The sequence below is a fragment of the Topomyia yanbarensis genome, chromosome 2 (assembly GCF_030247195.1).
Source record: "Topomyia yanbarensis strain Yona2022 chromosome 2, ASM3024719v1, whole genome shotgun sequence".
Taxonomy (NCBI): Eukaryota; Metazoa; Arthropoda; class Insecta; order Diptera; family Culicidae; genus Topomyia; species Topomyia yanbarensis.
The window spans coordinates 342,870,003-343,002,003 of NC_080671.1; the positions used below are offsets into that span (position 1 = coordinate 342,870,003).

The 132,001-nt window shown below is 37.0% G+C and overlaps 3 protein-coding genes, 2 long non-coding RNA genes and 3 pseudogenes across 5 annotated transcripts; 2 read left to right on the top strand and 6 right to left on the bottom strand.

Moving 5' to 3' along the window:
- Window positions 1-20,488: 20,488 nt before the first annotated feature.
- LOC131684105 (exocyst complex component 4-like) lies at window positions 20,489-32,395 on the bottom strand. The gene is given in 8 exon segments (XM_058966673.1): window positions 20,489-21,080; window positions 21,151-21,349; window positions 21,414-21,594; window positions 21,596-21,617; window positions 21,677-22,449; window positions 22,505-22,638; window positions 22,695-23,421; window positions 32,278-32,395. Coding segments are annotated over 8 exon segments (2,439 nt in total). The 5' UTR covers window positions 32,332-32,395; the 3' UTR covers window positions 20,489-20,731.
- A 1,834-nt stretch (window positions 32,396-34,229) lies between these two features.
- Window positions 34,230-48,833, bottom strand: LOC131684104 (exocyst complex component 4-like). Its single transcript, XM_058966672.1, is given in 8 exon segments — window positions 34,230-34,900; window positions 34,971-35,169; window positions 35,234-35,436; window positions 35,496-36,268; window positions 36,324-36,457; window positions 36,514-36,915; window positions 36,918-37,239; window positions 48,717-48,833. Coding segments are annotated over 8 exon segments (2,436 nt in total). The 5' UTR covers window positions 48,771-48,833; the 3' UTR covers window positions 34,230-34,551.
- A 6,399-nt stretch (window positions 48,834-55,232) lies between these two features.
- LOC131684109 (exocyst complex component 4-like) lies at window positions 55,233-58,341 on the bottom strand (annotated as a pseudogene).
- A 16,451-nt stretch (window positions 58,342-74,792) lies between these two features.
- On the top strand, window positions 74,793-75,472 carry LOC131684113 (uncharacterized). Its single transcript, XR_009304618.1, has 3 exons — window positions 74,793-74,825; window positions 75,128-75,248; window positions 75,300-75,472. It is a non-coding gene; the product is annotated as an uncharacterized LOC131684113 (long non-coding RNA).
- A 981-nt stretch (window positions 75,473-76,453) lies between these two features.
- On the bottom strand, window positions 76,454-81,475 carry LOC131684108 (exocyst complex component 4-like; annotated as a pseudogene).
- A 16,292-nt stretch (window positions 81,476-97,767) lies between these two features.
- Window positions 97,768-98,448, top strand: LOC131684114 (uncharacterized). The gene is made up of 3 exons (XR_009304620.1): window positions 97,768-97,800; window positions 98,104-98,224; window positions 98,276-98,448. It is a non-coding gene; the product is annotated as an uncharacterized LOC131684114 (long non-coding RNA).
- Window positions 98,449-99,429: 981 nt separating this feature from the next.
- LOC131684106 (exocyst complex component 4-like) lies at window positions 99,430-115,325 on the bottom strand (annotated as a pseudogene).
- Window positions 115,326-117,596: 2,271 nt separating this feature from the next.
- On the bottom strand, window positions 117,597-121,374 carry LOC131684107 (exocyst complex component 4-like). The gene is given in 8 exon segments (XM_058966674.1): window positions 117,597-118,299; window positions 118,370-118,568; window positions 118,633-118,835; window positions 118,895-119,667; window positions 119,723-119,856; window positions 119,913-120,314; window positions 120,317-120,638; window positions 120,699-121,374. Coding segments are annotated over 8 exon segments (2,433 nt in total). The 5' UTR covers window positions 120,750-121,374; the 3' UTR covers window positions 117,597-117,950.
- Window positions 121,375-132,001: the final 10,627 nt, after the last annotated feature.

Here is a 132,001-nt window from a genome sequence, read left to right on the forward strand (position 1 = left end):
TATTAGCTTTCATATGTTTCATATTTCGGTTATATGTGGTATATATTTCGGTTATATGTGTTTTATCAGTAAGGCATCTGACAACGTGCTTCTGTAGTTATTGCACTGTTTAGCAGCGTAGTATTTTATATAGGAGAGTACACTTTTTGTTTCACAATTTCAAACACTTTTGTTTCGTATTGTACAAAACGGAAAATTTTAAAACAGAACTTACCGTCCCAGCAGCAGTTTAAGCGGGTGTTCTTTTTTATTAAAATTCAAGCCATGTCTTACTATTTGTCCTGCCCTATGTATTTAAAACACAGTTCTAATCGCGTTTCAAAGTATACAACAAATAGAAAGGTTAGGTATACCAATTTTAGTTTTAAAATAAATCTGTTTTAAATTATGAAACAAACCGCTGTACTGAAGATATAATTATGTCAGTCCTATTACCACATAAAACACATATATATATATATATATATATATATATATATATATATATATATATATATATATATATATATATATATATATATATATATATATATATATATATATATATATATATATATATATATATATATATATATATATATATATATATATAACATAAAACGCTGCAGAATTGGTTTAATAATACAATGTTTACACTACAGAGTTATAACACGTTTTAATAATTAGCAACAAGAAAAATGTCACCAAGATAGCATAAAAACCCGTTTTAACCGGTAGTGCGAACGTTGTATAACAATGTAATTTATCAAATAATTTCATTTGTTTAACCACCAATCGATCAAGAAATACTTAACCTTAAGATTGTTTACTTAAGTTCATTAGTACATTATTGAAAATTTAAATGGAAAATGAAATTTCATATTTCATGGAGAATCTGTATATTTCCGTTGGCGGGCGTGAGCTTCCTCATCACAGTTCTCAATATGGAACTTTTCTTTTGAATATATTTTCTGGACAGACCAGTCTATTTTTACTAGATGGATCAGCCAAATAATGCCAATCACCTAGTGAGATACTTGATTAATTGTAATAATAGGTTACCGTTAAATGACCTTCAATCAATTATGTTTTAATGGGGAGGGTATATAGCAAATTGTAACATGAAAATAGGCGAGTGAGCAAGAACGTGAGTCGATATGTGTGATAGATAAAATTCATTTGCACGCTCTTGAAAAAAGCTACATTTTTAATGTCACTGTGGTCGTGTCCTGTACACAGCCCTTTAATTTTTTTTTCTGGTGGCTCATATACCTGCAAAATAATAAAATAGAACGCTCGTCCTTGTGGCCGCCATGTTTGCATATTTCCTAAGCGATTGCGTTAAGACCATAAAGTAGACAGTAAATGACTGTATGATTTTCATTTTCAAACTTGTAAACATCAAAATAAAAAGAGTGTGTTGAATTACAATTCATAAGACCAAAATGGCCGGCACATTTATAAATAGGTATTATCTAGGGTATTATCGCTGAAATTACAGTGCGCGGAAAAAGGTGCACTAAATTTAGGCAAACCCAATTCCGCTCATAAAAATTGTAGTCTCAGCCAACAAGAACATATAATACACTCTAGAAAACGTCAAAAACCATTGCTTATGGGCCGGCAAAGACATTTGGTCGGTGTTAAGTCAGACCGGACTAGATCGCAAAACTTCAAAAAATGAGATAATGAAAATACTGGATAAAGAATTGCTTCAGCTACATTCAACTTTTGCCAGATTTGAAATATGTAACCATAAACAAGAATCATGGCTAAAAATAATTATAACGTAGAGGATGCTGCAATTCAAAATTTAAACTCGTTTTTCTCGAAATCAATATTTTGTCACATAGTCCTGTCTGGCTTAACACCGACCATTTCATCTAAAAAGCTGCGAAAACTCCGGGAAGGTAATGGATAAAAGGTTTCTTTCAGCGACATTCAAACATATCTGGAAGAGTACCAAACCTGTCTTCAAACATTGAGCCGGAGTTATGAAAGATTCGAACTAAACCAGGGAGATAAAAGAGTACATGTACCTGACCCATACTCTTTTATGTTTTTGGTTTAGTACGAATCTTCCAAAACTTCTGCTTCTAACGGTTACTGGAAGAAATTTGATTACAGAACCTGCTGAACCGGTAACATCGCAAAATCCTTTGATAAAACTTGTCACAAACCAGCAAACGTAAATTCCAATACAATATGAAAGGATAATTATCGTTTGTTGCGAGTAGTCTATCAGCAAAATTTCGATGAGGTTACAAGGAAGAAAAAATTGTTGAAACAAATTTACAAAGAAAAAAGAGAAGTGAGATTGAATAAAAAGCTACAGAACAGATAAAAACGAGTAAGTAAAAAAACTTTTGACGAAGAACAGAAAGAAAGGGAACTGCAGTGTAAAAACCAATCCAATCTAAAACTAATGATGTAAATGTAATGAATTAATCCACAATTCGAACACATAGCAAAAAGGAACAATTCAAACGATAGATTCTTTACCGTGGTTCAATGGAAATTATATTCACCGCAGTTACCTAAGTAAACCTTATTCAAATGATACCCTAAAATTGAGTAAAAATTCTATTCAGGTAGTTTTTCGTATTCTTGAACAATACGTTAATAAAAAATCCTCTCGATTTAGATGAGGTTCCACTTTTGTTGGAATCCTACTAAATAATGTTCTGCGCGGAATTTGAAGAACCTGTGCGCGGAATTTCAATCAGTGCAATATATGTTGCGCGGAATTTGATGCAACAACACATCTTTCATTTTTGTAATTTTGTGTAATTCTGTTTAAATTCTCCTGTTATTATAATTTTTCATAGAAACATAATAAAATTGCTAGCCAGTGAGACTTATTGCATAACTCTAACAATTTGGATTGATTTTTCATAACGAATTTAGCTTTACTCATGCCTTAGGTGCGCGGAATTATGTGGCTTCACGTTATGTCACTGAAAGAATATATACATAAATCGCTAAGAATTTGTTTTGTGAAGATAATTTTCGTAAAATATCCAATTGAATAGTTCCTACAAGAGTGAAACTAATTTTCATAAAAAAATTGAAAATTTTAGTGGTGAGCTGTTTGAAATAAAATTCATTTTGCCAGATCGATCCCTTAATTAAAAAAAAATTGGTATACAAATATCGATCATAAAAGATCGAATAATTAGAAATTATTTATAATTGAACACGATAACTTTTCTAAGATGAACGAAAATAAATTCGTGCAAACAACGAAACTGTTAGTAATACACACAAACCTTTTTTTAAATAACACCATTTCGTTTCATTCACGAAAAATAATTTTGATATCGTACAATGTACACTTAATATGCAAAATACAAAAAAAAAATTGAAATTTGTGAATGAAATGACCGAAATCTACTATTTACAATGCACGAAAATACTTCGTTGCAGAAAATGACGAATGAGCTCGTGCATTGCACGATAATTTTTTCCATTTGCGAATTTATATTTTCATTGTATAATTTCTGAATTAGTTGATTTTTTTTATCATTACAAAATTCAAAATGGCGGCTCGCGTCGACCCCTGCACATCATCTTTGAACTTCAAATCCGCGGACTGTTTCATTTCACAAGATTTATAAAATCTTTATAACTTATACTGCCTATGATCGCAAGTCAGTCCCATAAAGATAGGACATCCCTTAGAAAACGGGACAAATATGCAATCATGGGTAGTATACATATATGACCATTTCTGGTACATTTTGCATTAATATGAATCGGATCAAGACCTGTGCTTGATATTCGGATTGAATACATGGTTTCGAGATAAACGCATTTAATGCGGTTCACTACAAAAATTCAAATCCATTAACAAACATTGGCTTCTAGAGAATATGTATGTAGGAGATCGACTACCGTCATAAAGTGAATTTCTAAACAAAAGCACTTAATTTGTTGAAAAGTTCGTGACCAAATCCAACATACGCTATCTGTCCTCCAAATTACGACGGACTCAGAGCAAATCTATCAGCTGTAAGAAAAGTACAGCGTGCGTTATATACTCTAAAGCATTCGTTCACAGTCCTAAATTGATACAGCTAGCAGACTATGTTAGAAGAAATCTCCAGTGAATGATTTTGCGCACTTTCCACTAAGCTGAACGCTGCACTTTAAAAGCTGCTACTGAAAACTGCGAGCTGCCAAAACACATGTATTTGAAGTTATAGAGATGGTACTCTCATAGACAGGCCAGCCGAACTAACCAGTCTTCGAGATAAATTGATTAGTAGAATGTTAAGTGCGTAATACGGTTCGAATCGAGTTTTTGTGCCACAAGTAATACTAACATTGAAATAGTAATTTTTACTTGCTCGTCAACTTCTCACGCTGGCTTTTCCCAGATAACGAATTAACTAGGGTCCGGGTTTGTTTTGCCGACTGGTATTTTCCCGAATGGGTTGTTTTGCCGAATTAAGTATAAAAAAAGTTATTTTCAATGGTAATTAAATAGGATTGAATTAAAGGATGATTCAATATTTAAATTTGACGGAAAGCATGGATGTAGGATGATAAATTAGAATAGTTAAGGTAATTGATAAAATCAAACTTTAAATGAAAATAGTTTCGCTTTGAGCGTCTTGGTGGAATTCCGAAAATGAAGATTTTGAAGATGCTGAATTTAAATGAAAATCAAAATGACTAAAGAAACGAAAAGTCTCTGAACTAATTCCTACTATCGTGATTCACTTGCTTCTCTTATTCATACACATAATCTTGGATTTGGATCATTTCTACAAATATATAGAAAAAGTTTTATAAATTTGTACTAATTGAGATTTGAACATGACTGAACAACATTGTTTTCGGTAATACTGATTCTTCTTGACGAAAACAACAGTTTTTATGAGAATGCATAATATGTGTAGTCAGTCGATGAACTAATGGAAAATGGAATACAAAAATCTTCTTCGTTATTTGGAAGAAAAGTGAACGAATTTTATTTTTCGGTTAATCTTATGCCATTTTCCGAAATTCCAACTGTTATATTTTTTTTTTGGTTCATCGAGTAACTACAAGTCTATGTTTTAAATTTTTTATTGAATTTCCTATATCAGACAATTGTATCAAGAGTTATCATGTCCACCGCGGCACTTCTCGACATGGAAAGGGTTCAACGTCTTCTCTCCGAAAGCTCGTATGCGTGGCTTTGCCTGACTGAAAATTTTTCATTCATAATGAATGTATACATAAACCTTAATGAGAAGTCCATTGTCACCTTGCCATCAAAATCGTATAACAAAATTACTTTCAGTTTGAGCACTTTATAGCAGACGCCTCTTAAAAGACAAGTTTTATTTAAGACACCACACTTATAATTTGATCACATATTTTAAAAAAATATGAAAAACAATATATTTAATTTGTTCTTTAAATACGACCGGCATAAATTTGTATAGACAGATAACGTATGTATGCAATGACAATTTAATGCGAACGCGCGCACTGTCAGTTTAGTTAGTTTTTGCTTGCGCTGTTTTAGGATTTCATCAGAATGCCGTACCTGATCCCTTCGCTCCTTTACGAGCGCTCCCAGTTGCTAAAAGAGTGTATACGTGCTGTTCTAATAAACATCTTCAGAGTTGTAAAGAGTGCTTAGCACTCGGGAGTGGGTGGCATGCAGCAAAAACTCGCAGTTGATGAGTCCCGTCATGGGAACCCACTCGTCGTTAGAGCTGATATCTAGCGAGCCGACAAGAGTGCGAGTGACACACGAGCTTATAGCGAAGGCAGATAACTCACATGAATCAAACATAATTCTTGAGCGTTTTTTCAAAACGTCATATCTGCAATGAGTTACTCTCTGTTTATACTTTCTCTTTCGATTTTTACGGCGTCACTATAACACTTTTCACTTATTTTACAGTACAGATCGAAAGACGGTGGTTTTAACTAGCATATTATGCAAAGAGCTGAGGGATAAATGTTAAAGTGACCGAATTATTAACAGAAGAGAAAGTAAACAAAGAGAGTAACTCATTGCAGATATGACGTTTTGAAAAAACGCTCAAGAATTGCCGCTCGTGCTGACTGTCACATATTTGAGAGTTCTTCGAAAACGTGTGTACAGCAGTAGGGAGCATACAATGTGAGTCTCGCGCTCGCAGGCGAACGAGGAGGATGTGTTGGCTTCTCGCTCTTTTAGCAACACTGGCATTCTGATGAAATCCTAAAACAGCGCAAGCAAAAACTAACTAAACTGACAGTGCGCGCGTTCGCATTAAATTGTCATTGCATACATACGTTATCTGTATACAAATTTATGCCGGTCGTATTTAAAGAACAAATTAAATATATTGTTTTTCATATTTTTTTAAAATATGTGATCAAATTATAAGTGTGGTGTCTTAAATAAAACTTGTCTTTTAAGAGGCGTCTGCTATAAAGTGCTCAAACTGAAAGTAATTTTGTTATACGATTTTGATGGCAAGGTGACAATGGACTTCTCATTAAGGTTTATGTATACATTCATTATGAATGAAAAATTTTCAGTCAGGCAAAGCCACGCATACGAGCTTTCGGAGAGAAGACGTTGAACCCTTTCCATGTCGAGAAGTGCCGCGGTGGACATGATAACTCTTGATACAATTGTCTGATATAGGAAATTCAATAAAAAATTTAAAACATAGACTTGTAGTTACTCGATGAACCAAAAAAAATATATAACAGTTGGAATTTCGGAAAATGGCATAAGATTAACCGAAAAATAAAATTCGTTCACTTTTCTTCCAAATAACGAAGAAGATTTTTGTATTCCATTTTCCATTAGTTCATCGACTGACTACACATATTATGCATTCTCATAAAAACTGTTGTTTTCGTCAAGAAGAATCAGTATTACCGAAAACAATGTTGTTCAGTCATGTTCAAATCTCAATTAGTACAAATTTATAAAACTTTTTCTATATATTTGTAGAAATGATCCAAATCCAAGATTATGTGTATGAATAAGAGAAGCAAGTGAATCACGATAGTAGGAATTAGTTCAGAGACTTTTCGTTTCTTTAGTCATTTTGATTTTCATTTAAATTCAGCATCTTCAAAATCTTCATTTTCGGAATTCCACCAAGACGCTCAAAGCGAAACTATTTTCATTTAAAGTTTGATTTTATCAATTACCTTAACTATTCTAATTTATCATCCTACATCCATGCTTTCCGTCAAATTTAAATATTGAATCATCCTTTAATTCAATCCTATTTAATTACCATTGAAAATAACTTTTTTTATACTTAATTCGGCAAAACAACCCATTCGGGAAAATACCAGTCGGCAAAACAAACCCGGACCCTAGTTAATTCGTTATCTGGGAAAAGCCAGCGTGAGAAGTTGACGAGCAAGTAAAAATTACTATTTCAATGTTAGTATTACTTGTGGCACAAAAACTCGATTCGAACCGTATTACGCACTTAACATTCTACTAATCAATTTATCTCGAAGACTGGTTAGTTCGGCTGGCCTGTCTATGAGAGTACCATCTCTATAACTTCAAATACATGTGTTTTGGCAGCTCGCAGTTTTCAGTAGCAGCTTTTAAAGTGCAGCGTTCAGCTTAGTGGAAAGTGCGCAAAATCATTCACTGGAGATTTCTTCTAACATAGTCTGCTAGCTGTATCAATTTAGGACTGTGAACGAATGCTTTAGAGTATATAACGCACGCTGTACTTTTCTTACAGCTGATAGATTTGCTCTGAGTCCGTCGTAATTTGGAGGACAGATAGCGTATGTTGGAATTGGTCACGAACTTTTCAACAAATTAAGTGCTTATGTTTAGAAATTCACTTTATGACGGTAGTCGATCTCCTACATACATATTCTCTAGAAGCCAATGTTTGTTAATGGATTTGAATTTTTGTAGTGAACCGCATTAAATGCGTTTATCTCGAAACCATGTATTCAATCCGAATATCAAGCACAGGTCTTGATCCGATTCATATTAATGCAAAATGTACCAGAAATGGTCATAGATGTATACTACCCATGATTGCATATTTGTCCCGTTTTCTAAGGGATGTCCTATCTTTATGGGACTGACTTGCGATCATAGGCAGTATAAGTTATAAAGATTTTATAAATCTTGTGAAATGAAACAGTCCGCGGATTTGAAGTTCAAAGATGATGTGCAGGGGTCGACGCGAGCCGCCATTTTGAATTTTGTAATGATAAAAAAATCAACTAATTCAGAAATTATACAATGAAAATATAAATTCGCAAATGGAAAAAATTATCGTGCAATGCACGAGCTCATTCGTCATTTTCTGCAACGAAGTATTTTCGTGCATTGTAAATAGTAGATTTCGGTCATTTCATTCACAAATTTCAATTTTTTTTTTGTATTTTGCATATTAAGTGTACATTGTACGATATCAAAATTATTTTTCGTGAATGAAACGAAATGGTGTTATTTAAAAAAAGGTTTGTGTGTATTACTAACAGTTTCGTTGTTTGCACGAATTTATTTTCGTTCATCTTAGAAAAGTTATCGTGTTCAATTATAAATAATTTCTAATTATTCGATCTTTTATGATCGATATTTGTATACCAATTTTTTTTTAATTAAGGGATCGATCTGGCAAAATGAATTTTATTTCAAACAGCTCACCACTAAAATTTTCAATTTTTTTATGAAAATTAGTTTCACTCTTGTAGGAACTATTCAATTGGATATTTTACGAAAATTATCTTCACAAAACAAATTCTTAGCGATTTATGTATATATTCTTTCAGTGACATAACGTGAAGCCACATAATTCCGCGCACCTAAGGCATGAGTAAAGCTAAATTCGTTATGAAAAATCAATCCAAATTGTTAGAGTTATGCAATAAGTCTCACTGGCTAGCAATTTTATTATGTTTCTATGAAAAATTATAATAACAGGAGAATTTAAACAGAATTACACAAAATTACAAAAATGAAAGATGTGTTGTTGCATCAAATTCCGCGCAACATATATTGCACTGATTGAAATTCCGCGCACAGGTTCTTCAAATTCCGCGCAGAACATTATTTAGTAGGATTCCAACAAAAGTGGAACCTCATCTAAATCGAGAGGATTTTTTATTAACGTATTGTTCAAGAATACGAAAAACTACCTGAATAGAATTTTTACTCAATTTTAGGGTATCATTTGAATAAGGTTTACTTAGGTAACTGCGGTGAATATAATTTCCATTGAACCACGGTAAAGAATCTATCGTTTGAATTGTTCCTTTTTGCTATGTGTTCGAATTGTGGATTAATTCATTACATTTACATCATTAGTTTTAGATTGGATTGGTTTTTACACTGCAGTTCCCTTTCTTTCTGTTCTTCGTCAAAAGTTTTTTTACTTACTCGTTTTTATCTGTTCTGTAGCTTTTTATTCAATCTCACTTCTCTTTTTTCTTTGTAAATTTGTTTCAACAATTTTTTCTTCCTTGTAACCTCATCGAAATTTTGCTGATAGACTACTCGCAACAAACGATAATTATCCTTTCATATTGTATTGGAATTTACAGAGAAAAGAAATATTTTGAATGTGATTCTGTGATAGAGAACTTATCGGTAAAAAAGTTTTTCTAACAACTTTATACATGTTTTAAATTTCATACTAATTGACATACAAAACTTTAATTTTATTACAGAAAATAATTCTTAGTCTTATTCTAAATCAAAATGTATTTAACAAAACTCTTCCAAAATGCGATAGTTTTCGAGATATTTGGAATTTTGTTCAAACAAAAACAGTTAATTCGTGTGATTATGCCCTTTTTAAAAGTTATTCGCGTTGTTTATCGTTTTAGAGACCCTAAAAGAAACTTTTTCAGTGTATTTGGATCATGGACAAGCTTTCAATAAAAAAGTTCCTAATAAGAACTTTTGACATATTTTTATAATTCATACTACTTGCAGTCAAAAATACAATTTTCTTTTTGAATATGATTCTAAATACTATTTTAAATCAAAATGTTCATAATAAAAAATTTCTGAAATGTAGTAGTTCTCGAGATATTTCTAATTTCGTTTTAACAACACAGTTCTTCTGTTTTCTTACGACCTTTCCAGAAGTTATTCGCGTTTCTTTATCAACAAAAATAAGTTTCAGCCCCCTGTCAAGGACGACGTCTCTGTACAACCAGCATCACTGCCATGAAAGGCAAAACATTGATTTTGAACCGAATGATTAGAAGCTGTATTTAGTTACAAAATGTCGATTTTCTGAATGATATGATATTAAATCATCCCACAAGATGCAAAACGTCGTGTGGAATGCTTGAACATCGAGCATAGATAATGAGAATATCTAAGCACTTTTCAGATATTTACTGCTTGAAATCTCTCTACTGCTCACTCGTTCGATCAACTCTGGAATATTGTTCAGTTGTGTGGAACCCTCATTATCTCAACGGCGTCCATCGAATTGAGGCAGTACAGCGCAGATTTGTTCGGTTTGCCCTTCGTCGATTGCCTTGGAGCAACCCTCACCAGCTGCCAAGTTATGAAAGCCGGGGTTTGCTTATTGGACTCGATACATTGCAAGTGCGACGGGATCTATTCCGTGCTATGACGATTTCGGATATTTTGCAAGATCGAATTGACTGCCCCGAGCTTCTCAGTGCGATAAACATGAACGTTCGCCCTCGCGCCCTTCGCAATAATTTATTCCTCCGATTACCTCTTCGCCGGACTAACTATGGAGTGAACGGTGCCATCATTGGTTTGCAGCGGACTTTCAACAGAGTTTCATCCGAGTTCGATCTTCACATTCCACGTAGCAGATTACAATTTGACTTTTTAAATAGATTAAGAAATTATCATTAGGACCACACTGTGTCTGTTGATATTAATTATAAAATAAAATAAAATAAAATATAGTGCCGAACATAATTCTTTGTTTGGGGCTTTATAGCTATAACGCCCCATATATGTCGGTCGCTGTCAAACTCCATATGATGGTATAGGGTTGCCAGGAGGCTGATAAGTTTTTCAAAAGGCCCATAACATTTCCTGTTACTTTCTCTTTGACATCAAGGTGATATTTTAAACCATTTGAAAGCTTTTTTATCTCATTTTCACTAGTACTAACTCTAATTGAAAAAGTATGGCACTTATTGTACCTTTTCTTCATTTTATTCGAAAGCCAGGAAAATTTTGCGGTGAAAAATGTATTAATACCTTTCAGTTAAGTGAATTTAGTATTCTTTTGAAAGTAAATTAGGTTAAAGTTTATCACCATTATTATCATGGAATTAATGCATCTGAGCAAGTTCTACAAATCTTTTTTTTTTGACTTCATTCAATTATCTCTTTTTATTTCGACACAAAATCATTTTTTCACCTCATTTCATATCCAAAAACGACGATTTCGAACCCATTACATTTGTGGTGAGATGTGTTAACTATGTTAATTATTGTTAACTAATGAATTGCAGCGAAATGAAAAGCGTGCACCAAATGAACAACAGTAGCGATAAATTTAGTTGAATAATAACTAGAATAATCATAAAATTCTCCAAAATAATGCTAATTTTGAATTATTTTCCTAGTAACAAGTCATTTAGTACACTTTACTAAAAGATATTTGTACATACATCAAAAGGAAATTTTCTCAGCTATCCAATGAAACATTAGAAATAGCGATATAAAGCACATCTTGAAGGTAAGTCTTTTAAGCACTTGCAAGTCGATAACAGGAAAAGTTTAGTAATGAAATTACAATGAACGAGAATAGATAGGAATATGATGTTGAAGAACAAATTATGAATCGTTCTGAGGCCCAACTTTTGGATAATAGATATTGATATAATCATAATTCATTGGGGGTTATTCTGACGGTCACTTTCAGTGAGGTGACACAAATCTCACGTGACTAAGGTGATCGGAAATTTTCAAGTCATCTCACTTAAAGTGAGAGATGTCACCAAGGTGACAAATTTTGTCACATTAGGTGACTAAGGGAATATGGAAAGTGACTAATGGGGGTGACTTTTGGAATAAGAAAAAACGATGCAACCTAAGGTGAGGCGGTTGAAAATTTCAATTTTATTTTTTACATATTACCAACTCTGTAAATCTGTTGGAAATTTGTAATGAAGTATGAGTTTCTATAATTTTATTAACGATTGAAATTAATTTAACCAGTTTTTTGGACTCTGGTATATGAAATATTTTTTAGATTGGAGCGACTAATGGACCTATCTACTGCACAGCGATTTTTTGATTAATGTTTGCATCAGAGGGAATGTGTTAAAGGTTTGGAGTTATCCTCCTCCGCTATATTATTCTGAGCTGCGATAACGACCATAAAAGCACTGATGAAATAAAAGATGACAACAACATAGCTGTTGGTTTTTTAGAAGTAATAATTGTCAAACAAAAAGTCATTTTTATTAGGCACGACTTGCATGACAAATTTGTTTTTGGATAACATTTTGGGATGTGGAGGATGGTACAAACAAGGGGAAATAATGAAAGTGACAGTTTCAGGATACGCTTGAAACAGTTCGTTACAATTAAATGGTTGATGGAGATATTAAGCTTTGTTTGCACTCCTGTTTGTCTGTGGATAATATTTTCCAGTTAAAAATGAAACTTATGATTTCAATTTTCACAATGTGATTGGATAAGGCCAAATAAACATAAAAGCTTTTTCATTTTGCAACATACATTTTATTTAGGCCATCAATCAATATAGATGATTGGGAATGCGCCTCTACTTGGTATTGAAAGTCAATTGAAGAGATGTTTTGATGGGATCTAAAATTAATTAATTTGTAAGGTTTTCGGAACTGGTTTAAGGTTCAGGTTCGTACCTAAAGTTCTGGATTTATCCGCTTACTTCTGTTAATGAGTGGTTGTTTTCACGCGGTGTTATGTAGTGATAGAAGTAGATTGACGTTACGTATTCTGCAGCGGCGAGCCATCGTGGCGCGCGATTGTCTTTTATGTTTAGAGTGTTAGCTAAGATTGCCCGACACACGGCCTATGTAGCCCGCGACGACGGCCTGTTGTCTCTTTCAAGGTTCAGAACTAGGACTGGTTAGGGCGAGCCAGGCAAATTCTAAGTTGCTCATTATATAGTTCACCGGCAACTTAAGTCTATGCTAGCTAGTCTGTGAAATTATTGTGTTATATAACCATGCATGAAATATATTTTTCATATTCTACTATTGATTCAGAAGTTCAAAAATTGAAGCATATCCCACCATATGTATTTCGGAAATTGTGTTCCTATTGAAAATAATGAAAAAATAATAACTACTAACAAATTGAAAACATTATTATGACGGACAAGGTATATAATTGGTGTAATTACTCTATATGGTCATTGCCGCATTTTTCAGGAGTATCAAGAACATAAATTGTTGCGGGTGTCCTATGGAATTTTAGTCGAACCCTTTTGGAGAAAGTGTTTTTATGAAGATCTACGACCGATTAAGTAAATAGATACTTTATTTCAGACATTCTATGTTGACTGACTGAATATTTTACGCTTATGATTTAAATATTGAGTATGGGAGGGACTATTAAAACGATTTGAACAGTTGTTAACATTTAGTAAATATATGGTGGACTCTTCTCACCCATTAGGATTGCATTTTACTACCATTGCGATCAATTACAGTGGCCCAGTACGATAATTGAGGAAATTACGTTTCCCGTTAAATCTGGTGCTTCTAGGTTTATGCCGTTTTCAAATCATCGTTTCGCATAATTGGGTGCAGCGAACTCTGGCAGTGTGTTTGCTGAACAATTTCATGCACTCACTATATTTCTTGGCAAATACGATTTTCTGGCAGGAAATTTTTTAAAATGGTGGATAAATTGGTTTCTGAGATTTCGTGGTGGCCGCGTTAGAACTTTTCAACGCATGCACGCATTTTCAGAATACCTTTATAAAAAAATTGTCATCGTGATAAGAATGTGTAATCCCGATTGAGCATCATTGCATTGTAAATGCTATAATAAGGGGCAGATGTATGCAAATGCAAATGTATAATCGTGGGTGAATGGAGAACAGTGAGTCTCATGATGTAAGGTATGAAAACTATGCTCAATGGAACTATTCAAGTCAGTTTTGGATCACATACATTTGGAGCAACATCAGATGTTGCTTCAAGATGTTCTCAACCCCGATTTGGCAGCTTTCACGCCGCCACCCTTACGGTTTGGTAAGGCTAGACTGGTGTCGAAAGGGGTCAATTAGGACTGTCTGACGTATTCTTGATGGTCACATCATTACCGTTTCTGCATTAAAATAGGCAGACGGCCTTTGTTGATTTTAAAATTAGGGAATATGTATGAATTGACATATTATGTCTTTTAGGCCTGTGACCTTCGACTGGCATGATCCATTCTCATTGGTTCGAATGTCTTCACGGCTGGTTGGTAGACGTGTGCTTCTACTTACAAATGGATATATCTTTTCCCTTGGATGGAGGGATATGTAGATCCTGTTGGTTATCGACTTTGACATTGGGTACGGGTTAGTTTGGGGAAGGAGTACAGGAGTGGTACCTAAAAAATAGTCAATTATTCAGGACTTTTTTATGATCATTTAGCTTGACCAAGCACTTAGAAACGGTAAAAAGCACTTAGAAATGGTAAGCAACCCTTTCGGGTCGATGCTATCTGCTTAAGTCGAACCAGATCGACATTCGTTTCAAGAAAAATTTATATGGAATCGTGGATATATATTTCTCATGTCCTTTATGGGCAGAGATTCTTTTTGTGAAACCCTAAAAGAACTTTTCCCGTCTGACTACTCAGCATAATGATGATAGAAAAAAATGAGGATCGTAACAAATATGAATATTGACTGCAACAGGGATGATCAAATTCTGTATGCATGTGTGGATGTGCATAGGAGCAATGTATCCCTGAGCAACACGAAAGGACAAACTCTGAGCCGCCATAACTCTCATGGGAAGGCTGGTGCACAGTTATAGATGCACAGAGCACTGCACACACTGACATGTGCAACGGTGAGCCGATAGGTGTACATTTAATGTACATAGGTTACAAAAATAGGTTATTGTAGAGTTGAGACAGCCCGATTGCACACTGATACATAACAATAACATTAGTGCAAATGTATAGAAAATATTGTGCAATGCTTATGGTTACTTAGGTTCCTTTCTATGTTCTCTGCTTGCCATAGAAATAGAAAGTACATGTAATTGCTTAGTGGGAACGCAAATCTCTGTACTGTAAGTATATCTCTGTTGACATATATCAGTGGCAACAACTTTTTCGTTTTGCATATTTTACTTAAGGTGAAGCGATGCCAAAATCACAACAAGAGTTCGGTTATGTTCGGGTACGTTCGGCTTACGTTTCAACATCTGTGCAGTGTTGCCACAATTAAATCTGTACCGGGAGTTGAAAAATCTTTCCTATCTGTACTCTGCTATAGGAAAATCTGTACCGGATTCTGTACCGAAACAATAACAAGGTTGTTTAGAAAAAATCATTTTTTCTTTACATATTTTTCATTTGGGGAAATCAAACCAGAAATTTTGACTCTTCTCTTTCACAATAAACCTTTTCACTCCTATGTGTTTTGCTCCCATGTGTGCATTCTACTCCATGGCCGCACACCTCAAAGAGTAGAAATAAAGAGGCTCTTTAGTGTACATCATGGTCCCATGCGCACGGAAGCAGAGAAGACAACCAAAAAACATTTTAAAAACGTTCTTCCGACCAATCTTTATCTGAATCTGAATAGTTTGATTCCCCTTCCTCCCTGTTTGCCAGTGAGGGAAGGCACAAAAAAGTGGCTCTTCAAGGTGACTCAATGTGCGAAATTTTGCATCTCTTGGTGCACAGCTCTTTCTCTTTTTCGTTTTCAAGTTTCTCTTTGGGCGGGTGATCTCCACATCGCAGTGTTCTTGTGCCGCTCTTTTTTTGTGTTTCGCTCTTTGTGCACATTATGGGATGCATCGCAAGGTTAAATTATTTTACTCTTCTGTCATCTAAAAAAAATCTGTACCAATCTGTACTTTTTTACAAAAATCTGTAATCTGTACCGTACGGAATCTGTACCAAAAACGCTTCAAAAATCTGTACCTTTCTAGATAAATCTGTACTTGTGGCATCACTGCATCTGTGTGCAGCTAGAGCGTGCTATACCGGTAGGAAATGGTATGCACACAATTGTATCGTTCAGTAATCAGCTGGCTGATTTTTTACCGCGTGTTTCATTTGTTTTGAAAAACAAAAAGGTTCAAATTTCCTAAACGAATCAAAATTCCGTGAAGAGAATCTATTCATTTGCTTATGCTAACATGCTAACATACAGTGATAAAATCTCTAAGCAATCTGAGCTAAGACATTCAAGTTTCAAACGATTTTGTCTTGCGAGCCAATGCAATGTTTTGATTTTGACGATGAAATAAAAAGAAGCAGAAACGACGGCAGTCATTTTAGCTGCCACCTAGTGACTCTGTTCAGGATGTCCTTAACTGCACATTTCGGTGTAGCCAACACAACAAAACAAACAATAGTGAGAATTTCGCATTGAATCCACTTACGTCTCTTCCTAATTTTCTTTTTGTTTCCTTGGTTCGAAGCGGATCAATCGTCTATTTATGGTTGCGGTAAAAATACTAGCAGTGTTAGCCCTGTGACTGCTGTTTCACCTTCATCTTAAACCAGAATTCGATTGTCCCTGTTCTAGTCAATAGTGGTTATTGTCAGGATATAGATCAGGCAAATACTCATTTTTTCCTATTATCATTATTCTGACTAACTGAACGGGTGAAGACATTTCAATGTTTCACAAAAAGAATCTCTGCCCATAAGGAATTTGGGTAATATTTACTCGCGATTCCCCATAAAGTTTTCTCGAACCGAATGTCCATCTGGTTTTGCTCGAACAGATCACACCGACACCGACCCGAAAAGGCTACTCAGCATTTCTAGAAGCTGCTGTACTTGGTCGAGCTAAATAACCTTTCCTGATTTAGCTTCATACCAAAGGTCAAAAGAGTCGACAACTAGCAGGATCCACATGTCCCCCACCCAAGTGAATTGATCTATCCATTTGCACACATCTCCCAAAATCAGCCAAAATTCTGGCTGGTTCCAGTTCGTATTCCGGCTCCAGTGACACAACCGATTCTAGTTAGAATCGGTTGTGCCACTGGAACCCGTGCACGCACTGGAACCAGCCAGAATTCCAGTTCATTTCCGGCTGAACTTTACTGGGAGGTCCAGCGCCATCCCGTACCGTTCCTGAAATTATATATGTATTAGCGCTACTTACAGATTTCATTTCAGTAGTAGTAAGTGTCTCAGTCCCTCTTGTAAAACTCGCTTACTGCTCCTCATCTCTTCCGGTATTTCATCGAAACCTCGTACATGGAGTTTTACTGGCGCAAAAAAGATATTATATATTACTTTATTCCCCACATTCCATAATATTATAATCAACAAAGGCTGTCTGCCAATTCTAATGCAGAAACGCTAATGATGTAACCATCAAGAATACGTCAGACAACGAAGTAAAAACTGCCAAATAGGAGTTGAGGACAACTTGAAGCAACATCTGATGTTCCTCCAAATGTATGTGATCCAAAACTGACTTGGATATCTCCATTGAGCCTAGCTTGCATAGCTTACATAACTAGTCTCACTGTTCTCCTTTCACCACAACATTATCAGCATAAATTATCTAATAAAAATCATTGCTGTTTCCACTAAATTTAAAATTTGTTTTCAATAGGGAAAAGTTAAACGATGCGCCAACGTATAATAAATGGCTAAAATAATGACCCCAGAATGTTGATCTAAATTTAAATGTATGATCAAATTCAAAATCAATTGGTTTAAATTAGCAATCGCTCACAATCATAGATCACGACCTAGATTAGAGTGGTTCTTTATTCACAATTGATGAAAATAGGACATTATTATACGGTTTTAACTAAACTTTTTTGGTCTCACCAAAAAAAATCTGTCTGTCGTTCGCCATAACAGACCAGACGGTGTTTTCCCGACGAAATAACAGATCCCCAATCAACAGATTTCTCAAGCAGCAAAACTGCCCAAAATAAAAAAAATAAACCACAAACTTTAACCCATATGGTCCAACGATTCCACATATTGTTTGGATGATACCCTAAACAGGTCTTTAGGTTCTTAAATCACATGATGTTTATTAGGGCGTGCACCCATTCAATGGCACCCCGTGTTCAATCACTCTACCAAATAGGACTGGATGAGATCAAACTATCGTCGAAGAAATCATCCGGGATGTCAGGCTAACCACCACATTAGTAACATCAAAGCAAAAAAGTACTAGTGTACATGGAACTGCGAATGAAATAAGATTCATATATACGTAACAACGCAGAAAAATCTGTTTTCGAATTACTGTGTCCAATGAAACAGTAACTACGAAACCTGGCATCAGAAAAAAACTTCATGGTAGAGTGGATTAGTCGTAACATTATTATTAAGCTTATTCTGCATTACGACGGATCACTTTTCGAACGAATTTGATTTGCATTCTCAATATAACGACACGAGTCGGATTCGTTCGAATCGCATTCGTTTGAAAAATCAAACCGTCTTAATACAAAATATGCTTGTTTAACTTTATACTTTTTAACAATTCATGCCGTCTTTTGATAATGCTACCAGTGCTTTTTACAAATACAAACTTATTAGTGAGCGTTTCCGTATTAGTTTTTTAAATTAACAAAGCTACTACAAATAGTTGTAATTTGTTATGCAATTGCTTGAAAAAGCAACAAATACGACGAATACGAGACAATCATAATATAAACGGACGATTCGATTTAATGTTTTTTTTCACCGTCGTCATCTCTCAATTTTTTTCTTCACTTTGCTGTCACCTGGAACGACTAACAGAATGCGATGACACACCAGAATAGCGTGACAGAGAGTCACGTGAGTGACTTGTCTCACCTTAGGTGACTTCGGTGATCACGCGAGTGAGAAAAAGTGTCACCTCACCTAAAGTGACTGTTCGGAATAACCCCCATTATTTTGAGAAAATTAACAAATACCTCATCAAAAACACTAACTTTTAACTGCTTTACAACTCAAAGATAATTTAAATTAACTGAAAGATATGAGAACATTTTACAATAGGAAATTTTCATTATCTTTCCAATGGAACTAAAAGGTTTAAAATACAAAGTACACTTTTCGAGTTAGAGGTATGTAACTCTTGTTGGCATGGCAAAAGCACCGAACGGTACTGCACGGTACGCACTTCTACCAATAAACACGCCACCGAGAGCATTCATTTCAGCACGCCATACCGGTGCTCGAGAAGAAACACCAGTCGTAGCGACAAAGGCACCGGTGTCGATGCCGACGCATAATATCCAGCTACCGCGCTTATTGTTTCGGCAAAGCACCGACCCGAGTGTTTCTAACTTCGGCAGGCACCGCAGCCGAGGTGCTTCTGACTTCGGCAGGCACCGCGACCGAGTGTCTTTAGTTTCGGTAAACACGCCAGCATGTATTTCGGTAGCGATAGTCGCCGTGTTACTGCTGTCTTTTGGGAAGTTTTGTACATCGCAGTTTGGTGCGTTCAAATGAATGAACGCGCTTGTTACTTTGTGATCATTAAGGATTTAGATTGATGATGGTGCTGGAGTCGTATTTTACATTCCAGTAATTTTTTATATCAAATCACCACTGGCCGAATATTACGTCGTTGAAAAAAATTAGGAATATTATTTATTCTAATTATACAGCATAAGAAAAGGTTTTTTAATTTGTTTTCTTTTATTTTATTACATATATGCGTACGTTTTTTCAATGCAAAGCATGTTGGATTAGGAGATGTTTTTAAGCCATGAAACAAAACAAAACACACTTAGAAAAATCAAATACTTACAAAATGTCAATTACTCCCGGTTATAGGGTTCGTCGCGGTTGCGGTAATTACCGCAACCGCGCGGTATTTACCGCACCCGCACCGCAAAATCTGCGGTGCTATGAGACACTTTTTCCCGCAGATGCGGTGCGGGAAAGAGCTTTTACCGCAACCGCACCGCAAAAAAAATTGATAAAGTGATAATTTTGATTATTCTAAATTGTTAAACAGACTGCTATTACAAAAGAAAATCTAGCTGTGCCCGAAATATTTTGACGCTATTATTTTTACGACATATTTTGGACTAGTTATTTGACACTTCTAAGTAGGGTTCGTCGCGGTTGCGGTAATTACTGCAACCGCGCGGTATTTACCGCACCCGCACCGCAAAAAATGCGGTGCGGTGAGACACTTTTTCCCGCGGATGCGGTGCGGGTAATGAGCTTTTACCGCGCGGTATTACCGCAACCGCACTTCAAAGAATAATTGATAAAGTCTGCAGTCTGCATTAAAAAGTGAATTAAAACTATGACTTTTACCATTTGAGAAGGACGAAACTAGATTTATTTTCTGAACGAATGCTTAGCAATGGCATTATTAGGAACATCTCTTTCAGAACGTTCGAGTTTTATTTATTTACCCTACAATAGAGAAACATGATAAACATTTAATTGCTCTAATTTCCATAGACTTGACAATGATTTGAAAAGAAATCCGAATATAATCTGTATTCGACCTATCGCTACTTGATTTTTTACATTTTGATTATTCAAATATGATAAAACATACTGTTACTAAGAAATAAAATCTATAAGCTGTGTCCAATAAAATTTGGCACCATTATTTTTACGACATATTTTGAAAACTATTTATTTTATACTTCAAAGAAAACATTTACAAACGAACCTTTTCAAATACATAAAATCATTGAAAAACAATTGAATTTTACTGTCAAATCCATTACAAAATGCATCATTTTTCCTGATTCCTCTTGGCAATCGTGGAATTAGCTCTTTTAGCACCCCAATATCGGAAAGGATTTCCTGCTGCGAAATGCCTCCTTCACCGAGATTGCTGGTCAACATTTCAGCCTCGCGAACATTTCGTTGTTGTACAGCCGTCGGACTTTCCTCTTCCGACGGTTCCGTCTTCATCAGTCGCTTCTGGTTCGATTGCTGCTGCCGGTGCCGAGCGTTGTACGTTTTGAGATCTGTCCAGTTGGGGAGGGATCTAAGAACCAAATTGTGTTTGTATACTTATGCATTTCCTAACAAGTTGGGGGATCTGATTAAATACTTACTTGAGGAATCTGGTTATGTCGTCATCCTTCAGCCAAGCTACGCTGTAGATCCGCTTGTCCTCAGTTTCGGGTTGAACGATTCCTCGGTAGGCAGCCTGACAGGTTTCCCGATAGGTTTTCAACAACGAACAAACCATTTTGAGCAGTTTGTCGGAGTTCGTGGGTAGATCCAGGATAAGTTTTTTGGTTTCGGAGATTCCTGTGGTACATGGAAATAGATTACGAATCACAGAAAATAAATCGCAATAACAAAAACTACATACGACTTTCGACCAGAACGGTATTCTGTAGAAGTGGTCGCGTCAACCCAAGTCTCTTCATTTCCTCCGGTGTGATGATTGAACGCCAAGCGTCCTGAGTCTTCGACAGCGATTCTATCGTCAACTGTAGATTCCGATTATGTCCTCGTGCCAGATATGCGTCCTTCACGTAGTTTGCCAAAAAAAGTGTTCAAACTACACAGTTGACTGAAAAATGAAAATTACGTCAAATGTCGGAATTGAAAAAAAAAATAAACAAACCTTACCCTGATTTACACTTCATAAAACCTTCGATTTCATGAATGTAACCCATCATTGGTAGATAAATCTGTCGCACCAAAGCAGCATCCGGCGCGCATACAAGAGATCGTTCCTGTTTCTTCCGATCTGGTCCCAGAGGCCCAGAAATTTGCTTATTACTGAAGCTAGCATTCAACAATTCACGCCCATTACTTCCCGACTGATTCAACGCGTCCTCCTTAGCCGTACTGTTGGACACATTTGACGGGTTCCGGCGATGCTCTTTCCCGCCAGCATCCGGTTCCAGTAAGGCCGTGTGAGAAGACTTGTCAAATTTGAACAGCATCTTTTTGCCCTGAATTTTCCGTCGGCTAAAAAACGTATTGATGTTGGTCGTCTGCTCTGTGAACTGCGCCCGCATCAACTCATCACTGCTGTCATTCTGAATGTCCAAGTAGTCTGTCAGAACCAACTTCAACACTGCCTGCGCTTGTCCCCAGTACTCGATCAAATCGTACGCCTTTACCTGGGTGAGGTTGTAGCGATGCATTACGTTGTGGTAGTTTTTCAGCGTTAACTGATGAGCGGTGGCAATCAGTTTCAACTGTTTGAACACTAAATCCAACAGTTCGAGTATAGGAATGTTTTCCTCTCGTTGTTCATCGGCGTTTGCCGAAGGATTTCCGTACTGGGGTTGGTACTGGTTCGTTTGTTGCTGCTGCTGATTGAGCATGATAATGTGATGAGTGGACCTTGTGACGATCGTTAGCAGTTCGCTTTGCATTTGTACTCTTATAGACTGGAAAGAAAAAATCAATTTAATTTCACTGGATATAACGCATACACAAATTTACCTCTATAGATTCAGGCACTTTATTCAACAACGCAAAGCACTCAATTATGATTCCTATAAAATAAGTGGAATTGACATCTGGATCCAGCAGATCTGTGTCTTCGATGATTTCACTCTTGTCGACATCGAGATAACCTAAAAAACGAGATAGCGAATTAATAATACGAATTAAACCAAGCATTAACACTAACCATTCTGTGCAATTTCAAACAACGCCCTTCTGGCCTTCGTATTAGCTTCCATTCGTTCGGCGGAACGCCGCAGGACGTTCCGCTGGAACGGCGATGCTGCTGTACTGGCTGTATACTGACTATTCCGTCCGGAGCTCTACCGTTGGAAGCTCTGCAGCACTTCAGCCGTACTTGAAACGTACAGATGCTTGTTCAGTTCCTCTAGTAACTTCCCGTACAACTGCTGCCGTTTGTTCTCAAAGTCTTGCCGCAGATCGTTCAGACCTTCCACATCTTTCAGCGGACCCTCGGTCACCTCAATGGCCGACATGAGCAGTTTTGTGACGTGTAAATAATGTTTCTTGCCCATGAAAGAAGCCAGTTGCTGGGGAGTCCGGCGCAGTTCGTTGACCTGATCCAACATCTCCAGCACATACTTGTGCTGGACGGCATCCGTGTATAACTTCTTCAGTTCCTCCCGCCGGCATCGCAGTAACTGCTTACACGTCTGCAGATTTTCCTTTACAACATGAATTCTTTCCCGGGAACTAGTAATCTGAGTCGACACCTTGCCGAACAGCTGCATAACTCGAGTAAGATCGCCATCGTTCCGCGAGACAAGTTCGTTGAGCCTTTGATCAGTTTTGCGGAACTCTCTTTCGATCTTGTGCTTTTCCCGCTCCCGCTGCTCGTTCGTTTCACTGGCATCGAGAGTTTTGATCACCGAAACCAGCAGTCCACAGCCGCTCTACAAAAGGAAAGAAAATTCTGCTGAATGTGGAATATAATTTTGAATGCATATAAAAACCATTGCCGAAGCATCGATGATGTCATCCACCCAAAGCGCCAATATAAGCATACATCACTAGCATCATTCCATATAGTAGCTATCTATGTAGCTAAACCGCAGAAAAATTTCTCACCATTATATTCCAATCAGCTACAAACAGCAGTTTGCTGAACGCCAAGCTGGGGCAAAATCTCAATTTACGCAAATCGTCAACTGGACCGTGCAGCCAACGTCAATTGACTTGCTATCGAAATACACTCCACTATTTGATAAGCGCTACAAGTAATCTTTCACTTTTCAAAAATATGTTGATAACTATCACAAATTCATCAGAACACGGAGCACAATTTATTTTCCACCTCCGCAGATATCAAACTGATTGACGTTTCCTCGACTCCACTGATTCTATTTTTCTTTGCCTTGTTTACACGCAATGCTCGAACTTAGCCCTCATTAATTTCAGCCTGTACACCAGGGTGGCCAGATCTCCCAATTTGTCATAAAAGATCTGATGGATACGTTTAATTGGAAACGCGCCTTTCAAATCTATAGAGTACTTGACAATCTGTAACTCTATTATGGCGATTTCGCTTGAACCTGAAACTGAGTCAGGTTCTAACCCCAACCGCTGTCAGTTCATACATTTTGACAGCAGTTGGGGTTAGGAACTGACTCAGTTTCGCCTCAAACGAAAACCACATTAGTGTGTTCAACGGTTTGTTTTCCTCCACCTGTCATAGATGGAGGATAACAAGTCGAAAATAACTTTTCGGTCGGATTATTTTCATGATGGAATATGACCAACAGGAATTGTACGTCCCCCAAATAAGTTTTACAGCGACATAGAGCATTTCAACACCATTATCGAGGGCGTGACACTCTTTTATAAAAATATTTCACCTGGTTTTATATTTTTTATATCACCTATTATATTTATACAGGGTGTTTGGTTCATGGTTAAGAATCTCTCGGGGGGTGATAGACTGCCACATTTGGAGAAAAAAATTGTTCTACACATACCATCAAATCTCAACCGTTACAGAGTTATTGAACTTTTAGTGTAAAAAACTTATTTGTCTTAAAATACCTCTAACTTTAAAAGTATACTTTGTATTTTAAATGTTTTAGTTCCATTCGAAAGGTGAGAAAATTTCGCATTGAGTGATGCCCTCAGATGTTTCAGCTAATGAGTTTAAGTAGCCTTTTCAAAGTAATTTATTGAAAATTAAACAATTTCAAACTATTTTTCGTTCATTTATTGAAAATCCTAATAGTTAACCTCATCATTTTAATAATTCAGATTGTTAGTCTTGATGAGCTGCTTAATTTGTTCATTGGCATGATACACTTACCTCTTCTTATTTTCATGATTTTGGGTTATTCAACTTGGATATTTTTATCTCATTTTCACTAGTACCAGCTCTAATTGAAAAATTACGGCACTTATTGTACTTTTTTTCTTTTTATTTGAAAGCCAGGAAAATTTTACAGTGAAAAATGTATTAATACCTTTCAGTTAAGTGAATTTGGTATTCTTTTAAAAGTAAATTAGTTTAAAGTTAGTGCTATTATTAGCATTTTCGTTAATTTTCTTAAAATAGTAAATAATAAACATCACCATTATTATCATGGAAATAATGCATCTCAGCAAGTTCTACAGTTCTTTCTTTGACTCCATTCAATTATCTCTTTTGGTTTCGACGCAAAATCGTTTTTATCACATCGTTTCATATGCAAAAATAACGATTTCGAACCCACTACATTTGTGGTGAGCTCATGCTGTGTTAACTATTAAATAGCAGCAAAATGAAAAGAGATATAGACAAAGTGTCTAATAAAAAGTTATAGAGAACATTAAGGGGCATCAAATGAACAATAGTGACGATAAATTTTGTTGATTAATAAATAGAATAATTAAAAAACTCTCCAAAAAAACACAAATTTTGAGTTATTTCGTTAGTAAAAAATCATTTAGTACACTTAACTAAAAGATATTTGTACATACACTGATAGGACATTTTCGCAGCTTTCCAATGAAATCTTGTAAATAACGATATAAAGCATATTTTTTAGATTAGAGTCTTAAATACTTGCAAGTCGGGTACAGGAAAAGTATAGTAATGAAATTACAAAGAAATGAGAAGAGATAGAAATATGACGTCCAAAAACAAATTATGAATCGTCCTAAAACCCAACTTTTGGATAATGGATATTACTATAATCATACTTCATTATTTCGAGAAAATTAGCAAAAAACCGCCTCAAAAACACTAACTTTTAACTACTTTACAGCTATAAGGTAATTAAAACTAATTACTTAAAAGATATGAGAACACCATTCAATAGAAAATTTTCTCACCTTTCGAATGGAACTGAAACATTTAAAATACAAAGTATATTTTTAAAGTTAGAGGTATTTTAAGACAAATAAGTTTTTTACACAAAAAGTTCAATAACTCTGTAACGGTTGAGATTTGATGGTATGTGTAGAACAATTTTTATCTCCAAATATGGCAGTCTATCACCCCCCGAGAGATTCTTAACCATGAACCAAACACCCTGTATATACAGGCATACTTGCCGAATTCCATGGAATTCCATGCATAAAATCTGTCCTCCGAAACTCTCTAAACGTTTGTTCAACATTTTGGAAGACTAAAATAATAGTAAGTGGTTTGACGATTAATATATTTGCTGGCCTCCCCTACCTACTACTCCGTAAGTATTTCTTCTGCGGCGCATGTAGGTTCCGGACTCCTTTTTTGTAGCACGGGTCCCAGAGGCCTTCAATGTTTAGCACAGCGAACATTGATAAATAGATTTACATTTTGCACTTTTCATTATTACCTTACGAAAATGTAAACAACAAAACATGGCAACTCATAAACACTAGTTTACAAGAAAAATGAAGCTTCAAGAAAAAGTATTTTTTAGACTAATTTTGGGTCGCTGAACATGAAAACAATATTCATTTTTTTGTTCAAAGAAGCGATTTTGTGATTTTCTCAAAAAGCTCGTTTTTGAGCACTTTTTGTAGTTTTTAGTCAATATTTCGTGTCAAAATCATCCAATTAATATTGTCAATATGCAGGTTGAAAGGTGCCGAGATGCCCTTTTCAAAAACATATAATATGTGTCGATCATATGTAAAATTTTTAGTGCTGCAAACGTCCAAAGTTTAAAAAAGTGCATTTTTGACCATTTTTAAAAGTTACTCATTTTTAATTGATTTTTTTTACAGAAGAGCAAATCTTTTTTCAGACATTTTAGAATCTAAGATGACAGATAATATGTTTACGTTAATTTTAAGCCTAATATCACTAACATCGGAAGAAAAATGTTGATGCAATGGCACATTAAGCGAAATGGAAATTTTATGATTTTAGCAGTCCCTGTCCTGGTGCGGCGGTTTAGAGGGTGTAGCACTGCTCTCATAAACCAGTCATCAAATATTCGAGTCCCGGCGAAAATTCCTTTAATTTATTAAATATGTACTCACCACAGACAAAACAAAACTTTTCCAACGAATATTTCCACATTTCAAAAAGAGCACTTAGTTGTTCAATGAAATATCCAAAACCATTCAAATGCCGCAGGATGGATGGATGAAAGCTCGAGAAGACAGTAGCCAACACAAACAATAACTATCAAGTATAGAAGATTATTTCCGCCAAAAATATGATAGCGCGAAAAATAAAAAGTTACAGTTTTCACTCAATGCTTCATACAATCTACATTTTTCATCAGATTTTTGTGACCATTGGCTTAAAATTTATGCAAAAAGATTATTTATCTCATTAGATTTTAAAAGAATTTTCTTCTGTCCTTGATTTGTTATAAAAAATTAACCAGAAATATACATTTTTTAGAAAAGGTCGAACATTAGACTTTTTTAATTTGGTCGATTTTAATCATAATAAATGTACATTTGATCTACACATATTATACATTTTCGGAAAGGGCATACCAATACCTTTCGACTGTTTCGATCGGATCCTATTTGAACGAGGTATTGACAAATAACTAAAATAGTGCCCTAAACACCTTTTTCGAAGAAATCTTGAAAATGGTTCTTTCAAAAAAGTGGACTTTGTTTTCGTATTCAGCTATCCAAAATTAACTTAGAAAACAACTTTCTTTTCAGTTTATCACGATTACCTTAAAATTGTTAAAATCTGTTACATAAGATTCTGAAAATATGAAAAATCATTTTTCTGTAATAAAAATGCTCTGCCAAATGCCAAAAATGAGGAATCAAAAGAAAATCTTTTTTTTTTAAACTCGAACTTCTTTGAAAGAAAATTTGAGTATTATTTTCGTGGTCAGCTACCCAAAATTAATCTAGAAAACACTTTTTCTCGCAACTTGATTTTTCATGTAATCTTATTTAAGACCGAAAGAAAAATGTGAAAAACAGAACAATTTTCACTCGGTGCTTAATAACAGCAACAGTTTATATCGGATTTTTGTGATCTTAGGCTTAAAATTCCTATGAGAAGTTTGTCTGTCACATAAGATTTCAAAAGATTTTTTTTTGCCGAATTATTTTTTTATGAAAAATCAACTAAAAATGAGTAATTTTACCAAGCATTACTTTTTTGATTTTGGTTGCTCTTAACCCTAAATTATTGATATTTAATACAAACATGTTATACATTTTCGGAATAAGCACATCAATACCTTTCGAATGGTGTTAATCGTGTCAATTGTGTTAATCGGAAGATTTGTTCCTGAAATATTGACAGCTGCAAAAAGTGCTCAAAAACACGTTTTTCAAAAAATCTCAAAAACGGTTCTTTGAAAAAGAAAATGAATATGATTTTCGAGTTCCGCGACCCAAATTTGACTTAGAAAACACCTTTTTTCTTAACTTCATGCAATCACCCCAAAATTTGTAAACTAGTGAAATTCACCGCACACTGAGACTAACTTCGAAAACCAGTTCGAAAATACTGAAAGCATATATGCTCATAAAGTCTATAAAATTATAATGTTGCTTATAATTCTACAAAAACATTATAAATGTATATTTTATAATTTATTGGAAGTGTCACGCCCCTTGACCATTATAAATACTTTACGAGAGCTAATTCAAATGTTTAATTTGGCTGACAGTTTTATATATGACAGCTGGAGGAAAACAAACCCCCAAGTAGTGTGAGTGAAATCGTTTGCATATAACTTTATTAAGTATACGAAGTAAAACCTAGAAAAACTCTACACGGTTAAATAAAACAACCTGCAGAATAAGTTTTTTTAACTTACTTTTGAGTTGTGCGTCGCTTTCGCACTTATTAGTGTTGTTAAAAACAAAACGAGAGATTCGACTCAGTCGAGGTCTTCCGTGGAGGAACGTACTTTTGAGTTGTTTGGGGTATACTCAAAATTAGGTAAATTAAGCTTTAATGCTGTTTTTCTCTCCGCAGTTCTCTTTATAAAGTTTTTCTAAGTAGCCCCAGTAAAGTGCAGTCGTAATTTTGGCTTCATGAAACACCTCGCTTAGCCGAGCTGTCATAATATTGTAAATTTGCATAACAAATGACTGAATCAAATCACTACTGGTAGGTAATGGATTTTAAGTGTATTCCACAAATCAGCCTTGCGTTATGCAACGTTTTGTGCAGGTTTAGTATACTGCCGTTCTACGCATAATTGTCCCATGAATATAGGGAATCCCATAGAACAAGGGGCAAATATACTTATAACGGCAGTATACCAGATGCAAATGGTGCCAAATTCACCACGCTCAGTAAAATTGATAAATTCTTTTTAGATTACAGAATTGATAAAAATTGTTTTAATGAGCTAACTTAAAATAACTAAGTAAAGCGAACCTATTCTTTGGCTTCAATTATTTTTCTGTGCACAAATACCTCGTTGTTTCTCTATTAAATCCTTATGTAAGAAGAGGACGTTGAAAAGAAAAATAACAAGGTTCTATTGAGAGAGAGAGAGAGAGAGAGAGAGAGAGAGAGAGAGAGAGAGAGAGAGAAAGAGGTATAAAATTGTACGAATGGGAAAGTCAAGTGTATTAGGCTTTGTATCTCGTATTCTGATTGAGAGTGAGTTTACGTTGCAGCTATTATTGCGGTCGACCGTTACTGAAACCTGGGCCGGAGTGAATAAAGCGAAAGCTGAAACATAACATTTAGACACCATTTTGCAATGAATCGTGATAAAAAAATCATCTGAATCAAAATGCGTATCATTATAAAATTCTTTTCATTCATTTGTTCCGATCCACCGTGTATTTTGCCACGTTCACATGTGTTTCCGGTCAAACGATTCTTTGTCTATGATGGTTAACAAACAACAATCTATGTAAATATCTGAGATGATCAGGAAATTTCTGATAATCTTAAAATATAGAGTAGGGGATTGGTAAATTAAATGCTTTGTACGCAGCTCACCTGGGTTCGATTCCCAACCCTGCACATAGGGTTAGAGATTTTTCCAAAAAAGATTTCTCTAACCCGCAAAGAGGCAGTGCATGGTTGTGTATCGGTATTCGATTCCCACCAACTATACATTTTTGTGACTTAATGGTTAGATTAAGCTGAATACTATGTTCGGAAAAATTGTAGTGCATGATACGAGTTATGTTTGGTTAGAAAATTTTAGTTCTACCTGTGACCGCATAGAGGGCGCCAATACTAACTTTTCAACTTTCATCTCCAAATTGAATTCGCCGTTTGTCATAAGTCTGTCTTTTTCCATCAGACTAAACATAGATAACTCAAAACTAGAAAAATCGCTGCTCAATATAAATGGCTTTGATTTGTCAGCTTCTAGTATATTTTAAAAAAACTGTGTATTCGAATCTACATCCAACCAGACACGAAATCCTCTGGACAAAACCGTTCCCTCAGCTTTCTGTTAATCAGCGACAATCGAGGCGAGCGATTTCGTGGTAAAATTCTGATGGGAACCAAGAACAACACTCGAAGACTTCTGATGTGAGCCGCGCAAAAAACAAGACCTGACATCATCAAATCGTTGATAAATATATATGATACAAACACTTTCTGTCAGATTGTCCCCGGGCTGTATTTATCGAAACGGTGCGTTTCGTGTAAGACGTCAACGTCCGACAAGTAACTAGCTCTACGTTTAACGAAGTGGATCAGTGTTTGTTGAACAAACTTTTTTACGAAAGAGCACAAAATTGATACAAAAACGGAAATAAAATGATTTTTTTTCAAATTAAGTGCAAACTGATTATACATTTACAGAGTGCATCAGATCAGATCACATAAATAACATTGGCAAGTCGTTGAGAGACGGATTATACTGTAAAATATTTTAAAATTACTGTACTGTTACAGTGAATATTAAGGTTTTGCTACTATAGATTTCTATTCGGGATATAATACTCATAGATTCCAACGAAAATGGAATTTCAATTGGGTCATTAAATGAAGAGTAAAATTTCTCTTTTATTATATCCAGCTTTTCACGTGCCATAATGGCAGTCTAAATTGTTCAGTTCGTAATACGTTTAATTGCCTTTTTTGACAATCGTTTACGCCAGTTTGACAGCAACGCCCAGTTGAAAATGTCGGTCGTTCATTGAATAAACATCCAACGCTTTGGACTAACATAGGATGAATTAATCTCCTTGGGGGGGGTCGACGTAAACGATTATTGTCAAAAAAGGGCCATTAAACGTATTACAAACTGAACAATTTAGACCGCCATTATGGCACGTAAAAAGCTGGATAAACCGATAGAGATGAATATAACAATATATATGTTCAACCCCTTCAAATTTCAGAATAATTTTTAATTGATTTTCTACGAAAATGAAAACATGTGCCAGTTTGACACTGTCAGATCCCCTTAAGGGAAGTTTAAGCTAAATAATCAGGAAAGGTTATGAGGCTATATCTAGGGACTAGAAAAAATTATATCTTAAGAGCTTCGGTTTCTTAAAAAGAAAGAAAACTATATGTCCCGATTTTATCAATGTCCTTGTTTTATCAGCCTAAAATCCACCAAGTGGCTGATAAAAACGGGTCTTTACTGTATCACTCTTCCTTGATAGTGAATTTAGCTACATGGATTAGCATTTTTGACAGTTATCCCAGCAAAAGGATAGGGATCAAGGTAGCTCAGTGGAGGATGGCGTCGTAATAATTCTATTTTATAAAGATTATTCGTTATTTTGCGTACAAAAATGTAAAAAAACCCGACTACGTATCTCCAACTTCAGCTGCATCGGAAAAAAATAAAAACAGCATATGGCTTAATGACCCATTTCACAGAAATCTCGACAAACATATGATTACGGCTTAAAAGCCAACTGTCAAAATTCTCTCTGAAAGGAAATTCCGGACAAACCGTTACTGGCCAAACACAGTTCACAGCAGGTTATGAAAAAGAAAACTTTTCTCTTTTGTTTACTACCGACATCTGTGATTGGTGAGTAACGGTTTGTCCGAAATTTTCTTTCAAAGAGAATTTTGACAGTTGGCTTTTAAGCCGTAATCATATGTTTGTCGAGAAATGAACTAGTCCGTTCGACAACTGCAACATCCGGCTGACCATCTGGCAACCATGTTTCGCTGACGCGAGGTTAGCTCGATTGCATTTGACGTTCTCTCATTTTGCCATCTTCACTCTGAAGGGGTGTATTTTTTTCTTACTCACGTAAAAAGGTCAACCCACAGAGGATGACATGAACACCCACAAAAATAAACACAAATTTCCAGACAGCTGCGCCTTTTCTGCACTGAATAACACATTACCACGATGAATGCCACTGTTAACTATCATTTCGCACTATTTTTAAATCGAACTAACACCCCCAATTACCGTTTCTTTGCCGTATTTCACAGCTCTCGGTGGTTTCACTGGTGGAGAATCCATGTATGGAAATGAGCACTTGCAAGTGAATCAATTATTATCTTCGCTTCTTTCTATGCTTCGGCATTCGCATCGATATCCCGGTTGCATACATGAATACTTCGAATCCACTTCCCGTTAGGCAAATGCTTGTTGGTTCAGCTGAGATGAACCCTTCACAAATGTATGACTACTGTTCATGTTCATGTCATTGCACCACTTGGCGCAAATATAAAATAGACATACAAACGATTTAGAGTCGGTAGGTGAAAATGATTGTGTACTTTTTTGTATTTTACCTTTAAAAATACTTATTACTTAATAATACACTAGCGCTAAATCTAGATATAAAAACAAACACGAACACATTTTGTGCATAGAATTACATTCATCATGCCAAACCATTTCGCAACAAACACGTGCTCGCCCAGAAGCACGTGTTCCGAAAAGACGCAACCCGCCATGTATAAAAAATCAACAAAGTAGGCCCTGTTAATTGGAAAGACCCAGATTGTCATTCTCTTCCAAATTTTCAAGTGGAGCTGACGCATTTTTTTTTTAATAGCAAAAATTTTCAAGTTCCTTTCCACTGATCATGTTGTCCGGGTGGAACAACTTCCGGTAGGGCCCGTTCCGTACCTGATCCACAACCGTCGGTTCCGTGTCGACCAGAAATCAACTGAAAGGTAAACACGTCAGTTATATTGGTTGTTACTTAAACCTAACTTTGAATTCAGTGGGACACCAGTCGACAAAACGGATATCTCGCCGGAATTTAATGGAGGCTATCGCAGTGTTGACATCTTTGGGCACTACATCACCGCGGTACAACAAACAACAGGCCATATATTTACCGTTCTTTAGATTATATTTGACCATCTGAATGAGGGCATGGAGGAGCCGATGTTCAAGGAAGCACGAGAAAATTTGGCCGCCCTGGAAATGGACTATGAGGAGGTTTCGAATGATTGCGAAGGTAAGAACGGAGGTTAGGCCGATGATATGCTTACGCAGCAGAATGCGATGATGTCCCATTGTTGTGCTCAGCTATGTTCACAGACCGCTTTGCTTTGCGCTTAAGTTTGTCAACGGCACTCACCGTTTTGTTTGCCATACTTGGCATAATTTTTGTTTTTAACCGATTTTTGAATACGAAATTTTTGAAAAAAAGTTTCAATACAGGAGCCCCATTTCGAAATTTTCGGCAGAAATGGTACATAACTGCCATTGAACTAAATGAAAACAGAAGATTTTCGCGCTATCTGATTGGAAATATGCACAATTTTGCAACTAATTCCGTAGAATGTACAATTAGTGAAAATAACGGAAATTTTTGATTTTGCGAATGTAGTAATTATCTGCGACATGATTGCTTCATACCTGGAACGGGACCTGCAGTTAGATGCTTTCTTTTTTTCGTTTCGCGCAGCTTCCACTTTTTACCTCACAAATTTTTTTTTATCCCTTTATGGGCAGCTAGGGCCGAGGGTGGTGGCTAGCGGGTTTCATACATCCTTGACCTGACGGACAAAGCTATGGTGCCTTGAACACAGGCAACGCAGATCCAAGGCCATCATTGAAATGATAAGTTCTGCGTTTGAGATGTACTTCCCCCGGTTGCCAGACGAATACCTGTAATTATTACTTGTTGCTTTGTATGTATGAATCTAATGTTGAGTCCTGGGTAGGGTTCGTCGCGGTTGCGGTAATTACTGCAACCGCGCGGTATTTACCGCACCCGCACCGCAAAAAATGCGGTGCGGTGAGACACTTTTTCCCGCGGATGCGGTGCGGGTAATGAGCTTTTACCGCGCGGTATTACCGCAACCGCACTTCAAAGAATAATTGATAGTCTGCAGTCTGCATTAAAAAGTGAATTAAAACTATGACTTTTACCATTTGAGAAGGACGAAACTAGATTTATTTTCTGAACGACTGCTTAGCAATGGCATTATTAGGAACATCTCTCTCAGAACGTTCGAGTTTTATTTATTTACCCTACAATAGAGAAACATGATAAACATTTAATTGCTCTAATTTCCATAGACTTGACAATGATTTGAAAAAAAAAAGAAATCCGAATATAATCTGTATTCGACCTATCGCTACTTGATTTTTTACATTTTGATCATTCAAATATGATAAAACATACTGTTACTAAGAAATAAAATCTATAAGCTGTGTCCAATAAAATTTGGCACCATTATTTTTACGACATATTTTGAAAACTATTTATTTTATACTTCAAAGAAAACATTTACAAACGAACCTTTTCAAATACATAAAATCATTGAAAAACAATTGAATTTTACTGTCAAATCCATTACAAAATGCATCATTTTTCCTGATTCCTCTTGGCAATCGTGGAATTAGCTCTTTTAGCACCCCAATATCGGAAAGGATTTCCTGCTGCGAAATGCCTCCTTCACCGAGATTGCTGGTCAACATTTCAGCCTCGCGAACATTTCGTTGTTGTACAGCCGTCGGACTTTCCTCTTCCGACGGTTCCGTCTTCATCAGTCGCTTCTGGTTCGATTGCTGCTGCCGGTGCCGAGCGTTGTACGTTTTGAGATCTGTCCAGTTGGGGAGGGATCTAAGAACCAAATTGTGTTTGTATACTTATGCATTTCCAAACAAGTTGGGGGATCTGATTAAATACTTACTTGAGGAATCTGGTTATGTCGTCATCCTTCAGCCAAGCTACGCTGTAGATACGCTTGTCCTCAGTTTCGGGTTGAACGATTCCTCGGTAGGCAGCCTGACAGGTTTCCCGATAGGTTTTCAACAACGAACAAACCATTTTGAGCAGTTCGTCGGAGTACGTGGGTAGATCCAGGATAAGTTTTTTGGTTTCGGAGATTCCTGTGGTACATGGAAATAGATTACGAATCACAGAAAATAAATCGCAATAACAAAAACTACATACGACTTTCGACCAGAACGGTATTCTGTAGAAGTGGTCGCGTCAACCCAAGTCTCTTCATTTCCTCCGGTGTGATGATTGAACGCCAAGCGTCCTGAGTCTTCGACAGCGATTCTATCGTCAACTGTAGATTCCGATTATGTCCTCGTGCCAGATATGCGTCCTTCACGTAGTTTGCCAAAAAAGTGTTCAAACTACACAGTTGACTGAAAAATGAAAATTACGTCAAATGTTGGAATTGAAAAAAGAAATAAACAAACCTTACCCTGATTTACACTTCATAAAACCTTCGATTTCATGAATGTAACCCATCATTGGTAGATAAATCTGTCGCACCAAAGCAGCATCCGGCACGCATACAAGAGATCGTTCCTGTTTCTTCCGATCTGGTCCCAGAGGCCCAGAAATTTGCTTATTACTGAAGCTAGCATTCAACAATTCACGCCCATTACTTCCCGACTGATTCAACGCGTCCTCCTTAGCCGTACTGTTGGACACATTTGACGGGTTCCGGCGATGCTCTTTCCCGCCAGCATCCGGTTCCAGTAAGGCCGTGTGAGAAGACTTGTCAAATTTGAACAGCATCTTTTTGCCCTGAATTTTCCGTCGGCTAAAAAACGTATTGATGTTTGTCGTCTGCTCTGTGAACTGCGCCCGCATCAACTCATCACTGCTGTCATTCTGAATGTCCAAGTAGTCTGTCAGAACCAACTTCAACACTGCCTGCGCTTGTCCCCAGTACTCGATCAAATCGTACGCCTTTACCTGGGTGAGGTTGTAGCGATGCATTACGTTGTGGTAGTTTTTCAGCGTTAACTGATGAGCGGTGGCAATCAGTTTCAACTGTTTGAACACTAAATCCAACAGTTCGAGTATAGGAATGTTTTCCTCTCGTTGTTCATCGGCGTTTGCCGAAGGATTTCCGTACTGGGGTTGGTACTGGTTCGTTTGTTGCTGCTGCTGATTGAGCATGATAATGTGATGAGTGGACCTTGTGACGATCGTTAGCAGTTCGCTTTGCATTTGTACTCTTATAGACTGGAAAGAAAAAATCAATTTAATTTCACTGGATATAACGCATACACAAATTTACCTCTATAGATTCAGGCACTTTATTCAACAACGCAAAGCACTCAATTATGATTCCTATAAAATAAGTGGAATTGACATCTGGATCCAGCAGATCTGTGTCTTCGATGATTTCACTCTTGTCGACATCGAGATAACCTAAAAAACGAGATAGCGAATTAATAATACGAATTAAACCAAGCATTAACACTAACCATTCTGTGCAATTTCAAACAACGCCCTTCTGGCCTTCGTATTAGCTTCCATTCGTTCGGCGGAACGCCGCAGGACGTTCCGCTGGAACGGCGATGCTGCTGTACTGGCTGTATACTGACTATTCCGTCCGGAGCTCTGCCGTTGGAAGCTCTGCAGCACTTCAGCCATACTTGAAACGTACAGATGCTTGTTCAGTTCCTCTAGTAACTTCCCGTACAACTGCTGCCGTTTGTTCTCAAAGTCTTGCCGCAGATCGTTCAGACCTTCCACATCTTTCAGCGGACCCTCGGTCACCTCAATGGCCGACATGAGCAGTTTTGTGGCGTGTAAATAATGTTTCTTGCCCATGAAAGAAGCCAGTTGCTGGGGAGTCCGGCGCAGTTCGTTGACCTGACCCAAATTTCCAGCACATACTTGTGCTGGACGGCATCCGTGTATAACTTCTTCAGTTCCTCCCGCCGGCATCGCAGTAACTGCTTACACGTCTGCAGATTTTCCTTTACAACATGAATTCTTTCCCGGGAACTAGTAATCTGAGTCGACACCTTGCCGAACAGCTGCATAACTCGAGTAAGATCGCCATCGTTCCGCGAGACAAGTTCGTTGAGCCTTTGATCAGTTTTGCGGAACTCTCTTTCGATCTTGTGCTTTTCCCGCTCCCGCTGCTCGTTCGTTTCACTGGCATCGAGAGTTTTGATCACCGAAACCAGCAGTCCACAGCCGCTCTACAAAAGGAAAGAAAATTCTGCTGAATGTGGAATATAATTTTGAATGCATATAAAAACCATTGCCGAAGCATCGATGATGTCATCCATCCAAAGCGCCAATATAAGCATACATCACTAGCATCATTCCATATAGTAGCTATCTATGTAGCTAAACCGCAGAAAAATTTCTCACCATTATATTCCAATCAGCTACAAACAGCAGTTTGCTGAACGCCAAGCTGGGGCAAAATCTCAATTTACGCAAATCGTCAACTGGACCGTGCAGCCAACGTCAATTGACTTGCTATCGAAATACACTCCACTATTTGATAAGCGCTACAAGTAATCTTTCACTTTTCAAAAATATGTTGATAACTATCACAAATTCATCAGAACACGGAGCACAATTTATTTTCCACCTCCGCAGATATCAAACTGATTGACGTTTCCTCGACTCCACTCAGAGATGCCAGGTACTGTTTTCAAATGTCTGCAGTAATAATTTTTAAAGTCTGGGAAGAACAAAAAATGTGAGGAAAGCTAGTGTAACCAAAAGCCTTCATATTCTAAAATCTGCAAATATCTGCAACCAAACTAAAAAATCTGCAAATATCTGCAACCAAACGGAAAAATCTGCAAATATCTGCGCCATCGAAAAAATCTGCGGCTGAAATTAAAAGTCTGCGAATTTGCAGACTTGTCTGCAAATCTGGCATCTCTGACTCCACTTATTCTATTTTTCTTTGCCTTGTTTACACGCAATGCTCGAACTTAGCCCTCATTAATTTCAGCCTGTACACCAGGGTGGCCAGATCTCCCAATTTGTCATAAAAGATCTGATGGATACGTTTAATTGGAAACGCGCCTTTCAAATCTATAGAGTACTTGACAATCTGTAACTCTATTATGGCGATTTCGCTTGAACCTGAAACTGAGTCAGGTTCTAACCCCAACCGCTGTCAGTTCATACATTTTGACAGCAGTTGGGATTAGGAACTGACTCAGTTTCGTCTCAAACGAAAACCACATTAGTGTGTTCAACGGTTTGTTTTCCTCCACCTGTCATAGATGGAGGATAACAAGTCGAAAATAACTTTTCGATCGGATTATTTTCATGATGGAATATGACCAACAGGAATTGTACGTCCCCCAAATAAGTTTTACAGCGACATAGAGCATTTCAACACCATTATCAAGGACGTGACACTCTTTTATAAAAATATTTCACCTGGTTTTATATTTTTTATATCACCTATTATATTTATACAGGGTGTTTGGTTCATGGTTAAGAATCTCTCGGGGGGTGATAGACTGCCACATTTGGAGAAAAAAATTGTTCTACACATACCATCAAATCTCAACCGTTACAGAGTTATTGAACTTTTAGTGTAAAAAACTTATTTGTCTTAAAATACCTCTAACTTTAAAAGTATACTTTGTATTTTAAATGTTTTAGTTCCATTCGAAAGGTGAGAAAATTTCGCATTGAGTGATGCCCTCAGATGTTTCAGCTAATGAGTTTAAGTAGCCTTTTCAAAGTAATTTATTGAAAATTAAACAATTTCAAACTATTTTTCGTTCATTTATTGAAAATCCTAATAGTTAACCTCATCATTTTAATAATTCAGATTGTTAGTCTTGATGAGCTGCTTAATTTGTTCATTGACATGATACACTTACCTTTTCTTATTTTCATGATTTTGGGTTATTCAACTTGGATATTTTTATCTCATTTTCACTAGTACCAGCTCTAATTGAAAAATTACGGCACTTATTGTACTTTTTTTCTTTTTATTTGAAAGCCAGGAAAATTTTCAGTGAAAAATGTATTAATACCTTTCAGTTAAGTGAATTTAGTATTCTTTTAAAAGTAAATTAGTTTAAAGTTAGTGCTATTATTAGCATTTTCGTTAATTTTCTTAAAATAGTAAATAATAAACATCACCACTATTATCATGGAAATAATGCATCTCAGCAAGTTCTACAGTTCTTTCTTTGACTCCATTCAATTATCTCTTTTGGTTTCGACGCAAAATCGTTTTTATCACATCGTTTCATATGCAAAAATAACGATTTCGAACCCACTACATTTGTGGTGAGCTCATGCTGTGTTAACTATTAAATAGCAGCAAAATGAAAAGAGATATAGACAAAGTGTCTAATAAAAAGTTATAGAGAACAGTAAGGGGCATCAAATGAACAATAGTGACGATAAATTTTGTTGATTAATAAATAGAATAATTAAAAAACTAAAAAAAACACGAATTTTGTGTTATTTCGTTAGTAAAAAATCATTTAGTACACTTAACTAAAAGATATTTGTACATACACTGATAGGACATTTTCTCAGCTTTCCAATGAAATCTTGTAAATAACGATATAAAGCATATTTTTTAGATTAGAGTCTTTTAAATACTTGCAAGTCGGGTACAGGAAAAGTATAGTAATGAAATTACAAAGAAATGAGAAGAGATAGAAATATGACGTCCAAAAACAAATTATGAATCGTCCTAAAACCCAACTTTTGGATAATGGATATTACTATAATCATACTTCATTATTTCGAGAAAATTAGCAAAAACCGCCTCAAAAACACTAACTTTTAACTACTTTACAGCTATAAGGTAATTAAAACTAATTACTTAAAAGATATGAGAACACCATTCAATAGAAAATTTTCTCACCTTTCGAATGGAACTGAAACATTTAAAATACAAAGTATACTTTTAAAGTTAGAGGTATTTTAAGACAAATAAGTTTTTTACACAAAAAGTTCAATAACTCTGTAACGGTTGAGATTTGATGGTATGTGTAGAACAATTTTTATCTCCAAATATGGCAGTCTATCACCCCCCGAGAGATTCTTAACCATGAACCAAACACCCTGTATATACAGGCATACTTGCCGAATTCCATGGAATTCCATGCATAAAATCTGTCCTCCGAAACTCTCTAAACGTTTGTTCAACATTTTGGAAGACTAAAATAATAGTAAGTGGTTTGACGATTAATATATTTGCTGGCCTCCCCTACCTACTACTCCGTAAGTATTTCTTCTGCGGCGCATGTAGGTTCCGGACTCCTTTTTTGTAGCACGGGTCCCAGAGGCATTCAATGTTTAGCACAGCGAACATTGATAAATAGATTTACATTTTGCACTTTTCATTATTACCTTACGAAAATGTAAACAACAAAACATGGCAACTCATAAACACTAGTTTACAAGAAAAATGAAGCTTCAAGAAAAAGTATTTTTTAGACTAATTTTGGGTCGCTGAACATGAAAACAATATTCATTTTTTTGTTCAAAGAAGCGATTTTGTGATTTTCTCAAAAAGCTCGTTTTTGAGCACTTTTTGTAGTTTTTAGTCAATATTTCGTGTCAAAATCATCCAATTAATATTGTCAATATGCAGGTTGAAAGGTGCCGAGATGCCCTTTTCAAAAACATATAATATGTGTCGATCATATGTAAAATTTTTAGTGATGCAAACGTCCAAAGTTTAAAAAAGTGCATTTTTGACCATTTTTAAAAGTTACTCATTTTTGATTGATTTTTTTTTACAGAAGAGCAAATCTTTTTTCAGACATTTTAGAATCTAAGATGACAGATAATATGTTTACGTTAATTTTAAGCCTAATATCACTAACATCGGATGAAAAATGTTGATGCAATGGCACATTAAGCGAAATGGAAATTTTATGATTTTAGCAGTCCCTGTCCTGGTGCGGCGGTTTAGAGGGTGTAGCACTGGTCTCATAAACCAGTCATCAAATATTCGAGTCCCTATCGGGACTCAGTGGGATTGTAGCACTAGCCACGTTATATTCTGTGAACTGAGAATCGGCTGCGAAGCCTGTTGAAGCAGAAGGCGAAAATTCCTTTAATTTATTAAATATGTACTCACCACAGACAAAACAAAACTTTTCCAACGAATATTTCCACATTTTAAAAGGAGCACTTAGTTGTTCAATGAAATATTCAAAACCATTCAAATGCCGCAGGATGGATGGATGAAAGCACGAGAAGACAGTAGCCAACACAAACAATAACTATCAAGTATAGAAGATTATTTCCGCCAAAAATATGATTGCGCGAAAAATAAAAAGTTACAGTTTTCACTCAATGCTTCATACAATCTACATTTTTCATCAGATTTTTGTGATTATTGGCTTAAAATTTATGCAAAAAGATTATTTATCTCATTAGATTTTAAAAGAATTTTCTTCTATCCTTGATTTGTTATAAAAAATTAACCAGAAATATGCATTTTTTTAGAAAAGGTCGAACATTAGACTTTTTTAATTTGGTCGATTTTAATCATAATAAATGTACATTTGATCTACACATATTATACATTTTCGGAAAGGGCATACCAATACCTTTCGACTGTTTCGATCGGATCCTATTTGAACGAGGTATTGACAAATAACTAAAATAGTGCCCTAAACACCTTTTTCGAAGAAATCTTGAAAATGGTTCTTTCAAAAAAGTGGACTTTGTTTTCGTATTCAGCTATCCAAAATTAACTTAGAAAACAACTTTCTTTTCAGTTTATCACGATTACCTTAAAATTATTAAAATCTGTTACATAAGATTCTGAAAATATGAAAAATCATTTTTCTGTAATAAAAATGCTCTGCCAAATGCCAAAAATGAGGAATCAAAAGAAAATCTTTTTTTTTAAACTCGAACTTCTTTGAAAGAAAATTTGAGTATTATTTTCGTGGTCAGCTACCCAAATTTAATCTAGAAAACACTTTTTCTCGCAACTTGATTTTTCATGTAAACTAGTGTAATCTTATTTAAGACCGAAAGAAAAATGTGAAAAACAGAACAATTTTCACTCGGTGCTTAATAACAGCAACAGTTTATATCGGATTTTTGTGATCTTAGGCTTAAAATTCCTATGAGAAGTTTGTCTGTCACATAAGATTTCAAAAGATTTTTTTTTGCCGAATTATTTTTTTATGAAAAATCAACTAAAAATGAGTAATTTTACCAAGCATTACTTTTTTGATTTTGGTTGCTCTTAACCCTAAATTATTGATATTTAATACAAACATGTTATACATTTTCGGAATAAGTACATCAATACCTTTCGAATGGTGAGTCAATTGTGTTAATCGGAAGATTTGTTCCTGAAATATTGACAGCTGCAAAAAGTGCTCAAAAACACGTTTTTCAAAAAATCTCAAGAACGGTTCTTTGAAAAAGAAAATGAATATGATTTTCGAGTTCCGCGACCCAAATTTGACTTAGAAAACACCTTTTTTCTTAACTTCATGCAATCACCCCAAAATTTGTAAACTAGTGAAATTCACCGCACACTGAGACTAACTTCGAAAACCAGTTCGAAAATACTGAAAGCATATATGCTCATAAAGTCTATAAAATTATAATGTTGCTTATAATTCTACAAAAACATTATAAATGTATAATATTTTATAATTTATTGGAAGTGTCACGCCCCTTGACCATTATAAATACTTTACGAGAGCTAATTCAAATGTTTAATTTGGCTGACAGTTTTATATATGACAGCTGGAGGAAAACAAACCCCCAAGTAGTGTGAGTGAAATCGTTTGCATATAACTTTATTAAGTATACGAAGTAAAACCTAGAAAAACTCTACACGGTTAAATAAAACAACCTGCAGAATAAGTTTTTTTAACTTACTTTTGAGTTGTGCGTCGCTTTCGCACTTATTAGTGTTGTTAAAAACAAAACGAGAGATTCGACTCAGTCGAGGTCTTCCGTGGAGGAACGTACTTTTGAGTTGTTTGGGGTATACTCAAAATTAGGTAAATTAAGCTTTAATGCTGTTTTTCTCTCCGCAGTTCTCTTTATAAAGTTTTTCTAAGTAGCCCCAGTAAAGTGCAGTCGTAATTTTGGCTTCATGAAACACCTCGCTTAGCCGAGCTGTCATAATATTGTAAATTTGCATAACAAATGACTGAATCAAATCACTACTGGTAGGTAATGGATTTTAAGTGTATTCCACAAATCAGCCTTGCGTTATGCAACGTTTTGTGCAGGTTTAGTATACTGCCGTTCTACGCATAATTGTCCCATGAATATAGGGAATCCCATAGAACAAGGGGCAAATATACTTATAACGGCAGTATACCAGATGCAAATGGTGCCAAATTCACCACGCTCAGTAAAATTGATAAATTCTTTTTAGATTACAGAATTGATAAAAATTGTTTTAATGAGCTAACCTATCAATCAAATTCTGTTTTAAGAATTGTCCTTGCGTTAAAACCAAAATAGGAGGCTTATTACTACCGCAAATAGCACATACAAGAACTAGTTATACAAAAAACTTGCTGGCAACCTTAGAGCGACCTTTAGTAAGCAGTTGGTGCGGCGTCTACGTTTCGGTGAATGTCTCAATAGTATTCCTGCTCCAGTGATACAACCGATTCTGAAAGACATTTTTACGGCTCGCACACTTGTATAATACAACTCATCGAATAAAAACTCAGGGACTGGAGTGGTAAAAATCAGAATTATCGTGTGTCCCGAACGATGATCAAATATTGGTCCAAAGAACGCAATATTTTCCCAAATTTTCATAAGGATCCGAGCAATAGATCGAAAGTTACAGCGCTTCGAAACGCACATCGTCTACCAAGAACAGTGGTAATTTGAAATTTTAAACTCTTATCATGAAATGTTGTTTTTACAAAAATGGCTTTTCTACGATCACGATTGTCGAAAAACTATTCAACCGATCTTATTCATTTTGTTTTTCAATTGTTCCTAATTAATTTTTCTCATACCTTCACGGTTCCATTTTTATACATACATTTTTATTTTGCATACATGAATTTTTTAATACATTTTTTAGAGCTCAAAATATCCAATTTTTGGGGAAAATGTTTCCGTATGGAGGAAAAAATTATTATTCATTCCACTAATCGTTAAGGTACAAGGCGAGGGGCACGCACTAGCAGGTTTGAGTGCATCGTATTGAAAATACTTACGTATTTTGAACATAATTAAAGTAAGTAATGAAAGTATTTAAAAATACTTCTGTTGTACTTAATGAGGTACTTAACTTTATTACTGTCGATGTGTACGTATTTAAAGAATATAAAGTACATCTTGACGGTAATTAAAATATTTTGCGTATTCAAAGTACGAAGGCGCTGTACTTAAAATCGTTTCAGTAATTAAAGTACAAAGAAATGGACGCGTACTTGCGGTACTTATTGTACATTATGGTACTTAATGGTACTTAAAGGAACTAATTATGTAAGACTTTTGGCACTGCGTGATATTGAAGATTTAGTGCTTGCCCCTCGGAACAAGGAATGCATATATTGATGAATATTTTTAACTTAGGATTTTGGTTGATTTGCTGGCCTTCAATCGTGATTACCGCAAACTTCTCAAACAAAAAAAGGTTTTGGGAAAAGACCTCAACTCCACCAATTATAAAAATATTGTTATAAACTAATGTTTGCTTTTTCATCTAAAAATGTGCTATCAAAAATCAAACATTCCTTTTTTTCGCAAAAGGATATGTAACACCTCCATTTAACTATAGCAAAAGCACAACTTATTGCTAGGTTTTTTACACTCAACCTTGGGTCACGTACACTCCTATTTGTGTTGAATTTACTTAATTTTGAGTATAGCTGAGATAACTAAAAATGGCTTATTGTTCGAAAGAGCTCAACTGGGTTGAATCTCTCGTTAATGATAACATGAATAAGTGCGAGTAAGATACAGAACTTAAAATAACTAAGTAAAGCGAACCTATTCTTTGGCTTCAATTATTTTTCTGTGCACAAATACCTCGTTGTTTCTCTATTAAATCTCCATGTAAGAAGAGGACGTTGAAAAGAAAAATAACAAGGTTCTATTGAGAGAGAGAGAGAGAGAGAGAGAGAGAGAGAGAGAGAAAAAGAGGTATAAAATTGTACGAATGGGAAAGTCAAGTGTATTAGGCTTTGTATCTCGTATTCTGATTGAGAGTGAGTTTACGTTGCAGCTATTATTGCGGTCGACCGTTACTGAAACCTGGGCCGGAGTGAATAAAGCGAAAGCTGAAACATAACATTTAGACACCATTTTGCAATGAATCGTGATAAAAAAATCATCTGAATCAAAATGCGTTTCATTATAAAATTCTTTTCATTCATTTGTTCCGATCCACCGTGTATTTTGCCACGTTCACATGTGTTTCCGGTCAAACGATTCTTTGTCTATGATGGTTAACAAACAACAATCTATGTAAATATCTGAGATGATTAGGAAATTTCTGATAATCTTAAAATATAAAGTAGGGGATTGGTAAATTAAATGCTTTGTACGCAGCTCACCTGGGTTCGATTCCCAACCCTGCACATAGGGTTAGAGATTTTTCCAAAAAAGATTTCTCTAACCCGAAAAGAGGCGAATAACCTTGTTTGCTATGATTAATAATAAAATCCACCTGTTTTGAAGTCATGCCACTTCTTTAGTTAATAACTTTTCTCAGCGAATTTCCACAAATGTGCAATGTTCCACGAATGTGTTCAGTAGAAGAATACCTTTAGAAATATATAGTGTTCTCATGAATTGATTGATGAGGTGATTTTTAAGAATTTATTTTCAATTTTAACAGATTTTCCATTCTAATTTCCATATGAAATTTGGAAATTTTGGAAGGTCCGTAGACAACCGATCGGTACCAAAATTTGCACAATTACTAAAGGCCATAAAAGGAATCAGTAGAGCCTGGTGGAGCTAAAAGTCAAAAAATCAACCAGTCTAAATTGGTAAGTTACGTCTGGCCTTATAGATTAGCATCTATTAAATTAGTATATTTACGTGCGTGCAAAGTTGATGAAATTAAAGTTTTTGAATCCATGAACAGTAGAGTGACAGGAAAAAATGACCCCTATCGACCCCTGAGTCGATTCCTAGTCCCACCAGGAGTAATTGCACCAAATTTGATTTTTCGACAATTTACGTGGAGAAAGCCCACTAGCGCGCATTTTTGCCGTTAGGTGGCACTGTATGCATCGTATCATCACAGTAAGTGAACATAAGAAAGATAATTTAATTGTCTACAACTTAGTCGAAGACTGCTAGTCAATCCGGCTTTGTTAAAAGAAGTTATTAAACTTTTAACAAAGTGATGTCTGAGTCAGTTTTGCATGGGGCCTAGCAGTGCATGGTTGTGTGTCGGTATTCGATTCCCACCAACTATACATTTTTGTGACTTAATGGTTAGATTAAGCTGAATACTATGTTCAGAAAAATTGTAGTGCATGATACGAGTTATGTTTTGGTTAGAAAATTTTAGTTCTACCTGTGACCGCATAGAGGGCGCCAATACTAACTTTTCAACTTTCATCTCCAAATTGAATTCGCCGTTTGTCATAAGTCTGTCCTTTTCCATCAGACTAAACATAGATAACTCAAAACTAAAAAAAATCGCTGCTCAATATAAATGGCTTTGATTTGTCAGCTTCTAGTATATTTTAAAAAACTGTGTATTCGAATCTACATCCAACCAGACACGAAATCCTCTGGACAAAACCGTTCCCTCAGCTTTCTGTTAATCAGCGACAATCGAGGTGACCGATTTCGTGGTAAAATTCTGATGGGAACCAAGAACAACACTCGAAGACTTCTGATGTGAGCCGCGCAAAAAACAAGACCTGACATCATCAAATCGTTGATAAATATATATGATACAAACACTTTCTGTCAGATTGTCCCCGGGCTGTATTTATCGAAACGGTGCGTTTCGTGTAAGACGTCAACGTCCGACAAGTAACTAGCTCTACGTTTAACGAAGTGGATCAGTGTTTGTTGAACAAACTTTTTTACGAAAGAGCACAAAATTGATACAAAAACGGAAATAAAATGATTTTTTTTTCAAATTAAGTGCAAACTGATTATACATTTACAGAGTGCATCAGATCAGATCACATAAATAACATTGGCAAGTCGTTGAGAGACGGATTATACTGTAAAATATTTTAAAATTACTGTACTGTTACAGTGAATATTAAGGTTTTGCTACTATAGATTTCTATTCGGGATATAATACTCATAGATTCCAACGAAAATGGAATTTCAATTGGGTCATTAAATGAAGAGTAAAATTTCTCTTTTATTATATCCAGCTTTTCACGTGCCATAATGGCAGTCTAAATTGTTCAGTTCGTAATACGTTTAATTGCCTTTTTTGACAATCGTTTACGCCAGTTTGACAGCAACGCCCAGTTGAAAATGTCGGTCGTTCATTGAATAAACATCCAACGCTTTGGACTAACATAGGATGAATTAATCTCCTTGGGGGGGTCGACGTAAACGATTATTGTCAAAAAAGGGCCATTAAACGTATTACAAACTGAACAATTTAGACCGCCATTATGGTACGTAAAAAGCTGGATAAACCGATAGAGATGAATATAACAATATATATGTTCAACCCCTTCAAATTTCAGAATAATTTTTAATTGATTTTCTACGAAAATGAAAACATGTGCCAGTTTGACACTGTCAGATCCCCTTAAGGGAAGTTTAAGCTAAATAATCAGGAAAGGTTATGAGGCTATATCTAGGGACTAGAAAAAATTATATCTTAAGAGCTTCGGTTTCTTAAAAAGAAAGAAAACTATATGTCCCGATTTTATCAATGTCCTTGTTTTATCAGCCTAAAATCCACCAAGTGGCTGATAAAAACGGGTCTTTACTGTATCACTCTTCCTTGATAGTGAATTTAGCTACATGGATTAGCATTTTTGACAGTTAAAGCAAAAGGATAGGGATCAAGGTAGCTCAGTGGAGGATGGCGTCGTAATAATTCTATTTTATAAAGATTATTCGTTATTTTGCGTACAAAAATGTAAAAAAACCCGACTACGTATCTCCAACTTCAGCTGCATCGGAAAAAAATAAAAACAGCATATGGCTTAATGACCCATTTCACAGAAATCTCGACAAACATATGATTACGGCTTAAAAGCCAACTGTCAAAATTCTCTCTGAAAGGAAATTCCGGACAAACCGTTACTGGCCAAACACAGTTCACAGCAGGTTATGAAAAAGAAAACTTTTCTCTTTTGTTTACTACCGACATCTGTGATTGGTGAGTAACGGTTTGTCCGAAATTTTCTTTCAAAGAGAATTTTGACAGTTGGCTTTTAAGCCGTAATCATATGTTTGTCGAGAAATGAACTAGTCCGTTCGACAACTGCAACATCCGGCTGACCATCTGGCAACCATGTTTCGCTGACGCGAGGTTAGCTCGATTGCATTTGACGTTCCCTCATTTTGCCATCTTCACTCTGAAGGGGTGTATTTTTTTCTTACTCACGTAAAAAGGTCAACCCACAGAGGATGACATGAACACCCACAAAAATAAACACAAATTTCCAGACAGCTGCGCCTTTTCTGCACTGAATAACACATTACCACGATGAATGCCACTGTTAACTATCATTTCGCACTATTTTTAAATCGAACTAACACCCCCAATTACCGTTTCTTTGCCGTATTTCACAGCTCTCGGTGGTTTCACTGGTGGAGAATCCATGTATGGAAATGAGCACTTGCAAGTGAATCAATTATTATCTTCGCTTCTTTCTATGCTTCGGCATTCGCATCGATATCCCGGTTGCATACATGAATACTTCGAATCCACTTCCCGTTAGGCAAATGCTTGTTGGTTCAGCTGAGATGAACCCTTCACAAATGTATGACTACTGTTCATGTTCATGTCATTGCACCACTTGGCGCAAATATAAAATAGACATACAAACGATTTAGAGTCGGTAGGTGAAAATGATTGTGTACTTTTTTGTATTTTACCTTTAAAAATACTTATTACTTAATAATACACTAGCGCTAAATCTAGATATAAAAACAAACACGAACACATTTTGTGCATAGAATTACATTCATCATGCCAAACCATTTCGCAACAAACACGTGCTCGCCCAGAAGCACGTGTTCCGAAAAGACGCAACTCGCCATGTATAAAAAATCAACAAAGTAGGCCCTGTTAATTGGAAAGACCCAGATTTTCATTCTCTTCCAAATTTTCAAGTGGAGCTGACGCATTTTTTTTAATAGCAAAAATTTTCAAGTTCCTTTCCATTGATCATGTTGTCCGGGTGGAACAACTTCCGGTAGGGCCCGTTCCGTACCTGATCCACAACCGTCGGTTCCGTGTCGACCAGAACCGCTCGTGGAACGTATCGATCGGCGGACGTTATCTGAAAGAACGTCCCACAAAAGCTGTTTCCATCATCGTTGTTCGGTTCGACTTCCTGTAACTTTCCGTCCAATCCAATCTTGTGCTCCAGCTGGTATAATTCCCACGCCGAATTTCCGAGCTGGATTCCGGCCTGACCAACGTGAACCGAGATGGTTTCGCGATTGCTAAAACTCTGCCGGAGGAAAGATTTCAGCGTCTGTGGAAAACGTAATTAGAAGTATTATTGTTATACTGGTACCATTGTACGAATGCTTTCTTGCGGTACATCAAATCGAACTTGTAGTTCAATTTTTGCCACGCTTTCGAAATTGCCGTAGTTGAAGCAAGCATCGAAACCCCTCGATGTATAGACGCCAAATCACCGTCCGGAATCATGGCTGGGCATTTCTGATTGATGCCAATCTGTGGGAAATCAATGTCGTGAATTTTGCCAGGCTAATGAGCGCTCTCCATTGAGCCGTCCATACGCGGTAAACTTGATCGGGTGAATGAAGAACGACGCTGAAATTCTTTCGCTAATCCACACACATCGGACAGTCTCACACGAATACATGGGTAAGCTATTATCCCGATGCTAGTTTCGGATTCTTGCACTCACAGAATATTGCTCTCGCTCAATCTACCGCGATTATTATACGCATACATGCACTCACAGGTAGGAAGGTGAGCGAAAGGTAGATTGTGAACTCGGATGTTACTTTCTCGAAGCACGCTGTGGACCTTTTCGTACCCGTTCGCTTGATGTGATTTTTTAACGCATACATACACTCGTAGGTATAAAGCAAGCGGCGATACATTTGGCGGTATTAGTGCTCGTATTAGTTTTTGCTCGTTTCAAAGTCGTATAGAATATGCAATACGAGGGCAAATGCACATACAGAAGGGAAATGAAATGCCCATATTCACCAAGCTTCTTATTAAATATAAAACTACGCCAACACGTAATGCGTTTTGCTTTATGTACATCCAGGCTTTATTCCCCACATTCTTCCTCTTCTCTACTCTTTGCAAAACCACGCACACTAGGCTAAGCTGCTTCTTGATTACGAACTTGTTTAAGGATCTCTTGTGAGGCCTCATGATTATTTGCTGCCATTAAGGCATTAAGTTTATCAGAAAATTCTTTCACATTCTAAAGTACCTTCATGAAATTTACTAAATCTCCAATCTAGATGTTTTTCGATAAGGGACAATTTTCGCTGTTTTTGGTTATCTATGATACTGGAATACCAGTATTAAGAAGGCAACCATTCAAAAGATTCATGCTGAGTACAGTAACAGACAAGCGAATAAAACGTATTCCTTAAAATTTATACTTAGCTATACTGCCCATGATCGCAGATTTGTCCCGTTTTCTATGGGCTTTCGTACCTTAATGGGACTGATTTGCGATCATAGACAGTTAATGCGCCGAGCACTACAAGGTAGTCACTTCCAACATTCAGTAGACTAGTCGTTGGTCTCAATAGCTTTCACCCACAATTGATTAGTCGACTTTTCATCGGAAATCAAATTGATTTGATTAGCACTTTGTTATATCTCCCTTCCGTTAGATAACTTCAAATGTGACGGTCTACTTTTTGATAGCGACTTATAACAACTTATCAATTAGCAAAGAACTACATATTACAGCCATCTGTAGAAAATATGCATTTTACAATTCATTTGTCCAAAATTTGGTTTCACCACACTTCAAATTAAATATAAATACATCAACCGCATTGCGCTTTCACTCTTATATCTATGCTTTATTTCCCATTCCCATTCTTTACTCCTAGAAAAAAATGATGTTTAGATAGGATAGCGATCACGCAATTAAATTAGCACTGCAGTTAGAACTGCTAAAGGATCATATGTGCTCACATTCTCTGGTTTCATCATAAATCATGTATAACAGTCTGCACTTCAAAGTAATCTAAAAAAACGAGCTATAAACTTGTATTATTAAATTTTATCAAACTAATGATTAACAGTTTCCTCAAAATTTATTTCTTCTATCAAATATTTTTCATTCTAAGCAGTGATCGCATTTCAATTGATATATTAAGCTTGTAAAATTTAATGTTTTCCTGAGTTTTGACAGATGAAATTCAAACATCATCCTGTGCAAGCTATCAATATACCCTGCGTACTCTGCCTTTCCAAGGAAGCTATCGAAAAAAATCTTTCCCGTCGGCACTTTTTTTACTTTCATCTTTTGGCCAATTCAACTATCCAAATTAAATAACCATATATTCATCGAAACTCAAAATTATTTTATGTAAACGCCTATTTGCAAGGAAACTTTGTATTCGAAAATTTACTTTCTAGTTTTCAACTGGCAAATAAGTCTCGTCCGCCTTTCGGTTGTAATCCTAGTGAATACTAGTCACACAATGCTAATTCCAGTCATTTGCAAGTTTTTCCATTTAACACTCATATATCTAAACGACATAACCCCCAGTTTTCGTTTTAGATTTTGAGAGAATCTTGGCCTATCTCTTGAAACTCTTGAACTCTTTTAATTCAGAAGCAAACCAGAATACTCTTTTGTTCCCAAGAAATAAATATTCTTTGAAATTTTCTCCGCCCCTGCTGCGAAAGATTCAAACAAAACTAAACCTTCATTTCGCTGAGAAAAAAATGCTTTCTACTTCTTTAGCTATATTTTTATTTGGTCCTCCGTACAGAAATTCCCCTTCATTCTTCCGTCTGTAAATATATTGTTTCGTCTTAATTCTCTTTTTTTTAACTTAGCTCTTGCTCTTCCGTCCAGAAGCTTTCATACAACGCTGTGCTGCCCTTCCGTCAGCAAGCATTTTCATTTTTTATAGCTTATCTCTCGCCCTTCCGTCGAGGAGTTTTCATATTGAGCTATGCAGCCCTTCTGTCAGCAAGCATTTCTTTTTTTTTTCAACTCAGCTCTCGCCCTTCCGTCGAGCAGCTTTCATACAACGCTGTGCTGCCCTTCCGTCAGCAAGCATTTTCATTTTTTATAGCTTATCTCTCGCCCTTCCGTCGAGGAGCTTTCATATAGTCCTATGCTGCCCTTCCGTCAGCAAGCATTTCTTTTTTTTTCAACTCAGCTCTCGCCCTTCCGTCGAGCAGCTTTCATACAACGCTGTGCTGCCCTTCCGTCAGCAAGCATTTCTTTTTTTTAACTCAGCTCTCGCCCTTCCGTCGAGGAGCTTTCATATAGTGCTATGCTGCCCTTCCGTCAGCAAGCATTTCTTTTTTTTTAACTCAGCTCTCGCCCTTCCGTCGAGCAGCTTTCATACAACGCTATGCTGCCCTTCCGTCAGCAAGCGTTCATTTTTTTTTTGCAACCTACCTCTCGCCCTTCTGTCGAGAAGCTTTCATGCAACGCAATACTGTCCTTCCGTCAGCAAGCGTTTTTATTCGACTTCTACCTTCCGTAGAGGAGAAGTTATTGTGATATAATTTCACTCATACCCGAAACACGGCACTTATTTTTCGGAAATTTTTTCTTACCTAATGGGAGTGTTGACTACGCCATTGTCGTGAATTTTGCCAGGCTAATGAGCGCTCTCCATTGAGCCGTCCATACGCGGTAAACTTGATCGGGTGAATGAAGAACGACGCTGAAATTCTTTCGCTAATCCACACACATCGGACAGTCTCACACGCATACATGGGTAAGCTATTATCCCGATGCTAGTTTCGGATTCTTGCACTCACAGAATATTGCTCTCGCTCAATCTACCGCGATTATTATACGCATACATGCACTCACAGGTAGGAAGGTGAGCGAAAGGTAGATTGTGAACTCGGATGTTACTTTCTCGAAGCACGCTGTGGACCTTTTCGTACCCGTTCGCTTGATGTGATTTTTTAACGCATACATACACTCGTAGGTATAAAGCAAGCGGCGATACATTTGGCGGTATTAGTGCTCGTATTAGTTTTTGCTCGTTTCAAAGTCGTATAGAATATGCAATACGAGGGCAAATGCACATACAGAAGGGAAATGAAATGCCCATATTCACCAAGCTTCTTATTAAATATAAAACTACGCCAACACGTAATGCGTTTTGCTTTATGTACATCCAGGCTTTATTCCCCACAATCAACTGAAAGGTAAACACGTCAGTTATATTGGTTGTTACTTAAACCTAACTTTGAATTCAGTGGGGCACCAGTCGACAAAACGGATATCTCGCCGGAATTTAATGGAGGCTATCGCAGTGTTGACATCTTTGGGCACTACATCACCGCGGTACAACAAACAACAGGCCATATATTTACCGTTCTTTAGATTACATTTGACCATCTGAATGAGGGCATGGAGGAGCCGATGTTCAAGGAAGCACGAGAAAATTTGGCCGCCCTGGAAATGGACTATGAGGAGGTTTCGAATGATTGCGAAGGTAAGAACGGAGGTTAGGCCGATGATATGCTTACGCAGCAGAATGCGATGATGCCCCATTGTTGTGCTCAGCTATGTTCACAGACCGCTTTGCTTTGCGCTTAAGGCTCAAGTTACCTCAAGGCTTGGTAGTATGCGTAAGAAAAATTGTGTTCAGCTTTGCCACCAGATTATCCATTTAAACCTTTTCAAAACTCTAAAAGAAGAATATCAGTCGATTTATTAGATCATCACGATTCAATTCATGCAAAATACCTGCTGGAAAAACCATCGGCATAGCTGGATGGTGCTTTTGAAAAAGTGGCTGTGATTTTTTATCGCACTACCACACCGAGCTGGGGTACGCAACACAACTGCGCAATGAAAAAACCACAGCCACTTTTTCAAAAGCACCATTTAGCTAAGCCGATGGTTTTTTCAGCAGGTATTTTGCATGAATTGAATCGTGATGATCTAATAAATCGACTGATATTCTTCTTTTAGAGTTTTAAAAAGGTGTAAATGGATAATCCGGTGGCAAAGCTGAACACAAATTTTCCTACGCACACTACCAAGCGTTCAATTCTAACACATGCTTAAAAAAGGTAACTTGAACCTTAAGTTTGTCAACGGCACTCACCGTTTTGTTTGCCATACTTGGCATAATTTTTGTTTTTAACCGATTTTTGAATACGAAATTTTTGAAAAAAAGTTTCAATACAGGAGCCCCATTTCGAAATTTTCGGCAGAAATGGTACATAACTGCCATTGAACTAAATGAAAACAGAAGATTTTCGCGCTATCTGATTGGAAATATGCACAATTTTGCAACTAATTCCGTAGAATGTACAATTAGTGAAAATAACGGAAATTTTTGATTTTGCGAATGTAGTAATTATCTGCGACATGATTGCTTCATACCTGGAACGGGACCTGCAGTTAGATGCTTTCTTTTTTTCGTTTCGCGCAGCTTCCACTTTTTACCTCACAAATTTTTTTTTATCCCTTTATGGGCTGCTAGGGCCGAGGGTGGTGGCTAGCGGGTTTCATACATCCTTGACCTGACGGACAAAGCTATGGTGCCTTGAACACAGGCAACGCAGATCCAAGGCCATCATTGAAATGATAAGTTCTGCGTTTGAGATGTACTTCCCCCGGTTGCCAGACGAATACCTGTAATTATTACTTGTTGCTTTGTATGTATGAATCTAATGTTGAGTCCTGGGTAGGGTTCGTCGCGGTTGCGGTAATTACTGCAACCGCGCGGTATTTACCGCACCCGCACCGCAAAAAATGCGGTGCGGTGAGACACTTTTTCCCGCGGATGCGGTGCGGGTAATGAGCTTTTACCGCGCGGTATTACCGCAACCGCACTTCAAAGAATAATTGATAAAGTCTGCAGTCTGCATTAAAAAGTGAATTAAAACTATGACTTTTACCATTTGAGAAGGACGAAACTAGATTTATTTTCTGAACGAATGCTTAGCAATGGCATTATTAGGAACATCTCTCTCAGAACGTTCGAGTTTTATTTATTTACCCTACAATAGAGAAACATGATAAACATTTAATTGCTCTAATTTCCATAGACTTGACAATGATTTGAAAAGAAATCCGAATATAATCTGTATTCGACCTATCGCTACTTGATTTTTTACATTTTGATCATTCAAATATGATAAAACATACTGTTACTAAGAAATAAAATCTATAAGCTGTGTCCAATAAAATTTGGCACCATTATTTTTACGACATATTTTGAAAACTATTTATTTTATACTTCAAAGAAAACATTTACAAACGAACCTTTTCAAATACATAAAATCATTGAAAAACAATTGAATTTTACTGTCAAATCCATTACAAAATGCATCATTTTTCCTGATTCCTCTTGGCAATCGTGGAATTAGCTCTTTTAGCACCCCAATATCGGAAAGGATTTCCTGCTGCGAAATGCCTCCTTCACCGAGATTGCTGGTCAACATTTCAGCCTCGCGAACATTTCGTTGTTGTACAGCCGTCGGACTTTCCTCTTCCGACGGTTCCGTCTTCATCAGTCGCTTCTGGTTCGATTGCTGCTGCCGGTGCCGAGCGTTGTACGTTTTGAGATCTGTCCAGTTGGGGAGGGATCTAAGAACCAAATTGTGTTTGTATACTTATGCATTTCCAAACAATTTGGGGGATCTGATTAAATACTTACTTGAGGAATCTGGTTATGTCGTCATCCTTCAGCCAAGCTACGCTGTAGATCCGCTTGTCCTCAGTTTCGGGTTGAACGATTCCTCGGTAGGCAGCCTGACAGGTTTCCCGATAGGTTTTCAACAACGAACAAACCATTTTGAGCAGTTCGTCGGAGTACGTGGGTGGATCCAGGATAAGTTTTTTGGTTTCGGAGATTCCTGTGGTACATGGAAATAGATTACGAATCACAGAAAATAAATCGCAATAACAAAAACTACATACGACTTTCGACCAGAACGGTATTCTGTAGAAGTGGTTGCGTCAAAAAAGTGCCAAAGTTTGCCAAAAAAGTGTTCAAACTACACAGTTGACTGAAAAATGAAAATTACGTCAAATGTTGGAATTGAAAAAAGAAATAAACAAACCTTACCCTGATTTACACTTCATAAAACCTTCGATTTCATGAATGTAACCCATCATTGGTAGATAAATCTGTCGCACCAAAGCAGCATCCGGCGCGCATACAAGAGATCGTTCCTGTTTCTTCCGATCTGGTCCCAGAGGCCCAGAAATTTGCTTATTACTGAAGCTAGCATTCAACAATTCACGCCCATTACTTCCCGACTGATTCAACGCGTCCTCCTTAGCCGTACTGTTGGACACATTTGACGGGTTCCCGCGATGCTCTTTCCCGCCAGCATCCGGTTCCAGTAAGGCCGTGTGAGAAGACTTGTCAAATTTGAACAGCATCTTTTTGCCCTGAATTTTCCGTCGGCTAAAAAACGTATTGATGTTGGTCGTCTGCTCTGTGAACTGCGCCCGCATCAACTCATCACTGCTGTCATTCTGAATGTCCAAGTAGTCTGTCAGAACCAACTTCAACACTGCCTGCGCTTGTCCCCAGTACTCGATCAAATCGTACGCCTTTACCTGGGTGAGGTTGTAGCGATGCATTACGTTGTGGTAGTTTTTCAGCGTTAACTGATGAGCGGTGGCAATCAGTTTCAACTGTTTGAACACTAAATCCAACAGTTCGAGTATAGGAATGTTTTCCTCTCGTTGTTCATCGGCGTTTGCCGAAGGATTTCCGTACTGGGGTTGGTACTGGTTCGTTTGTTGCTGCTGCTGATTGAGCATGATAATGTGATGAGTGGACCTTGTGCGATCGTTAGCAGTTCGCTTTGCATTTGTACTCTTATAGACTGGAAAGAAAAAATCAATTTAATTTCACTGGATATAACGCATACACAAATTTACCTCTATAGATTCAGGCACTTTATTCAACAACGCAAAGCACTCAATTATGATTCCTATAAAATAAGTGGAATTGACATCTGGATCCAGCAGATCTGTGTCTTCGATGATTTCACTCTTGTCGACATCGAGATAACCTAAAAAACGAGATAGCGAATTAATAATACGAATTAAACCAAGCATTAACACTAACCATTCTGTGCAATTTCAAACAACGCCCTTCTGGCCTTCGTATTAGCTTCCATTCGTTCGGCGGAACGCCGCAGGACGTTCCGCTGGAACGGCGATGCTGCTGTACTGGCTGTATACTGACTATTCCGTCCGGAGCTCTGCCGTTGGAAGCTCTGCAGCACTTCAGCCGTACTTGAAACGTACAGATGCTTGTTCAGTTCCTCTAGTAACTTCCCGTACAACTGCTGCAGTTTGTTCTCAAAGTCTTGCCGCAGATCGTTCAGACCTTCCACATCTTTCAGCGGACCCTCGGTCACCTCAATGGCCGACATGAGCAGTTTTGTGGCATGTAAATAATGTTTCTTGCCCATGAAAGAAGCCAGTTGCTGGGGAGTCCGGCGCAGTTCGTTGACCTGACCCAAATTTCCAGCACATACTTGTGCTGGACGGCATCCGTGTATAACTTCTTCAGTTCCTCCCGCCGGCATCGCAGTAACTGCTTACACGTCTGCAGATTTTCCTTTACAACATGAATTCTTTCCCGGGAACTAGTAATCTGAGTCGACACCTTGCCGAACAGCTGCATAACTCGAGTAAGATCGCCATCGTTCCGCGAGACAAGTTCGTTGAGCCTTTGATCAGTTTTGCGGAACTCTCTTTCGATCTTGTGCTTTTCCCGCTCCCGCTGCTCGTTCGTTTCACTGGCATCGAGAGTTTTGATCACCGAAACCAGCAGTCCACAGCCGCTCTACAAAAGGAAAGAAAATTCTGCTGAATGTGGAATATAATTTTGAATGCATATAAAAACCATTGCCGAAGCATCGATGATGTCATCCACCCAAAGCGCCAATATAAGCATACATCACTAGCATCATTCCATATAGTAGCTATCTATGAAGCTAAACCGCAGAAAAATTTCTCACCATTATATTCCAATCAGCTACAAACAGCAGTTTGCTGAACGCCAAGCTGGGGCAAAATCTCAATTTACGCAAATCGTCAACTGGACCGTGCAGCCAACGTCAATTGACTTGCTATCGAAATACACTCCACTAATTGATAAGCGCTACAAGTAATCTTTCACTTTTCAAAAATATGTTGATAACTATCACAAATTCATCAGAACACGGAGCACAATTTATTTTCCACCTCCGCAGATATCAAACTGATTGACGTTTCCTCGACTCCACTCTTTCTTCTTCTTCTTCTGTCTCTTGTTGCAGCAGTCAATTAGGCAATCCATTAGACGTTTGTTTGACAATTCAGCGGTGGGTTCTGTCAACAAGTCTTCTCCTGCGAACAGAAAAACTCGTCCGACAAACAACTTTGTTAGTCCGATTCGTTTGATGTTGGATCGAATCAACGATATTGTCGGACGTCGCACCCTTCGGAGTAACGTCAGAATAAGTAAACAAGAAATAATCAGCTGATCAGAAACGTCTCATGGATTGCCTAATCGACTACCACGGTGTTTTGGCACAGCCAGATACGCTATATCGCCATCAATTTTTGTTTACAGTCCGTGGACTTTCCTCTTTGCGGTTGAACCGTGACAGTGTTGCTAGATTTCCTTTTGTATTTCTTTGAGGAAATTTATTATGTTTTTGAAAACAACTACATTTTTCGATTCGAATAATTCTTGGATACTACTAAATTTGTCCAGATCATATTTCGCTCGTGTTATAAGGTATTTTACGCAGAACAGTATTAGATATTCAGCATCTTCTATCTCGTCACAGACGTCGCAAATACAGTCGTCCTCTTGTCTCATTCTGTATAGACTATATTTAGAGAAATCGTGCCCGGCAAAAATTCTGTTGAGTGCGCGTATTTCTTCGTTGTTCAGCTTGAACTCTTTATGCCAAGGTTCATTACGTATCGAGTTTTGTAAGGCAAAAAATTTTCGACCTTTTCCGAGCTCCGCTGTGTAGTTTACGTATCACTGTTGTGTACTTTGTTCAGCCAGTGCTTTGAAGTAATTGAGCGCGTCATGTATCAAAATCTTATTATCTGCTAGTGTGTCTTTCTTCAACGCATCCTTCGCCAGACTGTCAGCTATATCGTTTCCATGGATATCGACATGGCCAGGAATCCATTGCAACGTTGTTCGTGTTTTATTCGCCTTGCGTAGAATCCTGATTGTTATTTCGTCTCGTTCATTTTCGTCCATTGCCTTATTGATGAATTCTAAACCGGATCTGGAATCCGACATGATCACTGCGTCAGATAACGAGTTTCGTTCGATTAGCTGCAATGCAATGAATATTGCTTCTATTTCAGCAGACATTATGCACACTGTGTGTTTTAATTTCAATGAAAGTCTTGTGTTGCTTCGTTCGTGATACACACCAATGCCACAAATGTCGCCCTGTTTGGATGCATCCGTGTATATAATTTGTCTCTTGGCGTATCTTCCATGGATCATTCCTAAGGCAAGTTGTTTGAGTACTCGCTTTGAAGTTATTTTTTTGTTCCAATCACCATCTTGCATATTAGTGCGAATTTCCACTGTATCAAAGTTTTCCTTCGTTACAACTAGTGCCGACATCGTCGTAAAAATATCTTTATGTTCTAGCAACACTTTTTCTGGATATGAGTATCGTTTATCGTCCCATTGCTCTTGAATTAGGACTTCTAGTTGTTTCCATACCACCGATTCCTTGAAGCGTTGTTTAACCAAATACTTTCCAACGATGTAGAGTCTCCGAAATTGCGGAGGTTGTTGGGCAGCTATCGCATGTAGTGTGTTTAAGGGTGTGCTCTTCGTGCAGCCAGTAATTTTTCGTAGGCATTGGTTATTAACAATGTTCAGCGAATTCAAGTTGCTCAGACTTGTAGAGCAATAGATTGTTGCTCCATACTCTACGAAGTTTCGTATTAGGCCATTGTACAGTAGGTTTAACGTTTCGGGGTGTCCTCCGTTCCTTGTCCCACTGATAACTTTCATCATATTTAGTCTTTCTATAGCTTTCTGTTTTAGTTCACGGACATGACTGCCGAGGCGGAAGTATTTGTCCATGGTTATACCGAGATATTTGTGATGTCGCACTGTTTCTATCTTTACATTATCGATCAGTAGATCTAATTCTTTGTCACTAGCTTGGAAGATGATCGCTTTGGTTTTACTGGGATTAATTGATAAATTTAGTCGTTTTGTTTCTGCATAAAATTCATACATGAATGCTTGGGCTCTTTGATTTACTTCCTCGATGTTTTTACCTTCAACAATTACACCGAAATCGTCGGCATATTGTACTAAAACAACTCCGTCAACCTCAATTCGATGAAGACTTGCCGTGTATACATTAAATAGCGTCGGGGAGAGAACGTCACCCTGCGGAAGACCATTGCTGGTCGTTCGCTTAAAGTATTCTTGATCCACTTGTAGTTGAATTGTTCGGTTTTGGAGAAAGGCGGCGAAGTAATTGATTAAGTCCTGGGGGGTGTTCATAGTAATTAGTATTTCCTCCAATGTATCTGCATGTACCATGTTGAATGCATTAGTTAAATCTACGAATATTGTAGCAGCGATTTTTTTGTTCCGTTTAATCCTGTTGATTTCATTGTACACGAAGTTTATACAGTCAGTTGTAGATCTTTTCTTTCGGAAACCGAAGGATAAATCAGGTAGTAACTTGCATTCTTCTAGGAACGCCTGATAGTCTAATAGAAGTGCAGCGTTGAGTGTTTTGGTAAGACAGTTAATCATTGACAACGGTCTGATTCCGTCAAGGCTTTCCGGATTTTTTCCAGGTTTGGGAATAGCTATTATTTTAATTGTTTTTAGGCTATTTGGGATCCTACCTGTTCTCCAGATAGTATTTAGGTTTTCAATGACAGTGTTTTGTATTTCGCTAGGCAGTGATTTCATTATTTTATATGTAATTCCGTCGGATCCTGGTGCAGAGGGTTTATTTTTTCTAGATAGAAAGTTATCCCATCTCTCTCTACTAAGAACGTCGCGGTCGGTGGAGTAGCAGAATGGTTCCATGGCTTCAATCTCTTCAATTGGGAAGTTTTTGTTTAAAAATTCCAGCGCCATGGTTTTGTCTTCGTGAACTAGTATATTTTCTTTAACTTGTTTTCGTCCCGTTAAGCGACGAATGTCGTTCCAAATGATTTTTGATGGAGTTGCCGGATTTATTGTGCTAACGTAGTTGTGAAATTTTTCTCGTGATGCATCGTTCTTCATCTTTCTGAAAACAGCTTCAGCCTTTTTCAAGTTCAATAACTCAGTAAGTCCACTTTTTTTGTTATATGCCGCCTGCGCGTGTTTTTTCGCTTCCCATGCTTTCTCTATGTTCTCGTTCCACCAGAACTTAGGTACTCGTTTATCTTTTTGTCGAGCGTTCTTGATAATTTTCTGTACCTGTGACTGCAGATCTCCTATACATTGCACATCGTTTGCATTTAGCTTTTGTATGTTTTCGTCTACTCTCTTAAGCGTGATTCAGACGATACATCAGCTTCCGTCAACGTCAACGGAACGTCACCGTTCCGTCAGGATAAGTTAAATACTTTTCTCTTGCGTCCGTTCACACATGCCGTACGTCAAAACGTTCCGTGCCGTTGATGTTGTGTGTGAATGCCTCCATTTAACTGCATGTAACTTATCCTGACGGAACGGTGACGTTCCGTTGACGTTGACGGAAGCTGATGTATCGTCTGAATCGTCCTTTATTGTTTGTGAAATAACGTGTTAGTATTTTTTTAGCGTTGCTGATTTGAGTAACCAGTGCAAGATGTCGACTGCCTATACCGTAATCTAACACGTTCATGTTTGTGTCTTGATATAGCGCTGGTGAGATCATTACTAACTCGATTGCGGAGGCCTGTTTGTTTAGATCTACGGGTACAAATGTTACCTGTCCATTGTTTAGGAGTAATAGGTTAGATTCATTGATGATGTCCCTTACAATGGCACCTTTTAGGTCCGATTTGCGTTTATCCCATGTGTAATGGTGTGAGTTGAAGTCTCCCCCTATAATTATTCGGCGTTTATATTTTATTCTCTCAAAAATTTGTTTTAGATTATGTTTGAGATCAATTGCGTTTATGCTTGGAGAAATATATATTGATAGGATGATTAGATTTGAACTAACGATTTCCCTGGCTAAACATTGTACTTTGTCAAAGCTCGGTACATCAATTTTTTTAGATTTAAGCTCTTTTTTAGTGATTATAGCTGCACTACCATATCCGTCTGTTCTTGAGTCTAGATACGTTAAATAATTTTGTATTTTGTACTTCGTTTTCTCGTACTCCTTTTTGCTCCATGTTTCTGATAACAGCGCTACATCATAACTTTCTTTATTTAATACTCTAGATAGTTCGTCTTTGTTCCTTTCCAGGCTTTGTATGTTGCATTGAAAATTTTTTAAATCAGTTTCCATTAATATTCAAATCTACTTACTAAAATCTTTACGTTTGTTCTTCATCCATTGTGTCAGACCAATCTTTTGTTTCGCCGGGTGGTTTTCTTTCATCGCACTTCCATAATCTGAATCGAGTTCTGTCCGTTTCCTCTCCGCTTGGTATTGTGGTTGTACCTCCTTTTGCTGTAGTAGTGTTGTTTAGTTGTTGTTCGATGTTTTCTTGTCGTTGTTGTTCAATGTGCTGAGCCCAACGGTCGAAGTCGGTGATACGGTATTTGTTGAACAGCGCTACCCCGTTGTTTTCCTCTTGTTTGTCTTCGGTGTGTTTGACCTTTTTCTTGCTGTTACTGTATACGGTGATTGTTTCAGCGATATTTGTTTCATTCATCGCTCGCTTGTTCTGTTTTTTGTACAGAAGTGGATCCTTCGCCTTGTAGTTACCAGCGGTCATCGTCGCATAGTTGCTCGACAGCGGAGGGAATTCGTCAACCTTTTCTAATAATTCATATCGGTTTTGTGTTAGCACTGGGTTCATTTCTCGAGCTTCTAAGTATGTTAAGTTTGTCTTAGCCATAATTATTTTGATATTGCGCTGCCTTGTCCATTCTGGGCAAGTCGCGTCCGTCGTTCGATGTTGTGTGCCCGATTTACAGTAGAGGCATTTTTGGGGGTTGTTACAATCGTCGCATTCCGTGTCATGCTGTAGTGAACAGTCAGCGCACCTTTTCCTTGATCTGCACGACTCCGTTTTATGTCCGTAACGTAGGCAATTATGGCAAAGGATGGGCTTATTAAAGAATGGTTGAACCTTGTTGATGCAGCAGTATAATTTAACTTCTGTTGGTAGTTTGTTGGTACGGAATGTAATACTGATTCTGTTACTTGGGGTTTTTTGATTATCGACGTAACGGTTGAGTCGGTATACATTGAGAATCGGGACTTCGCACTGCATATTGTCTCTGATTTCTTCCGTAGTCATTTCGACTGGTACACCTGCTACCACTCCTGTAACCGACACAAAGCTACGCGGGATATAGAATTTGTAGTTGTTATCTTTCATTGTTCTGTCTCTTTGTAGTTTGTTCGCCACTGCAAACGAACTCACAAATACCAGCAGCTTTTTCCGACCGAGCGGTCTCATGTTGTTTACGGTATTTTTGTACTCCTTTGTCTTCGATAGTAGTTTCCCCAATGATAGTTTGTTGATCTGTACCTCTCCACTTTTATCGTCCACCAGCTCCGCAATAAGTCTGTACGGCGCAGCATCATTTGCGCGGTATTCGTAGGTTTCGAACGTTTTTCCATCTCCCGGATCCTCTGGTATTCCAATGTTAGGTGGGTCCTTCATCGTAATTTAGGTTAGGTCATACGCCTCCAATAACCTCTCTTCGTAAAAAATGGCGGCAATTCCACTTCCAACTAACTAGATCTCGTCAAATACACGTGGTGTAAAACAAAACGATGTTATAACCTCCACAGTCTACGGTCGAATGCTCGACTCCACTCAGAGATGCCAGGTACTGTTTTCAAATGTCTGCAGTAATAATTTTAAAAGTCTGGGAAGAACAAAAAATGTGAGGAAAGCTAGTGTAACCAAAAGCCTTTATATTCTAAAATCTGCAAATATCTGCAACCAAACTAAAAAATCTGCAAATATCTGCAACCAAACGGAAAAATCTGCAAATATCTGCGCCATCGAAAAAATCTGCGGCTTAAATTAAAAGTCTGCGAATTTGCAGACTTGTCTGCAAATCTGGCATCTCTGACTCCACTTATTCTATTTTTCTTTGCCTTGTTTACACGCAATGCTCGAACTTAGCCCTCATTAATTTCAGCCTGTACACCAGGGTGGCCAGATCTCCCAATTTGTCATAAAAGATCTGATGGATACGTTTCATTGGAAACGCGCCTTTCAAATCTATAGAGTACTTGACAATCTGTAACTCTATTATGGCGATTTCGCTTGAACCTGAAACTGAGTCAGGTTCTAACCCCAACCGCTGTCAGTTCATACATTTTGACAGCAGTTGGGGTTAGGAACTGACTCAGTTTCGTCTCAAACGAAAACCACATTAGTGTGTTCAACGGTTTGTTTTCCTCCACCTGTCATAGATGGAGGATAACAAGTCGAAAATAAATTTTCGGTCGGATTATTTTCATGATGGAATATGACCAACAGGAATTGTACGTCCCCCAAATAAGTTTTACAGCGACATAGAGCATTTCAACACCATTATCGAGGGCGTGACACTCTTTTATAAAAATATTTCACCTGGTTTTATATTTTTTATATCACCTATTATATTTATACAGGGTGTTTGGTTCATGGTTAAGAATCTCTCGGGGGTGATAGACTGCCACATTTGGAGAAAAAAATTGTTCTATACATACCATCAAATCTCAACCGTTACAGAGTTATTGAACTTTTAGTGTAAAAAACTTATTTGTCTTAAAATACCTCTAACTTTAAAAGTATACTTTGTATTTTAAATGTTTTAGTTCCATTCGAAAGGTGAGAAAATTTCGCATTGAATGATGCCCTCAGATGTTTCAGCTAATGAGTTTAAGTAGCCTTTTCAAAGTAATTTATTGAAAATTAAACAATTTCAAACTGTTTTTCGTTCATTTATTGAAAATCCTAATAGTTAACCTCATCATTTTAATAATTCAGATTGTTAGTCTTGATGAGCTGCTTAATTTGTTCATTGGCATGATACACTTACCTTTTCTTATTTTCATGATTTTGGGTTATTCAACTTGGATATTTTTATCTCATTTTCACTAGTACCAGCTCTAATTGAAAAATTACGGCACTTATTGTACTTTTTTTCTTTTTATTTGAAAGCCAGGAAAATTTTACAGTGAAAAATGTATTAATACCTTTCAGTTAAGTGAATTTGGTATTCTTTTAAAAGTAAATTAGTTTAAAGTTAGTGCTATTATTAGCATTTTCGTTAATTTTCTTAAAATAGTAAATAATAAACATCACCATTATTATCATGGAAATAATGCATCTCAGCAAGTTCTACAGTTCTTTCTTTGACTCCATTCAATTATCTCTTTTGGTTTCGACGCAAAATCGTTTTTATCACATCGTTTCATATGCAAAAATAACGATTTCGAACCCACTACATTTGTGGTGAGCTCATGCTGTGTTAACTATTAAATAGCAGCAAAATGAAAAGAGATATAGACAAAGTGTCTAATAAAAAGTTATAGAGAACATTAAGGGGCATCAAATGAACAATAGTGACGATAAATTTTGTTGATTAATAAATAGAATAATTAAAAAACTCTCCAAAAAAACAAATTTTGAGTTATTTCGTTAGTAAAAAATCATTTAGTACACTTAACTAAAAGATATTTGTACATACACTGATAGGACATTTTCTCAGCTTTCCAATGAAATCTTGTAAATAACGATATAAAGCATATTTTTTAGATTAGAGTCTTAAATACTTGCAAGTCGGGTACAGGAAAAGTATAGTAATGAAATTACAAAGAAATGAGAAGAGATAGAAATATGACGTCCAAAAACAAATTATGAATCGTCCTAAAACCCAACTTTTATATAATGGATATTACTATAATCATACTTCATTATTTCGAGAAAATTAGCAAAAACCGCCTCAAAAATACTAACTTTTAACTACTTTACAGCTATAAGGTAATTAAAACTAATTACTTAAAAGATATGAGAACACCATTCAATAGAAAATTTTCTCACCTTTCGAATGGAACTGAAACATTTAAAATACAAAGTATACTTTTAAAGTTAGAGGTATTTTAAGACAAATAAGTTTTTTACACAAAAAGTTCAATAACTCTGTAACGGTTGAGATTTGATGGTATGTGTAGAACAATTTTTATCTCCAAATATGGCAGTCTATCACCCCCCGAGAGATTCTTAACCATGAACCAAACACCTTGTATATACAGGCATACTTGCCGAATTCCATGGAATTCCATGCATAAAATCTGTCCTCCGAAACTCTCTAAACGTTTGTTCAACATTTTGGAAGACTAAAATAATAGTAAGTGGTTTGACGATTTGCTGGCCTCCCCTACCTACTACTCCGTAAGTATTTCATCTGCGGCGCATGTAGGTTCCGGACTCCTTTTTTGTAGCACAGGTCCAGAGGCCTTCAATGTTTAGCACAGCGAACATTGATAATTAGATTTACATTTTGCACTTTTCATTATTACCTTACGAAAATGTAAACAACAAAACATGGCAACTCATAAACACTAGTTTACAAGAAAAATGAAGCTTCAAGAAAAAGTATTTTTTAGACTAATTTTGGGTCGCTGAACATGAAAACAATATTCATTTTTTTGTTCAAAGAAGCGATTTTGTGATTTTCTCAAAAAGCTCGTTTTTGAGCACTTTTTGTAGTTTTTAGTCAATATTTCGTGTCAAAATCATCCAATTAATATTGTCAATATGCAGGTTGAAAGGTGCCGAGATGCCCTTTTCAAAAACATATGTGTCGATCATATGTAAAATTTTTAGTGCTGCAAACGTCCAAAGTTTAAAAAAGTGCATTTTTGACCATTTTTAAAAGTTACTCATTGTTAATTGATTTTTTTTACAGAAGAGCAAATCTTTTTTCAGACATTTTAGAATCTAAGATGACAGATAATATGTTTACGTTAATTTTAAGCCCAATATCACTAACATCGGATGAAAAATGTTGATGCAATGGCACATTAAGCGAAATGGAAATTTTATGATTTTAGCAGTCCCTGTCCTGGTGCGGCGGTTTAGAGGGTGTAGCACTGGTCTCATAAACCAGTCATCAAATATTCGAGTCCCTATCGGGACTCAGTGGGATTGTAGCACTAGCCACGTTATATTCTGTGAACTGAGAATCGGCTGCGAAGCCTGTTGAAGCAGAAGGCGAAAATTCCTTTAATTTATTAAATATGTACTCACCACAGACAAAACAAAACTTTTCCAACGAATATTTCCACATTTCAAAAAGAGCACTTAGTTGTTCAATGAAATATCCAAAACCATTCAAATGCCGCAGGATGGATGGATGAAAGCTCGAGAAGACAGTATCCAACACAAACAATAACTATCAAGTATAGAAGATTATTTCCGCCAAAAATATGATAGCGCGAAAAATAAAAAGTTACAGTTTTCACTCAATGCTTCATACAATCTACATTTTTCATCAGATTTTTGTGACCATTGGCTTAAAATTTATGCAAAAAGATTATTTATCTCATTCGATTTTAAAAGAATTTTCTTCTGTCCTTGATTTGTTATAAAAAATTAACCAGAAATATACATTTTTTTAGAAAAGGTCGAACATTAGACTTTTTTAATTTGGTCGATTTTAATCATAATAAATGTACATTTGATCTACACATATTATACATTTTCGGAAAGGGCATACCAATACCTTTCGACTGTTTCGATCGGATCCTATTTGAACGAGGTATTGACAAATAACTAAAATAGTGCCCTAAACACCTTTTTCGAAGAAATCTTGAAAATGGTTCTTTCAAAAAAGTGGACTTTGTTTTCGTATTCAGCTATCCAAAATTAACTTAGAAAACAACTTTCTTTTCAGTTTATCACGATTACCTTAAAATTGTTAAAATCTGTTACATAAGATTCTGAAAATATGAAAAATCATTTTTCTGTAATAAAAATGCTCTGCCAAATGCCAAAAATGAGGAATCAAAAGAAAATCTTTTTTTTTAAACTCGAACTTCTTTGAAAGAAAATTTGAGTATTATTTTCGTGGTCAGCTACCCAAAATTAATCTAGAAAACACTTTTTCTCGCAACTTGATTTTTCATGTAATCTTATTTAAGACCGAAAGAAAAATGTGAAAAACAGAAAAATTTTCACTCGGTGCTTAATAACAGCAACAGTTTATATCGGATTTTTGTGATCTTAGGCTTAAAATTCCTATGAGAAGTTTGTCTGTCACATAAGATTTCAAAAGATTTTTTTTTGCCGAATTATTTTTTTATGAAAAATCAACTAAAAATGAGTAATTTTACCAAGCATTACTTTTTTGATTTTGGTTGCTCTTAACCCTAAATTATTGATATTTAATACAAACATGTTATACATTTTCGGAATAAGCACATCAATACCTTTCGAATGGTGTTAATCGTGTCAATTGTGTTAATCGGAAGATTTGTTCCTGAAATATTGACAGCTGCAAAAAGTGCTCAAAAACACGTTTTTCAAAAAATCTCAAAAACGGTTCTTTGAAAAAGAAAATGAATATGATTTTCGAGTTCCGCGACCCAAATTTGACTTAGAAAACACCTTTTTTCTTAACTTCATGCAATCACCCCAAAATTTGTAAACTAGTGAAATTCACCGCACACTGAGACTAACTTCGAAAACCAGTTCGAAAATACTGAAAGCATATATGCTCATAAAGTCTATAAAATTATAATGTTGCTTATAATTCTACAAAAACATTATAAATGTATAATATTTTATAATTTATTGGAAGTGTCACGCCCCTTGACCATTATAAATACTTTACGAGAGCTAATTCAAATGTTTAATTTGGCTGACAGTTTTATATATGACAGCTGGAGGAAAACAAACCCCCAAGTAGTGTGAGTGAAATCGTTTGCATATAACTTTATTAAGTATACGAAGTAAAACCTAGAAAAACTCTACACGGTTAAATAAAACAACCTGCAGAATAAGTTTTTTTAACTTACTTTTGAGTTGTGCGTCGCTTTCGCACTTATTAGTGTTGTTAAAAACAAAACGAGAGATTCGACTCAGTCGAGGTCTTCCGTGGAGGAACGTACTTTTGAGTTGTTTGGGGTATACTCAAAATTAGGTAAATTAAGCTTTAATGCTGTTTTTCTCTCCGCAGTTCTCTTTATAAAGTTTTTCTAAGTAGCCCCAGTAAAGTGCAGTCGTAATTTTGGCTTCATGAAACACCTCGCTTAGCCGAGCTGTCATAATATTGTAAATTTGCATAACAAATGACTGAATCAAATCACTACTGGTAGGTAATGGATTTTAAGTGTATTCCACAAATCAGCCTTGCGTTATGCAACGTTTTGTGCAGGTTTAGTATACTGCCGTTCTACGCATAATTGTCCCATGAATATAGGGAATCCCATAGAACAAGGGGCAAATATACTTATAACGGCAGTATACCAGATGCAAATGGTGCCAAATTCACCACGCTCAGTAAAATTGATAAATTCTTTTTAGATTACAGAATTTATAAAAATTGTTTTAATGAGCTAACTTAAAATAACTAAGTAAAGCGAACCTATTCTTTGGCTTCAATTATTTTTCTGTGCACAAATACCTCGTTGTTTCTCTATTAAATCCTTATGTAAGAAGAGGACGTTGAAAAGAAAAATAACAAGGTTCTATTGAGAGAGAGAGAGAGAGAGAGAGAGAGAGAGAGAGAAAGAGGTATAAAATTGTACGAATGGGAAAGTCAAGTGTATTAGGCTTTGTATCTCGTATTCTGATTGAGAGTGAGTTTACGTTGCAGCTATTATTGCGGTCGACCGTTACTGAAACCTGGGCCGGGGTGAATAAAGCGAAAGCTGAAACATAACATTTAGACACCATTTTGCAATGAATCGTGATAAAAAAATCATCTGAATCAAAATGCGCATCATTATAAAATTCTTTTCATTCATTTGTTCCGATCCACCGTGTATTTTGCCACGTTCACATGTGTTTCCGGTCAAACGATTCTTTGTCTATGATGGTTAACAAACAACAATCTATGTAAATATCTGAGATGATCAGGAAATTTCTGATAATCTTAAAATATAGAGTAGGGGATTGGTAAATTAAATGCTTTGTACGCAGCTCACCTGGGTTCGATTCCCAACCCTGCACATAGGGTTAGAGATTTTTCCAAAAAAGATTTCTCTAACCCGCAAAGAGGCGAATAACCTTGTTTGCTATGATTAATAATAAAATCCACCTGTTTTGAAGTCATGCCACTTCTTTAGTTAATAACTTTTCTCAGCGAATTTCCACAAACGTGCAATGTTCCACGAATGTGTTCAGTAGAAGAATACCTTTAGAAATATATAGTGTTCTCATGAATTGATTGATGAGGTGATTTTTAAGAATTTATTTTCAATTTTAACAGATTTTCCATTCTAATTTCCATATGAAATTTGGAATTTTTGGAAGGTCCGTAGACACAACCGATCGGTACCAAAATTTGCACAATTACTAAAGGCCATAAAAGGAATCAGTAGAGCCTGGTGGAGCTAAAAGTCAAAAAATCAACCAGTCTAAATTGGTAAGTTACGTCTGGCCTTATAGATTAGCATCTATTAAATTAGTATATTTACGTGCGTGCAAAGTTGATGAAATTAAAGTTTTTGAATCCATGAACAGTAGAGTGACACAAAAAAATGACCCCTATCGACCCCTGAGTCGATTCCTAGTCCCACCAGGAGTAATTGCACCAAATTTGATTTTTCGACAATTTACGTGGAGAAAGCCCACTAGCGCGCATTTTTGCCGTTAGGTGGCACTGTATGCATCGTATCATCACAGTAAGTGAATATAAGAAAGATAATTTAATTGTCTACAACTTAGTCGAAGACTGCTAGTCAATCCGGCTTTGTTAAAAGAAGTTATTAAACTTTTAACAAAGTGATGTCTGAGTCAGTTTTGCATGGGGCCTAGCAGTGCATGGTTGTGTATCGGTATTCGATTCCCACCAACTATACATTTTTGTGACTTAATGGTTAGATTAAGCTGAATACTATGTTCGGAAAAATTGTAGTGCATGATACGAGTTATGTTTGGTTAGAAAATTTTAGTTCTACCTGTGACCGCATAGAGGGCGCCAATACTAACTTTTCAACTTTCATCTCCAAATTGAATTCGCCGTTTGTCATAAGTCTGTCTTTTTCCATCAGACTAAACATAGATAACTCAAAACTAGAAAAATCGCTGCTCAATATAAATGGCTTTGATTTGTCAGCTTCTAGTATATTTTAAAAAAACTGTGTATTCGAATCTACATCCAACCAGACACGAAATCCTCTGGACAAAACCGTTCCCTCAGCTTTCTGTTAATCAGCGACAATCGAGGCGAGCGATTTCGTGGTAAAATTCTGATGGGAACCAAGAACAACACTCGAAGACTTCTGATGTGAGCCGCGCAAAAAACAAGACAAGACAACATCATCAAATCGTTGATAAATATATATGATACAAACACTTTCTGTCAGATTGTCCCCGGGCTGTATTTATCGAAACGGTGCGTTTCGTGTAAGACGTCAACGTCCGACAAGTAACTAGCTCTACGTTTAACGAAGTGGATCAGTGTTTGTTGAACAAACTTTTTTACGAAAGAGCACAAAATTGATACAAAAACGGAAATAAAATGATTTTTTTTTTTCAAATTAAGTGCAAACTGATTATACATTTACAGAGTGCATCAGATCAGATCACATAAATAACATTGGCAAGTCGTTGAGAGACGGATTATACTGTAAAATATTTTAAAATTACTGTACTGTTACAGTGAATATTAAGGTTTTGCTACTATAGATTTCTATTCGGGATATAATACTCATAGATTCCAACGAAAATGGAATTTCAATTGGGTCATTAAATGAAGAGTAAAATTTCTCTTTTATTATATCCAGCTTTTCACGTGCCATAATGGCAGTCTAAATTGTTCAGTTCGTAATACGTTTAATTGCCTTTTTTGACAATCGTTTACGCCAGTTTGACAGCAACGCCCAGTTGAAAATGTCGGTCGTTCATTGAATAAACATCCAACGCTTTGGACTAACATAGGATGACTTAATCTCCTTGGGGGGGTCGACGTAAACGATTATTGTCAAAAAAGGGCCATTAAACGTATTACAAACTGAACAATTTAGACCGCCATTATGGCACGTAAAAAGCTGGATAAACCGATAGAGATGAATATAACAATATATATGTTCAACCCCTTCAAATTTCAGAATATTTTTTAATTGATTTTCTACGAAAATGAAAACATGTGCCAGTTTGACACTGTCAGATCCCCTTAAGGGAAGTTTAAGCTAAATAATCAGGAAAGGTTATGAGGCTATATCTAGGGACTAGAAAAAATTATATCTTAAGAGCTTCGGTTTCTTAAAAAGAAAGAAAACTATATGTCCCGATTTTATCAATGTCCTTGTTTTATCAGCCTAAAATCCACCAAGTGGCTGATAAAAACGGGTCTTTACTGTATCACTCTTCCTTGATAGTGAATTTAGCTACATGGATTAGCATTTTTGACAGTTATCCCAGCAAAAGGATAGGGATCAAGGTAGCTCAGTGGAGGATGGCGTCGTAATAATTCTATTTTATAAAGATTATTCGTTATTTTGCGTACAAAAATGTAAAAAAACCCGACTACGTATCTCCAACTTCAGCTGCATCGGAAAAAAAATAAAAACAGCATATGGCTTAATGACCAGCGTTGCCAACATTTTTTTCAAAAAAACTGGAACCTTTCTAGAAAAAAAACTGGAAAAAACTGGATACTCGAAAAAACCTACTATACTCTTGTTATGTTTAAGTCAACGATTCAATGAACGTAATTTTAAGTAAACACGTATGTTCCAAATCTTTTATTGAAAATTTGAGTCAGTTTTTGATATTGTTGTCCAAATTTTAAAAAATATTAAAACATCTGAATTTGAATGTAATTCTAATAGTTACGAATTTTACTGTTTTGAAGACTTTCAATCTACTTAAAATCCACAAAATCGTAAATTTAAGACCCTTTACTAAACTTGAGAATGCGCTTAATCCTTTCTTACGATAGTATAGCAACTAGCTGCGAATACAACAAATGTTCATGTAAATATTTGACACAATGTACTGCCACCTTTATGTTTGAGTAAAATTCATTTGAAATCGTATCAAAATGTACATTCTTGTTCCGTTTTACTCACAAGTAGTATAAAAAGAGTTCAGGTCACGGTGGATTTAAATCTTATTCTGCGGCACTCTGCATCATCCCATCGCTTGCTTGAAAATTCTGTGAATCGAGTTACAATTTGTGAGAAAGAAAACTAAATAAATGAATATTAAAAAAAACTGGATAAAACTGGCTAAAATTAAAAAAAACTGGAAGATTTTTCCGATTGTCTGTTTGACTGGATGTTGTAAAAAAAACTGGAAGAATCCAGTTTAAACTGGAAGGTTGGCATCGCTGTTAATGACCCATTTCACAGAAATCTCGACAAACATATGATTACGGCTTAAAAGCCAACTGTCAAAATTCTCTCTGAAAGGAAATTCCGGACAAACCGTTACTGGCCAAACATAGTTCACAGCAGGTTATGAAAAAGAAAACTTTTCTCTTTTGTTTACTACCGACATCTGTGATTGGTGAGTAACGGTTTGTCCGAAATTTTCTTTCAGAGAATTTTGACAGTTGGCTTTTAAGCCGTAATCATATGTTTGTCGAGAAATGAACTAGTCCGTTCGACAACTGCAACATCCGGCTGACCATCTGGCAACCATGTTTCGCTGACGCGAGGTTAGCTCGATTGCATTTGACGTTCCCTCATTTTGCCATCTTCACTCTGAAGGGGTGTATTTTTTTCTTACTCACGTAAAAAGGTCAACCCACAGAGGATGACATGAACACCCACAAAAATAAACACAAATTTCCAGACAGCTGCGCCTTTTCTGCACTGAATAACACATTACCACGATGAATGCCACTGTTAACTATCATTTCGCACTATTTTTAAATCGAACTAACACCCCCAATTACCGTTTCTTTGCCGTATTTCACAGCTCTCGGTGGTTTCACTGGTGGAGAATCCATGTATGGAAATGAGCACTTGCAAGTGAATCAATTATTATCTTCGCTTCTTTCTATGCTTCGGCATTCGCATCGATATCCCGGTTGCATACATGAATACTTCGAATCCACTTCCCGTTAGGCAAATGCTTGTTGGTTCAGCTGAGATGAACCCTGAAATGTATGACTACTGTTCATGTTCATGTCATTGCACCACTTGGCGCAAATATAAAATAGACATACAAACGATTTAGAGTCGGTAGGTGAAAATGATTGTGTACTTTTTTGTATTTTACCTTTAAAAATACTTATTACTTAATAATACACTAGCGCTAAATCTAGATATAAAAACAAACACGAACACATTTTGTGCATAGAATTACATTCATCATGCCAAACCATTTCGCAACAAACACGTGCTCGCCCAGAAGCACGTGTTCCGAAAAGACGCAACCCGCCATGTATAAAAAATCAACAAAGTAGGCCCTGTTAATTGGAAAGACCCAGATTGTCATTCTCTTCCAAATTTTCAAGTGGAGCTGACGCATTTTTTTTTAATAGCAAAAATTTTCAAGTTCCTTTCCACTGATCATGTTGTCCGGGTGGAACAACTTCCGGTAGGGCCCGTTCCGTACCTGATCCACAACCGTCGGTTCCGTGTCGACCAGAAATCAACTGAAAGGTAAACACGTCAGTTATATTGGTTGTTACTTAAACCTAACTTTGAATTCAGTGGGACACCAGTCGACAAAACGGATATCTCGCCGGAATTTAATGGAGGCTATCGCAGTGTTGACATCTTTGGGCACTACATCACCGCGGTACAACAAACAACAGGCCATATATTTACCGTTCTTTAGATTACATTTGACCATCTGAATGAGGGCATGGAGGAGCCGATGTTCAAGGAAGCACGAGAAAATTTGGCCGCCCTGGAAATGGACTATGAGGAGGTTTCGAATGATTGCGAAGGTAAGAACGGAGGTTAGGCCGATGATATGCTTACGCAGCAGAATGCGATGATGCCCCATTGTTGTGCTCAGCTATGTTCACAGACCGCTTTGCTTTGCGCTTAAGTTTGTCAACGGCACTCACCGTTTTGTTTGCCATACTTGGCATAATTTTTGTTTTTAACCGATTTTTGAATACGAAATTTTTGAAAAAAAGTTTCAATACAGGAGCCCCATTTCGAAATTTTCGGCAGAAATGGTACATAACTGCCATTGAACTAAATGAAAACAGAAGATTTTCGCGCTATCTGATTGGAAATATGCACAATTTTGCAACTAATTCCGTAGAATGTACAATTAGTGAAAATAACGGAAATTTTTGATTTTGCGAATGTAGTAATTATCTGCGACATGATTGCTTCATACCTGGAACGGGACCTGCAGCTAGATGCTTTCTTTTTTTCGTTTCGCGCAGCTTCCACTTTTTACCTCACAAATTTTTTTTATCCCTTTATGGGCAGCTAGGGCCGAGGGTGGTGGCTAGCGGGTTTCATACATCCTTGACCTGACGGACAAAGCTATGGTGCCTTGAACACAGGCAACGCAGATCCAAGGCCATCATTGAAATGATAAGTTCTGCGTTTGAGATGTACTTCCCCCGGTTGCCAGACGAATACCTGTAATTATTACTTGTTGCTTTGTATGTATGAATCTAATGTTGAGTCCTGGGTAGGGTTCGTCGCGGTTGCGGTAATTACTGCAACCGCGCGGTATTTACCGCACCCGCACCGCAAAAAATGCGGTGCGGTGAGACACTTTTTCCCGCGGATGCGGTGCGGGTAATGAGCTTTTACCGCGCGGTATTACCGCAACCGCACTTCAAAGAATAATTGATAAAGTCTGCAGTCTGCATTAAAAAGTGAATTAAAACTATGACTTTTACCATTTGAGAAGGACGAAACTAGATTTATTTTCTGAACGAATGCTTAGCAATGGCATTATTAGGAACATCTCTCTCAGAACGTTCGAGTTTTATTTATTTACCCTACAATAGAGAAACATGATAAACATTTAATTGCTCTAATTTCCATAGACTTGACAATGATTTGAAAAAAAAGAAATCCGAATATAATCTGTATTCGACCTATCGCTACTTGATTTTTTACATTTTGATCATTCAAATATGATAAAACATACTGTTACTAAGAAATAAAATCTATAAGCTGTGTCCAATAAAATTTGGCACCATTATTTTTACGACATATTTTGAAAACTATTTATTTTATACTTCAAAGAAAACATTTACAAACGAACCTTTTCAAATACATAAAATCATTGAAAAACAATTGAATTTTACTGTCAAATCCATTACAAAATGCATCATTTTTCCTGATTCCTCTTGGCAATCGTGGAATTAGCTTTTTTAGCACCCCAATATCGGAAAGGATTTCCTGCTGCGAAATGCCTCCTTCACCGAGATTGCTGGTCAACATTTCAGCCTCGCGAACATTTCGTTGTTGTACAGCCGTCGGACTTTCCTCTTCCGACGGTTCCGTCTTCATCAGTCGCTTCTGGTTCGATTGCTGCTGCCGGTGCCGAGCGTTGTACGTTTTGAGATCTGTCCAGTTGGGGAGGGATCTAAGAACCAAATTGTGTTTGTATACTTATGCATTTCCAAACAAGTTGGGGGATCTGATTAAATACTTACTTGAGGAATCTGATTATGTCGTCATCCTTCAGCCAAGCTACGCTGTAGATCCGCTTGTCCTCAGTTTCGGGTTGAACGATTCCTCGGTAGGCAGCCTGACAGGTTTCCCGATAGGTTTTCAACAACGAACAAACCATTTTGAGCAGTTCGTCGGAGTACGTGGGTAGATCCAGGATAAGTTTTTTGGTTTCGGAGATTCCTGTGGTACATGGAAATAGATTACGAATCACAGAAAATAAATCGCAATAACAAAAACTACATACGACTTTCGACCAGAACGGTATTCTGTAGAAGTGGTCGCGTCAACCCAAGTCTCTTCATTTCCTCCGGTGTGATGATTGAACGCCAAGCGTCCTGAGTCTTCGACAGCGATTCTATCGTCAACTGTAGATTCCGATTATGTCCTCGTGCCAGATATGCGTCCTTCACGTAGTTTGCCAAAAAAGTGTTCAAACTACACAGTTGACTGAAAAATGAAAATTACGTCAAATGTTGGAATTGAAAAAAGAAATAAACAAACCTTACCCTGATTTACACTTCATAAAACCTTCGATTTCATGAATGTAACCCATCATTGGTAGATAAATCTGTCGCACCAAAGCAGCATCCGGCGCGCATACAAGAGATCGTTCCTGTTTCTTCCGATCTGGTCCCAGAGGCCCAGAAATTTGCTTATTACTGAAGCTAGCATTCAACAATTCACGCCCATTACTTCCCGACTGATTCAACGCGTCCTCCTTAGCCGTACTGTTGGACACATTTGACGGGTTCCGGCGATGCTCTTTCCCGCCAGCATCCGGTTCCAGTAAGGCCGTGTGAGAAGACTTGTCAAATTTGAACAGCATCTTTTTGCCCTGAATTTTCCGTCGGCTAAAAAACGTATTGATGTTGGTCGTCTGCTCTGTGAACTGCGCCCGCATCAACTCATCACTGCTGTCATTCTGAATGTCCAAGTAGTCTGTCAGAACCAACTTCAACACTGCCTGCGCTTGTCCCCAGTACTCGATCAAATCGTACGCCTTTACCTGGGTGAGGTTGTAGCGATGCATTACGTTGTGGTAGTTTTTCAGCGTTAACTGATGAGCGGTGGCAATCAGTTTCAACTGTTTGAACACTAAATCCAACAGTTCGAGTATAGGAATGTTTTCCTCTCGTTGTTCATCGGCGTTTGCCGAAGGATTTCCGGGGTTGGTACTGGTTCGTTTGTTGCTGCTGCTGATTGAGCATGATAATGTGATGAGTGGACCTTGTGACGATCGTTAGCAGTTCGCTTTGCATTTGTACTCTTATAGACTGGAAAGAAAAAATCAATTTAATTTCACTGGATATAACGCATACACAAATTTACCTCTATAGATTCAGGCACTTTATTCAACAACGCAAAGCACTCAATTATGATTCCTATAAAATAAGTGGAATTGACATCTGGATCCAACAGATCTGTGTCTTCGATGATTTCACTCTTGTCGACATCGAGATAACCTAAAAAACGAGATAGCGAATTAATAATACGAATTAAACCAAGCATTAACACTAACCATTCTGTGCAATTTCAAACAACGCCCTTCTGGCCTTCGTATTAGCTTCCATTCGTTCGGCGGAACGCCGCAGGACGTTCCGCTGGAACGGCGATGCTGCTGTACTGGCTGTATACTGACTATTCCGTCCGGAGCTCTGCCGTTGGAAGCTCTGTAGCACTTCAGCCGTACTTGAAACGTACAGATGCTTGTTCAGTTCCTCTAGTAACTTCCCGTACAACTGCTGCCGTTTGTTCTCAAAGTCTTGCCGCAGATCGTTCAGACCTTCCACATCTTTCAGCGGACCCTCGGTCACCTCAATGGCCGACATGAGCAGTTTTGTGGCGTGTAAATAATGTTTCTTGCCCATGAAAGAAGCCAGCTGCTGGGGAGTCCGGCGCAGTTCGTTGACCTGACCCAAATTTCCAGCACATACTTGTGCTGGACGGCATCCGTGTATAACTTCTTCAGTTCCTCCCGCCGGCATCGCAGTAACTGCTTACACGTCTGCAGATTTTCCTTTACAACATGAATTCTTTCCCGGGAACTAGTAATCTGAGTCGACACCTTGCCGAACAGCTGCATAACTCGAGTAAGATCGCCATCGTTCCGCGAGACAAGTTCGTTGAGCCTTTGATCAGTTTTGCGGAACTCTCTTTCGATCTTGTGCTTTTTCCGCTCCCGCTGCTCGTTCGTTTCACTGGCATCGAGAGTTTTGATCACCGAAACCAGCAGTCCACAGCCGCTCTTCAAAAGGAAAGAAAATTCTGCTGAATGTGGAATATAATTTTGAATGCATATAAAAACCATTGCCGAAGCATCGATGATGTCATCCACCCAAAGCGCCAATATAAGCATACATCACTAGCATCATTCCATATAGTAGCTATCTATGTAGCTAAACCGCAGAAAAATTTCTCACCATTATATTCCAATCAGCTACAAACAGCAGTTTGCTGAACGCCAAGCTGGGGCAAAATCTCAATTTACGCAAATCGTCAACTGGACCGTGCAGCCAACGTCAATTGACTTGCTATCGAAATACACTCCACTAATTGATAAGCGCTACAAGTAATCTTTCACTTTTCAAAAATATGTTGATAACTATCACAAATTCATCAGAACACGGAGCACAATTTATTTTCCACCTCCGCAGATATCAAACTGATTGACGTTTCCTCGACTCCACTCAGAGATGCCAGGTACTGTTTTCAAATGTCTGCAGTAATAATTTTTAAAGTCTGGGAAGAACAAAAAATGTGAGGAAAGCTAGTGTAACCAAAAGCCTTTATATTCTAAAATCTGCAAATATCTGCAACCAAACTAAAAAATCTGCAACCAAACGGAAAAATCTGCAAATATCTGCGCCATCGAAAAAATCTGCGGCTTAAATTAAGTCTGCGAATTTGCAGACTTGTCTGCAAATCTGGCATCTCTGACTCCACTGATTCTATTTTTCTTTGCCTTGTTTACACGCAATGCTCGAACTTAGCCCTCATTAATTTCAGCCTGTACACCAGGGTGGCCAGATCTCCCAATTTGTCATAAAAGATCTGATGGATACGTTTCATTGGAAACGCGCCTTTCAAATCTATAGAGTACTTGACAATCTGTAACTCTATTATGGCGATTTCGCTTGAACCTGAAACTGAGTCAGGTTCTAACCCCAACCGCTGTCAGTTCATACATTTTGACAGCAGTTGGGGTTAGGAACTGACTCAGTTTCGTCTCAAACGAAAACCACATTAGTGTGTTCAACGGTTTGTTTTCCTCCACCTGTCATAGATGGAGGATAACAAGTCGAAAATAACTTTTCGGTCGGATTATTTTCATGATGGAATATGACCAACAGGAATTGTACGTCCCCCAAATAAGTTTTACAGCGACATAGAGCATTTCAACACCATTATCGAGGGCGTGACACTCTTTTATAAAAATATTTCACCTGGTTTTATATTTTTTATATCACCTATTATATTTATACAGGGTGTTTGGTTCATGGTTAAGAATCTCTCGGGGGGTGATAGACTGCCACATTTGGAGAAAAAAATTGTTCTACACATACCATCAAATCTCAACCGTTACAGAGTTATTGAACTTTTAGTGTAAAAAACTTATTTGTCTTAAAATACCTCTAACTTTAAAAGTATACTTTGTATTTTAAATGTTTTAGTTCCATTCGAAAGGTGAGAAAATTTCGCATTGAGTGATGCCCTCAGATGTTTCAGCTAATGAGTTTAAGTAGCCTTTTCAAAGTAATTTATTGAAAATTAAACAATTTCAAACTATTTTTCGTTCATTTATTGAAAATCCTAATAGTTAACCTCATCATTTTAATAATTCAGATTGTTAGTCTTGATGAGCTGCTTAATTTGTTCATTGACATGATACACTTACCTTTTCTTATTACCTGCGATATCGGTGCAGTGAAGTTACTAAACAGTTTTCTTGCCTGAAAGACGGCTTTGTTTAGACGAGCTATATCAGCTCTATTGTGTGAAGGTCACGCGGGTGACGGATAAAACAAACGAAGGATCAATTCACCTACCAGCTCGTCAGGAACCAACTGGTGAAGTGTTTTGTTTTTTACTTTTCTTATCGATTTTTTTTCTTTTTATTGCTTTTGATTTTTTATTTTGATTTAAGTTAAACAGTGCGGTCGAGCGTGTTGCTCCCGCAACAAAATGGAACAAACAGAAGGATCACCCTCCGAAGACGAATATTATGGGGAAGAACATATATCTGATACTGAGACAGATAATGTTATGATCGATCCACTTCCCCCCAATGTCTCACAGCCCCCCCGAGTCAAGGTTTACCAGGATGGATCCGCTGGTCCTTGGGTGGTATACTTTCGGCCCAAAAATAAACCGTTAAACAGCATAACTGTTGCACGGGAGCTGACAAAACGATACTCGGCCGTAACCGAGATTAAAAAGGTTCAGTCAGATAAACTGCGCGTAGTCGTTACTGACTTGAAACAGGCCAATGATATCGTTAGCAATAGCCTCTTTACGCTGGAGTATCGCGTCTACATTCCTTCTCGTGATGTGGAGATCGACGGTGTGGTAAGTGATGCGGGTCTAACTGTCGATGATCTGATGAATGATGGGGCTGGCCGCTTTAAGGACCCTAACCTTCAATCAGTTAAGATTTTGGAGTGCAAGCAATTGCACTCAAAGTCCATCGAAGATGGTAATTACTATCCATCAGACTCGTTTCGCGTAACCTTCGCCGGATCTGCACTTCCGAGCTACGTTGAAGTGGGAGGAGCTCGTCTACCTGTACGCCTGTTTGTACCGCGGGTCATGAATTGTTCCAATTGCAAGCAGCTAGGTCACACGGCCACCTACTGTAGCAACAAGCAACGGTGCGGTAAATGTGGGGAACGCCATGCGGATGATACTTGCAGTAGGCCCGCTGAGAAGTGTGTTTACTGTGGGGAGAATCCGCATGCACTTTTGACATGCCCAACGTACAAACTTCGCGCGGATAAACTGAAGCGATCCGCCAAAGATCGCTCCAGACGCTCTTACGCAGAAATGCTTAAAAGAGCTGTTCCACTTGTCTCCGAAAACCCATTCGCTCTCTTGCCAACTGACGATAACGCCTCTAATGACCCTTGCGAGGGGCATTCTTTGGCTCCGCTTGGAAACTCTAGGAAAAGACCTAATCAAAACTCACCTGAACTTCCTCGTAAGGGTCCTAGGTTGTCCCAAACAAGGGTACAAAATAAAAATAATTCATCAACTGGAAGTGCTGGTACAAAACCGAAGATAATACCTCCTGGTTTTGGGAAATTGAGATACAACCAGGAGTTCCCAGCACTCCCCGGGGCACCAAAAATCCCAAGTGCTCCAATTTTACAGTCAGAAACTCACCCTAAAACGGGATTCCTTAAATTTTCTGACATTGTGGACTGGATATTCACAGCTTTCAACATTACCGATCCTATGAAAAGCTTGCTGGTTGCTATTCTACCAACAGTAAGAACATTTTTAAAACAGTTGACTGAACAATGGCCCCTCCTTACAGCGATCGTATCCTTCGATGGCTAACTTATTAGACGGAATCAGGGATCTGATCACTGTTTTACAGTGGAACTGCAGAAGTATTATCCCCAAAATCGATTCATTAAAACACTTGCTAAATTACAATCATTGTGATGCATTTTCCCTATGTGAAACATGGCTAACTTCTAATATAAACCTCAACTTCCACGATTTTAACATTATCCGCTTGGATCGAGAAGACTCATATGGGGGGGTACTTTTAGGGATCAAAAAGTGCTACTCCTTCAATCGAATCAACCTCCCTTCGACGCCAGGCATTGAAGTTGTCGCTTGTCAAACAACAATCAAAGGCAAAGATCTTTGCATTGCTTCTATTTACATTCCTCCTAGGGCCATGATGGGATATCGAAGATTCTCCAACGTGATTGAACACCTTCCCTCGCCCCTCCTGCTTCTTGGAGACTTTAACTCTCACGGTACGGGGTGGGGCTGTCTATACGACGATAATCGATCTTCGACAATTCAAGACCTTTGTGACAACTTCAATATGACAATTCTGAACACAGGGGAAATGACACGGATCCCTAGACCACCTGCGCAAGCAAGTGCACTGGACATATCTTTATGCTCGACATCACTACGGTTAGATTGCAAGTGGAAGGTAATATCTGATCCCCACGGTAGTGACCACTTACCAATTGTAATTGCAATCACCACTGGTTCAAGACCATCGGCACCAATCAATGTTCCCTATGACCTCACACGAAACATTGATTGGAAGAGCTACGCTGCTGCGATATCCAAAACTATCGATTCAACACAGGTACTTCCCCCGGAGGAAGAATATAAGTTTTTGTCCAACTCGATTCTTGATAGCGCGATTCAAACTCAGACGAAACGAGTACCCGACGTGAACACCCAAAATCGTTCTCCCAACCCGTGGTGGGACAAAGAGTGCTCAAACGTGTACGCGGAGAAAGCTGCCGCGTATAAAACCTTCCGGAACGACGGGTTAGTTGCTAGTTATCGAGTGTACGCGATATTAGAAAAGCGAATGAAAAATTTAATGAAAGCTAAGAAACGCAGTTACTGGCGCCGGTTTGTCGACGGGTTAACAAGAGAAACATCGATGAGCACTCTTTGGGGCACGGCCCGACGTATGCGAAACCGAAACAGTACTAACGAGAGCGTGGAATATTCAAACCGTTGGATATTCGATTTCGCCAAGAAAGTTTGTCCGGATTCCGCCCCGGCACAGAAAATCTACCGCGCCGCGTCGCCTTACAATACCGCGAACGAAACACCGTTTACGATGGTGGAGTTCTCACTTGCTCTCTTATCATGTAACAATAAAGCCCCGGGGCCAGATAGAATCAAATTCAACTTGTTGAAGAATCTGCCAGACTCTGCCAAAAGACGCTTGTTGAATTTATTTAATAGGTTTCTTGAGGGTAACATTGTCCCACATGACTGGAGACAGGTGAGGGTCATCGCCATCCAAAAACCAGGAAAACCAGCCTCCGACCACAATTCGTATCGTCCGATTGCAATGCTGTCCTGTATCCGGAAGTTATTCGAAAAAATGATCTTGTTTCGCCTCGATAATTGGGTCGAAACAAATGGCTTACTGTCAGATACACAATTTGGCTTCCGCAAAGGTAAAGGGACGAACGATTGCCTTGCGTTGCTCTCAACAGAAATTCAAATGGCATATGCTAACAAAGAGCAGATGGCATCAGTATTCTTGGATATTAAGGGGGCTTTCGATTCAGTTTCGATCAACATTCTTTATGAGAAGTTGCACCAGCATGGTCTTTCGCCAATTTTAAATAACTTTTTGCTAAACCTGTTGTCTGAAAAACAAATGCATTTCTCGCATGGCGATTTATCGACATCACGATTTAGCTACATGGGCCTTCCCCAGGGCTCATGTCTAAGCCCTCTCCTCTATAATTTTTACGTGAATGACATTGACGAATGTCTTGTCAATTCCTGCACGCTAAGGCAGCTTGCAGATGACGGTGTGGTCTCTATTACAGGTCCTAAAGCCGTCGACTTGCAAGGACCACTGCAAGATACCTTGGACAATTTGTCTGCTTGGGCTCTCCAGCTGGGTATCGAGTTCTCCACGGAGAAAACTGAGCTAGTCGTATTTTCTAGAAAGCGTGAACCAGCGCAACTACAGCTTCAATTAATGGATCAAACTATTGCTCAGGCTTCAACATTCAAATATCTCGGGGTATGGTTCGACTCTAAAGGTACCTGGGGATGTCACATTAGGTATCTGAAACAGAAGTGCCAACAAAGGATCAACTTTTTCCGTACAATAACTGGAACATGGTGGGGTGCCCATCCAGGAGACCTAATCAGGCTGTACCAAACAACGATATTATCAGTGTTGGAGTACGGATGTTTCTGCTTTCGCTCCGCTGCGAACATACATTTCATCAAACTGGAGCGAATCCAGTATCGTTGCTTGCGTCTTGCCTTGGGTTGCATGCACTCGACCCATACGATGAGTCTCGAAGTGCTGGCGGGCGTTCTTCCTCTGAAAAATCGATTTTGGGACCTCTCATATCGATTACTCATTCGATGCGATATTCTGAACCCATTGGTGATTGCAAATTGCGAAAGGCTTGTCGAGCTTAATTCTCAGACCCGATTCATGTCCTTGTACTTCGATTACATGGCACAGAACATCAATTCATCTACGTATAACGTCAACCGTGCTCATCTCTTAGATACTTCTGATCACACTGTATTTTTCGATACATCCATGAAGGAAGAGATTTGTGGAATTCCGGATCATATTCGCCCACAAGTGGTCCCAAATATTTTCTTTAACAAATACCATCAAGTCGACTGCGCCAAAATGTTCTACACTGACGGATCAATTCTCAACGGGTCCACAGGCTTCGGTATCTTCAACGAAAATCTTGCTGCCTCATTCAAACTCAATGATCCTGCTTCAATTTACGTCGCAGAATTAGCTGCCATTCAGTATACTCTCGGGATCATTGACACCCTGCCCTCAGACCATTACTTCATCGTTTCGGATAGTCTCAGCTCCATTGAGGCCATCCGTGCGGCAAAGCCTGGAAAGCACTCACCGTATTTCCTGGGGAAAATACGGGAATATCTGAGTGCTTTATCTGAAAAATCTTACCAGATTACCTTGGTTTGGGTCCCGTCACATTGTTCTATTGCGGGCAATGAGAAGGCGGACTCTTTAGCCAAGGTGGGCGCATTAGAAGGCGACACTTACGAAAGACCAATTTGCTTCAACGAATTTTTCAGTATCTCTCGTCAGAGGACGCTCGATAGTTGGCAAACCTCATGGAGCAATGGGCATCTGGGACGGTGGCTACATTCCATTATCCCGAAGGTATCAACGAATGCTTGGTTTAAGGGGTTGGATGTGAACCGGGACTTTATTCGTACGATGTCAAGGATCATGTCCAACCATTACTCGTTTGACGCGCATCTCCGTCGTATAGGGCTTGCTGAAAGTAATCATTGTGTTTGTGAGAACGGCTACCACGACATCGAGCATGTTGTTTGGCTGTGCGCAGAGTACTGTGTTGCCAGGTCCCAACTAATAGATTCCCTTCGGGCCCGAGGTAGATCACCCTATGTGCCAGTCCGGGACGTCCTGGCAAGCCGTGACCACCCCTATATTTTTCTTATCTATATCTTTTTGAAAACCATTGATGTCCAAGTTTAATACATTTTCCCCTCTCTCATTCACAGTAGAATCTCACCAACCTATCCCTGTATCTACAATATGGCATTGCTTCACGAGTCTTCGGTGCATACCCTTCTTGATAACCGTCTACCCAGAACATCATGACATACCTCACATGCAGATGATATAGAGAACATCATGACAGTATCAGAGTGCCAATAATTATCCGAAATATCGACCCTCCCCTCGCCCCTGCGATTACAGGCTGGAAACTACAACACTACAACAAAGTGTGCATATCCGCCACAATGATCAATCAGCAAACGACGATGTCAATTACACAATATGTATCCCACTTCCTACCTTTTTCCTTTACTTACATAAGAGGGGAGCAAGCCGCCCCTAAATACGGCTTTCCTTTCCCCCACTAACATGTGACATGTAATTAAAAAAAAAATGAATTATCGGCCTCGTTAAGCTAAAGCATTTGGGCCTAAATAAACGTATTTAAGATACCTTTTCTTATTTTCATGATTTTGGGTTATTCAACTTGGATATTTTTATCTCATTTTCACTAGTACCAGCTCTAATTGAAAAATTACGGCACTTATTGTACTTTTTTTCTTTTTATTTGAAAGCCAGGAAAATTTTCAGTGAAAAATGTATTAATACCTTTCAGTTAAGTGAATTTAGTATTCTTTTAAAAGTAAATTAGTTTAAAGTTAGTGCTATTATTAGCATTTTCGTTAATTTTCTTAAAATAGTAAATAATAAACATCACCACTATTATCATGGAAATAATGCATCTCAGCAAGTTCTACAGTTCTTTCTTTGACTCCATTCAATTATCTCTTTTGGTTTCGACGCAAAATCGTTTTTATCACATCGTTTCATATGCAAAAATAACGATTTCGAACCCACTACATTTGTGGTGAGCTCTTGCTGTGTTAACTATTAAATAGCAGCAAAATGAAAAGAGATATAGACAAAGTGTCTAATAAAAAGTTATAGAGAACAGTAAGGGGCATCAAATGAACAATAGTGACGATAAATTTTGTTGATTAATAAATAGAATAATTTAAAAACTCAAAAAAAACACGAATTTTGAGTTATTTCGTTAGTAAAAAATCATTTAGTACACTTAACTAAAAGATATTTGTACATACACTGATAGGACATTTTCTCAGCTTTCCAATGAAATCTTGTAAATAACGATATAAAGCATATTTTTTAGATTAGAGTCTTTTAAATACTTGCAAGTCGGGTACAGGAAAAGTATAGTAATGAAATTACAAAGAAATGAGAAGAGATAGAAATATGACGTCCAAAAACAAATTATGAATCGTCCTAAAACCCAACTTTTGGATAATGGATATTACTATAATCATACTTCATTATTTCGAGAAAATTAGCAAAAACCGCCTCAAAAACACTAACTTTTAACTACTTTACAGCTATAAGGTAATTAAAACTAATTACTTAAAAGATATGAGAACACCATTCAATAGAAAATTTTCTCACCTTTCGAATGGAACTGAAACATTTAAAATACAAAGTATACTTTTAAAGTTAGAGGTATTTTAAGACAAATAAGTTTTTTACACAAAAAGTTCAATAACTCTGTAACGGTTGAGATTTGATGGTATGTGTAGAACAATTTTTATCTCCAAATATGGCAGTCTATCACCCCCCGAGAGATTCTTAACCATGAACCAAACACCCTGTATATACAGGCATACTTGCCGAATTCCATGGAATTCCATGCATAAAATCTGTCCTCCGAAACTCTCTAAACGTTTGTTCAACATTTTGGAAGACTAAAATAATAGTAAGTGGTTTGACGATTAATATATTTGCTGGCCTCCCCTACCTACTACTCCGTAAGTATTTCTTCTGCGGCGCATGTAGGTTCCGGACTCCTTTTTTGTAGCACGGGTCCCAGAGGCCTTCAATGTTTAGCACAGCGAACATTGATAAATAGATTTACATTTTGCACTTTTCATTATTACCTTACGAAAATGTAAACAACAAAACATGGCAACTCATAAACACTAGTTTACAAGAAAAATGAAGCTTCAAGAAAAAGTATTTTTTAGACTAATTTTGGGTCGCTGAACATGAAAACAATATTCATTTTTTTGTTCAAAGAAGCGATTTTGTGATTTTCTCAAAAAGCTCGTTTTTGAGCACTTTTTGTAGTTTTTAGTCAATATTTCGTGTCAAAATCATCCAATTAATATTGTCAATATGCAGGTTGAAAGGTGCCGAGATGCCCTTTTCAAAAACATATAATATGTGTCGATCATATGTAAAATTTTTAGTGCTGCAAACGTCCAAAGTTTAAAAAAGTGCATTTTTGACCATTTTTAAAAGTTACTCATTTTTAATTGATTTTTTTTACAGAAGAGCAAATCTTTTTTCAGACATTTTAGAATCTAAGATGACAGATAATATGTTTACGTTAATTTTAAGCCTAATATCACTAACATCGGATGAAAAATGTTGATGCAATGGCACATTAAGCGAAATGGAAATTTTATGATTTTAGCAGTCCCTGTCCTGGTGCGGCGGTTTAGAGGGTGTAGCACTGGTCTCATAAACCAGTCATCAAATATTCGAGTCCCTATCGGGACTCAGTGGGATTGTAGCACTAGCCACGTTATATTCTGTGAACTGAGAATCGGCTGCGAAGCCTGTTGAAGCAGAAGGCGAAAATTCCTTTAATTTATTAAATATGTACTCACCACAGACAAAACAAAACTTTTCCAACGAATATTTCCACATTTTAAAAAGAGCACTTAGTTGTTCAATGAAATATCCAAAACCATTCAAATGCCGCAGGATGGATGGATGAAAGCTCGAGAAGACAGTAGCCAACACAAACAATAACTATCAAGTATAGAAGATTATTTCCGCCAAAAATATGATTGCGCGAAAAATAAAAAGTTACAGTTTTCACTCAATGCTTCATACAATCTACATTTTTCATCAGATTTTTGTGATTATTGGCTTAAAATTTATGCAAAAAGATTATTTATCTCATTAGATTTTAAAAGAATTTTCTTCTATCCTTGATTTGTTATAAAAAATTAACCAGAAATATGCATTTTTTTAGAAAAGGTCGAACATTAGACTTTTTTAATTTGGTCGATTTTAATCATAATAAATGTACATTTGATCTACACATATTATACATTTTCGGAAAGGGCATACCAATACCTTTCGACTGTTTCGATCGGATCCTATTTGAACGAGGTATTGACAAATAACTAAAATAGTGCCCTAAACACCTTTTTCGAAGAAATCTTGAAAATGGTTCTTTCAAAAAAGTGGACTTTGTTTTCGTATTCAGCTATCCAAAATTAACTTAGAAAACAACTTTCTTTTCAGTTTATCACGATTACCTTAAAATTGTTAAAATCTGTTACATAAGATTCTGAAAATATGAAAAATCATTTTTCTGTAATCAAAATGCTCTGCCAAATGCCAAAAATGAGGAATCAAAAGAAAATCTTTTTTTTTTAAACTCGAACTTCTTTGAAAGAAAATTTGAGTATTATTTTCGTGGTCAGCTACCCAAATTTAATCTAGAAAACACTTTTTCTCGCAACTTGATTTTTCATGTAAACTAGTGTAATCTTATTTAAGACCGAAAGAAAAATGTGAAAAACAGAACAATTTTCACTCGGTGCTTAATAACAGCAACAGTTTATATCGGATTTTTGTGATCTTAGGCTTAAAATTCCTATGAGAAGTTTGTCTGTCACATAAGATTTCAAAAGATTTTTTTTTGCCGAATTTTTTTTTATGAAAAATCAACTAAAAATGAGTAATTTTACCAAGCATTACTTTTTTGATTTTGGTTGCTCTTAACCCTAAATTATTGATATTTAATACAAACATGTTATACATTTTCGGAATAAGCACATCAATACCTTTCGAATGGTGAGTCAATTGTGTTAATCGGAAGATTTGTTCCTGAAATATTGACAGCTGCAAAAAGTGCTCAAAAACACGTTTTTCAAAAAATCTCAAGAACGGTTCTTTGAAAAAGAAAATGAATATGATTTTCGAGTTCCGCGACCCAAATTTGACTTAGAAAACACCTTTTTTCTTAACTTCATACAATCACCCCAAAATTTGTAAACTAGTGAAATTCACCGCACACTGAGACTAACTTCGAAAACCAGTTCGAAAATACTGAAAGCATATATGCTCATAAAGTCTATAAAATTATAATGTTGCTTATAATTCTACAAAAACATTATAAATGTATAATATTTTATAATTTATTGGAAGTGTCACGCCCCTTGACCATTATAAATACTTTACGAGAGCTAATTCAAATGTTTAATTTGGCTGACAGTTTTATATATGACAGCTGGAGGAAAACAAACCCCCAAGTAGTGTGAGTGAAATCGTTTGCATATAACTTTATTAAGTATACGAAGTAAAACCTAGAAAAACTCTACACGGTTAAATAAAACAACCTGCAGAATAAGTTTTTTTAACTTACTTTTGAGTTGTGCGTCGCTTTCGCACTTATTAGTGTTGTTAAAAACAAAACGAGAGATTCGACTCAGTCGAGGTCTTCCGTGGAGGAACGTACTTTTGAGTTGTTTGGGGTATACTCAAAATTAGGTAAATTAAGCTTTAATGCTGTTTTTCTCTCCGCAGTTCTCTTTATAAAGTTTTTCTAAGTAGCCCCAGTAAAGTGCAGTCGTAATTTTGGCTTCATGAAACACCTCGCTTAGCCGAGCTGTCATAATATTGTAAATTTGCATAACAAATGACTGAATCAAATCACTACTGGTAGGTAATGGATTTTAAGTGTATTCCACAAATCAGCCTTGCGTTATGCAACGTTTTGTGCAGGTTTAGTATACTGCCGTTCTACGCATAATTGTCCCATGAATATAGGGAATCCCATAGAACAAGGGGCAAATATACTTATAACGGCAGTATACCAGATGCAAATGGTGCCAAATTCACCACGCCCAGTAAAATTGATAAATTCTTTTTAGATTACAGAATTGATAAAAATTGTTTTAATGAGCTAACCTATCAATCAAATTCTGTTTTAAGAATTGTCCTTGCGTTAAAACCAAAATAGGAGGCTTATTACTACCGCAAATAGCACATACAAGAACTAGTTATACAAAAAACTTGCTGGCAACCTTAGAGCGACCTTTAGTAAGCAGTTGGTGCGGCGTCTACGTTTCGGTGAATGTCTCAACAGTATTCCTGCTCCAGTGATACAACCGATTCTGAAAGACATTTTTACGGCTCGCACACTTGTATAGTACAACTCATCGAATAAAAACTCAGGGACTGGAGTGGTAAAAATCAGAATTATCGTGTGTCCCGAACGATGATCAAATATTGGTCCAAAGAACGCAATATTTTCCCAAATTTTCATACGGATCCGAGCAATAGATCGAAAGTTACAGCGCTTCGAAACGCACATCGTCTACCAAGAACAGTGGTAATTTGAAATTTTAAACTCTTATCATGAAATGTTGTTTTTCCAAAAATGGCTTTTCTACGATCACGATTGTCGAAAAACTATTCAACCGATCTTATTCATTTTGTTTTTCAATTGTTCCTAATTAATTTTTCTCATACCTTCACGGTTCCATTTTTATACATACATTTTTATTTTGCATACATGAATTTTTTAATACATTTTTTAGAGCTCAAAATATCCAATTTTTGGGGAAAATGTTTCCGTATGGAGGAAAAAATTATTATTCATTCCACTAATCGTTAAGGTACAAGGCGAGGGGCACGCACTAGCAGGTTTGAGTGCATCGTATTGAAAATACTTACGTATTTTGAACATAATTAAAGTAAGTAATGAAAGTATTTAAAAATACTTCTGTTGTACTTAATGAGGTACTTAACTTTATTACTGTCGATGTGTACGTATTTAAAGAATATAAAGTACATCTTGACGGTAATTAAAATATTTTGCGTATTCAAAGTACGAAGGCGCTGTACTTAAAATCGTTTCAGTAATTAAAGTACAAAGAAATGGACGCGTACTTGCGGTACTTATTGTACATTATGGTACTTAATGGTACTTAAAGGAACTAATTATGTAAGACTTTTGGCACTGCGTGGTATTGAAGATTTAGTGCTTGCCCCTCGGAACAAGGAATGCATATATTGATGAATATTTTTAACTTAGGATTTTGGTTGATTTGCTGGCCTTCCATCGTGATTACCGCAAACTTCTCAAACAAAAAAAGGTTTTGGGAAAAGACCTCAACTCCACCAATTATAAAAATATTGTTATAAACTAATGTTTGCTTTTTCATCGAAAAATGTGCTATCAAAAATCAAACATTCCTTTTTTTCGCAAAAGGATATGTAACACCTCCATTTAACTATAGCAAAAGCTCAACTTATTGCTAGGTTTTTTACACTCAACCTTGGGTCACGTACACTCCTATTTGTGTTGAATTTACTTAATTTTGAGTATAGCTGAGATAACTAAAAATGGCTTATTGTTCGAAAGAGCTCAACTGGGTTGAATCTCTCGTTAATGATAACATGAATAAGTGCGAGTAAGATACAGAACTTAAAATAACTAAGTAAAGCGAACCTATTCTTTGGCTTCAATTATTTTTCTGTGCACAAATACCTCGTTGTTTCTCTATTAAATCTCCATGTAAGAAGAGGACGTTGAAAAGAAAAATAACAAGGTTCTATTGAGAGAGAGAGAGAGAGAAAAAGAGGTATAAAATTGTACGAATGGGAAAGTCAAGTGTATTAGGCTTTGTATCTCGTATTCTGATTGAGAGTGAGTTTACGTTGCAGCTATTATTGCGGTCGACCGTTACTGAAACCTGGGCCGGAGTGAATAAAGCGAAAGCTGAAACATAACATTTAGACACCATTTTGCAATGAATCGTGATAAAAAAATCATCTGAATCAAAATGCGTATCATTATAAAATTCTTTTCATTCATTTGTTCCGATCCACCGTGTATTTTGCCACGTTCACATGTGTTTCCGGTCAAACGATTCTTTGTCTATGATGGTTAACAAACAACAATCTATGTAAATATCTGAGATGATCAGGAAATTTCTGATAATCTTAAAATATAGAGTAGGGGATTGGTAAATTAAATGCTTTGTACGCAGCTCAACTGGGTTCGATTCCCAACCCTGCACATAGGGTTAGAGATTTTTCCAAAAAAGATTTCTCTAACCCGAACAGAGGCGAATAACCTTGTTTGCTATGATTAATAATAAAATCCACCTGTTTTGAAGTCATGCCACTTCTTTAGTTAATAACTTTTCTCAGCGAATTTCCACAAACGTGCAATGTTCCACGAATGTGTTCAGTAGAAGAATACCTTTAGAAATATATAGTGTTCTCATGAATTGATTGATGAGGTGATTTTTAAGAATTTATTTTCAATTTTAACAGATTTTCCATTCTAATTTCCATATGAAATTTGGAATTTTTGGAAGGTCCGTAGACATAACCGATCGGTACCAAAATTTGCACAATTACTAAAGGCCATAAAAGGAATCAGTAGAGCCTGGTGGAGCTAAAAGTCAAAAAATCAACCAGTCTAAATTGGTAAGTTACGTCTGGCCTTATAGATTAGCATCTATTAAATTAGTATATTTACGTGCGTGCAAAGTTGATGAAATTAAAGTTTTTGAATCCATGAACAGTAGAGTGACACGAAAAAATGACCCCTATCGACCCCTGAGTCGATTCCTAGTCCCACCAGGAGTAATTGCACCAAATTTGATTTTTCGACAATTTACGTGGAGAAAGCCCACTAGCGCGCATTTTTGCCGTTAGGTGGCACTGTATGCATCGTATCATCACAGTAAGTGAATATAAGAAAGATAATTTAATTGTCTACAACTTAGTCGAAGACTGCTAGTCAATCCGGCTTTGTTAAAAGAAGTTATTAAACTTTTAACAAAGTGATGTCTGAGTCAGTTTTGCATGGGGCCTAGCAGTGCATGGTTGTGTATCGGTATTCGATTCCCACCAACTATACATTTTTGTGACTTAATGGTTAGATTAAGCTGAATACTATGTTCGGAAAAATTGTAGTGCATGATACGAGTTATGTTTGGTTAGAAAATTTTAGTTCTACCTGTGACCGCATAGAGGGCGCCAATACTAACTTTTCAACTTTCATCTCCAAATTGAATTCGCCGTTTGTCATAAGTCTGTCTTTTTCCATCAGACTAAACATAGATAACTCAAAACTAGAAAAATCGCTGCTCAATATAAATGGCTTTGATTTGTCAGCTTCTAGTATATTTTAAAAAAACTGTGTATTCGAATCTACATCCAACCAGACACGAAATCCTCTGGACAAAACCGTTCCCTCAGCTTTCTGTTAATCAGCGACAATCGAGGCGAGCGATTTCGTGGTAAAATTCTGATGGGAACCAAGAACAACACTCGAAGACTTCTGATGTGAGCCGCGCAAAAAACAAGACCTGACATCATCAAATCGTTGATAAATATATATGATACAAACACTTTCTGTCAGATTGTCCCCGGGCTGTATTTATCGAAACGGTGCGTTTCGTGTAAGACGTCAACGTCCGACAAGTAACTAGCTCTACGTTTAACGAAGTGGATCAGTGTTTGTTGAACAAACTTTTTTACGAAAGAGCACAAAATTGATACAAAAACGGAAATAAAATGATTTTTTTTTTCAAATTAAGTGCAAACTGATTATACATTTACAGAGTGCATCAGATCAGATCACATAAATAACATTGGCAAGTCGTTGAGAGACGGATTATACTGTAAAATATTTTAAAATTACTGTACTGTTACAGTGAATATTAAGGTTTTGCTACTATAGATTTCTATTCGGGATATAATACTCATAGATTCCAACGAAAATGGAATTTCAATTGGGTCATTAAATGAAGAGTAAAATTTCTCTTTTATTATATCCAGCTTTTCACGTGCCATAATGGCAGTCTAAATTGTTCAGTTCGTAATACGTTTAATTGCCTTTTTGACAATCGTTTACGCCAGTTTGACAGCAACGCCCAGTTGAAAATGTCGGTCGTTCATTGAATAAACATCCAACGCTTTGGACTAACATAGGATGACTTAATCTCCTTGGGGGGGTCGACGTAAACGATTATTGTCAAAAAAGGGCCATTAAACGTATTACAAACTGAACAATTTAGACCGCCATTATGGCACGTAAAAAGCTGGATAAACCGATAGAGATGAATATAACAATATATATGTTCAACCCCTTCAAATTTCAGAATATTTTTTAATTGATTTTCTACGAAAATGAAAACATGTGCCAGTTTGACACTGTCAGATCCCCTTAAGGGAAGTTTAAGCTAAATAATCAGGAAAGGTTATGAGGCTATATCTAGGGACTAGAAAAAATTATATCTTAAGAGCTTCGGTTTCTTAAAAAGAAAGAAAACTATATGTCCCGATTTTATCAATGTCCTTGTTTTATCAGCCTAAAATCCACCAAGTGGCTGATAAAAACGGGTCTTTACTGTATCACTCTTCCTTGATAGTGAATTTAGCTACATGGATTAGCATTTTTGACAGTTATCCCAGCAAAAGGATAGGGATCAAGGTAGCTCAGTGGAGGATGGCGTCGTAATAATTCTATTTTATAAAGATTATTCGTTATTTTGCGTACAAAAATGTAAAAAAACCCGACTACGTATCTCCAACTTCAGCTGCATCGGAAAAAAAATAAAAACAGCATATGGCTTAATGACCAGCGTTGCCAACATTTTTTTCAAAAAAACTGGAACCTTTCTAGAAAAAAAACTGGAAAAAAACTGGATACTCGAAAAAACCTACTATACTCTTGTTATGTTTAAGTCAACGATTCAATGAACGTAATTTTAAGTAAACACGTATGTTCCAAATCTTTTATTGAAAATTTGAGTCAGTTTTTGATATTGTTGTCCAAATTTTAAAAAATATTAAAACATCTGAATTTGAATGTAATTCTAATAGTTACGAATTTTACTGTTTTGAAGACTTTCAATCTACTTAAAATCCACAAAATCGTAAATTTAAGACCCTTTACTAAACTTGAGAATGCGCTTAATCCTTTCTTACGATAGTATAGCAACTAGCTGCGAATACAACAAATGTTCATGTAAATATTTGACACAATGTACTGCCACCTTTATGTTTGAGTAAAATTCATTTGAAATCGTATCAAAATGTACATTCTTGTTCCGTTTTACTCACAAGTAGTATAAAAAGAGTTCAGGTCACGGTGGATTTAAATCTTATTCTGCGGCACTCTGCATCATCCCATCGCTTGCTTGAAAATTCTGTGAATCGAGTTACAATTTGTGAGAAAGAAAACTAAATAAATGAATATTAAAAAAAACTGGATAAAACTGGCTAAAATTAAAAAAAACTGGAAGATTTTTCCGATTGTCTGTTTGACTGGATGTTGTAAAAAAAAACTGGAAGAATCCAGTTTAAACTGGAAGGTTGGCATCGCTGTTAATGACCCATTTCACAGAAATCTCGACAAACATATGATTACGGCTTAAAAGCCAACTGTCAAAATTCTCTCTGAAAGGAAATTCCGGACAAACCGTTACTGGCCAAACATAGTTCACAGCAGGTTATGAAAAAGAAAACTTTTCTCTTTTGTTTACTACCGACATCTGTGATTGGTGAGTAACGGTTTGTCCGAAATTTTCTTTCAAAGAGAATTTTGACAGTTGGCTTTTAAGCCGTAATCATATGTTTGTCGAGAAATGAACTAGTCCGTTCGACAACTGCAACATCCGGCTGACCATCTGGCAACCATGTTTCGCTGACGCGAGGTTAGCTCGATTGCATTTGACGTTCCCTCATTTTGCCATCTTCACTCTGAAGGGGTGTATTTTTTTCTTACTCACGTAAAAAGGTCAACCCACAGAGGATGACATGAACACCCACAAAAATAAACACAAATTTCCAGACAGCTGCGCCTTTTCTGCACTGAATAACACATTACCACGATGAATGCCACTGTTAACTATCATTTCGCACTATTTTTAAATCGAACTAACACCCCCAATTACCGTTTCTTTGCCGTATTTCACAGCTCTCGGTGGTTTCACTGGTGGAGAATCCATGTATGGAAATGAGCACTTGCAAGTGAATCAATTATTATCTTCGCTTCTTTCTATGCTTCGGCATTCGCATCGATATCCCGGTTGCATACATGAATACTTCGAATCCACTTCCCGTTAGGCAAATGCTTGTTGGTTCAGCTGAGATGAACCCTGAAATGTATGACTACTGTTCATGTTCATGTCATTGCACCACTTGGCGCAAATATAAAATAGACATACAAACGATTTAGAGTCGGTAGGTGAAAATGATTGTGTACTTTTTTGTATTTTACCTTTAAAAATACTTATTACTTAATAATACACTAGCGCTAAATCTAGATATAAAAACAAACACGAACACATTTTGTGCATAGAATTACATTCATCATGCCAAACCATTTCGCAACAAACACGTGCTCGCCCAGAAGCACGTGTTCCGAAAAGACGCAACCCGCCATGTATAAAAAATCAACAAAGTAGGCCCTGTTAATTGGAAAGACCCAGATTGTCATTCTCTTTCAAATTTTCAAGTGGAGCTGACGCATTTTTTTTTTAATAGCAAAAATTTTCAAGTTCCTTTCCACTGATCATGTTGTCCGGGTGGAACAACTTCCGGTAGGGCCCGTTCCGTACCTGATCCACAACCGTCGGTTCCGTGTCGACCAGAAATCAACTGAAAGGTAAACACGTCAGTTATATTGGTTGTTACTTAAACCTAACTTTGAATTCAGTGGGACACCAGTCGACAAAACGGATATCTCGCCGGAATTTAATGGAGGCTATCGCAGTGTTGACATCTTTGGGCACTACATCACCGCGGTACAACAAACAACAGGCCATATATTTACCGTTCTTTAGATTACATTTGACCATCTGAATGAGGGCATGGAGGAGCCGATGTTCAAGGAAGCACGAGAAAATTTGGCCGCCCTGGAAATGGACTATGAGGAGGTTTCGAATGATTGCGAAGGTAAGAACGGAGGTTAGGCCGATGATATGCTTACGCAGCAGAATGCGATGATGCCCCATTGTTGTGCTCAGCTATGTTCACAGACCGCTTTGCTTTGCGCTTAAGTTTGTCAACGGCACTCACCGTTTTGTTTGCCATACTTGGCATAATTTTTGTTTTTAACCGATTTTTGAATACGAAATTTTTGAAAAAAAGTTTCAATACAGGAGCCCCATTTCGAAATTTTCGGCAGAAATGGTACATAACTGCCATTGAACTAAATGAAAACAGAAGATTTTCGCGCTATCTGATTGGAAATATGCACAATTTTGCAACTAATTCCGTAGAATGTACAATTAGTGAAAATAACGGAAATTTTTGATTTTGCGAATGTAGTAATTATCTGCGACATGATTGCTTCATACCTGGAACGGGACCTGCAGCTAGATGCTTTCTTTTTTTCGTTTCGCGCAGCTTCCACTTTTTACCTCACAAATTTTTTTTATCCCTTTATGGGCAGCTAGGGCCGAGGGTGGTGGCTAGCGGGTTTCATACATCCTTGACCTGACGGACAAAGCTATGGTGCCTTGAACACAGGCAACGCAGATCCAAGGCCATCATTGAAATGATAAGTTCTGCGTTTGAGATGTACTTCCCCCGGTTGCCAGACGAATACCTGTAATTATTACTTGTTGCTTTGTATGTATGAATCTAATGTTGAGTCCTGGGTAGGGTTCGTCGCGGTTGCGGTAATTACTGCAACCGCGCGGTATTTACCGCACCCGCACCGCAAAAAATGCGGTGCGGTGAGACACTTTTTCCCGCGGATGCGGTGCGGGTAATGAGCTTTTACCGCGCGGTATTACCGCAACCGCACTTCAAAGAATAATTGATAAAGTCTGCAGTCTGCATTAAAAAGTGAATTAAAACTATGACTTTTACCATTTGAGAAGGACGAAACTAGATTTATTTTCTGAACGAATGCTTAGCAATGGCATTATTAGGAACATCTCTCTCAGAACGTTCGAGTTTTATTTATTTACCCTACAATAGAGAAACATGATAAACATTTAATTGCTCTAATTTCCATAGACTTGACAATGATTTGAAAAAAAAGAAATCCGAATATAATCTGTATTCGACCTATCGCTACTTGATTTTTTACATTTTGATCATTCAAATATGATAAAACATACTGTTACTAAGAAATAAAATCTATAAGCTGTGTCCAATAAAATTTGGCACCATTATTTTTACGACATATTTTGAAAACTATTTATTTTATACTTCAAAGAAAACATTTACAAACGAACCTTTTCAAATACATAAAATCATTGAAAAACAATTGAATTTTACTGTCAAATCCATTACAAAATGCATCATTTTTCCTGATTCCTCTTGGCAATCGTGGAATTAGCTTTTTTAGCACCCCAATATCGGAAAGGATTTCCTGCTGCGAAATGCCTCCTTCACCGAGATTGCTGGTCAACATTTCAGCCTCGCGAACATTTCGTTGTTGTACAGCCGTCGGACTTTCCTCTTCCGACGGTTCCGTCTTCATCAGTCGCTTCTGGTTCGATTGCTGCTGCCGGTGCCGAGCGTTGTACGTTTTGAGATCTGTCCAGTTGGGGAGGGATCTAAGAACCAAATTGTGTTTGTATACTTATGCATTTCCAAACAAGTTGGGGGATCTGATTAAATACTTACTTGAGGAATCTGATTATGTCGTCATCCTTCAGCCAAGCTACGCTGTAGATCCGCTTGTCCTCAGTTTCGGGTTGAACGATTCCTCGGTAGGCAGCCTGACAGGTTTCCCGATAGGTTTTCAACAACGAACAAACCATTTTGAGCAGTTCGTCGGAGTACGTGGGTAGATCCAGGATAAGTTTTTTGGTTTCGGAGATTCCTGTGGTACATGGAAATAGATTACGAATCACAGAAAATAAATCGCAATAACAAAAACTACATACGACTTTCGACCAGAACGGTATTCTGTAGAAGTGGTCGCGTCAACCCAAGTCTCTTCATTTCCTCCGGTGTGATGATTGAACGCCAAGCGTCCTGAGTCTTCGACAGCGATTCTATCGTCAACTGTAGATTCCGATTATGTCCTCGTGCCAGATATGCGTCCTTCACGTAGTTTGCCAAAAAAGTGTTCAAACTACACAGTTGACTGAAAAATGAAAATTACGTCAAATGTTGGAATTGAAAAAAGAAATAAACAAACCTTACCCTGATTTACACTTCATAAAACCTTCGATTTCATGAATGTAACCCATCATTGGTAGATAAATCTGTCGCACCAAAGCAGCATCCGGCGCGCATACAAGAGATCGTTCCTGTTTCTTCCGATCTGGTCCCAGAGGCCCAGAAATTTGCTTATTACTGAAGCTAGCATTCAACAATTCACGCCCATTACTTCCCGACTGATTCAACGCGTCCTCCTTAGCCGTACTGTTGGACACATTTGACGGGTTCCGGCGATGCTCTTTCCCGCCAGCATCCGGTTCCAGTAAGGCCGTGTGAGAAGACTTGTCAAATTTGAACAGCATCTTTTTGCCCTGAATTTTCCGTCGGCTAAAAAACGTATTGATGTTGGTCGTCTGCTCTGTGAACTGCGCCCGCATCAACTCATCACTGCTGTCATTCTGAATGTCCAAGTAGTCTGTCAGAACCAACTTCAACACTGCCTGCGCTTGTCCCCAGTACTCGATCAAATCGTACGCCTTTACCTGGGTGAGGTTGTAGCGATGCATTACGTTGTGGTAGTTTTTCAGCGTTAACTGATGAGCGGTGGCAATCAGTTTCAACTGTTTGAACACTAAATCCAACAGTTCGAGTATAGGAATGTTTTCCTCTCGTTGTTCATCGGCGTTTGCCGAAGGATTTCCGTACTGGGGTTGGTACTGGTTCGTTTGTTGCTGCTGCTGATTGAGCATGATAATGTGATGAGTGGACCTTGTGACGATCGTTAGCAGTTCGCTTTGCATTTGTACTCTTATAGACTGGAAAGAAAAAATCAATTTAATTTCACTGGATATAACGCATACACAAATTTACCTCTATAGATTCAGGCACTTTATTCAACAACGCAAAGCACTCAATTATGATTCCTATAAAATAAGTGGAATTGACATCTGGATCCAACAGATGTGTCTTCGATGATTTCACTCTTGTCGACATCGAGATAACCTAAAAAACGAGATAGCGAATTAATAATACGAATTAAACCAAGCATTAACACTAACCATTCTGTGCAATTTCAAACAACGCCCTTCTGGCCTTCGTATTAGCTTCCATTCGTTCGGCGGAACGCCGCAGGACGTTCCGCTGGAACGGCGATGCTGCTGTACTGGCTGTATACTGACTATTCCGTCCGGAGCTCTGCCGTTGGAAGCTCTGTAGCACTTCAGCCGTACTTGAAACGTACAGATGCTTGTTCAGTTCCTCTAGTAACTTCCCGTACAACTGCTGCCGTTTGTTCTCAAAGTCTTGCCGCAGATCGTTCAGACCTTCCACATCTTTCAGCGGACCCTCGGTCACCTCAATGGCCGACATGAGCAGTTTTGTGGCGTGTAAATAATGTTTCTTGCCCATGAAAGAAGCCAGCTGCTGGGGAGTCCGGCGCAGTTCGTTGACCTGACCCAAATTTCCAGCACATACTTGTGCTGGACGGCATCCGTGTATAACTTCTTCAGTTCCTCCCGCCGGCATCGCAGTAACTGCTTACACGTCTGCAGATTTTCCTTTACAACATGAATTCTTTCCCGGGAACTAGTAATCTGAGTCGACACCTTGCCGAACAGCTGCATAACTCGAGTAAGATCGCCATCGTTCCGCGAGACAAGTTCGTTGAGCCTTTGATCAGTTTTGCGGAACTCTCTTTCGATCTTGTGCTTTTCCCGCTCCCGCTGCTCGTTCGTTTCACTGGCATCGAGAGTTTTGATCACCGAAACCAGCAGTCCACAGCCGCTCTTCAAAAGGAAAGAAAATTCTGCTGAATGTGGAATATAATTTTGAATGCATATAAAAACCATTGCCGAAGCATCGATGATGTCATCCACCCAAAGCGCCAATATAAGCATACATCACTAGCATCATTCCATATAGTAGCTATCTATGTAGCTAAACCGCAGAAAAATTTCTCACCATTATATTCCAATCAGCTACAAACAGCAGTTTGCTGAACGCCAAGCTGGGGCAAAATCTCAATTTACGCAAATCGTCAACTGGACCGTGCAGCCAACGTCAATTGACTTGCTATCGAAATACACTCCACTAATTGATAAGCGCTACAAGTAATCTTTCACTTTTCAAAAATATGTTGATAACTATCACAAATTCATCAGAACACGGAGCACAATTTATTTTCCACCTCCGCAGATATCAAACTGATTGACGTTTCCTCGACTCCACTCAGAGATGCCAGGTACTGTTTTCAAATGTCTGCAGTAATAATTTTTAAAGTCTGGGAAGAACAAAAAATGTGAGGAAAGCTAGTGTAACCAAAAGCCTTTATATTCTAAAATCTGCAAATATCTGCAACCAAACTAAAAAATCTGCAACCAAACGGAAAAATCTGCAAATATCTGCGCCATCGAAAAAATCTGCGGCTTAAATTAAGTCTGCGAATTTGCAGACTTGTCTGCAAATCTGGCATCTCTGACTCCACTGATTCTATTTTTCTTTGCCTTGTTTACACGCAATGCTCGAACTTAGCCCTCATTAATTTCAGCCTGTACACCAGGGTGGCCAGATCTCCCAATTTGTCATAAAAGATCTGATGGATACGTTTCATTGGAAACGCGCCTTTCAAATCTATAGAGTACTTGACAATCTGTAACTCTATTATGGCGATTTCGCTTGAACCTGAAACTGAGTCAGGTTCTAACCCCAACCGCTGTCAGTTCATACATTTTGACAGCAGTTGGGGTTAGGAACTGACTCAGTTTCGTCTCAAACGAAAACCACATTAGTGTGTTCAACGGTTTGTTTTCCTCCACCTGTCATAGATGGAGGATAACAAGTCGAAAATAACTTTTCGGTCGGATTATTTTCATGATGGAATATGACCAACAGGAATTGTACGTCCCCCAAATAAGTTTTACAGCGACATAGAGCATTTCAACACCATTATCGAGGGCGTGACACTCTTTTATAAAAATATTTCACCTGGTTTTATATTTTTTATATCACCTATTATATTTATACAGGGTGTTTGGTTCATGGTTAAGAATCTCTCGGGGGGTGATAGACTGCCACATTTGGAGAAAAAAATTGTTCTACACATACCATCAAATCTCAACCGTTACAGAGTTATTGAACTTTTAGTGTAAAAAACTTATTTGTCTTAAAATACCTCTAACTTTAAAAGTATACTTTGTATTTTAAATGTTTTAGTTCCATTCGAAAGGTGAGAAAATTTCGCATTGAGTGATGCCCTCAGATGTTTCAGCTAATGAGTTTAAGTAGCCTTTTCAAAGTAATTTATTGAAAATTAAACAATTTCAAACTATTTTTCGTTCATTTATTGAAAATCCTAATAGTTAACCTCATCATTTTAATAATTCAGATTGTTAGTCTTGATGAGCTGCTTAATTTGTTCATTGACATGATACACTTACCTTTTCTTATTTTCATGATTTTGGGTTATTCAACTTGGATATTTTTATCTCATTTTCACTAGTACCAGCTCTAATTGAAAAATTACGGCACTTATTGTACTTTTTTTCTTTTTATTTGAAAGCCAGGAAAATTTTCAGTGAAAAATGTATTAATACCTTTCAGTTAAGTGAATTTAGTATTCTTTTAAAAGTAAATTAGTTTAAAGTTAGTGCTATTATTAGCATTTTCGTTAATTTTCTTAAAATAGTAAATAATAAACATCACCACTATTATCATGGAAATAATGCATCTCAGCAAGTTCTACAGTTCTTTCTTTGACTCCATTCAATTATCTCTTTTGGTTTCGACGCAAAATCGTTTTTATCACATCGTTTCATATGCAAAAATAACGATTTCGAACCCACTACATTTGTGGTGAGCTCATGCTGTGTTAACTATTAAATAGCAGCAAAATGAAAAGAGATATAGACAAAGTGTCTAATAAAAAGTTATAGAGAACAGTAAGGGGCATCAAATGAACAATAGTGACGATAAATTTTGTTGATTAATAAATAGAATAATTAAAAAACTCAAAAAAAACACGAATTTTGAGTTATTTCGTTAGTAAAAAATCATTTAGTACACTTAACTAAAAGATATTTGTACATACACTGATAGGACATTTTCTCAGCTTTCCAATGAAATCTTGCAAATAACGATATAAAGCATATTTTTTAGATTAGAGTCTTTTAAATACTTGCAAGTCGGGTACAGGAAAAGTATAGTAATGAAATTACAAAGAAATGAGAAGAGATAGAAATATGACGTCCAAAAACAAATTATGAATCGTCCTAAAACCCAACTTTTGGATAATGGATATTACTATAATCATACTTCATTATTTCGAGAAAATTAGCAAAAACCGCCTCAAAAACACTAACTTTTAACTACTTTACAGCTATAAGGTAATTAAAACTAATTACTTAAAAGATATGAGAACACCATTCAATAGAAAATTTTCTCACCTTTCGAATGGAACTGAAACATTTAAAATACAAAGTATACTTTTAAAGTTAGAGGTATTTTAAGACAAATAAGTTTTTTACACAAAAAGTTCAATAACTCTGTAACGGTTGAGATTTGATGGTATGTGTAGAACAATTTTTATCTCCAAATATGGCAGTCTATCACCCCCCGAGAGATTCTTAACCATGAACCAAACACCCTGTATATACAGGCATACTTGCCGAATTCCATGGAATTCCATGCATAAAATCTGTCCTCCGCAACTCTCTAAACGTTTGTTCAACATTTTGGAAGACTAAAATAATAGTAAGTGGTTTGACGATTAATATATTTGCTGGCCTCCCCTACCTACTACTCCGTAAGTATTTCTTCTGCGGCGCATGTAGGTTCCGGACTCCTTTTTTGTAGCACGGGTCCCAGAGGCCTTCAATGTTTAGCACAGCGAACATTGATAAATAGATTTACATTTTGCACATTTCATTATTACCTTACGAAAATGTAAACAACAAAACATGGCAACTCATAAACACTAGTTTACAAGAAAAATGAAGCTTCAAGAAAAAGTATTTTTTAGACTAATTTTGGGTTGCTGAACATGAAAACAATATTCATTTTTTTGTTCAAAGAAGCGATTTTGTGATTTTCTCAAAAAGCACGTTTTTGAGCACTTTTTGTAGTTTTTAGTCAATATTTCGTGTCAAAATCATCCAATTAATATTGTCAATATGCAGGTTGAAAGGTGCCGAGATGCCCTTTTCAAAAACATATAATATGTGTCGATCATATGTAAAATTTTTAGTGCTGCAAACGTCCAAAGTTTAAAAAAGTGCATTTTTGACCATTTTTAAAAGTTACTCATTTTTGATTGATTTTTTTTACAGAAGAGCAAATCTTTTTTCAGACATTTTAGAATCTAAGATGACAGATAATATGTTTACGTTAATTTTAAGCCTAATATCACTAACATCGGATGAAAAATGTTGATGCAATGGCACATTAAGCGAAATGGAAATTTTATGATTTTAGCAGTCCCTGTCCTGGTGCGGCGGTTTAGAGGGTGTAGCACTGGTCTCATAAACCAGTCATCAAATATTCGAGTCCCTATCGGGACTCAGTGGGATTGTAGCACTAGCCACGTTATATTCTGTGAACTGAGAATCGGCTGCGAAGCCTGTTGAAGCAGAAGGCGAAAATTCCTTTAATTTATTAAATATGTACTCACCACAGACAAAACAAAACTTTTCCAACGAATATTTCCACATTTTAAAAAGAGCACTTAGTTGTTCAATGAAATATCCAAAACCATTCAAATGCCGCAGGATGGATGGATGAAAGCTCGAGAAGACAGTAGCCAACACAAACAATAACTATCAAGTATAGAAGATTATTTCCGCCAAAAATATGATTGCGCGAAAAATAAAAAGTTACAGTTTTCACTCAATGCTTCATACAATCTACATTTTTCATCAGATTTTTGTGATTATTGGCTTAAAATTTATGCAAAAAGATTATTTATCTCATTAGATTTTAAAAGAATTTTCTTCTATCCTTGATTTGTTATAAAAAATTAACCAGAAATATGCATTTTTTTAGAAAAGGTCGAAAAGGCATTGAACTTTTTTAATTTGGTCGATTTTAATCATAATAAATGTACATTTGATCTACACATATTATACATTTTCGGAAAGGGCATACCAATACCTTTCGACTGTTTCGATCGGATCCTATTTGAACGAGGTATTGACAAATAACTAAAATAGTGCCCTAAACACCTTTTTCGAAGAAATCTTGAAAATGGTTCTTTCAAAAAAGTGGACTTTGTTTTCGTATTCAGCTATCCAAAATTAACTTAGAAAACAACTTTCTTTTCAGTTTATCACGATTACCTTAAAATTGTTAAAATCTGTTACATAAGATTCTGAAAATATGAAAAATCATTTTTCTGTAATCAAAATGCTCTGCCAAATGCCAAAAATGAGGAATCAAAAGAAAATCTTTTTTTTTTAAACTCGAACTTCTTTGAAAGAAAATTTGAGTATTATTTTCGTGGTCAGCTACCCAAATTTAATCTAGAAAACACTTTTTCTCGCAACTTGATTTTTCATGTAAACTAGTGTAATCTTATTTAAGACCGAAAGAAAAATGTGAAAAACAGAACAATTTTCACTCGGTGCTTAATAACAGCAACAGTTTATATCGGATTTTTGTGATCTTAGGCTTAAAATTCCTATGAGAAGTTTGTCTGTCACATAAGATTTCAAAAGATTTTTTTTTGCCGAATTTTTTTTTATGAAAAATCAACTAAAAATGAGTAATTTTACCAAGCATTACTTTTTTGATTTTGGTTGCTCTTAACCCTAAATTATTGATATTTAATACAAACATGTTATACATTTTCGGAATAAGCACATCAATACCTTTCGAATGGTGAGTCAATTGTGTTAATCGGAAGATTTGTTCCTGAAATATTGACAGCTGCAAAAAGTGCTCAAAAACACGTTTTTCAAAAAATCTCAAGAACGGTTCTTTGAAAAAGAAAATGAATATGATTTTCGAGTTCCGCGACCCAAATTTGACTTAGAAAACACCTTTTTTCTTAACTTCATACAATCACCCCAAAATTTGTAAACTAGTGAAATTCACCGCACACTGAGACTAACTTCGAAAACCAGTTCGAAAATACTGAAAGCATATATGCTCATAAAGTCTATAAAATTATAATGTTGCTTATAATTCTACAAAAACATTATAAATGTATAATATTTTATAATTTATTGGAAGTGTCACGCCCCTTGACCATTATAAATACTTTACGAGAGCTAATTCAAATGTTTAATTTGGCTGACAGTTTTATATATGACAGCTGGAGGAAAACAAACCCCCAAGTAGTGTGAGTGAAATCGTTTGCATATAACTTTATTAAGTATACGAAGTAAAACCTAGAAAAACTCTACACGGTTAAATAAAACAACCTGCAGAATAAGTTTTTTTAACTTACTTTTGAGTTGTGCGTCGCTTTCGCACTTATTAGTGTTGTTAAAAACAAAACGAGAGATTCGACTCAGTCGAGGTCTTCCGTGGAGGAACGTACTTTTGAGTTGTTTGGGGTATACTCAAAATTAGGTAAATTAAGCTTTAATGCTGTTTTTCTCTCCGCAGTTCTCTTTATAAAGTTTTTCTAAGTAGCCCCAGTAAAGTGCAGTCGTAATTTTGGCTTCATGAAACACCTCGCTTAGCCGAGCTGTCATAATATTGTAAATTTGCATAACAAATGACTGAATCAAATCACTACTGGTAGGTAATGGATTTTAAGTGTATTCCACAAATCAGCCTTGCGTTATGCAACGTTTTGTGCAGGTTTAGTATACTGCCGTTCTACGCATAATTGTCCCATGAATATAGGGAATCCCATAGAACAAGGGGCAAATATACTTATAACGGCAGTATACCAGATGCAAATGGTGCCAAATTCACCACGCTCAGTAAAATTGATAAATTCTTTTTAGATTACAGAATTGATAAAAATTGTTTTAATGAGCTAACCTATCAATCAAATTCTGTTTTAAGAATTGTCCTTGCGTTAAAACCAAAATAGGAGGCTTATTACTACCGCAAATAGCACATACAAGAACTAGTTATACAAAAAACTTGCTGGCAACCTTAGAGCGACCTTTAGTAAGCAGTTGGTGCGGCGTCTACGTTTCGGTGAATGTCTCAATAGTATTCCTGCTCCAGTGATACAACCGATTCTGAAAGACATTTTTACGGCTCGCACACTTGTATAATACAACTCATCGAATAAAAACTCAGGGACTGGAGTGGTAAAAATCAGAATTATCGTGTGTCCCGAACGATGATCAAATATTGGTCCAAAGAACGCAATATTTTCCCAAATTTTCATACGGATCCGAGCAATAGATCGAAAGTTACAGCGCTTCGAAACGCACATCGTCTACCAAGAACAGTGGTAATTTGAAATTTTAAACTCTTTTTTTTTTCATACGTTTATTTGACACGGCATTTGCAAAAGCTTTTTACGCCAGTTTCTTTTTTTTTACATAGCACGTTACAAAAATCCTTAAGACTAATTTTAACTATACTAGTACTTTGTCTAAAACTAACACTGAAATCACTTTATTGTTTGCTTTTTTCCTTACATTGTTGTACTTCATAATGATCTAGTATTTTCGGGTGTATTTATTTACTTTTTTTTCTGTTATTGTCTAAATTTAAAAACTAAATATTCTAGGACACTTTAATTGGTGAATGATTAGCCTTGGATGAGAGTATGAGGAGATGAATTTAATTAAATTTTGATAGACGCTGTTTTTAGAAAATGATAGATAAGTTCCATGTATAGAGGATCGCGATACGCCAGGATGTCTCTAACAGGAACATGGATTGGTCTTCCTCGGACTTGTAAAGAATCTACTAATTGTGATCTGGCTTCACGATATTCAGTGCAGGACCAAACAACATGCTCAATGTCGTGGTAACCTTCTCCACAAGCACAATGATTACCCTCAGCGAGCCCAATACGACGGAGATGCGCATCTAAAGTATAATGATTGGACATGAGCCTAGACATCACACGGATGAAGTCCCGACTTACATCCAATCCTTTGAACCATGCCTTCGTTGATACTTTAGGGATAATTGAGTGTAGCCATCGTCCCATATCTCCATTGTCCCAAGATGTTTGCCAACTAGCAAGTGTCCTCTGTCGAGAAGCGCTATAAAATTCATTGTAAGCGATGGGTCTTTCATATATTTCACCATCTAGTGCACCAATCTTGGCTAAATTATCAGCTTTCTCATTGCCCGCAATAGAGCAATGGGCGGGGAGCCACACTAGGGTAAATTTATAACATTTTCTTGTCAGGTTACTCAGAGATTCTCGTATCTTCCCCAAAAAGAATGGATCGTGATTATCAATCCTCTTTGAGCGTAGAGCTGCAATTGTGCTGAGACTATCAGTGAGGATAAAGTAATGGTTCGGGGGTAAAGTATTAATTATTTGCAAACTATAGTGAACTGCTGCTAGTTCCGCTATATAAACAGAGGCGGGTTCTGCAAGTTTGAGAGAAATTGAAAAATTATTGTTGAAAATACCGAAACCAGTGGCCTCACTGATTCGTGACCCATCAGTGTAAAACATTTTAAGGCAGTCTATGTGTTGATATTTACTTGTGAATATTTTAGGGATCTCCCGCGAGCGTAGATGATCCGGAATTCCACGAATCTCTGCTTGCATGGACGTGTCGAAGAATAAAGTGGATTCAGGAAAAATTTTAAACTCTTATCATGAAATGTTGTTTTTCCAAAAATGGCTTTTCTACGATCACGATTGTCGAAAAACTATTCAACCGATCTTATTCATTTTGTTTTTCAATTGTTCCTAATTAATTTTTCTCATACCTTCACGGTTCCATTTTTATACATACATTTTTATTTTGCATACATGAATTTTTTAATACATTTTTTAGAGCTCAAAATATCCAATTTTTGGGGAAAATGTTTCCGTATGGAGGAAAAAATTATTATTAATTCCACTAATCGTTAAGGTACAAGGCGAGGGGCACGCACTAGCAGGTTTGAGTGCATCGTATTGAAAATACTTACGTATTTTGAACATAATTAAAGTAAGTAATGAAAGTATTTAAAAATACTTCTGTTGTACTTAATGAGGTACTTAACTTTATTACTGTCGATGTGTACGTATTTAAAGAATATAAAGTACATCTTGACGGTAATTAAAATATTTTGCGTATTCAAAGTACGAAGGCGCTGTACTTAAAATCGTTTCAGTAATTAAAGTACAAAGAAATGGACGCGTACTTGCAGTACTTATTGTACATTATGGTACTTAATGGTACTTAAAGGAACTAATTATGTAAGACTTTTGGCACTGCGTGGTATTGAAGATTTAGTGCTTGCCCCTCGGAACAAGGAATGCATATATTGATGAATATTTTTAACTTAGGATTTTGGTTGATTTGCTGGCCTTCCATCGTGATTACCGCAAACTTCTCAAACAAAAAAAGGTTTTGGGAAAAGACCTCAACTCCACCAATTATAAAAATATTGTTATAAACTAATGTTTGCTTTTTCATCGAAAAATGTGCTATCAAAAATCAAACATTCCTTTTTTTCGCAAAAGGATATGTAACACCTCCATTTAACTATAGCAAAAGCTCAACTTATTGCTAGGTTTTTTACACTCAACCTTGGGTCACGTACACTCCTATTTGTGTTGAATTTACTTAATTTTGAGTATAGCTGAGATAACTAAAAATGGCTTATTGTTCGAAAGAGCTCAACTGGGTTGAATCTCTCGTTAATGATAACATGAATAAGTGCGAGTAAGATACAGAACTTAAAATAACTAAGTAAAGCGAACCTATTCTTTGGCTTCAATTATTTTTCTGTGCACAAATACCTCGTTGTTTCTCTATTAAATCTCCATGTAAGAAGAGGACGTTGAAAAGAAAAATAACAAGGTTCTATTGAGAGAGAGAGAGAGAAAAAGAGGTATAAAATTGTACGAATGGGAAAGTCAAGTGTATTAGGCTTTGTATCTCGTATTCTGATTGAGAGTGAGTTTACGTTGCAGCTATTATTGCGGTCGACCGTTACTGAAACCTGGGCCGGAGTGAATAAAGCGAAAGCTGAAACATAACATTTAGACACCATTTTGCAATGAATCGTGATAAAAAAATCATCTGAATCAAAATGCGTATCATTATAAAATTCTTTTCATTCATTTGTTCCGATCCACCGTGTATTTTGCCACGTTCACATGTGTTTCCGGTCAAACGATTCTTTGTCTATGATGGTTAACAAACAACAATCTATGTAAATATCTGAGATGATCAGGAAATTTCTGATAATCTTAAAATATAGAGTAGGGGATTGGTAAATTAAATGCTTTGTACGCAGCTCAACTGGGTTCGATTCCCAACCCTGCACATAGGGTTAGAGATTTTTCCAAAAAAGATTTCTCTAACCCGAACAGAGGCGAATAACCTTGTTTGCTATGATTAATAATAAAATCCACCTGTTTTGAAGTCATGCCACTTCTTTAGTTAATAACTTTTCTCAGCGAATTTCCACAAACGTGCAATGTTCCACGAATGTGTTCAGTAGAAGAATACCTTTAGAAATATATAGTGTTCTCATGAATTGATTGATGAGGTGATTTTTAAGAATTTATTTTCAATTTTAACAGATTTTCCATTCTAATTTCCATATGAAATTTGGAATTTTTGGAAGGTCCGTAGACATAACCGATCGGTACCAAAATTTGCACAATTACTAAAGGCCATAAAAGGAATCAGTAGAGCCTGGTGGAGCTAAAAGTCAAAAAATCAACCAGTCTAAATTGGTAAGTTACGTCTGGCCTTATAGATTAGCATCTATTAAATTAGTATATTTACGTGCGTGCAAAGTTGATGAAATTAAAGTTTTTGAATCCATGAACAGTAGAGTGACACGAAAAAATGACCCCTATCGACCCCTGAGTCGATTCCTAGTCCCACCAGGAGTAATTGCACCAAATTTGATTTTTCGACAATTTACGTGGAGAAAGCCCACTAGCGCGCATTTTTGCCGTTAGGTGGCACTGTATGCATCGTATCATCACAGTAAGTGAATATAAGAAAGATAATTTAATTGTCTACAACTTAGTCGAAGACTGCTAGTCAATCCGGCTTTGTTAAAAGAAGTTATTAAACTTTTAACAAAGTGATGTCTGAGTCAGTTTTGCATGGGGCCTAGCAGTGCATGGTTGTGTATCGGTATTCGATTCCCACCAACTATACATTTTTGTGACTTAATGGTTAGATTAAGCTGAATACTATGTTCGGAAAAATTGTAGTGCATGATACGAGTTATGTTTGGTTAGAAAATTTTAGTTCTACCTGTGACCGCATAGAGGGCGCCAATACTAACTTTTCAACTTTCATCTCCAAATTGAATTCGCCGTTTGTCATAAGTCTGTCTTTTTCCATCAGACTAAACATAGATAACTCAAAACTAGAAAAATCGCTGCTCAATATAAATGGCTTTGATTTGTCAGCTTCTAGTATATTTTAAAAAAACTGTGTATTCGAATCTACATCCAACCAGACACGAAATCCTCTGGACAAAACCGTTCCCTCAGCTTTCTGTTAATCAGCGACAATCGAGGCGAGCGATTTCGTGGTAAAATTCTGATGGGAACCAAGAACAACACTCGAAGACTTCTGATGTGAGCCGCGCAAAAAACAAGACCTGACATCATCAAATCGTTGATAAATATATATGATACAAACACTTTCTGTCAGATTGTCCCTGGGCTGTATTTATCGAAACGGTGCGTTTCGTGTAAGACGTCAACGTCCGACAAGTAACTAGCTCTACGTTAAACGAAGTGGATCAGTGTTTGTTGAACAAACTTTTTTACGAAAGAGCACAAAATTGATACAAAAACGGAAATAAAATGATTTTTTTTTTCAAATTAAGTGCAAACTGATTATACATTTACAGAGTGCATCGATCACATAAATAACATTGGCAAGTCGTTGAGAGACGGATTATACTGTAAAATATTTTAAAATTTCTGTACTGTTACAGTGAATATTAAGGTTTTGCTACTACAGATTTCTATTCGGGATATAATACTCATAGATTCCAACGAAAATGGAATTTCAATTGGGTCATTAAATGAAGAGTAAAATTTCTCTTTTATTATATCCAGCTTTTTACGTGCCATAATGGCAGTCTAAATTGTTCAGTTCGTAATACGTTTAATTGCCTTTTTTGACAATCGTTTACGCCAGTTTGACAGCAACGCCCAGTTGAAAATGTCGGTCGTTCATTGAATAAACATCCAACGCTTTGGACTAACATAGGATGAATTAATCTCCTTGGGGGGGGGGGGGGTCGACGTAAACGATTATTGTCAAAAAAAGGGCCATTAAACGTATTAAACTGAACAATTTAGACCGCCATTATGGTACGTAAAAAGCTGGATAAACCGATAGAGATGAATATAACAATATATATGTTCAACCCCTTCAAATTTCAGAATAATTTTTAATTGATTTTCTACGAAAATGAAAACATGTGCCAGTTTGACACTGTCAGATCCCCTTGAGGGAAGTTTAAGCTAAATAATCAGGAAAGGTTATGAGGCTATATCTAGGGACTAGAAAAAATTATGTCTTAAGAGCTTCGGTTTCTTAAAAAGAAAGAAAACTATATGTCCCGATTTTATAAATGTCCTTGTTTTATCAGCCTAAAATCCACCAAGTGGCTGATAAAAACGGGTCTTTACTGTATCACTCTTCCTTGACAGTGAATTTAGCTACATGGATTAGCATTTTTGACAGTTATCCCAGCAAAAGGATAGGGATCAAGGTAGCTCAGTGGAGGATGGCGTCGTAATAATTCTATTTTATAAAGATTATTCGTTATTTTGCGTACAAAAATGTAAAAAAACCCGACTACGTATCTCCAACTTCAGCTGCATCGGAAAAAAATAAAAACAGCATATGGCTTAATGACCCATTTCACAGAAATCTCGACAAACATATGATTACGGCTTAAAAGCCAACTGTCAAAATTCTCTCTGAAAGGAAATTCCGGACAAACCGTTACTGGCCAAACACAGTTCACAGCAGGTTATGAAAAAGAAAACTTTTCTCTTTTGTTTACTACCGACATCTGTGATTGGTGAGTAACGGTTTGTCCGAAATTTTCTTTCAAAGAGAATTTTGACAGTATGCTTTTAAGCCGTAATCATATGTTTGTCGAGAAATGAACTAGTCCGTTCGACAACTGCAATATCCGGCTGACCATCTGGCAACCATGTTTCGCTGACGCGAGGTTAGCTCGATTGCATTTGACGTTCCCTCATTTTGCCATCTTCACTCTGAAGGGGTGTATTTTTTTCTTACTCACGTAAAAAGGTCAACCCACAGAGGATGACATGAACACCCACAAAAATAAACACAAATTTCCAGACAGCTGCGCCTTTTCTGCACTGAATAACACATTACCACGATGAATGCCACTGTTAACTATCATTTCGCACTATTTTTAAATCGAACTAACACCCCCAATTACCGTTTCTTTGCCGTATTTCACAGCTCTCGGTGGTTTCACTGGTGGAGAATCCATGTATGGAAATGAGCACTTGCAAGTGAATCAATTATTATCTTCGCTTCTTTCTATGCTTCGGCATTCGCATCGATATCCCGGTTGCATACATGAATACTTCGAATCCACTTCCCGTTAGGCAAATGCTTGTTGGTTCAGCTGAGATGAACCCTTCACAAATGTATGACTACTGTTCATGTTCATGTCATTGCACCACTTGGCGCAAATATAAAATAGACATACAAACGATTTAGAGTCGGTAGGTGAAAATGATTGTGTACTTTTTTGTATTTTACCTTTAAAAATACTTATTACTTAATAATACACTAGCGCTAAATCTAGATATAAAAACAAACACGAACACATTTTGTGCATAGAATTACATTCATCATGCCAAACCATTTCGCAACAAACACGTGCTCGCCCAGAAGCACGTGTTCCGAAAAGACGCAACCCGCCATGTATAAAAAATCAACAAAGTAGGCCCTGTTAATTGGAAAGACCCAGATTTTCATTCTCTTCCAAATTTTCAAGTGGAGCTGACGCATTTTTTTTAATAGCAAAAATTTTCAAGTTCCTTTCCATTGATCATGTTGTCCGGGTGGAACAACTTCCGGTAGGGCCCGTTCCGTACCTGATCCACAACCGTCGGTTCCGTGTCGACCAGAACCGCTCGTGGAACGTATCGATCAGCGGACGTTATCTGAAAGAACGTCCCACAAAAGCTGTTTCCATCATCGTTGTTCGGTTCGACTTCCTGCAACTTTCCGTCCAATCCAATCTTGTGCTCCAGCAGGTATAATTCCCACGCCGAATTTCCGAGCTGGATTCCGGCCTGACCAACGTGAACCGAGATGGTTTCGCGATTGCTAAAACTCTGCCGGAGGAAAGATTTCAGCGTCTGTGGAAAACGTAATTAGAAGTATTATTGTTATACTGGTACCATTGTACGAATGCTTTCTTGCGGTACATCAAATCGAACTTGTAGTTCAATTTTTGCCACGCTTTCGAAATTGCCGTAGTTGAAGCAAGCATCGAAACCCCTCGATGTATAGACGCCAAATCACCGTCCGGAATCATGGCTGGGCATTTCTGATTGATGCCAATCTGTGGGAAATCAACTGAAAGGTAAACACGTCAGTTATATTGGTTGTTACTTAAACCTAACTTTGAATTCAGTGGGGCACCAGTCGACAAAACGGATATCTCGCCGGAATTTAATGGAGGCTATCGCAGTGTTGACATCTTTGGGCACTACATCACCGCGGTACAACAAACAACAGGCCATATATTTACCGTTCTTTAGATTACATTTGACCATCTGAATGAGGGCATGGAGGAGCCGATGTTCAAGGAAGCACGAGAAAATTTGGCCGCCCTGGAAATGGACTATGAGGAGGTTTCGAATGATTGCGAAGGTAAGAACGGAGGTTAGGCCGATGATATGCTTACGCAGCAGAATGCGATGATGCCCCATTGTTGTGCTCAGCTATGTTCACAGACCGCTTTGCTTTGCGCTTAAGTTTGTCAACGGCACTCACCGTTTTGTTTGCCATACTTGGCATAATTTTTGTTTTTAACCGATTTTTGAATACGAAATTTTTGAAAAAAAGTTTCAATACAGGAGCCCCATTTCGAAATTTTCGGCAGAAATGGTACATAACTGCCATTGAACTAAATGAAAACAGAAGATTTTCGCGCTATCTGATTGGAAATATGCACAATTTTGCAACTAATTCCGTAGAATGTACAATTAGTGAAAATAACGGAAATTTTTGATTTTGCGAATGTAGTAATTATCTGCGACATGATTGCTTCATACCTGGAACGGGACCTGCAGCTAGATGCTTTCTTTTTTTCGTTTCGCGCAGCTTCCACTTTTTACCTCACAAATTTTTTTTATCCCTTTATGGGCAGCTAGGGCCGAGGGTGGTGGCTAGCGGGTTTCATACATCCTTGACCTGACGGACAAAGCTATGGTGCCTTGAACACAGGCAACGCAGATCCAAGGCCATCATTGAAATGATAAGTTCTGCGTTTGAGATGTACTTCCCCCGGTTGCCAGACGAATACCTGTAATTATTACTTGTTGCTTTGTATGTATGAATCTAATGTTGAGTCCTGGGTAGGGTTCGTCGCGGTTGCGGTAATTACTGCAACCGCGCGGTATTTACCGCACCCGCACCGCAAAAAATGCGGTGCGGTGAGACACTTTTTCCCGCGGATGCGGTGCGGGTAATGAGCTTTTACCGCGCGGTATTACCGCAACCGCACTTCAAAGAATAATTGATAAAGTCTGCAGTCTGCATTAAAAAGTGAATTAAAACTATGACTTTTACCATTTGAGAAGGACGAAACTAGATTTATTTTCTGAACGAATGCTTAGCAATGGCATTATTAGGAACATCTCTCTCAGAACGTTCGAGTTTTATTTATTTACCCTACAATAGAGAAACATGATAAACATTTAATTGCTCTAATTTCCATAGACTTGACAATGATTTGAAAAAAAAAAGAAATCCGAATATAATCTGTATTCGACCTATCGCTACTTGATTTTTTACATTTTGATCATTCAAATATGATAAAACATACTGTTACTAAGAAATAAAATCTATAAGCTGTGTCCAATAAAATTTGGCACCATTATTTTTACGACATATTTTGAAAACTATTTATTTTATACTTCAAAGAAAACATTTACAAACGAACCTTTTCAAATACATAAAATCATTGAAAAACAATTGAATTTTACTGTCAAATCCATTACAAAATGCATCATTTTTCCTGATTCCTCTTGGCAATCGTGGAATTAGCTCTTTTAGCACCCCAATATCGGAAAGGATTTCCTGCTGCGAAATGCCTCCTTCACCGAGATTGCTGGTCAACATTTCAGCCTCGCGAACATTTCGTTGTTGTACAGCCGTCGGACTTTCCTCTTCCGACGGTTCCGTCTTCATCAGTCGCTTCTGGTTCGATTGCTGCTGCCGGTGCCGAGCGTTGTACGTTTTGAGATCTGTCCAGTTGGGGAGGGATCTAAGAACCAAATTGTGTTTGTATACTTATGCATTTCCAAACAAGTTGGGGGATCTGATTAAATACTTACTTGAGGAATCTGGTTATGTCGTCATCCTTCAGCCAAGCTACGCTGTAGATCCGCTTGTCCTCAGTTTCGGGTTGAACGATTCCTCGGTAGGCAGCCTGACAGGTTTCCCGATAGGTTTTCAACAACGAACAAACCATTTTGAGCAGTTCGTCGGAGTACGTGGGTAGATCCAGGATAAGTTTTTTGGTTTCGGAGATTCCTGTGGTACATGGAAATAGATTACGAATCACAGAAAATAAATCGCAATAACAAAAACTACATACGACTTTCGACCAGAACGGTATTCTGTAGAAGTGGTCGCGTCAACCCAAGTCTCTTCATTTCCTCCGGTGTGATGATTGAACGCCAAGCGTCCTGAGTCTTCGACAGCGATTCTATCGTCAACTGTAGATTCCGATTATGTCCTCGTGCCAGATATGCGTCCTTCACGTAGTTTGCCAAAAAAGTGTTCAAACTACACAGTTGACTGAAAAATGAAAATTACGTCAAATGTTGGAATTGAAAAAAGAAATAAACAAACCTTACCCTGATTTACACTTCATAAAACCTTCGATTTCATGAATGTAACCCATCATTGGTAGATAAATCTGTCGCACCAAAGCAGCATCCGGCGCGCATACAAGAGATCGTTCCTGTTTCTTCCGATCTGGTCCCAGAGGCCCAGAAATTTGCTTATTACTGAAGCTAGCATTCAACAATTCACGCCCATTACTTCCCGACTGATTCAACGCGTCCTCCTTAGCCGTACTGTTGGACACATTTGACGGGTTCCGGCGATGCTCTTTCCCGCCAGCATCCGGTTCCAGTAAGGCCGTGTGAGAAGACTTGTCAAATTTGAACAGCATCTTTTTGCCCTGAATTTTCCGTCGGCTAAAAAACGTATTGATGTTGGTCGTCTGCTCTGTGAACTGCGCCCGCATCAACTCATCACTGCTGTCATTCTGAATGTCCAAGTAGTCTGTCAGAACCAACTTCAACACTGCCTGCGCTTGTCCCCAGTACTCGATCAAATCGTACGCCTTTACCTGGGTGAGGTTGTAGCGATGCATTACGTTGTGGTAGTTTTTCAGCGTTAACTGATGAGCGGTGGCAATCAGTTTCAACTGTTTGAACACTAAATCCAACAGTTCGAGTATAGGAATGTTTTCCTCTCGTTGTTCATCGGCGTTTGCCGAAGGATTTCCGTACTGGGGTTGGTACTGGTTCGTTTGTTGCTGCTGCTGATTGAGCATGATAATGTGATGAGTGGACCTTGTGACGATCGTTAGCAGTTCGCTTTGCATTTGTACTCTTATAGACTGGAAAGAAAAAATCAATTTAATTTCACTGGATATAACGCATACACAAATTTACCTCTATAGATTCAGGCACTTTATTCAACAACGCAAAGCACTCAATTATGATTCCTATAAAATAAGTGGAATTGACATCTGGATCCAGCAGATCTGTGTCTTCGATGATTTCACTCTTGTCGACATCGAGATAACCTAAAAAACGAGATAGCGAATTAATAATACGAATTAAACCAAGCATTAACACTAACCATTCTGTGCAATTTCAAACAACGCCCTTCTGGCCTTCGTATTAGCTTCCATTCGTTCGGCGGAACGCCGCAGGACGTTCCGCTGGAACGGCGATGCTGCTGTACTGGCTGTATACTGACTATTCCGTCCGGAGCTCTGCCGTTGGAAGCTCTGCAGCACTTCAGCCGTACTTGAAACGTACAGATGCTTGTTCAGTTCCTCTAGTAACTTCCCGTACAACTGCTGCAGTTTGTTCTCAAAGTCTTGCCGCAGATCGTTCAGACCTCCCACATCTTTCAGCGGACTCTCGGTCACCTCAATGGCCGACATGAGCAGTTTTGTGGCGTGTAAATAATGTTTCTTGCCCATGAAAGAAGCCAGTTGCTGGGGAGTCCGGCGCAGTTCGTTGACCTGACCCAAATTTCCAGCACATACTTGTGCTGGACGGCATCCGTGTATAACTTCTTCAGTTCCTCCCGCCGGCATCGCAGTAACTGCTTACACGTCTGCAGATTTTCCTCTACAACATGAATTCTTTCCCGGGAACTAGTAATCTGAGTCGACACCTTGCCGAACAGCTGCATAACTCGAGTAAGATCGCCATCGTTCCGCGAGACAAGTTCGTTGAGCCTTTGATCAGTTTTGCGGAACTCTCTTTCGATCTTGTGCTTTTCCCGCTCCCGCTGCTCGTTCGTTTCACTGGCATCGAGAGTTTTGATCACCGAAACCAGCAGTCCACAGCCGCTCTACAAAAGGAAAGAAAATTCTGCTGAATGTGGAATATAATTTTGAATGCATATAAAAACCATTGCCGAAGCATCGATGATGTCATCCACCCAAAGCGCCAATATAAGCATACATCACTAGCATCATTCCATATAGTAGCTATCTATGTAGCTAAACCGCAGAAAAATTTCTCACCATTATATTCCAATCAGCTACAAACAGCAGTTTGCTGAACGCCAAGCTGGGGCAAAATCTCAATTTACGCAAATCGTCAACTGGACCGTGCAGCCAACGTCAATTGACTTGCTATCGAAATACACTCCACTAATTGATAAGCGCTACAAGTAATCTTTCACTTTTCAAAAATATGTTGATAACTATCACAAATTCATCAGAACACGGAGCACAATTTATTTTCCACCTCCGCAGATATCAAACTGATTGATGTTTCCTCGACTCCACTGATTCCTTGACTTGATACAAAGTTTATGTAACTGACAAGTTTTCGTTCTGCTGATAAATAAATTACAAATTACAAATTCTATTTTTCTTTGCCTTGTTTACACGCAATGCTCGAACTTAGCCCTCATTAATTTCAGCCTGTACACCAGGGTGGCCAGATCTCCCAATTTGTCATAAAAGATCTGATGGATACGTTTCATTGGAAACGCGCCTTTCAAATCTATAGAGTACTTGACAATCTGTAACTCTATTATGGCGATTTCGCTTGAACCTGAAACTGAGTCAGGTTCTAACCCCAACCGCTGTCAGTTCATACATTTTGACAGCAGTTGGGGTTAGGAACTTTTCGGTCGGATTCTTTTCATGATGGAATATGACCAACAGGAATTGTACGTCCCCCAAATAAGTTTTACAGCGACATAGAGCATTTCAACACCATTATCGAGGGCGTGACACTCTTTTATAAAAATATTTCACCTGGTTTTATATTTTTTATATCACCTATTATATTTATACAGGGTGTTTGGTTCATGGTTAAGAATCTCTCGGGGGGGGAGGGGGGCGGGGGGGGGGGGTGATAGACTGCCACGTTTGGAGAAAAAAATTGTTCTACATATACCATCAAATCTCAACCGTTACAGAGTTATTGAACTTTTAGTGTAAAAAACTTATTTGTCTTAAAATACCTCTAACTTTAAAAGTATACTTTGTATTTTAAATGTTTTAGTTCCATTCGAAAGGTGAGAAAATTTCGCATTAAGTGATGCCCTCAGATGTTTCAGCTAATGAGTTTAAGTAGCCTTTTCAAAGTAATTTATTGAAAATTAAACAATTTCAAACTATTTTTCGTTCATTTATTGAAAATCCTAATAGTTAACCTCATCATTTTAATAATTCAGATTGTTAGTCTTGATGAGCTGCTTAATTTGTTCATTGACATGATACACTTACCTTTTCTTATTTTCATGATTTTGGGTTATTCAACTTGGATATTTTTATCTCATTTTCACTAGCTCTAATTGAAAAATTACGGCACTTATTGTGCTTTTTTTCTTTTTATTTGAAAGCCAGGAAAATTTTACAGTGAAAAATGTATTAATACCTTTCAGTTAAGTGAATTTAGTATTCTTTTAAAAGTAAATTAGTTTAAAGTTAGTGCTATTATTAGCATTTTCGTTAATTTTCTTAAAATAGTAAATAATAAACATCACCATTATTATCATGGAAATAATGCATCTCAGCAAGTTCTACAGTTCTTTCTTTGACTCCATTCAATTATCTCTTTTGGTTTCGACGCAAAATCGTTTTTATCACATCGTTTCATATGCAAAAATAACGATTTCGAACCCACTACATTTGTGGTGAGCTCATGCTGTGTTAACTATTAAATAGCAGCAAAATGAAAAGAGATATAGACAAAGTGTCTAATAAAAAGTTATAGAGAACATTAAGGGGCATCAAATGAACAATAGTGACGATAAATTTTGTTGATTAATAAATAGAATAATTAAAAAACTCTCCAAAAAAACACAAATTTTGAGTTATTTCGTTAGTAAAAAATCATTTAGTACACTTAACTAAAAGATATTTGTACATACACTGATAGGACATTTTCTCAGCTTTCCAATGAAATCTTGTAAATAACGATATAAAGCATATTTTTTAGATTAGAGTCTTAAATACTTGCAAGTCGGGTACAGGAAAAGTATAGTAATGAAATTACAAAGAAATGAGAAGAGATAGAAATATGACGTCCAAAAACAAATTATGAATCGTCCTAAAACCCAACTTTTATATAATGGATATTACTATAATCATACTTCATTATTTCGAGAAAATTAGCAAAAACCGCCTCAAAAACACTAACTTTTAACTACTTTACAGCTATAAGGTAATTAAAACTAATTACTTAAAAGATATGAGAACACCATTCAATAGAAAATTTTCTCACCTTTCGAATGGAACTGAAACATTTAAAATACAAAGTATACTTTTAAAGTTAGAGGTATTTTAAGACAAATAAGTTTTTTACACAAAAAGTTCAATAACTCTGTAACGGTTGAGATTTGATGGTATGTGTAGAACAATTTTTATCTCCAAATATGGCAGTCTATCACCCCCCGAGAGATTCTTAACCATGAACCAAACACCCTGTATATACAGGCATGCTTGCCGAATTCCATGGAATTCCATGCATAAAATCTGTCCTCCGCAACTCTCTAAACGTTTGTTCAACATTTTGGAAGACTAAGATAATAGTAAGTGGTTTGACGATTAATATATTTGCTGGCCTCCCCTACCTACTACTCCGTAAGTATTTCTTCTGCGGCGCATGTAGGTTCCGGACTCCTTTTTTGTAGCACAGGTCCAGAGGCCTTCAATGTTTAGCACAGCGAACATTGATAATTAGATTTACATTTTGCACTTTTCATTATTACCTTACGAACATGTAAACAACAAAACATGGCAACTCATAAACACTAGTTTACAAGAAAAATGAAGCTTCAAGAAAAAGTATTTTTTAGACTAATTTTGGGTCGCTGAACATGAAAACAATATTCATTTTTTTGTTCAAAGAAGCGATTTTGTGATTTTCTCAAAAAGCTCGTTTTTGAGCACTTTTTGTAGTTTTTAGTCAATATTTCATGTCAAAATCATCCAATTAATATTGTCAATATGCAGGTTGAAAGGTGCCGAGATGCCCTTTTCAAAAACATATAATATGTGTCGATCATATGTAAAATTTTTAGTGCTGCAAACGTCCAAAGTTTAAAAAAGTGCATTTTTGACCATTTTTAAAAGTTACTCATTTTTAATTGATTTTTTTTACAGAAGAGCAAATCTTTTTTCAGACATTTTAGAATCTAAGATGACAGATAATATGTTTACGTTAATTTTAAGCCTAATATCACTAACATCGGATGAAAAATGTTGATGCAATGGCACATTAAGCGAAATGGAAATTTTATGATTTTAGCAGTCCCTGTCCTGGTGCGGCGGTTTAGAGGGTGTAGCACTGGTCTCATAAACCAGTCATCAAATATTCGAGTCCCTATCGGGACTCAGTGGGATTGTAGCACTAGCCACGTTATATTCTGTGAACTGAGAATCGGCTGCGAAGCCTGTTGAAGCAGAAGGCGAAAATTCCTTTAATTTATTAAATATGTACTCACCACAGACAAAACAAAACTTTTCCAACGAATATTTCCACATTTTAAAAAGAGCACTTAGTTGTTCAATGAAATATCCAAAACCATTCAAATGCCGCAGGATGGATGGATGAAAGCTCGAGAAGACAGTAGCCAACACAAACAATAACTATCAAGTATAGAAGATTATTTCCGCCAAAAATATGATTGCGCGAAAAATAAAAAGTTACAGTTTTCACTCAATGCTTCATACAATCTACATTTTTTATCAGATTTTTGTGATAATTGGCTTAAAATTTATGCAAAAAGATTATTTATCTCATTAGATTTTAAAAGAATTTTCTTCTATCCTTGATTTGTTATAAAAAATTAACCAGAAATATGCATTTTTTTAGAAAAGGTCGAAAAGGCATTAGACTTTTTTAATTTGGTCGATTTTAATCATAATAAATGTACATTTGATCTACACATATTATACATTTTCGGAAAGGGCATACCAATACCTTTCGACTGTTTCGATCGGATCCTATTTGTACGAGGTATTGACAAATAACTAAAATAGTGCCCTAAACACCTTTTTCGAAGAAATCTTGAAAATGGTTCTTTCAAAAAAGTGGACTTTGTTTTCGTATTCAGCTATCCAAAATTAACTTAGAAAACAACTTTCTTTTCAGTTTATCACGATTACCTTAAAATTGTTAAAATCTGTTACATAAGATTCTGAAAATATGAAAAATCATTTTTCTGTAATAAAAATGCTCTGTGGCTGCATTTGACACCTCCGCCTCATTTCATTTGACGTTAATAGAAAAAAATGGGTGGGTAATGTCTGTGACATAACCGGAGCGTCGTGACTTCACTTCGAGACGTTAATTTAAATCTAATGATATTCAACGGAATCACGTTTGAATGGGAAATTTTCAAAAGATTCTCTAAGGTAATAATGGTGGTTCTGAAAAGAACCTTTGGCTTCGGCGCAGAGTCAAAAAAAACTCATTTTCATCTCTCAAAATATACCACAAGTGAGATAAAATTCCATTCACCACCAGTTTACCCTGACGAAGCTGAAGTCAACTAACATTTGCCTGCACTGCATTCAATTTTCCAGTGTTTGAGTGCGTTTTTTATGTTGCCTTCTACATTCATTCGTTCATGCATGCAGTGAATGTAAACAAACACCTAAAAATCCTTTCAGTTCAATTGAACTGAAATGAATGTAAGGAATCTTCGTACATTTTTACGACCGATGGAGAGAAATTTCTCAATATGCATCTCCAAGAAAAAAGTTGCGTGCCATGATGATCGATATTGTTGATTATTTCTGCAAGTGTATTAAAGTGTAGCATTGGTTTTGTACTTCTAAGCTTTAAGTTGAAATACTGGCATAATTTGAATTATGTAAAAGAACAAAAGGTTTGTTGCAGTATTCACAAAAACTTGCAAGTACTCCAGAGCTAGCAGGGAGAGAGTAGTTTCTTTACTAATTTAATGTGGTTTTTCGTGGTATGTTACTATACTGGTCAAATCAACTCGGATACCGAATCTAACCCCACGTTTGTTGGTCTTTAGTAGTCTGAAAACTGCATTGCGAGTTCAGACTAAAAAATATATTAACGGGGGGTTTGATTTTGCAGTATACTACACTGGTCGTTATGACCGCTCAAGCTTGAAGCTAATGAGTCTTTTCATCTCAGTACACTGTATCTATTGTTTAACACCTGAGTTGAGCTCTGAAAGCAGCATTGCAACGATAAATTTAATTTTTGGGTCTAGTAGGCTTTATTCATCTTTGACACTCAGAAGCATTACAACAGTAGGACGTCAAGTTGATTCTTTTCTTGAGGCTGTATTTACTACGGCTCCAGCTGGAGATAAGAAGACCCAACAGTAAACTGTACACATCGAAATCAAAAAAGGGTAATCTTGACAATCACATATTGTACTCAAAATTCCTTCTTTTTTAGATAAAACTTTTCTGGAAAGTTATAATGAGGAAAAACTAATAATGGATCTCAAGAGAATGTTTTCATTTTAATCCAAATTGAATGTAAGTAAAACTTGTCTCTATCAACACAATAAATACTCGATACAATGAGTAATTCACTTAGGACCGATTGCTTCACCCACGCTTAACTTTTAAACCAGGTTTACCGGTGCTTTGCACCAACTTTAAAAGTTAAGTGTGTGTGTGTTTGTGTGTGTGTATGTGTACGTGTGTGAAGAAATCGGTTTCTAGGGTTGATTTCTTCAGTCCCGCTTGTCTTTCAAACCAGGTTTAATGCAGTGGGAACTATGGTTTGAAAGTTAAGGGAGGATGACGAAATCGACTCTAAGTAAACACGCTGTTGGAGGTCTTTCCTAAAACAAATTTTTTCTGTTTTTCGTAAACCACTTTGGGTACTAGGATCGCCAATTCTCGGCACAATGAAGAGGATGGTTGAGCCCATTCTGACTAAAAATGATGTTAAGCAAATCTAACTTCATAGAACGTTTGCTCATTCCATTTACATTTGCTCTTTTTTGAATTGTCAGCTAAAAAGTATTATGTAGTATCAATAGGTATCCAATAGTGTTTTTACTAGCGATACGCTCACCTTCACATGGGTGTATAACCGTTTTGGTTGGCCATGGTGCAAAACTATTTTCACTCAAGTTTGAATGAATGTAGTCGCTGCTACACCATGGTAGAATATTGTCGAAAACGAAAATACTCTTTCACTCTTATTCTATGGTGTTACATCAACAAAAACCGAATGCGATAGCATTTTACACGTTTAATTCGATTCCAAAAATGCGCCAGCATCCAGCGGCCCAAAAATACCTCGCGCTAATAGCATAGTTCTCCTGCCGAAGGGTATTACCGCAATGATTGTCTGGTTAGCTATGGTCAAGTACCTTCTAATTTGGAATAATTAGAAATGTAAGAATTTCATCGCATACAGTTTTAAATTTCAGTTAACGTCGGGGATGGATTAAAATAAATGGTTCATTCCTTGATTAATATATGGAAGCTTCAAATAATTATTTGTAAACGTGGTTTGCTTTGAGTGTACGAAAATAATACCCATGTATTGTTCAATTGTTTTATTCCATTGTATTTGTACTCCTTTGGCATTTAACAATAAAAATATAGATTTAGAAGTATAAAGAATCCAGAAAAGCAAAAAGATTAGAAAATAAAATTAAACTAACATTATAGAAAATGAAAATAAATTAAATTATGTACATGAAACATTCTTAAATTAAAGTCTATTACTTTAGTTAAATGGAAATATCTGGCTCTTTCCAGTTATATAAATTTGGCATCGCTTGGTCAAAGGTCTCTCTGTTAAGTTTAACCAGGAGTATGTTGGCAAGGGTGTCTTCTGCAAGCCAGGTACGACGATTAGATAGAACCAGTCCAAGAGCACTGAAAGCTCTCTCTACTGAGACTTGATTCGATGGAACCGCCAAAACAACCATTGCAACTCTGGAGAGTTCCGGGTGTGTTTGCATTCGGTTAATCCTAAAGAAAAAGGTGTTTCTCAAGAGAAAAGGGAAAAGTTGACTAGTTCGGGTAACAGTTCTCACGGAAGTGACAATTCGTTTTATTCTATCCGTCTACCGCGACGACACTTATCGGTCGCGTTATCCGGGCGTTATGTTCAATGATTGATACAAAACAATGAGTTCAATTATAGGTGAAGCAAATGGAAATATACAGTAGTGAGGGTGGACACATCAGTCGCTACCCTTTAATAGTTGAAAATACAATTCAAAATTAATTCGATAATCAACTAATTTATACAAATAGGAAGAAAATCCATAAAAATCGCTTAATACTAAATCACTTTTAAAATCTTCAAACAAAGATTAAATATTGTATTTAATATGAATAATCCGGATTCATAATTCGACGTCGAATCCTTCTTGAATGCCGCATGTCCAAGATCGGCAAGTTCGCCTCATCTGCATCACGTTTTAACTTCCTGGCTTTCAACTTATAAACGTAATCTGGATCCATATTTTGTACTCGAATCCTTTTCGAGCGCCGTAGATTCAAGTTCGGCAAGTTCGCCTCGTCTGCGTCACGTTTTAGCTTCCTGGCCTTTGCCCGAACATCAGAGAAACCCCTGAATAGTTCGTCTTCTTAGCCGTATCCAGCTTCTAATTCCTCAGTGGGATGATTTTCTCGAGCGCCCGGCTTGATGCGGACGTTTGGCCTTGGTAGTAGCTCGTGACATGTCCAGCTCTTAAGCTGTGTGCGGTGCGCCATCGCGGTTGCGCTTCCAACCATTATCTGGAATGTATTAGTTGAAAATCTTTTTAAGAAAGTAGCTTTGATCCATTTGTTAGGTAAATTTATATTATGGTTTTTGTACCATACCAAGTCCCCTTCTATCAAATTATTTAACCAATCATTTGATTGTTTGTTAATGTTTAACGAATCTATTTCGTTACTCTCATCACATGGGGTATTTGGTACCAACAAATATTTTTTATAAGACTTTTTTGGATTTACCAAATCCAAAATTGTCTTTGGCTTATAACAAAATATTTTTTCACAGGGTAATTGCCCGTGACTCGCCACTATATTATTCCTATAGTTCATTAAAAACAAATTAATCTGATCCTCCAATTCAATATCAACTAATTCTGGTTCTAATAAAAACTTTTTTAAAATGTCTTTGGTGGTTCTTACCAACCTTTCAGCTTGCCCATTGCTGGATGGATTATAGGGAGGACTCTTTAGTACCTTAATCCCCTGTTTTTTCAAGAAAGGTAACAAATGAATTAGAATTAAATGGAGGACCACCGTCCGATACCAAAACATCCGGTAAACCAAATCTTGCAAAATAAGCTACTAATTTCTTCAATACTTTCGCACAATCCGTGCCCTTCTTCATCCATTCTACATCCAACCACTTTGAGTATGAATCTACTATCAATAGAAAAGTGTGGTGTGAAAAATAAAAGAAATCAATATGAATTCGGCTAAAGGGTCTTGTAGTAGGTGTCCAATGAGACAAAACCTTTGTTTTTGGCACTACTACCATGCTACCGCACACCTCACAAGTAGCAACATACTGTTCAATATCCTTGTTTATCCCAAACCAGTAGACTTGCCTTCTTGCCAATTGTTTCATCTTAACAATGCCTGCATGGTTGGCGTGCAAAAGCTTAAGTATCTCGCTTTGCATTTGTTGTGGAATAACCACCCTGTCCTGATACAATACGCATCCATCCATAATTTCCAAATCATTCTGATTGGCAAAAACGTCCATAAAGCGTTTGTCTAACTTTTAAGGCCAACCATCCCGCAAGAATGTCTTTATCTGTTGTAAAAACAGGTCGTCATTTGTCCCTTTGGCAATCATGACAAAATCTATTGGGAAAGCATTACTAAAGTTAATGCTCCTTACAAAATTTTGATCTAATTCACAGGGAACTTGCTGCTCCAATGGAAACCGCGAACAAAAATCCGCATTACCCATTTTTGCAGAAGGCCTGTACCGGATTTCAAAATCATAAATGGAAAGTTCTAGGATACACCTTTGGAGCCTTGTAACGAATATTGAATTCTTTCCCTCCTTTCCGAAAATTCCTATCAATGGCTTGTGGTCAGTATAGGCTATGAACCTTTGCCCATATAAGTATTTGTGAAATTTTTTTATTGTGCAAACTAAAGCCAAAGCCTCTAAATGAAGAATTGGGTATCTCTTTTGTGCGTCATTTAAAGTAAAAGATGTAAAACAAATCGGTTTCTCTAAATTATCTATCATATGTGCTATCACACCTCCCAAGCCATAGCCTGATGCGTCTGTTACTACTATAATTTCCTTCTTTGAGTCATAAAACTCCAAAATGTTAGCAGAAACCAATGCTTGTTTACTATCGTTAAAAACCTTTTGACAATTGTCGTCCCATTTAAATTGAACATTCTTTTTCAACAAGTTGTACAAATAATACAATTTGGAAGACATATTTGACACAAATCTGTTATAATAATTAATCAAACCTAAATAGGATTTCAGTTCGTTCACATTTTTAGGAACCTTTGCCCTTTGTATAGTAGATATTTTGTCTGGACTAGGTAATAACCCTTTTTCTCCAATAATGTGTCCCAAATAATTTAATTCAGAAACAAAAAATTTGCATTTTTCTAAATTTACTTTAATGTTTGCATTTGCAAGTCTTTCCAAAATCAAAAATAACCTTCTTACGACAATCTTCCAGATCGTTACCTGCAATCAGAACATCGTCAAGATAAACAAATACTCCTTCGATTCCTTCTAGTATTTGCTCCATAATATGTTGGAAAATTGAAGCACTAGAAGATGCTCCCTGCGGTAAACGGTTATATGTAAACAACCCTTTGATTGTATTGATAACCATAAATTTTTCAGACCGTTCAGTTGGGGCTACTTGAGTATAAGCTCCCTGAAGATCTAAAGAACAAAAAACCTTACAGTCCGCCAATTTAGCAAACAAATCAGCAGCCACAGGTAAAGGGTAAGTGTTTGGTATTAAAACTTTATTTATTCATAACTACAATGACTGGTGACGCCCACTCACTCGTTTTTATCGGAGTTATAACATTTTCTTTTTCTAGTTTGTTTAAATATATTAAAACTTTATCCCTTAATCTAAAAGGTACATCATAGGCTCTTTTGAAAATTGGAACTTCACTTTTTAGCACCAAATCTGCCTCAAATCCTTTGATAGGCGTTGTAAAATCTTTGATAAAAACTGTAGCATACTCATTTTTAATTTGTTCAATCAAATTACCACCATTTGGCGCGATTACATTGTTTACTTGCTCATTAATCATCAAATTGCTTGAAAAATGTTTCCTCCATTGAGGAAAGTAAACATCTAGCCAGTTTCTGCCCAATAAAGGCATAAATTTAAAATCAGTATCCAAAATAAGCAGATTCAATTTAGTTTCCCGACCATTTAATGTTACCAAAACATTAGTCTCTCCCTCAATTTTGAGTTTGGATCCATTAACCACCAATAATTGCTTGTTGCATTTGCTTAAGGGTTTTTTGTATTAATAAAAATATTGATTTTTACCCATGACTGACACCGTTGAGCCGCTATCGACTTCCATTTTTACCAGACAATTATCTATAGAGACATTAATCAAACACGGTTCGCTTATTTTATTAAGTGACGTCACACACATGCAGTGCAATTCACCTGAATTCCAATCATCATCGCTGTCATCGTCAGCTAGAGTCGTCTTCGTCGTCATTCTGCCCATTAGGGTGCTCAGCTGCTTCTCTGCACTCGTACCAGGCTTCGCTTCGTCTATAAATTTAACCGCATCTCGTTTCATATTTTTTAGTCTGAAGCATTTTCGTTTGATGTGTCCTTTGACCCCACAAAAGTCGCAAATTATCTGAGAAAAATCGGTCCTACGCTTATCTTTGTTGTATCGATTGTTATTGTGTGGGCTACAATATTCTGTGTTGTTTGTTTATAGTCTTTGTAATGTCTCATGTCGCTGTGTGTATTTTTACTATAGGGCTGATAACCTAATCTTTCCCTTACTGGTTTCTTCAAAGCTGGTTTTTCAGGAGATGCATTAGTGTTGAGGCTATGTGCCTTGTTATAAACACTAAGCAGACGATGCAAACTCGTCCCTGGGGGAACTTGAAAGTCACTGTTCAAAGTTTGTGCATTTGTTTTCGCTATGTTCCAAGTAGTAATGTATTTATCCATCGACTCTAGTGTAAGTTTCTCCTCATTGAGAAGTCTCTGCTTGAGAACTTCATCCCTCAACCCAG